The sequence below is a fragment of the Perognathus longimembris genome, chromosome 7, assembly GCF_023159225.1.
Source record: "Perognathus longimembris pacificus isolate PPM17 chromosome 7, ASM2315922v1, whole genome shotgun sequence".
NCBI lineage: Eukaryota > Metazoa > Chordata > Mammalia > Rodentia > Heteromyidae > Perognathus > Perognathus longimembris.
In genome coordinates, this window is record NC_063167.1 from 71,130,159 (window position 1) to 71,274,337 (window position 144,179).

Genomic DNA, 144,179 nt, shown 5'->3' on the forward strand with positions numbered 1-144,179 from the left:
TAAGCAGCACCTTCCAGAAAGACCCTCCCCCACCTCCGGGCTCCCATGTGTTAGGCAGCTCCTGCCCCAACCTTGAACAGCTTCTCATCATTCTTCCTTATTGCAATTTCACGTGTGTTTCTTGCCATCTCCCATTTCCTTCCGCATTGATTTGTTTCCTTGTTAATTGACTGTCTCTCTCTAGTTGAAATAAGCTTAATCAGAGCAGGAAGCATGGCTGCTTTCTACACTGATGGACGCCCCCTGCCCAAGCACACAGCCTCATACATTATCTTGCCTAACAAATGCCCATGGACCCAGAAAATGAGAAAAATTACACATATCAGACAGATTTTCCCAGGAGCATGAACCTGAGGTGAGAGAAGAGGTTCCAGCTCTATGCTATATTAATTTAATTCCCTGGCTATATCTCCCTTTGTTTATGATTTCTGCTGCTCTTAAACTGCTAAAAGGTAAATGATGATCCTTTTCCTGTCCTGATCTAATGATATCTCTGTGGTTCTTCTTACCTGTTTCTGTTCTGAGATTTTGGCACAATTGCTCAGCCACTCACTTGATTTTTCTCTAATCTCAAGACCCACAAATCTGAGATAACCTCTTTGCTCTTCTAGACTCTTCTGCCTTTCCCTATCCCTTCTTTACTGTCTTTATCTGTCCACCTTAATCCCTTCGCAGCGGTCAAGTCTCAGTCTGTGTTATTTGCATATTTACCACCATCCTATGAATATAGATCAGGCCCAGAGAAAGTTCTAGAGGCCAAAAGTATTACAGTCAGAACAAGTTAAAAAAAACAGCCAGGCGCTGGGTGGTTCAGGTCTATACTGATAGCTACTCAGAAGGCTGAGATCTGAGGGCCATGGTGGGAAGCTGCCTGGACAGACAAGTCCATGGCACTCAAGTGGCACAGCATGCCAACCTTGAGAGAAGAAGCTGTACCAGGGCACAAGGCCGAGTCCAGGACCCTGCCGTGGTTCACACGCATGCATGCACACTTGCGCATGACTGTAATTATCATCCATATTCTGGAACTACAGTTCTTAGAAATTAAACAAGATTGTTGATCTTATTGATGAGCTTTGTAGTAGTCAATGCTCCACCTTTAAGAGAACAAAAGCAATTTCTTTCTGCCCCCTCCCGCTCTCCCCAACAGTACAGAATTCTCAGAGTGGGGGAAAAGTGTGTATGTGAGAAAAGAACTAGGAAACTTGAAGAGACAGGTGTGGAGGAGAACGATGGAAGGGGTGAGAATGATCAAGATGAGTCGTTCATCAACTGGCATGCTGAATGGAAACCCCTCTGTACAACTACTTAAAGAGTGCTAAGAGTGTAGAGTTACGGTTTAAGAGAAAAACAGATGGTTTGCATTATAAAAAAATGACTTGGCTATGGGCTCTAAAACCACAAAGGGCCCTGTGGCCTGGGTTCTGCTGAGTCACACTGTAATTCTCTAGCACAGTTCTACGTCTATGGAGGACAGCAAGTTAGACATTCACTCGGATGGATGGATTGATGTAGGATGTGTAAATCCCAACATGAAGGCTCTGTTGAGGGAAAGGGGCAACAGTGGGGATGGAGATTGAGTATATGTAGGAAATTGATCAAATAAATAGACTAAATATAATGAAAGCCACCAGGGCTCACACCTACTATCCTAGGTTTTCAGAAGGCTGAGATGTGGAGGATGGAGGTTAGAGGCCGGCTCAGGCAGAAAAGTTTGCAAGACTGCATCTCCAAGAGAACTAGTGAAAAGTTGGGTTGGAGGCATGATACAGTGGAAGAGTACCAGCATAGTTCCAAGCTCCTGAGTTTCAACCCCAGTACCACAACAATAATATTAATAATAAATGCGATTTCTCATTATTATAGAAGAGAGCTAGAATTAAACAAAGGGAGAGAAAATAAAACCCTGTGGTGTTGAACTGATATTGAGAATGTCATTGTAAACCCATGGATTCCAATAAATACACAGATGTGGAAATAAATTTAGATGTAAATCTGTTTATATATGTCTATGTCAATTAAAAAACACACACATTGTGGTATGTATTTCTTACCTAAATAGTTTCCTGACTGTGATGTGCTCAATTTTTAAATATACCAGTTTAAAAATGCATCATTTAGTTTTAAATTCATCTGGGATTTGTTTTTGTGAGCAGGATGAGATGGGGTGCCACATTTTCCTTTGGACCGAATTGCCAGCCAATTTCTCCAACACTATTTATTGAATAATTCATCTCTTGCCATTGATCTGAGACACTTCCATTATCATACATTATGCTGACTGCAAACGGCTTAGAAAAGCAACCTTGATCGTCTCATTAAAGCCAGAGCCCATCAGCACGGGGGTGATACCAACATCTCTGCTCCTTCTGCCCTAACATCTTCCTGGTGTCAAGTCTATTTCCAGTTGATTATCCAAAAGACATCTCAAGCTCAATACCGCCAGCCTCGATGGCTCCTGTGCCTTCCAGGCCCCAGAAAACAAAGTCACACAGCCGAATTGTCCATCCCACAGTTTCTCAGCCATCTTGTCTCCAGGGTCCTCACTTACTATCACCTCCCTCCCTTCCCTTTCCTCTGAAACATCTCAGTTTAGACTGCCTGGACATTTCCCCTGAGCTATTATGACAGCCTTGAAACCCTTCTCCTTTCTAATCCACCCCCTTTCAGACTGATTCCTGAACAATAAATAAAAATAATCAATAAGTAAGTATTATGGGGGCTGGAGGGATGGCTTCACGGTACAGCTCCTGTCCAGCAAGGGCAAGTTCGTGAGTTCAAGCCTCAATACTACCTAAATAAGAAAGTAAATAGAACTGAAAAAGTAATTGTCTTAAATAGCGCAGCTGGGTGATCAAGGGCCCTGTGGCTGACTTTCTGATGTTCTTTCTTCTTCCTGATTTTCACGACTACTATCATTTATGTTATGTCCCAATCCGGGCCAATATTGTACTTGTTTTGCCTCATCTGGAAAGCTGCCCTTCCCCCATTCATCAGACACCTTGTCCTTTATGGTCGAGCTGAAGCACAGCCTTCATCAGGAAGACTAACCGTAGGCCAACAGTCGGAATTCTCTGCTTGCTACCTATCTTCAAAAGCACTGTCTGTGCTACATATGTTACCCATTTCATTATGCCTTGCACGCCAGTGCTGTACATCCTTGGTTTTCAGATCCATGTTCTACCTCTGATGGCAGAACTGGTCTTTGTGACCTCCCACTCCCACTGGAGCTAACAGTTTTAGCTTACTTACTTTGACACCTTGCTACGTGCTTTTCCTTCCCTCCCTCTCTTCTTTTTCCCTCTTTCTCCCCTCCCTCCTTCCTCTATCCTCCTTCTCTCCTTCCCTCTCTCCTTCCTTTCTTCCCTCTTTCCCTCCTTCCCTCCTTCCTTTCTTCCCTCCTCTCTGATTTAATAAGCTGCAATGCATATCAATCAATGTTCCAGCATTTTTGATGTGTGATTAAGAAGACAAAGTCCTGGCCCTCGTGAAATTACAGACCATGAGGATTGGTACTTAATCCTATCAGAAACCTTGTGATTTCAGAGTTCCTCTGTATGTCATAGGGTTACTTACAGGATTAAATAATCTTTTATTTATTCTACTTCAATACAGTATTCCTCAAGAGTGGAAGAAAGAGTGATAAGTGGCTGAACTGGAATTCCAACTCTATGATATCACTTGTCCTAAGAACAATGTCTTGCTTAAACATTTATGAACTGAAAAGAAGTTTGGTACCTCGAGAAGATTAAGTTGTCCAGAGCTGGTGGCTCACACCTATAATCCCAGCCACTCAGAAGACTTGAGATCTGAGGACTAAATTTATAGCCAACCCAGGCAGAAAAAGTCTGCAAGACTCAAATTAACCAGCAAAAAGCCATAAATAGGAGTGTGAATTAAGTGCTAGAGTGCCAGCCTTGAATAAAAAGAACCAAGTGAGAGCATAAGGCCCTGAGTTCAAGCCACAGAACCAAACACACACACACACACACACACACACACACACACACACACACACACTGAGTAGGGTACTTCTTTAGTTGCTAAATGGAGAGGGAAAACAATTATGTTTCATCTTGAAAAAGCCAAGCTTCCCCCATTACTCACAAACACTCAGGAAGTGAATATGGATAAGTCTCAGATCCAAAGTATATGCATCATTCTAGCCAAGGGTGGATGTTGATATACTACAGAAAATGGAAAAGAAAGAAGAACATTAACTTAGAGGTGTTTGCATACCTTTAAAAACATTCACAACAACAGCATATGGTAAACATTGCTGCCTTCCATTTTCCTAGCAGGTACCATAGATCCAACTAGGTTAAATAACTTTTCAGAGGCCCATGGCTCGATCTAGCATTGTTTCCAGTAGCAATTTTATAGACCACATATAAAACTTGTATCCTATTAATCAGGTTTAAAATGAACACAGAGAAATTGCTATGTACAGAACACTTGCAGAAGGAAGATTAATTCAGTAAGTGGTAATAGATTATCAACTGTATTATTTTAAGGTTAATAAAAAGAGAAGTAAAATTGGAGGAAGGATGGAGAGAGGATGAACTGGGAGCAGGCACATTTAGTGATATCTTTGGACAGAGGAAGAAATGCTAGTGTTATGGCATAGAAGAATTACTTTTATTCTTTGTGTATATATGTGTGTACCAGTACTGAGAGTTGAACTCAGGGCTTAGGCTCTGTCTATTAGCTTTTTCACTCAAAGCTGGTGCTCTACTACTTGAACCATACCTCTACTTCTGGATTTTTGCTTGTTAATTGGAAATAAGAGACTTATGGGGGCTGGGGATATGACCTAGTGGCAAGAGTGCTTGCCTCCTATACATGAGGCCCTGGGTTCAATTCCCCAGCACCACATATACAGAAAACAGCCAGAAGTGGCGTTGTGGCTCAAGTGGCAGAGTGCTAGCCTTGAGCAAAAAAAAAAAAGAAGCCAGGGACAGTGCTCAGGCCCTGAGCCCAAGCCCCAGGACTGGCCAAAAAAAAAAAAAAAGAGACTTATGGACTTTCCTTCCCCAGGCTGGTTTTGAACCATGATCCTCAGATCTCAGCTTTCTGAGAAGTTAGGACTACAAGAGTGAGTTACATGGGTAAAAGGGAAACTTTTGCTGACAAAAATTAATTGAATATCTCAAAATAGCTACTGGAGAGGATTTTGAATGTTTCCAATACAGAAAAGTGATAAATGCCTAAAGTGATAGATATGCCAATTACTGACTTGACTGTTTGGCACATTGGATTCACATATTGGAATACCATATTGGACTCCATGCAAGTATGTATAATTGCTAGGTACCTGTTAAAACAAAATATGTTTTGTGAAAAAGTGTGTCCTTACCTCACTCCTTAAACTAAAATAACCTCTAGATGGATCAAAGATTTACACCAAAAACATGTAATCACTGGCAACATAGAAAAGAAAAAGGATGCATATACCCTTAGAATGGACAGGACCTTAACAAATACAACAAAATCCAGAAGTTATAGTGGCTTAGTATCATATTTTGTGGCTTGTTTTTTTTTTGTGGTTTTTTTTTCCTGTATGGGTGCTGGGGCTTGAACTCAGAGCCTCGCATTCTTGCTCAGCTGGAGCGCTACTACCTGAGCTACTACACACAGCTCCACTTTCCCAAACACAGAAATTATAAAGGGAAAGTTTGATTACATAAAAATGAGAGTTTGTACAGCCAACTTCAACCCTTATTTTTTTAAAGAAGTAAGAGAAACATTTTCTTTGCCTTCAAAAAACTTAGTCTAGGGGCTGGGGATATGGCCTAGTGGCAAGAGTGCCTGCCTCGGATACACGAGGCCCTAGGTTCGATTCCCCAGCACCACATATACAGAAAAACGGCCAGAAACGGCGCTGTGGCTCGGGTGGCAGAGTGCTAGCCTTGAGCGGGAAGAAGCCAGGGACAGTGCTCAGGCCCTGAATCCAAGGCCCAGGACTGGCAAAAAAAAAAAAAACTTAGTCTAAGATCTCACCTTGGGCTACATTGGATTTTAGGGTCAATTACTAGTCAATTTCACTTAAAGGGTGAAAACTCTAGCATTTGGCTGTATCTTCCACTCATAAATCTTGCTTGACAAAGTCAAGTGTTAGCAGACACCCAGTTAGAAACAGAACGGAGGATCCGTGTTTTGTATTCCAAACTGTATGTTTCCTGCCAGTCTCAAATTACAACTCATTCATGAATTTATACTTGGGACTTCAGATAGGAAAAAAATCTGTCTGAGGCTTCAAAAATTGAATGAATAAATGTAAAACACTTGACACACTTAACAACCAGATAGCCAGAATTTTGTTTGTTTGCTTAGACACAGCCCAAGCTAGTTTTGAACTTGAGAGGACCCACTGGGCCTCCTGACTGCTCTCATTACAGCTGTGTCCATTGTGTCTAGCACTCCTTGAAATTGGGTTACAGACCTAGAAGACAGAAGAAATACAAGGATGAAGAAGTGAACCTCACTTGATGCTAGCTGGAGCTAGATTTTCCTGCACAAGGTGTGACTTTGCTATATTTGAAAGATCTAGAGTTGAGAAGAGGCTATAACTGAGTTCTGGGGGTTTTCCTTAGCAGAAGGATAGAATATGTCCATTTAGAAAACATATCTGATGAGGAAATGAGAATGGCCAAGAGACATATGAAAAAATGCTCTACATCACTGGCCATAAAAGAAATGCAAGTCAAAACAATATTGAGATTCCATCTCACCCCAGTAAGAATGTCATATATCAAGAAAACTAACAATAACAATTGTTGGAGGGGATGTGGCCAAAAGGGAACCCTACTTCATTGTTGGTGGGAATGTAAACTCGTTCAGCCACTCTGGCAAGCAGTATGGAGATTCCTCAAAAGGCTAAATATAGAACTCCCCTATGACCCAGCAGCCCCACTTTTGGGTATCTATCCAAAAGACCACAAACAAAATCACAGTAATGCCACCAGCACAACAATGTTCATTGCAGCACAATTTGTCATAGCAAGAATGTGGAACCAACCCAGATGCCCCTCAGTAGACGAATGGATCAGGAAAATGTGGTACATATACATAGTGGAATTTTATGCCTCTATCAGAAAGAATGACATGGCCCCATTTGTAAGGAAATGGAAGGACTTGGAAAAAATTATACTAAGTGAAGTGAGCCAGACCCAAAGAAACATGGACTCTATGGTCTCCCTTATTGGGAATAATTAGTACAGGTTTAGGCAAGTCATAGCAGAGCATCACAAGGCCCAATAGCTATATCCTTAAGATGATGCTAAGTAAAATGAACTCCATGTTATGGAAACAATTGTTATATCACAATTGTAACTACTTTCAACGTCCCATGTGTATCTGTAGCTTCTATTATTGATGATGTTCTTGTATCACCTTCCTGTGGTTGTACCTACACAATCTCTGTAATCTTATCTGAGTATATTGGAAATTGTGTATACTGGTATTGGAAGTAGGAAACTGAAAGGGAATACCAAATTTGAGAGACACAGGGTAAAAAAAGACAAACAACTACAGAAGAAATACTTGCAAAACTGTTTGGTGTAAGTGAACTGAACACCTGGGGGGGGGGGAAGGAAATGGGGAGGAGGGAGGGGGGTATGAGGGACAAGATAACAAACAGTACAAGAAATGTATCCAATGCCTAACGTATGAAACTGTAACCTCTCTGTACATCAGTTTGATAATAAAAATTTGAAAAAGAAAAGAAAAGAAAAGAAAACATATCTGAAAAAAAACTGGCAGGCTTCAGAAGCAAAACACTAACATAGTAGTGCCGTCCTGACAACAGCTCGAATTTCTCGATTGTTCACTAGGGATCAGGAGCCGGTCTGAGCATTTTGTGCAAGCTTTACCTTGTGCAGGAAATGGGGGGAGGTTGGTGGAGGATATCAGAGGCCTGACATTTGAGGTTCTCCCCTCAGGCAGAAGGTGCTTTTTGAAGAGTGGTGAAGTGTTTGAGAACTCTTGAGCAAATATTCTGAGAGTGTTACCAATTGTAACCACACAGGTAAAATTGCTAAGCTATCAGTGAGCAGAGAAGAAAAAGCTAGAGACACCCTAGGAGGGGAGACGGGTAAGATGGAAACACAGGCCAGGCTGGCTGCGAAGCAGCAGTTACTAAGACAGAACATATCAATCAAATCTCCAGCTGCCAGTCCAAGAATAGGTTTCCAATTCCATCTGCCTGCTTAGACCCCAGACATTCGAGAGGAAATGCCTGTGGAGATGAGGAGAAGCCGCCAGGCCCAGTCAGCACAGTGATTACTAAACTGCTAAAAGGCAAATGGCTGACCTCAGCCCTAGCCTTCTCCGAAGGTAGCCATGGAGAACAATGAGTGGCAAGCAACCAAGAAACGAACATGGGCAAAGATGGAGAAGGACTAGAAAATGGCTAAACAGAATCGTCCTTTGGTGGACACTGTAGGGATATGCTAAGAGGCAAAGCTATCTTCCCCAAGGTCATGCAGCATCCCAGCATCAGGTAAGCCCTGGAGGCCCAGGGTCATCCTGTGACAGCAATCTCTAGGTGCCTGGGGAGCTCAAGGGATCAGAACTGAATTGAAAATAGGAAGGAGGGATTAGGTGCTTAAGCAGTTGGAGGAAGGGGTCTCCCTCACTCCACAACATGCATGTGACCCGCGTCCCTACACAAGAACTGATGCGTTAGGATTCTGTGACTTTGGAAGCTGTGGGTACCGGGCTGGCATTTTCTGAAGGAGGGGAAGAGGCACATGTGGACAGCTGTGGCTTTGTGCTGGGCTGTTACCCCAGAGATGCCCCCTAACCCCTGCCTTTCCCTGCAGAAGCCTCTAGATGATAGGGGAGGAGCAGAGCCAAAGGCATCACTTGAGGACATCCCAATGTTCCCTTCCTGTGAATCAGGGGAAATATCACTAGCCTGGTACCATGGCTCACACCTGTAATCCTAGTTATTCAGAGGCTGAGATCTGAGGACCAAGGTTCAAAGCCAGCTGGGGCAGGAAATTCCCTGAGACTCTTACCTTCTAAATTACCAAAAGAGCTACAAGTGGAGCTGTGGAGCACAGCTTTGACCAAAAAGCACAGGGACAGTGTCCAGCCATGTGAGTTCAAGCCCAGGACTGGCACGCGCACGTGCGAACTTTCTCTCTCTCTCTCTCTCTCTCTCTCACCAACCATAAAGCAGAGCTTCGTGTCATTAAGAAAAAGTTTGCAAGGATTGCATTGCTTGTGGTTAATGGGATCATCTTGAAGAATTTCTAATTAATAAAAGCCAAAGTCTTGATGTGTCATGGCCTACATACTTCCTCATCAGGACAGTAAGGGACTTTGTGGGAAACTGTTAAAAAAAAAAAAAAAAGAATTTAGCACTCTGCATGGAGGCATTAAGCTAGACCATTGGACACAGTGTTGATACTGAATTCCCTGCTGTTGTTTGAGGGGCACAGAGTCCTCCCAGCCCTTTGGCTCATAGCCAACAGGAATTCCTCAGGTTGCAGCCCTGTAGTAGGCAACACTGGCTTAACGTTGTAGTTCAAGGCCAGACAGTGCCTGCCCGAGTTGCTGCTCCACTGCCAGCACTGCTGTAGCCAACTCAGAGTCTTGGGAATTTAACCAATAAAGCTGGGACAATAGAGGCTGAGTATGAAGAACTGTGGTCTAAAGTATCTGCTACCGCCTCCCGTTGCTGCTCCATCTTTCCATCCACCTACCCCTTTTCTCTCCCTCCACTGTCCATTCTTCTATCTTCTCCACGTGGCTCTGAGTCTAAGATTCTTATATCCCGGGATATGCTTTGATAGTTATCCCCGTGATGATTAGATCCCATGGAATTCTGATTGGTTGATAGTTCCTAATTGGGTCTCTTCTGAAACTCTCTCTCTGGAGTGTTCCAGGAAGCTTTTTGAATGAGAATGGGTTAGGGAGGGCAGGGACAAGATGTTTCAATTGCACCTGGCTTCCAGTGAGTGGCTCAGTGAGGAGCTGTCCAGCCGCCCTGGTCCACGCTAATTTCCTCTTACAATATTTGCCTCAGACGGCCTGCCGGGAGAGCAGTGGTTGTCAGTGTCTATTTTGAGGTTATCAAAACGCTGTGACTGAAGGGAATAAAAAGAAACCATGAAATCATCTATGTATGATTTCAGTCAGAGAACTTGCAAGTGGTATGATTTCATCTCCAGGCCTAGATAGTGTCAACAAACACACTTTACAAATGAAATCTAGTGCCATGAAAGAAGAAAATAGCAAATGCTGGTGGAGTGATTCTGTTAGCATTTCCCTAGCCTCAGGTCCTCAGCTCCTCCCACTAGCCCCCAGATCCACCCATACCTAATGAGCCACCCCTACTCACTACCTAACTACTTCCCCTTTACTCTCTGGAAAGAAGCTGCCACCTGGATAAGGTGCAGACACCATGTAGCTCCCTCTCCCGTGGGAACTATGGCCCCACTAATAAACCTCCTTATGAACCTTCTTCTCCTGCCTATGATTATCTCCGCATGGTCCTCTGGGATGGCCCATACCTATTGTTAGGTCCTCTCCCTGAGGGCTACATGCAGATGCCCCCACCTCATTAAGTCTCCACCCAGTTACCTGGGTAACCAGCAGACCTGGAGGCAGTTACCCTCCCTTTCCCTGAGGTCACATCCTAATCCACCTGGCCACACCCCTTGCCCCTGCCCTAAATAAAGCAGAGCTGGGTGGGGGTCGCTCTCTCTCTCTCTCCCTTCTCTCCAGCCATGGATCATCTTGGCCACAGGCCAGCAGTTCGGTAATAAACGTTCTCTCCTGCCTGAATACCGCGTGGCGTCCTCCTTTACCGGCTACCTACTTTAAAAACCTAACACCTATGCTTTCATTGGTGCCGAACCCGGGATAGGTTCCCCGGTGGATTTGCTCCCCCATTTCTGGGGGGTCCAAGCTGCCTCCGGGACCTATTCTGCTGTCGTAAGCCCACCCAGACGACCACCGAGGTAACTTCTCCTGACTGAGCGCTCTACTTCCACCCACCAGGACAATCTACAAATTTGCCCTCACACCCAGGGTAAGTGATCATCTAAACGAGGGCTCGGACCCGATTTTCCGATTTACCGTAGGGCTACAGGGCCGTGGCTTCTGGGCCACACCAAAAATCTTGGCGCCAAGTTCTGAGCCCCACTCAATGACCCTAGCATAGGGCCACAGGGCCAACTCTGGGCTCGGTCCGAGACACAGTGATTGGGGTGACGATTCCATCGCTGATTGTCTCTCACATTTCAGCTGACCAGAGTAATACCGAGGACGCTTGGTATTAACTCCTCAGCTCCGCTAATCACTTACCATGGGAGAGGTGTAATAGGGAGGCCAGATCTGCCCAGTGCCCTCATTAACTGTGGAGGGACTTCAGGTTGACTCCAGCTCAGATTAGAGCAGAAGCCAACTCCATCTCCACTAAGCCCTCCCCCACCCTATTCAGGGAAGCTCCCCTTTACTATGTAGATTGACTACCTGAGGCCTGGGAGCTTCAAGAGAACCTGTGGCCTCCTGTTTATTATGATAAGTTATGTAGATTGATCACCTGAGGCCTGGGAGCTTCAAGGGAACCGGCTATGAGTAGGCATATCCGCCTGCATCACGTGAGCCCCTCCAAATCCATGCGTCAATTCTAACTAGAATGATAGGTTAGTTCAAATAAATATGAGACAGACTGCAACTCTATTGGCCACCTGCGTGCGGCCTAGCATGCTCTGTAAGTATTGTATCTTCATTGGTCACCTGCGTGTGACAAGTTTGTCTGTGATGTTTGCCTTATAACCAGGCTGGAAGGCCACACGGACACACGCGGTCCCAGCTCCCGAGTCTGGGCTGCACTGGTGTGCACAGTCCCAGCTCCCGAGTCTGGGCCCTGATCCTGCACACGTGGTCGGCAGTTTCGGCTCCCGAGTCCAGGCTGCGACCAAGGCCGGTCGGTTCACTTTTTGTTCACTTTTTACTTCCCCAATAAAACTGTCTTTTTGTCACCTTGTAGCTGGAGACTGTGTGGTGGACTCTTGGGGGAACCAGGAATCCCATCCCTTGGGGGGGACCCTGTTTCATTGTAGCGAACCCCCACTCTACTTCAGAGGCACAATCATCCACCACAACAGATTTGAAACTCCAACTAGGGTGAGTGACCATTAGCCGGGAGCTTGGATTTTCTCTAGTTCAGCTCCGCTGGTCACTCATCAAGTGGGGGACAATCTAAAGCTGCTCATGTTTGAGCCCAATCTTACAAATTTGGAATATTTCACAGGATATAACTTCTATGAGCGCTCAGGCAGGTGGAGTTTTCTCTCTCTTTCTGTCTCTCTCTTAAACTCTGCCTGCCTGTCTGATGGGCCAGTAGTAGCTTCCAAAGGTACCAATATTTGTTTCACATCTGCTTTGATTGATGTTTGTTAAGCTTGGAGATTCGGTTAAGTTCTGCTTGTTGTTGGCTAAATCCTGTTTTCTCTAGCATTGACCGCGTGGACAATACAATTAATTCCAGCAAGCGCCATCCTGGTTCCATCAAAGTTCCAAAAAACTCTTTTTTTTTTTTTGGCCAGTCCTGGGCCTTGGACTCAGGGCCTGAGCACTGTTCCTGGCTTCCTTTTGCTCAAGGCTAGCACTCTGCCACTTGAGCCACAGCGCCACTTCTGGCCATTTTCTGTATATGTGGTGCTGGGGAATCGAACCCAGGGCCTCATGTATACGAGGCAAGCTCTCTTGCCACTAGGCCATATCCCCAGCCCCCCAAAAAACTCTTGGAGGTGGAGTCCCACCCATTCCCCAGGTAATGGGCATGCCCAATTCCTCGAATTCCTTGAGGCAGGGCCAGGACTTGGGAGACTCAAGCTCCGGGTAACCCTGCCCCCTCCCCTAAATTCTGTAACTGCCTTGCAATTCAAATGCTAAACTGGTTTCTCAAAATGTGGCTTCTTCATTTCCTCGCCAGATAATCTGAAAATTTTTGTTTCCTAGGAAAAGTTTTTTTGTTTTCTAACTGACCACATGGTTCTAAAATATGGGCAAAATAATATAATTTTGCCACTGGAATTCCAGTAAACTTACATGGCCAATTTAAAAAAAAAAATTCTAAGCGTGCCTCAAAGCTTGTGCACAAGTGTCTGTCTGTCTGTCTGTCTGCCTTGGTAAAACATGTAAAATCTGGCATCATGGTTTCAAAATTATTTGCTTTTGACTACTATTTTAACTTACTTTAATTTTTGTGTTAAACTGTTCTTTGCAGCCTGTGGGTGGAGTCACAGTGAACAGCCTGGAGGCAGTCCTGACTCTTATCACCAGACTCCAAGCCAAAAGAAAAAAAAACAAAACAAACAAACTGATCATGTTTGGGTGCAAGAAAAATTCCAAAACGTTCTAATATACAGCATGTGGTATCAGTACAATGATGTAAAACCAGTGTGTTATTCCTTATGTCCATCTATGCTAAGAGTCAAGTGTACATCTGATCCTGACAATTCTTTGGTATAGACTAAGATTTTGCTTCTCCATTTTTTCTCTCCTATGCTCTCATGAACTCTTTAAGATCAAGGGACCAGAGTTATTTTGGAATGAGTGTGGCTGCTAACCTCAACTTTCCTGACCCAGGATTAATATTTTGCTTTATAGGTTGCAGGTCAACATGTGTGCTAGCTGCGTGGACTGTGGTAGACCGTGGGTACAGGAAGCCGCCTCCACAGTCTGCTCCCAAACTGCCTGGTTTCACTACTAGTGATTCCTTATTCTCTCTCTCTTGCAAAACTGCTCAGGGAATCTAGGAGTCCTATGAATGTTTTGACAGGCCCAGAGTGCTCCTGCCCTGGCTCTGGACACCCCCCCCCCTCCCCAGGTTAGAGTTGGGTTTATAGCAGGCCTATGATGACAGAGTTGCAACTGAGACTTACTCCAAGGTTAAAAACATCAGAGTTGTGTTTGGTGAACAGAATTGCATTGGGGTAGCATTGGTGTCTTCCCCCTCCATGTCTCAGAAACTGTCATGGCTACTGCAGAGAGCAGACTTGGTTGGCCTTTGGTCTGTGAGGATTTTGTGACTAGGAAGATGGTTAAAGGCCCAAGCCTTCTAAAATCTTTTAAAATTGTCCCCCTGCTTAAACCAGTAGGGTACCAGCCTACAAAAGCCATAGTACTCAGAGTACGCAACCAGGAAATACTGGGAGATTTCAAATGTCTTTAACCAGTCTGTGTAGAAATTTGCAGGCAACCCAGCAATGACAATCTATCCAGGGGACTCTGAGAGATGCCACTACAGCCTTGCCCAGATCCAACCCATCTCTCTTGCCTGCCTCCATCACACCTGAATAACGAAGCCTGGTGATTCGAGATGGAAGACACAGCCACTTCAGATCCACTGAAGCTGAGACTTTTACATTGTCTTAACCCTTTGCCCTCTTGATTATTAATTCATTTGTGCTCTCTTCCACCTTCCAGTAAGGTTAAATGATGATTTGATTTGATGGCACATGGATCTCATTCAGTCTGCTGTTCTCTTAAGTATTACAGCAGAACTCTGGCAAGTATTGGTCAATTCTCAACAAGTTACAGGTAAGCTCTACTCCTATTGTTCTTCTGTTGCTTTAATTGGAACTATAAAGTGCTTTTATGGCTAAGACTCCTTGGATTTCAGTTCAAAGCCAGCCCAGGCAGGAAAAAAAAAATCCCTCTAAAACTCCATCTCCCAACTAACCAGCAAAAAGCCAGACTGGAAGCTTGGTGCTGACAACCAGCCAAATGCTGAAAGTGGCACCGTGGCTCAAGTGGTAGAGCACTAGCCTCGAGCAGAAGTGCTCAGGGACAGTGCCCAGGCCTTGAGTTCAAACCCTGTGAATGCCAGCTGGGACCAGCTATCAAGCAAAGAGCACCTAGACCTTCAGGATGAGGTCAATCCTGACAAGGAACTATGGAGAGGAGTAAGAGGAGATGAAGTCTCATCTTAAATGGAGTCAATTTAAACTTGCCCTTCCAAAATTAATCAGAGCCGGGAGATCAAGAGGAATAGTTGTTTACCCACCTAATGTCCATACCTGTCCATTTTCCATCTGGACTGAAACTTGCATTCTTGCCTTTGTTATTTGCTATTTGTACATTATATATATGTTCTCCTTCACTGTGATAAGATTGTGTAAACTGTTTGACCACCTGAGTTGTGGAAGGTTCAAGGAACGTTCAAGGTTAAACCTGTGCCCTCCCATGAGTAGGCATATTCAACTGCATCATGTGAGCCCCGCCAAATCCATGCGCCAAGTCTAACTAAAATGATAGGTTGGTTCAAACAGTTAAGGCAGATTGTAACTCCATTGGCCACCTGTGTGTGACCTGGCATGCTCTGTAAGTGTTGTAACCTCATTGGCCACCTGCATGTGGCACGGTTGACCAGGTGGTATTTGCCTTTATAACTCCACCCTGAGCGTGGCCCAGGGCACGCATTCCCAGCTCCCAAGTCTGGGCTGCGGCCCTGACCAGCCTGCCCTGCTTTTTATGGTTGAGTTCCCAGCTCCCGAGTCTGGGCCGTGACCCTGGCCGGTCAGTATACTTTTTACTTCCCCAATAAATCCATCTTTTTACTTGAGATTGTCTCTGAGTGGTGGATCTTGGAGGGATAGGGGATCACCACCGTCGGACCCCATTACATTGTGGTCCCTACCCTTGGGAGGACCCCATTAATGTTTTATTTTAAATTAATGCATTTTAAACTTACATGTAGAAACTTTATGTTGAGTGATTATAAAAAAGAAAACTAATATCACTTGCCATAAATAGGGGATACTTATATAATAAAAACTAACACAAGGTTATAAAGCTCTAGCTAGATTCTATTACACATGCCAAAAGCTCTTGGCCTGAGGCTTTTCTCTCTTTTCAAAAGGGAGATTAGCAGGGAAGGACTTTCAAGGGCCAAATGGAAACTTTCTTCCTGAAGAAATGGCCAGTCCCAAGAGAGTGCTGGAGAGGGAAGCAGCCTTTCAGTGGGTGACCTCCTGGCTCCGATAATGGGCTCCGGGATGACTGGGGCTGAGGCAGGGCTGGAGTGCTCTGTACTATGAGAAACCCAGGTCCTGACCCCCGGAATGAATGGGGCAGAGAGGCACCTCATGTCCCATGGGACATCAGAGAAAGAAGAAACATCTTAAAAGGGGAGATGGGAGGCTAAGAAGAAATAGTTTGAACAAATAAAAGAATCAAAAACAATGCAGTTAGGCAGGTTAGTTACCAGGAATATTCCCAGGCACACAATGCAAAATCATTTGTGAGGTCTTTGTCAGGATTTCTCCCTAGAGGGACAGAAAACCACAGGCCAGTTCTGGCCAAAGTGAGACACTTGTACTGTGTGTGTGTGTGTGTGTGTGTTGTACACACATGCATGTGCGTGAATCTTTAGCCTGACCATTGCCCAACAAACTCCTACTTCAGGATTGCATTCGCACTGCATCTCATACATGTACTTAGAACCATGGGATAGCAACCTTGTACATGTGGACATCCCCTCTCATGTCCCCAAGATCAGCCCACTGCCATTAGGAAGTCCTCTCCTTTCCTCTCCCCTCTTTTCCGCTCCCCTTTGCTCTCCTTCCCTCTCTCTTTCCTGGCTTTGCCACTTTACTTATGTGTGTGTGTGTTTGTTCAATTATTTGTTGGAGACACCAAGAATATGAGCTCTTCACTCCCATTTCTTACCCCCCCACCCCGCCCCATGTGACAGTAGGAGCCAATGACACACCAAGGTAGAACAAAGCATAAAGGAAATCGAAAAGGGTGAACCAATACTTGAACTTAAACAAGGACAGCTCACAAAAGGAAGGATGCTACTGAAAGACTGAGGAAGCTCCACTGTGATGTCACATCCAATCAGGATGGTGCAAGAGTAAATCAGGAAATTATTCAAGTAAGCCCTTGCCTCACCAGAGGCTGTGCTCTGATCTCTGTGCTTTGGGCGGTGGAGGAGGGGGGAGATGGCGGATGCCCGCCTGTTGGTGCCCATCGAGTGTATCCCCCAGCACCCAGCCGGCTGAAGCTACAGGACCAACTGGCGTGTCAGGTATTTCAGTTACTTTGAAAACAAACACATTCTTCATTTTCCCCTGGAGAGAAATGGCAAATTGTCCGGCCGAGTTTTACTTCTCAGATAGCTGTTTTGCATGGAGAATTTGAATTGCCCACCCTTAATTTGTTTTTCTAGAAGGTAATAAAATATAATTTATAGCTGGTGTGTTCAGTAGCCAGGGAGATAAAAATTCCAGCCTCTCAAAGCATTGGTATTCAATATCTGTAGCTATTCTACTATGTATTCTAGTTTGCAGCAAAGGGGAGATGGTCCTTGGGGACAGTGCCATTTACAGCTCAGAAAATCATTTTTCATGATTAAGGCAGGATAAATACATAGAACACTAATATAGCTCCAGGTAAAACCCATGCCTAGATTACAACAGAAATTACATGTAAAGCTTACATGTGTGTATGCGTGTATGCTCTCCTGTAGCTTTTTCACTCAAGGTTGGTGCTCTACCACTTGAGCCACAGCTCTGCTTCTGGATTTTTGGTGTTTATAGAAGACAAAAGTCTCATGGACTTAACTGCCTGGGCTGGCTTTGAACTGTGATCCTCAGATTTTAGCCTTCAGAGTAGCTAGCATTATAGGCATGAGCCACCAGTGCCTGGCCACATATGTTTATCTAAGTCTAGCCTTTACATATGTAAGAAAACATGTCACTTTTGTCATACTAAATCTGGCTTACTTCACTTACTATGATGGCCTCCAGATGCATACATCTCCCTGCAAACAACATCCTTTCAATTTTCCTTATGGCTGAATAATACTCCATATTTATTTCACATTATTTGATCCACTTATCAGCTGAAGGGCAGCAGGCTATTGTAAATAGTGCTGCAGCACGCGTGCATGGATTATATGCTGACTTACACCTAAGAGCAGTCTTCCGGGATCATAGGGCAGGTCTGGTTTTAGTTTTTTCTGAGGAACCTCCATATCGATTTCCACAGTGGTTGCACTCGTTTACATTCCCACCAACAGGTTGTAAGGGTTCCCTTCCCCCCACCCCCACCTCACCAGCACTGGTTGTTACTTTTGTTCTTGTGATAGCAATGCTACCTGGAGTGAGATAGAATCTAAATGTATATCTTTGATGGCCAGGGATACTGAGAGTCTTTAGATATTGATTGGCCGTGTGTCCTTCCTCCTTTGAGAAGTACCTTTGCCCAGTTATTAGTCAGGCTGGTGTTTCTCTTTTTTTTTTTTTGCCAGTCCTGGGGCTTGGACTCGAGTCTGAGCACTTGTCCCTGGGGCTTCTTTTTGCTCAAGGCTAGCACTCTACCTCTTGAGCCACAGCGCCACTTCTGGCCATTTTCTATATGTGGTGCTGAGGAATCGAACCCAGGGCTTCATGTATAGGAGGCAAGCACTCTTTCCACTAGGCTATATTCCCAGCCCCAGGCTGGTGTTTCTTGAGGAGTTCAAGTTTTTAAGCTGCCTGTGTGTTCTGGCTAGTAAGCCTTTGTCAGATGTATAGGTGGCAAGGATTTTTCTCCTACTCTGTAGGCTAGCTTTTCACCCTGATGACTATTTCCTTTGCTGTGCGGAAGCCTTGTGACTTGATGCAGTACCATTTGTCAATCCTCGCTCCTATTTGTTGAGCTACTACTACTGGGGTTCTTTTTTTTTTTTTTTTGCCAGTCCTGGGGCTTGAACTCAGGGCCTGAGCACTGTCCCTGAGCTTCTTTTGCTGAAGGCTAGCATTCTATCACTTGAGTCACAGTGCCACTTCCGGCCTTTTCTCTTTATGTGGTACTGAGGAATCAAACCCAGAGCTTCGTGCATGCTAGGCAAGCACTCTACCACTAAGCCACATCCCCAGCCCACTACTGGAGTTCTGTTCAGAAGTTGCTTAGACGTGGCTTCTTGATGTGGTGTTTGCATCCAGAGTCCAGAGCAGCATATCTAGGTACATTTGGGAAAGGAGAGAAAGAGCGAGAGAGAGTGAGAGAGAGAGAGAGAGAAAACACTTCTCAGGCAGGAGTGAGGCTAGTGTTTAGGCAGCAGGTTTGACTGTCTGTCCATCAAAAGCCTCATGTTAAAGTCCAGGTCAACTTGCTCTGAGTCTTGATGCCTTGGCTGGCAGCACCAATGAATCTCTGCAACGGATTTATTTAAATTTTGTCCCTAAAGCACAGTCTCTCTTCAGGTGCTCTTACATAATGGGGCAGACAGGAGGTGACTCACCACTTGAATTTAAGTTTCTGAAAAAACTTTTTGGAATTCTTTATTAAAGGGTGACATAAGTACCCTATTACTAATATTTAATTTGATGTGCTGTAATAAGGGACCTTTATCCCTCTCTCCTGCAGTTTTATAGCTTGCATGTTAAATTTTAGAGGTTTAAATATATCATCTCTTCACGACTCTGTACGTTTTAATTATCAAAGTAGCTACATCAGTTTTTTTTTTCCTTCAGCCAAAGCATGGTGACCTTATTTTATAACTGAAACAAAGCCCAAAGCTCAGTTTCCACAGAGGCAGTTAATAGGTCACTGCATAAAGATTTATCTCTACTTTGTGGACAAAGAATTTCAAATCAGGTTGGTTAAACCCTGGACTCACTTATTTAAACACTTCAGGCAAGTTAGGCTTTGCTTCCATTAAAGGCCACATCTTGAACCAAATAGGATATATTTTTATGGAGACTCCAAAACCAACAAACACTGCCATTAGTTCAATTTGGAGAATAATAAATTTAGCGACTGATTTTAATATATCTACGGGGAACCTTGACCAAGTTTTCTCCTGTTTTCACATGAAGGTGGCTCCATTCTGAGACCAGGGAAACAGGCAATGTTTCATAACTGTGTTTACTTACCTAGCAGGAGAAAATATCCCTCCAAAACGAAGCAGGAACTGAGACAGAGATAGCTGGGCATTGGAGGGTGGTGGGCCTGTGTGTGGGGAGGAACAGTGGGGTCTTGCCTCTCCTGTCTCTTAGATCCACCAGCATCAACCTGTCTTCTTTACTGCTGTGAAATCCTCTGCCTGCCCCCCAATAAAACTGTGAGAAATCCTCTGCCTGCCCCTCCAAAAAACTGCGATTAAATTCCTCAACCTCCGCACCCCCATTCCCACAACAGACATCCTCTCCCAGAACAAAATCTGGTGCCAAAATGTCTCTTCTGTGATGTCTTCTTGTGTGGGGTTTTCCCTTTGGAATAAGAGCTAAATCAGGAAAAGGCCTTGACAACAGCTCACTACCCCGTCACTACTCAGAGCCAGCTGGGGGAACCCTGTCCCAGGGCCCTGCCACTCAGCACAGACACATTGCTTTGAAAAGCAGACTGTTTTTCCCGCTAGCCTCATGCAGCAAAATGAAAATGGGAAATGCAGTGATATTTTATTCAGTTTCCTCATTCTAGGGAATGTACCACTGGAGCAAGATGTGGCTTTTCTTAGCAAATAAACATTCCACATGCAGATGCAGTATAAAATGCAGTTTAAAGAATCTGTTTTAAGAAAAGCATTCACTGGTCATTCCTTGTCTCCCATCAGCAGGGAGCTGGGGCCATGGCCCTCTTTTTAAAATTACAGCCTTAGAGGCCAGTGATGGTGGCATAAGCCTGCAATCTGAGCCACTCAGGAGGCTGAGATCTGAGAATAGGAGGCAAGGCCACACCACAGGGGCCCTGAAGTGGCAGAGAAGGCCAGCAGCCTGGGGCTCTGGGTTCATAGGGGTCCAGGCTGTCTGCTGAGATTTATGCTCCTTCCTACTAACCCATTGTTGTTGGGGACTTTAATGCCTGTCTGCCTGCCTTTCCTTCTCCTTCCATCCCTCTCTCCCTACCCCCTTCCTCCACTCCTCCTCCTCTTCCTCCTTCCCTGTTTGTCTTATCAGTATTGTGCGTGGGACCAAGGAGGGGTTTAATTGTGACATATCCACACATGGAAACAGTGTATCTGGATTCCCCTTACCCCCTCCATCTCTTTCTTGCATCCCACTGCCTTTCTTAAAACAATTTCAACAGGTTTCATTGTTTATTTTATGCAAATAAATGATGTGGACCTTATAAGTCCTCATTCACCCTCCTCATTAGATCCCCTCTCATTGGAACCCCCACACATACCTGTTTTACTTTCCTGTCATTCCCTCCCTCCCCTCCCTCCCCTCCCTTCCCTCCCTCCCCCTTCCTCCCTCCCTCCCTCCCTCCCTCCCTCCCTCCCCTCCCTCCCCTCCTTTCCCTCCCTCCCTCCCTTCCTCCCTCCCTCCCTCCCTCCCTCCCTCCCTCCCTCCCTTCCTTCCATTGTGGAGCTTGAAGTCTGGGCTTGGGCGCTCTTCCTGAGCTCTTCAGCTCAAAGCTGTGTTCTACCACTTTGAGCCACAGTGCCACTGTGTCCTGTCATTTTCTTTTAGTGTGTTAATTACCCCATGGTGTCACTATGGGATTTCAGTTCCCCCATACCCCCAATCTCTAGTGATCAACATTTTCTGAGGTGCCTTATACATAGTTACACTGACTTCACATCTGCCCTCTCTTTCCTTTTCCCTCTCCCCTTCCCATGTTGGGGCTATGTTGAAACCTCTCCAGTTTCAATAGCAGCCCTGAGTTCTATTGTCTCTAAGATGGAAATCACTAGGGTCTCAAAATTCTAAGAGCTAGCATATATAAATTTCCTGGCATAGCATGAGCCCTTCACAAATGTAAGGTGCTACTCTCAAGAGCACTCAGCAGTGGGATTTTCACAGGGCGTGGGGCGGGTGGCTGATGGGTTTTGTGTCTCTGAACCCAGGTAGTGAATGGGCCAGTCCAGGCTACTTTTACCCTGGTTTTAAATGATGTCTCTTATTTCAGTGTTGCAAATGTTGGTTTAGTGTGGGGCTCATTTCTGGTGTCCGCATGGAGCTGCTGGCACAGAGGAAGCTGAGTTCCCAGCCCGGCGTTTCTCCTCCTGCTCTGCCTCTCCACCAGTTGTCTAAAGAACACTGAAGTCTTCATTTGTACATGTCTACCTGACAGAACAGAACATCCAGCAGTGACCTCAGAGCTTTTACCCTGTCTGTTCTGTTTTGTTTTGTTTTGTTTTGGAGGGGGGGGTTGTTGACATGACAATTATGGTGGTAACATCTATTCTTTTTAAATAAGGAAAGGAACAAAATTAGGAAAATGAAGACTTGGGTGCATGTGGCTGTGCTGGTTTTTAAATGTGTTTTAACTGTCAACATTAACAATTCTGGGCACTTTCCATAGCTTTTCTCATTGCTCTGTTCATCACTGCATTGTCCGTTCTCATTGTCTGTTCATCACTGCAAGAATCTATAAAGGAAGTTACTTTAGCTCGACACTACTGAGGATCTGAGAGGGTGTGCAGCTTGCCCCAACTCATCCAACAGCAAGTGGCCCGGCCTTTAGCCGTCAAAGCTTCCGCTGTCTCTTCACTCCTTATATATGTGCAATTTTGTGTGCTGGTAGTCTGGGAGCTATTCTTTAGTGTTTTCTGCTCCAAGCTGGCACACTGTCACTTGGGCCATACCTCTACATCTGGATTTTTGCTGGTTAATTGGAGATAACGAGTCTCTGGTGCTTTTTTCTGCCCAGTCTGGCTTTGAAGCATGATCCTCAGATCTAAGCCTCCTGAGTAGCCAGGATTACAGGTGTGTGTAGTTGTGCCCAGTTCCTTCTCCTCCTCCTCCTTGACTGCTGTTTTTTGAAATAGTTTATGTGGATGATGACACCTAACTAAGTCATGGTTATATGCTCTGGGCAGTCTCCTGGATAAACTTCCCCTACCCAAGCCTACCCCAGAGCGTTTGTCCAGTGCCTCTGTATCTTTGCAAGCCAGCCAGATGACATAAAGCTCTTGATGTTCAGGGAAGCAGTGAGCAAAATGTCTACTCAAGCCTGACCTGAGGATCAAGGCTCAAAGCCAGCCTGGGGTGGAAAGTCCATGCAATGACTATCTCCAAATAACCAGCAAAAGCCAAAAGTAGAGTTGTGGCTCAAGTGGTAGAGGGCTAGCCTTGAGTACAAAGGATCAAGGACAGTGCTTAGGTCCTGAGTTCAAATTCAAGGATCAGCACACACACAGAGAAAGGAAATATGAGTCATAGCTGTCATTATTGCCTTTTTAATACCTGGAAACTTCCGGTTTGCAGATTTCCAGATTCCCTTTTAATGCTTCTAATAGGTTTATGCCTGTTATGGATTACTTGAACTTTACTTGATTTTTTTTTTATGCTCAAATTAGGAAGTTTGAAATTTACATCTAATTTGTATTTTGGAATTGCTGTACAGTAGAAACAAAACCTTACAGTTCATAATTGGAAATCTGTAAGCCCTTTAGGCTGTTTTCCTGCTTGAAGCTACTAAACAAAGTGCCTTTAGAATAAAGTTTTTTTTAAAAAAATTTCTAGTATTTTAGTTGTTGAATATGTGGTCAAGTCACAACCCCAGTCATGGAAATATTATTCTCAGTTTTGAAAAAAAAATGCCTTCAGTTTTTCCATCTTTGTCACAAAGGTGTGATGCCCCCTCCCCTAGTTTCTTCAAGTCTTTTGTGATGTAGAAATGTTGAATTTTGCCAAAAGGAGTTTTCTGTACTGATAGAGATGTTCATGTGACATGTGTCCTTGATTCTATGATTTATCCTGTTAATTGGTTTGTGTATAATGAACCATCCTTGCACGCCTGAGCTGAAACCACATTTATGGCGGCATATGATCTTTTTAATGTGCTGTTGAATGTTGTTTGCAAGTATTTTGTTGAGGACTTTTTCATCTATGTTTACCAGGAAAATTGGTCTGTAGTTTTCTTTCAGATGTATGTCTTTTCCTGGTTTTGTAGCAGGGCAATTTTGGCTTCAGAGTGAGTCTTTCCATGTCTATTTTGTGGAACAGGCTGAGGGCCACTGTGAGTTTGTCCTTAAAGGTCAGAATCTGAGTGTCTTCATCATGACTTCAGTCTTGTTCCTCCTTGTAGGAATCGTTTATGTCCTGTTGGTTCAGTGTGGGTAGGTCTCATTGATCTAGACTTATATTAATTTCTACTAGGTTTTCTAAATTATTGGAGTATAAGTTTCCAAAATAGTCCCTAATGATCCTTTGGATTTCAGTAATATTTATCGAACTTTACCATTTTCATCTCTAATTTTATTATCTTCTTGTTTTGGTTAATTTGATTGTGGCTTCTTTGTCAATCTTGTATGTACATAGTTGTGTATGTGTGTGTATGTGTGCGCACACGTGTGTGTACACACACACACACGCCAAAACTGGAGCTGGAACTCAGTGCCTGGGTGTTGTTGTCCCTTGCCTTTTTCACTCAAGGCTGGAAGTCTACCACTTGAGCTATATCTCCACTGCTGGCTTTTTGGTGGCTAGTTAGAGAGAGAGCACCCCAGACTTTCCTGTTTGGGCTGACCTTGAACTCCCTGGCTCTCCGCATCTTGAGTAGCTAGGATTGCAGGTGTTGAGTCACTGGCATCTGGCTTGTTTTAATTTTAACTTTTTAAAATTTTAATGATTTTATTGTACAGGTGATGTACAGAGGGGTTACAGTCACATAAGGTAATGAGTACATTTATTTTTTGTAATGGGGGACCCCACCAAGGGAGGGGACCACAATGTAATGGGGTCCGAGGGTGGGGGGAATCCCCCATCCCTCCAAGAGTCCACCACTCAGAGACAGTCTCAAGTAAAAAGATGGGGATTTATTGGGGAGGTAAAAAGTATACTGACCTGCCAGGGTCACGGCCCAGACTCGGGAGCTGGAACCACAACTGTAAAAAGCAGGCTGGCCCGGCCAGGGCCGCAGCCCAGACTCAGGAGCTGGGACCACGTGCCCCCAGCGGCCCTGGGCCACACTCAAGTTCGGGTTATAAAGGCAAACACCACATGGTCAAGCCTGCCACACGCAGGTGGCCAATGCGGTTACAACACTTACAGAGCATGCCAGGTCACACGCAGGTGGCCAATGGAGTTACAGTCTGTCTCACAGTATGTTTGAACCAACCTATCATTCTAGTTAGAATTGGCCCATGGATTTGGCGGGGCTCACATGATGCAGGTGGATATGCCTACTCATAGGAGGGCACAGATTTAACCTTGAACATTCCTTGAAACTTCCATGCTTCAGGTGGTCAAGCAGTTTACACAATCTTATCACAGCAAAGGGGAACTTCCCTGGATAGGGTGGGGGAGATCTTAGTGAAGATGGAATTGGCTTCTGCTCTAATCTGACCTGGAGTCAATCTGACGCCCCTCCATAGTTAATGATGGCACTGGCCAGATCTGACTTCCCTATTACATTTTTGAACAGTGTTACCCTCCCATTTTCTCTCAATTTCTCCCCACACTCCCCTTCTCCCCCAAGTTGTAAAGTTTATTTCCAACAGCGTCTAGTAAGCATCACTGTTGCATTGGTTCACCCTTTGTCCCACCATTTCTGTGCTTCCTCTTCCCATCCACAAATCAGATAAACTTGTATACAAGACAAAGGGTACAGAAATCCCTTTGTCTTGTTATCTTTTAAAGCAGCAGTAGTGAACCTTTTTTTCTGCTAAGGACCTTTTGGATATTTATAAACTTATTTGCAGGCCATATGAAATTCTTAGTTCAGGCTGACAGGCCTTAGCAGCTGTCCAGAATACATGTCTGTCCATCATGTGCCAAATGATTTCTTGGGCCCTTCAGCTAGACATTTCCCACCCTATCAACTCTGTTTCATTGATCTTGATACTATTCTATTAGTCTTCATTTCATTTATTTTTAATTAGATCTTTACTGTTTCTCTACATCCACTAATCTTGAGTGTGTCTTATTATTATCGGTCTAAGGGCTGGAGGAGGATCATTTGGTTATTTATTTGAGATGTGACCACTTAATGTAGACACTTGTAGCTCTGAAGTTCCCTCTTAGAAATGTCTTTGCAGTAAGTACTGAAGTAGAGTGGGGGTTTGCTACAATGAAACGGGGTCCCCCCCCAGGGAGGGGATTCCTGGTTCCCCCAAGAGTCCACCACACAGTCTCCAGCTACAAGATGACAAAAAGACAGATTTATTGGGGAAGTAAAAAGTGAACAAAAAGCGAACCGCCCACACCTGTGCAGCCCAGACTCGGGAGCTGGAACTGCGTGCACGTGTGGCCTTCCAGCCTGGTTATAAGGCCAACATCACAGTCAAACTTGCCACACGCAGGCGGCCAATGAGGATACAACACTTACAGAGCATGTTAGTGTTAGGTCCTCTCCCTGAGGGCTACATGCAGATGCCCCCACCTCATTAAGTCTCCACCCAGTTACCTGGGTAACCTGCAGACCTGGAGGCAGTTACCTCCCCTTTCCCTGAGGTCACCTCCTAATCCACCTGGCCACAGGCCAGCAGTTCGGTAATAAACTTTCTTTCCTGCCTGAATACCACGTGGCGTTCTCCTTTACCGGTTACCTACTTTAAAAACCTAACATATATGGTGCCGTGACTCGGGAAGGGCTTAAGAGTCAGGACAGGCGGAATTCCCCTCTTATTTTTCTCCTTTTTCTGGGAGTATCCCCAGTCCTGACGGCCCTTTTTCCGCGAACCGAACTGCTGCGAGTAGCCACGCGGCACTTTTCACTAATATCATTGCTGGCCTCCACATCCACATCCACCTCCACACCACTTGTCTACCCTGGTGAGTGAAACTGCTGCTGCTCGGGTTCTCTGCCGCTCCGTCCGCCGCTTCTGCCTGCCGCTTCTGCCTGCCGCTTCTGCCCGGTAAGCTCATTCACTCACCAGGCGCCTCCCTCCCGTGCTTTTTGGGTTGTGCATCACAGTCACACCCGAGCCGGGACACTGCTAGCACGCCTCTTGACAATGAGGCCTGCTCGAAATACTCGCTCAGATACAGTTTTTGCCACTGCAATGAAGACTCTGCTAGCACACCTCTTGACAGTGCAATGAGGCCTGCTCGAAATACTCGCTCAGATACAGTTTTTGCCACTGCAATGGTAATTGGTTAGAAGTCACTTATATTCAGGCTCTCTCTCTCTTTCTCTTTTCCTCTCTTTCTCTTCCTTTTTCTCCCTCTCTCTCTCATCTGCCTGCTTACTTGCTTACTTTATAAAATTCCCAAGTCGTACCATCATTGTGTGCCTTGCTCACAAAGCTGCCTCTTTTCACAGAGCTTCGAAACTGAGGCTTGACCACCAATGTGCTTTGTTGGCAAAGATCTAAAAGTTCTTTTCTCCAGCATTGACCACGTGGTGGATATTGGGTTTAACAGGCATCAGCTCAGGCGCCATTATGCCATGCCACGTGTTCTCTATTAGTGTTTGTGTCCTCCTGCCACCCCCCTCAACATGGCATCCCACTGGAGTTTATCAAAATATGATTTCAACATTTGATAATCTTAAAATTGTTGTTTGCTAGCAAAATTGTTTTTCTAACCGACCACGTGGTTTAAAATATTGGGCAAAGAAAAATTTCATTTACTATTGGAATTCCAAAAGACTCTACTGCTGAAATTCATTTTTGCATGCTGTAAAACCTATGTGCACAGTGTGTATGTCTGTGTAAATGTCATTTGTTAGTATGTCCATCTAGCTATATATCTGTGCTAAAACTCATCACATCTACTGAGTTTTTGTCATTGCAGAATTCTGGCAAGTATTTGGTCAATTCTTGACAAGGTACAGGTAAGCTCTACTCCCCTTGGTCTCCCTGTTGTTTTAATTGGAAATAAAAAAGGGCTTTTGTGGCAAAGACTCCCTTGGATTGCAGTTCGAAGCCAGCCAGGGCAGAAAATCTCTCTCAAACTCCATCTCCCAATTAATCAGCGAAGAGCCAGGCTGGAAGCATGGCTCAAGAGACTTATCTCTTACCAGCCAAATGCCGAAAGTGGAGCTCAAGTGGTAGAGTACTGGCCTAGAGCAGAAGTGCTCAGGGACAGTGCCCAGGCCCTGAGTTCAAATCCTGTGAATGCCATCGGGGACAAGCCATCCCAGCAACAAGCACCTAGATCCCTGGGACTCAGCCAGTTCAGGGAACAAGGATCATGGAGAGGAGTAAGAGGAGAATTATGTCAGATCCTAAATGGAGTCACTTTGTCTCGCCCTTTCAAAATTAATCAGAGCCGGGGGATCAAGAGATAGTAGCTTGTCCATCTAATGTCCATACCTGAGTATAAGAACTGTCCAAGTAATCCAATTTTTAATTTTGTGCCCTAAACCCTTCCTTTTGCCTTAATATTTTTTTTTTTTGCCCAACCCCTGCCTCATGAGACTTCTTCCAGGCTTCATTCAAGGACTGGCATCTACCACCAAGGGCCCCTGCTGCTCGCCTTCTCCAGGAGAGGCCATATTTCTGCCTTTTACCCCTAATGCCGACGCCCCTTGTCAGCAGGAAGCAGCCAGAGAGAGTCTTCGTCCTTTTTCATTTCTATTAAAAGGCTGGAATGTTAGGTCCTCTCCCTGAGGGCTACATGCAGATGCCCCCACCTCATTAAGTCTCCACCCAGTTACCTGGGTAACCTGCAGACCTGGAGGCAGTTACCTCCCCTTTCCCTGAGGTCACCTCCTAATCCACCTGGCCACACCCCTTGCCCCTGCCCTAAATAAAGCAGGGCTGGGTGGGGGTCGCTCTCTCTCTCTCTCCCTTCTCTCCGGCCAGCAGTTCGGTAATAAACGTTCTCTCCTGCCTGAATACCGCGTGGCGTTCTCCTTTACCGGTTACCTACTTTAAAAACCTAACAGTTAGGCCACATGCAGGTGGCCAGTAGAGTTAAAGTCTGTCTCATAGTATCTATTTGAACCAACCTATCATTCTAGTTAGAATTGGCGCATGGATTTGGCGGGGCTCACAAGATGCAGGTGGATACGCCTACTCATAGGAGGGCATGAGTTTAACCTTGAACGTTCCTTGAACTTTCCATGCTTCAGGTGGTCAAGCAGTTTACACAATCTTATCACAGCGAAGGGGAACTTCCCTGGATAGGGTGAGGGAGATCTTAGTGAAGATGGAGTTGGCTTCTGCTCTAATCTGAGCTGGAGTCAACCTGAAGTTCCTCCACAGCTAATGATGGCACTGGCCAGATCTGACCTCTCTATTACAGTACTAAGTATGCCAAAGGTCTCTTAAGTTGTGTTTTCTTTCATTTCTTGGCAGGGATTTAAAAATATCCTCCTTGATAATCTTCTTATTTCTACTGGTGATTGTGATAAAATTATAGTTCCTTTGTAAATAATGTTTTCCCTTTGATAACTTGATTTTATCTTTAGTTCTATAATTTCACTATGTGACAAAAGGACTTAGTCTGCTTATATCTGTGCGCTAAGCACACACTATGTTCTGATGTTTTTATTACAAAACTTTCAGCATCACCACTCGCTCTTTTAATAAAAGCCCACCATTTTCCTTTCTGAGATTCCTTTAAGATAAAAGTTGAAGCCAGTTAACATAACGTCATTAGTCTGAAAATTTCCCCCATATTTTGTTTACATCCCTTTCATTCGTTGCTCTTTCTCCTCAACTTTGGCTAGCTCCATTTTCATTTCAATGAAAAATGATTTTACTTTTTGAGATTTCTTTTTTTTTAATTTTTTCCTTTTTTGGCCAGTCCTGGGCCTTAAACTCAGGACCTGAGCACTGTCCCTGGCTTCTTTTTTGCTCAAGGCTAGCACTCTCCCACTTGAGCCACAGGAGCCACTTCTGGCCACTTTCTACATATGTGGTGCCGGGGAATCAAACCCAAAGCTTCATGTATACGAAGTGAACACTCTTGCTACTAGGCCATGTTCCCAGCCCCACTTTTTGAGATTTCTAGTAGTCCCTTTTCATATTTACCAGTTACACATGAAGTCTGAGGAAAGAAGTGATAAATATGACTTTATTGATCAGAGAAGACAGAAATACATAGGTCAATAATCTTTGCCAGTTCCATAAAGTTATATTTATCAGGCATAAACTCACTTTCTGAGTATTCATTATATTGAATGTCTTTCTCAGTACCAACTATTTTTATGTTTGGGACATGGTGGTTAGGCTCATTGCAGGGGAAGAGTTTTCAGTTACTTTTTCTCTATTTTGTTTTAAGTTATTATTGTTATTATTGAATCTCATTCCCTCTGTGGTCTCCTCTCCGTTTCCTTTTTCTGCTTGCTAGCCTTCTAGTGTCAGGTCTCACATGGGCTTTCTGAAGTTCTTATCCCACTGTAATCTAGGGACATAGCATTGCCAGTCACAGCCTGCTGCCTGTCCAGGCTCCTGGTTTCAGGAGGATCTTGGTCCTGCTTCTCTAGGTAACTGGGGACAGCAGTTGCTTTCAGACTTTCTTCACCAGCTCTTGAAGTATCTTTTGCTCCTATCACCCTGCAAGAGACAAAACTTTCGGCTTTTGAACCAGAGACTCCATGGGCTTCTTGCTTCAGCCTAGGAATTTCCTGTCTCAGTGTCATGAAATGGATTATTTTGTTCTGAGACTGGTTCTATCCTTTTGTTTTTCTCTTTCTACATTTTAGCCCCAGATCTCTTGAGCAGAACATTCTATATGCATCTCTCCATCCTTTTCTCCCACCATCTTTCCCTACACTGTATGTTCTAGCCATAATGAACTACTTTTAGCTTTTGTAGAGTCAACCAGTTGCATATCCCCTGCCCCTGGAATACCAAGGTGGAAGGAAATAAGACATGGAAGATAGTGAAACAAAGATTTAAAAGGTCCAAATTAATTATATTTAAGTTAATAAAGACTTCATCTCTAGATCTGAAATCCCAAAGGACACGACATTACAGTCTGCTGACTCTCAATCCCCATGGATTCCAGCCTCAAAATAAGTTACCAGAGAACAACGTTGGGTATGTGGAACAAATGTGTTTACCCAGAATGACTGTACCAGGCTGGCATAGAAAGGGAAAAGAAGATGACGCCTCGGTAATTAGGGCCTATTTCTAAATGAGTTGCACCTAGCTATGAGTCAATAAACCTAACAGTACTCCTAAGTCCAGTATTAGTTATTTTTGGCCTCCATCTCCAGTGATAAAGTGCCTGTGGTTAGGCAGATCATCATGGTGGCCAGAGCATGTGCAGGAAGCTGTTCATGTCATGGCAGACAGGAACTAGACAGAGGAATTCCAGAAGGAGCAAGCAGGGTGAGATGGAGCACCCAAGGATATTCCACTCCCTTGGATGAGCTACCTCCTGTCTAGGCAAAAGTTTCTACCACTTCCCAAAATAGCACTGTGAGCTGGAGACCAAACTTTCCACTCATGAACCTGTGGAGCAAATTCCACATTGCACCAGAGTGTCCAGGAACTCCTGAATACAGAGAATAACGGTGTACAGAGCCTGAAGCAGCACTCCAGTGAGAATCTTGTTCTCTCACGAATACACGCGGTCAGGGAAAGGACCTTTTTTCTTTGTTTGGGTCTCTTGAAATCAGGGCCTGGCTGCTGTCCCAGGCTAGCACTCTATCACTTTGAACCACAGCTCCACTTCTAGTTTTTAGGTGATTCACTGGAGATAAGAGTCTCATGGACTTTGCTGCCTGGGCTGGCTTTGAACCATGATCCTCAGATCTCAGCCTCCTGAGTAGCTAGGATGATAGGTGTGAGCCACCAGCACCCGACTACTTTCTTCTACATACAAGTATTGTCTGAGGCTTTTCCCACCGTTTCTCCTGCCAGCTCCTACTCGTCCTCATGTCTATGATAAAATAGTAGTGGATAGCTACTAAATTCCAACTCAGGGAGAAACAGTATATGTTATCCAGTTTAATCCCCATAATACCACTAATGAAAAATGCATTTTTATTTTCATATCATGGATAAAGAAACTGAGGACACGGAACATTTCCAGTGTTTTGAATATCATGTCTTGGAGACAAGATTAGACCCAAGTCCTTTTTCCTCTAGAGGCCATGTTCTCTTTATCCTATGCTATCCCATGGGTAATTCATCTCTGATACCTAGAACACTGCATAACACCTGGCACAGGAAGTGTCAATTATATTTAATGAATGAATACATAAGTCAATGAAGCATATCCTCAAGCTAGCTGCCTAGAGGAAGCTTAGAACAAGCTTAGAAGCTTAGAAGATTTATGAAGAATGCTTAACTTCTTTGGCATCAGATGCCTTTTTTGTAATGGTGGATACTGGATACTCTGCATCCAGTTGTGAAAGCCCCCATAAAGCGCTGGGAGTTTCCATGGACTCTGCTGTCACTTCCATCCAGCCCTTTCCATGAACATTTTCTTCTTCCGGCTGCTGAAGGAAATGGTTATTCTGAGGGTCCACTCCTGCTTCTGTCCCTGGTGTAGGCCTGTTAAGTCACCTGAGGATGTGGCTTACTTTTACTGACATCATACGGACCTCCACAGTACCTCACAGAGACATGCTGGGTATTACTCAAGACTTAGTTGCATGCCACATACATTGAATAACTAAAACGGTAGGCTTATGCAATGTTACTCGGCTTCCTGTCAGGCTAACATACCTGAGGTAATCAAGTATAAAGATAAAAGGTTTATTTTGGCTTGTGATTAAGAGGCAAGGAGTAGAAACATATGGTAGGGCAAAACCTCATGGTCGCAGAGCTGCAGAGAAAACATGGAAGAGTCTGGGGTCCTCCAGTCCCCCACATGGCTGCCCATGGCCCCTCTCAGCAGACACTCCACCTTGCTAGCCCTTCTGACTTCTGTGGCCTTCAGTGAGCTTGGACTTGACCCTCACAGCTCCCCACATCATTCTGTAATGGCCCTAGAGATGGTAACGCTGCCTCTCACTCTCTGGCTTCCCAGGCTTGCAGTCAGGGCCTCTCGGACGCCACAACTCCGGCCTTCTGTTTGCTGTATGCTTGTAGAGCCAGTACTGCATAACATCCTGAGCCCACTTGAGCTCTGGCTGCTGTGGCTTTGGAAGGCTTTGCTGGGTGGACACAAGCAAACCATCTGCAGACACTTTGGGCATACTGGACACCCCCGTGCCCTGATCCTGATCTACCCCCAGCCCAGGACTCAAGTGCAGGTATGTACTTCCTCTTCCAGCATCACAGCTCTTCTCTGCTTCATTCTCTTGGCACAAACCAGAGCCACAGACCAAGACTGGAGAAGGGGCACAAGCTAGGCATGCTCAGGTCTCCATCTCTCCAGTGCCAGAGCCACCAAGCAGCCAGTGATTTGTAGTGAGCTTAACAGCTTTTAGAAACAAGTAATTTGATCCTTAAACAGTCCTACAAAATAGGCAGATGATACGTCTTATAAATGGAAAACCCCGGGAGTGGAAACAGGTTTGGAATCAAGTCATAGAACAGTACTCTGTACTGACAAAAGACAGCACTACCGATTGTTCATACTCTCTTAAATACATGTGAATAGCTCTGATTTATTGATGGATTGACTCGCCTGAAATGAATCCTGCCTTTGATAAGCAAGTCCCCTGTGTTTATGATCCCCATTGGCCATTCGGAACCTATTTTCCTTGTGGTGTAGGTGGTGGCATTGCTTCTCCAGTTTTGCTGTCCTAACTCAAGTGTGGGTGTGGGATGGGGTGGGGATCAGGGCCAGGCAATCCATTTATTGGAAGAGGAATGCTGAGGAGGTTCTATTTAAGTGGCCAGAAAAACCAGCTATGGGCCTGTGTAGGTTCTGCTCCCAACCTTCCTCTTCTAGCTAATTAAAGGCCCAGCTTAGGAATCACTTGAGCAAGAACCTTCCCTGACAACCAGGGCATGGTGGAGGCGCCCATCCCCTCTAGAGCCCTGTGCTCTGGTTAGCCTAGCACTTCATCCCCATAGTGCTCCTTTGCTGTGTCATCTTATCCTCCCTTGGTCCTATCCACCCAGGCTGCAGTCACCCCTTGTGGATGTTCTCACTTCTTTCTCTGTTAACTCTATCACCTTCATAGAGCACCTGCTCAAAATGTGCATCTTATTTTGGTGTGCGTGTATGTGCCAGTCCTGGGGCTTGAACTCTGAGCTTCTTTGCTCAAGGCTAGTGCTTTACCACTTTGAGCCACAGCACCACTTCTGGCTTTTTCTGAGTAGTTTATTGGAGATAAGTGTCTCATGGGCTTTCCTGCCAGGGCTGGATTTGAACCACCATCCTCACCAGCCTCCTGAATAGGTGTCAGCCACTAGCTCCCAGCAAAATAGCATCTTTTTTTATAAGCAAATAAAGCGTAGGCACTTGAGTTCAGAAGTGGCCCAGACTTTTTTTTTCTCTTTTCTTTGTTTCAGACTTGTGGTGCTAACTTAAGAGCTTTATAGCTTTGAACTACCAATTTTTCTTGAGCTTTGGGAAAATTGTTTCATAGAGGAAAATAAAAGTGGAAGGGGCAGGACCAGAGCCTGGCTGTGCTTGGTGGTTCTTTCCGGCAATCTTCCTTCAACATTTTCCTTGAACGTTGTGAGAACTTGTTCAAACTACAAAGGAACACAAAACCACTGTTTACTATATATATATATATATATATATATATACACAAACATATATATATATAATTTTTCTTATAGCATATAGCCTGTTTCATTTAAAACAGGGTTAGAGAATGATGACTATGCATAACAGGTGTTAAAACTGTTCCAAGAATGGAAAAGTCAATACAGAATCAAATTCAAGTTAACATTTACACTGCAATACGAGTGGATGTCAGGACCCTATAAATCCATAGTCTATAGGAGTCAATTTTGTTTTGTTAATAATTGAACAATTCCAATTGCCCAATTAATAGATTTGGATATGTAAAATCACCACATTGGAATCTTGTCTACACCTTTGATCAAAGCCTTGTTACACTTTAGAAATGAAATATCCTCTTTAGACTCTCCAGGCTGAAATTTGTCACACCTGTGAGGATCATGCACCCGCGTACTCTGTGTTCTGCTGGCCGCCCTCAGATGGGCAGTCTTTATCTTCACCTTTGTGAATGAGTTCAGCTGAAATCTGACCTGGGCTTTCTTAAGTATCAGCTTATAAATTTTTAATTTATTTAACTATAAATGTAACACAAACAGAACACTGAGGGGGAAATCATGTAGAATATCAACATCCTGACACTATACGTTAACAGAAAAGCAGGCAATCAGAAAATTGAGCATATGTAGTTTGCACACGGCAAGTTTGTCATATCAGTGAAAACCTGCCTGGCAATGAAATGGGGCCAGGTGGCTACAAAAGAATGAAAATGAGGATAAAAGAATGAAGAAATAAGGACAGTAAATACATCTTGGACATCACAACCTTATAGGAAGCAGAAAGGAGAGCCACCAGCCAGAAAGTCATCCAATTCTATTTAACCCAAGGCCAAGCTCTGTGACACGTCTATCCCACATGCTCTTCCTCTGCTATGCCTCTCTGATAGTAAATTTTTTATATCACCTTTACTTGGATTTGTGTCTTGTCTGAATTCTTGCTAGACGCAAGGACTTGAGGTTGTTTAGTTGCTCTAATCTTTCTGGTAGTTACAGATTACACGTCTTTTTTTTAACTTCACATTTTCGTTCCTACTTCTTTATATGCACATTTTAATATACTTGTAATCATAATTAAGGAATAAATTTGCAATTTGATCTACCTTAAGGAAACAATATTGTTTAGGTCTGCCATGTTTCTAGAAGTTTGTGTGTGTAAAATTGTTCTGATACTGCTGGGTGTAGCAAGAAAATCAATGACCTTCGTCAGACTACATTTATATAATGACAACAACCCCTAATTTAAGTAATGGTGCTTTTACTATCATGAAGAAAAAAGTGAATTTTGCAATCAGGCAAGGGCAAGAGAAAGGAAAAGGCACACATAAGACTCCTGTATCAGTCGGGTGCTGCTGGCTCCCACCCATAATCCTAGCTAGCTATTCAGGAGGCTGAGGTCTGAGGATCAGGGTTTGCAGCCCCCTCCCAGGCAGAAAAGTCTGTGCAGCTCCATCGCCAATTAATCAACCAACAGCTGGAGTAGAGCTGTGGCTCAAGTGGTCAAGTGCCAACCTTGAGTGAAAAAGCTAAGGGAGAAGGAGAGGCTCTGAATTCAGGCCCCAGTAACCCTCACCCGAAAAAGACTTGTCCAGGAGACCTGTTTACCAACAAGGTCATAGCAAGCTTCATCTGCACTGCTATTTCTTGTGGTTTATAACTTGATGTCAACCTGGATAATACTTAACAAGATTTGTATAACTTGCTATTTAATTCATAAGTCATTTTTTTCTCCTGAACGCATGGAAAAATGATTTCCACAGTAAGAAACAGAAATCTTGCTTTCCTTTTTGACTCAGCTGGCAGGTTTAATGAGAGACACTGAGAAACAGGGGTTTCTCACGTCTTCTGCTCTCCACCTCCAGCAAGAGCGCCACTGTGGCGAGTGATCCTCTGTAAAGGACAGGGCTTGGCTGGTGGTGGGAGGAAGGTGGGTACTCCGGCATCAGGCCGCGGATCCGGGAGCTGCTGTGCTGGGTTTGTAAAGCTCCGTTCCTCCCCTGCCATCCCTCACCAGCAGGATGCGAAGTAAAAGTAAGGAAAGTCCACAGGACGGACACCGGAGTATTGTCGTTCACTTCGGATAACACCCGTCATCCCAGCTGCTCGGGAGGGGGAGATCCGAGGATGGCGGATCGATTGAAGCCAGCTGGGGCAGCAAAGTGGGAGACTTTTCTTTTTTTTCTTTTGCCAGTCCCGGGCCTTGAACTCAGGGCCTGAGCACTGTCCCTGGCTTCTTTTTGCTCAAAGTTAGCACTCTACCTCTTGAGCCACAACGCCACTTCTGGCTTTTTCTATATAAGTGGTGCTGAGTAATCGAACCCAGGGCTTCATGCATGCAAGGCAAGCACTCTACCACTAGGCCATATTCCCAGCCGGAGACTCATCGCCAATAAATTACCCCGATGCCAGAAGTGGTGCAGTGGCTCAAGCAGTGGAATGCCTGCCTTGAGCCTCAGAGCTCAGGGCAGCCCCCAGGCCGGGCTCAGACCCGGCTGGTGAGCCAGGTCCCGGGTTTTGGCGCCTCCTCCTCCACGGGGTGGATGGCAGGAGACTGTACTAGAAGCTTCCCTGGAGGTCCCTCCCGTCGCGCGAGGCGCCGGGATTCCTGGAGAGGACCCAGGTGCACAGCACCGTAAGGCACGTGGCCGGCCTACCAGGCGGAGCCGCAGCGCAGGCGGCCTTCCAGTGCAAGCGGGCCGACCCCGCCCGCAGGCCGGGAGGCCTTTCGGGGACGGGGACGGGAACGGAATTGAGGGCTTCGCGGCGGCCATCGCGGGCCCCCTCTGCCCTCCGCGCGCGCCCCCGACCGCGGTGGCCACTTCCGGAAGCCGCGGGGCCGCGCACTCGCTGGGCCGGGCGGTAGGCCGGTCCGCGCCCCTCGCCCGCGCTGTCCCAGCCGCACCTCTGAGGCGAGGGCCCCGCGGCGCCGTCCCCGCCTCCCGCGGCCCGAGGAGGCCGCAGCCCAAGACCTCTGCTCGCCCGCTAGGGTGGGGCGAGAAGGTCCGCGGCCCGGCTTCCTCCACGCCGTCAGGGCGCGGGGGGAACACCTGAGGTGGTGATGTGGAGAAGGTCCTGGAGGAGCCGAGCGGGGCGGTGCTGAGCCCCAGCGCCCCACCCCGCGCACGCCCCGCCCCGCGCACGCGCCGCCCTTCCCCCTTCCCGCCCCGCCCCTCATTTCCCCGCCCCGGGCGTGCCCCGCCCCTTCTCCCTCGCCCCGCCCCGCGCACGCCCCGCCTCGCGCACGCCGCTCCGCCCGCCCCGGCCAGCCCGCCCGCCCCGCCCCGCGGCCGCCGCAGGAGGAAGTTCCGCTCGCTGACACCCGCGCGGCAGCGGCGGCTCCGGCGGCTCCCCGGGCCGCGGCGTTGGGGCCCCGGCCGTTCTGCGTTCCCGCCGTCGAGCGTCGGAGCTGCGGGCCCCGCCGAGCGTCGCGGGGCGGCCGATCGCCTGCGCGGCTGCCGCTTCCCCGGCGTCGCGTCGCCCGGCTTCCCGGCGCGGTGGGCTGAGCGACCTCTCTGTGGCGGAGGCCGGGAGACCCGGGGTCCCCTTTTCCCCGCCACCGCGGAGGCCGCGGGGCCGCGTCCGCCCGCCTCGGACTCCGCCGCGGCGCGGCGTGCGGCGGGAGGCCGGCCGGAGCATCTCCCGCCCGGGTGCGGAATGGAAGCAGCCACCTTGCGGCTTGTCTGCAGCCTGGCTCGCCCGGTCCGCGCCTAGGGCGCGGCGGGGACTGGACGGCCGCCGGGGAGGCGCCGGGAGCCGATGGCTAGGCGGCCGCGCCGGGGGGGCCGCCTGGGTCTCCGGCTGTAACCGGAGAGCGCGGAGGCGGCGCCGCCCGCGGACGGCGGAGCCCTCCGGAGAGGACGCGGCTGCGGCCGCGGCGATCGTGAAGACGTGGGTGGAGTAGGATGAGACCGTGAGCGTCCCGAAGCCCGAACGATGACCACCCCGGCCCTGCTGCCCCTGTCCGGACGACGGATCCCGCCGCTGACCCTGGGGCCACCCTCCTTCCCGCACCACAGGGCCACCCTGAGACTCTCGGAGAAGTTCATCCTCCTCCTCATCCTCAGTGCCTTCGTCACCCTGTGCTTTGGGGCATTCTTCTTCCTCCCAGACTCTTCCAAACACCGACGCTTTGACCTGGGGCTGGAGGACGTGCTCATTCCTCACGTGGAGGCCGGCAAAGGGGCCCGGAACCCCGGAGTCTTCCTCATCCACGGGCCAGACGAGCACAGACACAGGTTGGTGGATTTCGCGAGGTGGTGGGGAGGTGGTGTCTCAGTCCGTCCGTCCGTCTCCCTGCTGCAGCACGTGAGGGTTCTGGCCGGTAGACCGTACCCCAGGCCGGGGCACGGCCAGCAAGCACCTCACCTTCGGCTAGCCCCAGGCCGGGGAGACGGCCAGTACTCCACCTTCGGCCAGCCCCAGGCCAGGGGACACGGCCAGCACCCCACCTTCGGCCAGCCACCGGCGGGGGGCACATTCAGCACTCCACCTTCGGCCAGCCCCTGGGCTTTCTGTAGCAGAAACATGTTCAGAGCTGGCTGGTTTGGACTGGGCAGTGGAGCTGTGCAAACTGAGCCTAGACAGATAGTGACATATGCTGCGTGTGCATTTAGAGAGGGCATGTTGTCGCCATGTGAAGTCAATGCATTGAAACTAGGACTTGCCCACCCGGGGGCCCTCCACCAGCAGCCTGAAGTTCAAATCCCGGTGGCAGATTGTGGCTGTTGGGATGGCCAACCTGGACGAAGGCCGCACAATAGCTCACCATTTGTCGGGACATGAGCTGGCAACCATATGGCACCATTTGAGTTAAAGGTGTTATCGAGTCCTAAGTCATTCACTTTGTCAGCCTTGTAAACTAAATTTTGGGGTGTTTTTTCCCCTTAAAACTTGCCCAAATCCTTTTGATGTAATAGGTGTACGATGTCAAGGCTTTTTCTATTGGATTTTGGTCATTGGAGGGATTGGTATGTTACTCAAAAGAGTTTGAAACATAGCTTGACTTTTTAAAAATCTACTCTCATTCTTAAAGTAGTTCTTTTTCTTTTTTTAACCGATGTAAACAGCAAAGAGGTGTTTATTGCGAGCTAGCTCGGACCTCCGTTGATGACACCCAGAGGTCTTAAAGTAGTTCTTGACTGTAAAAAATAATTATGTTTTTGAACTCAGTTTTAACTCTTATCAAGCTTGAGGATTTTGAAAAAGCTTCAGTTCAAATGCAAGTGTAAGTTGGACAAATAAATTGCTGTAATGAGAGCTGTGCTTTCTTTTTCTCAGCCTAGTTTGTTACTTGGTTGTTGGTATTTGACCACTGGACCTTAAGGAGAGGTTGCGATGGAGTCACCTGGCATGAGAAGGCAGTGCAACTAGAAAGTAAGGCCTTTCCTATGGCCCAGAAACACTGAATAAACCACAGCCAAGTGAAGTGGTGATGGAGGGAGGGGAGAAGTGGTCAAGGCAGAAGGCGGAGATCTAAGATTCACTATGACTTGGACAGTAGCTGTGTGGGCCCCTTTACAGAAGAAACTGAAATTTGCTGGGCACAGGTAGCTCTTGCCAAAGAAAGCTAAGATCTTAGGATTGATGTTTGAAGCCAGCATGGGAAGCAAACTCCACAAGACTCTTATCTCCAATTAAACACCGAAAAACTGGAAGTAGAGTTGTGGCTCAAATGGTAGAATGCTAGCTAGCCTTGAGCAAAAAAGCTTAGGGACAGCACCCAGGCCCTGAGTTCAAGCTCCAGAACAGGCATGAAAAAGGAAAAAAAAGTTACAAAAGTGTGGGTTGTGCTAGCAGTAACAATTGGGGAAGATTTCACATAAAATTCTGGATTTCTGATTTCTATTAAAAATGAAGCTAGGGCAGCACTTTTAAGTTTGTATTTTCAGATGGTAACAGTTGGGATTTGCCAGCAGCTGCTCCTTTTAAGGAGCCAGTGCTCCGCATTCTATGCCACTCAAGGTGTCAGGTAAGGAAATAGAGTGAATCAGGAGTTTCACTGGTCAGGATTCTGTCTGAATTGAATACTTGGGATAAGGTCTGTTTACCTCTGATAGTTTCCTGAAACTGGGGAAAAATACAGACTTGAAGGAAGAAGGACTTAAAGTTGAATGTTGGTTCTGCACCTGGTATGTGACATTGAACACAATATATCTGTGAGCCTGCATTGGCCAGCCTGGTAGCCACTAGACATGTTAGACTACTGTGCTTGAAATTAGCTGGCTCACATTTCATGTGCCTTACTGAGAGTTTCCCAGGTTCTTCAGGTCATGATTGGTGTAAACTTACATACATATACATATATATACACACGTATGCATATTCCATTTTCCTTTTTTAGTATGAGTAGAGATTTTAAATTCACAGTTTTAATTTTAAATTGCAGATTTTAAATTACAGTTTCAGAGTTCTCACTGTCTTTACACATTTAATTCCTCTTCTATGCCTTTGCTTTATCCTATTATTTTTGTTGTTGTTTTGAGACAAAAGTCTGTCTTTGTAGCTCAGACTGTTCTCCAGCTTGGTGACTTTCCTGTCTTAGCCTCTAAGTAAGTGCAAAGTTGTGGATGAGCATGCTGTGATCTTTATCCTATTCTTAAGGCTTTCTCCTCTGGGGGGTAGGGGCAGTTTTGTTAGTTTATCCTCAAGTCTGTTGGATATTCCGTTTCTCTTTGGGCTCATGGTTATTTGTTCCCACTTCCCTTGTGAAATAGGTAGTAGGACCTGTTCATATTTAACATTTGCCAACAACAGACTGGTGAAGACACCTTGACTGTATTGGTTTTTGGTCTTTGGAATTCCCTTTTCTTCTCTATAATTGGGCAACAAATTGGTCTGTACAGCTCTTAGACTATTTTACTCTGTTCTGCAACTGTTTTCATTCTGTAGTACACCTTAACACAACCCCCAAATTCAGAGTACAGCTGTCAGAATGGGAAGTCACTTAGTCTTGTTGTCTGTGTCACACTATTCAGAATGCTGTTGTTTATCCTGCTTATAAGATCCTCTTTTTTAAGACCCATCTGACAGGTGCTGTTAGAATGTAGCCATTTGAATAGGTAAGAATTTCCAAAGCCCAGCAGGTGGCTCATGCCTGGAACCCTAGCTACTCAAGAGGAAGTGGAGCCATGGCTCAAGTCATAGAGCACCAGCCTTGATTGAAAAAGCCAATTAAGATTGTGAGGTCTGAGTTCAAGCTCTGGTTGTGACCCACCCCCCACCCACACACTGTGGAAAGGGAGAAGGTAAGCTGTGCACTGCTCTGGCTGTGTGAGGTCTCCATCGCTGATCATGGGGGGTCAGAACACTGAGTCCCCAAGATCTGGAGCAGTGGGACCTGGGAGGAGTTAGACCTGGATACAGTTAGAGGCTGGTGAAGAGCCCTTCCAGAAGCTCATATTTGCTTCCTGAGAGCTGCCCTTTGGATAGTCTGAAGTTTTTTGTTTTTCATTTAAATATTTTTTTTTTGTCCCTTTGACCAGTATTCTAATAATCTGGAAGAGGCTACATGTGAGGACTGCTCACAGAATGACACTTTGTATACTTGTTTTGGTAGTAGGGATTTGAACTCAAGACCTCATACTTGCTTGGCTTGGTGCTCTGTCATTTGAGCCATGCCTCCAGCTGAGCTTTTTGATGGTTTTTCTAGAGATGGAGTCTTATGGACTATGGCTACCCCCCACCCCTTCCTGGCTGACCTCAAATCATGACTCTGAATCAGGTGAGCTGTTTGTTGGCCCATCTTCCTAAGTAGCTAGGATTATAAGTGTTAGCCACTAGTGCACAGCTAACATTTTGTGTCTGCATGCATGTGTGTGTTGGTGTGTGTGTGTGTGGGGGGGGTACTGGGGCTTGAACTCAGGGCCTCATGCTCTTGCCTACCTTTTTCATTCACGGCTGGTACTCTTATCACTTTAGCCAAAGATCTACTTTTGGCTTTTTACTGGTAAGAGCTAAGAATCTCTTGGATTTGTCTGCCTGGGCTACCTTTGAACCTGGGACCCAGAGCTCAGTTTCCTGAATAGCTAGTATTGCAGGTGTGATGCCTTGCCCATTAGGTAGTCTTTTTTTTTTTCTTTTTGCCAGTCCTGGGGCTTGAACTCAGGGCCTGAGCACTGTCCCTGGCTTCTTTTTGCTGAAGGCTAGCACTCTACCACTTGAGCCACAGCGCCACTTCTGGCTTTTTCTGTATATGTGGTACTGAGGAATCGAACCCAGGGCTTCATATATGGGAGTCAAGCACTCTACCACTAGGCCATATCCCCAGTCCCAAGGTAGTCTTTAAATTTAAAACAATGCATTTTTTATGTATTTATTTGCTACGCCACAGTTAAAGGATTTTTACATTTGCTTACTTCTCTGTCTCTCCCAATAGGACAGACTCCTTGAGGACAAATGACTATATAGTTACGTTTAGTTTTGTATTTCCAATGTCTGCAGTACAATTGGCCCTCATTAAAAGCATAGTCCTGCTGAATAAATGTTCATGGCAAGGTGAGACACTCCACAAGTGAGAGAGAGGCTGCAGAGGCAGGTGCTGGTGAGACATAGACAGCCTTTAATAAAAATAAATACCACAACCATTCATGTTAGCCCTCTCTAAGACAGACTTTCCTGAAAATGTGTCTAAAATACAGTATACCCCACAATGAGTTTATCCATCAGAAGAAAGAAGATAGCAATAGAGAATGTAAATATGTTTTCACCTATTTAATCCTCTTTAATCTTCTTATCAAATGTGTAAAGGAGATATTACTAATCTCATTATTACAGATACTATAAAATTAGATCATACTTAAAATTGGAAAGTTGCTCATACAGAAGTTGCTCATACTAGAAATCAGCATTACATGTTGAACAATTTTTAATTGGGCAAATGTATGTTCATTGAAGATGGTTAAAAAATACATAAACTTATGGTTTGGACTGGTTTTATTCCTCAGCCAAGAAAATAATTTTCTCTACTTGTGCACATTCTGTCAGAAGTTTATTTTGACTGTCGCTGAATTTTTGCTGGAACTTTTTCAGTGTTAGAACATGTTGTAATGAAGTGTACTAGAGATTTATTATTCACATTGGGCTTTAGGATTTATCATAAAGAAAAATCTCCTTCCAAGGGCATTCTTTCCAGTGACTTGTATGGGGATGTCACAAGGGGAAGGCATCTTGGTTTAGTTAAAAGAACTTTGAGTGCATCATTAAGAAGGAGGTTCTCTAGGACCTTTCCTTTTGGCTTTGACCTCCGTTGATGTGTCTTTAGATAGGCTATTTAAGTTCTTTGTCCTCTGTAATGTCCTTATTTATGGAAAGAGGGAATTGATAGGATCATTTCTTACCACTTATGCATATGAAATTTAAGTAATTTGTGAAATAAGGAACTTAGAACTGTGTGGTAATTAAGTTCATACAGCACAAATACCATGAAGATAAAATGTATTCTACTAAATAGAGATTAGTGTTATGGCACATAAAGCTAAGGGTTTAAGCATGTTAGAAGCAAATAAAATTTATTTATAATTATATATGAAATATATTGAATTTAAAACTAAAAGTGAATGAAATAACTTTTAGATTTTCTTGTTTCTTACTAGTGTAAAAATATATCAAGTATTTTGTATACCAGCCTGAGAATAGCACACACACACACAAAAATTGGTCATGGGCACAGAAATGGAGGGACAGAGGGTGAATAAATGTAGCAGTGGTACTTAGAAACTATGTTGAAAATGAACTGTACAACTTCTGGGTGGTGATGGGAAGGAAAAACGGAGAGAACAAAAGAAGGGGTAACATTGTCCCAGAAGAAATGTACTCATTACCTGACATGAAATGGTAACCCCTCTGTATGTTACCTTTGTAATAGCAATAAAAATAAAAAAGGTCCTATTTATTTATTCAGTGAGTGAATTTATTCCAAGCATTATGTTAAGTATTGAGGATTATGGGAGAATATTATAGTAGATTAATTCTGACACTGGGGACTACTGAAATTCAAATCTTAATACGTTATTTTGTCAAAGCATCTCTGAAGCTGGATCCTGGGCGTCTTAGAGATACCTTTCACCTATGTGATGCCTATATAAGCATTTAGATCATTTGCATTTTTTGAGAATTCACATAAGCTATTGAGTTTTCTTTTCCCATTTTGTTTCTCCTAGTATGGCTTTATCACTCACTATCTTGTGCATTTAGGAATATGGATTGGAAATAAGGGACGATTATTCTGATGCTGTTGTTGATCAGGAGCCAGGACCTAGCATGTAAAAAAAATGGGCCCAACATCGTGGTACATTGAGATCTGGTATAATTCTACCTGTCTATTTCATATCAGTTTGTGCTCTACTGCCTCTCATAAACCAGGGTGGGTGCTTTTATGATTGTTATATTTTAATATGATGACAATTTTAATTTGAATATATCTGACCTTTTTTTTGGTGCCAGTACTAGGGCTTGAACTCATTTGCACTCTCACTTGACTTTTTGCTTAAGGCTGGGGTTCTACCACTTGAGCCACAGCTCCGCTCCTGCGTTTTGGTGCTTAGTTGGAGATAAAAGTCTCAAAGACTTTCCTCCTTAGGCTGACTTTGAACTGAGATACTCAGATCTTAGTTTCCTGAGTAACTAGGATTATAGGCATGTGCCTCCAGTGCCCAGCAAGTTAAAATTAAAAAAACAACACATTTTGGGTTGAATTTATATACATACATACAAAAGTGAGTTGCTTGCTCACTTTTTTTTCTTCTAATTTTTCTTTTCTTTTTGATTTTGTTTGAGGTGGGCTTCTGGAGACTTGATATGTTACCCAGGCTGGTCTCAAATTCCTGTGTTTCTGGTTATCACATGATTGTCGGGTCTCAGCCTCCTGAATAGCTAGGAGTACAAGTGTGTATTCTGATACTTCTTCTTTTGTGTTCTTTGCTCTTTTTTTTTGGCCAGTCCTGGGCCTTGGACTCAGGGCCTGAGCACTGTCCCTGGCTTCTTCCCGCTCAAGGCTAGCACTCTGCCACTTGAGCCACAGCGCCGCTTCTGGCTGTTTTCTGTATATGTGGTGCTGGGGAATTGAACCTAGGGCCTCGTGTATCCGAGGCAGGCACTCTTGCCACTAGGCTATATCCCCAGCCCCTCTTTGCTCTTTTTGTATAAACTCACAGATAACTTATTCATTGTATGGTGGATTCTTTTTTTTTTTTTTTTTGCCAGTCCTGGGCCTTGAACTCAGGGCCTGAGCACTGTCCCTGGGTTCTTTTTGCTCAAGGCTAGCACTCTGCCACTTGAGTCACAGCGCCACTTCTGGCCATTTTCTGTATATGTGGTGCTGGGGAATCGAACCCAGGGCTTCATGTATACGAGGCAAGCGCTCTTGCCACTAGGCTAAATCCGCAGCCCCTGTATGGTGGATTCTTGTGTTAGTTACATGTGTTCCACATTTCTTTGTGTGTTTTGTGTGTGTGTGTGTGTGTGTGTGTGTGTGTGTGTGTGTGTGTGTGTGTGTGTTTTGCCAGTCCTGGGGCTTGAACTCAGGGCCTGAGCACTGTCCTTGGCTTCTTTTTGCTCAAGGCTAGCACTCTGCCACTTGATCCACAGTGCCACTTCTGGCCGTTTTCTATATATGTGGTGCTGGGGAATCGAACCCAGGGCTTCATGTATATGAGGCAAGCTCTCTTGCCACTAGGCCATATTCCCAGCCCCTTCTTTGTGTGTGTGTGTGTGTGTTTTTTTGCCTGTCCTGGGGCTTGGACTCAGGGCCTGAGCACTGTCCCTGGCTTCTTTTTGCTCAAGGCTAGCACTCCACCACTTGAGCCAGAGAGCCACTTCTGGCCTTTTCTATATATGTGGTGCTAAGGAATCGAACCTAGGACTTTCATGTATATGAGGCAAGCACTCTGGCCACTACCTAGACCATATTCCCAGTCCCACATTTCTTTTACTATGGATACGTTGTTTTTATACTTCCTGTCTTTACAATTCTAAATTATAGGGCTAGGAATATGGCCTAGTGGCAAGAGTGCTTGCCTCATATACATGAAGCCCTAGGTTCGATTCCTCAGCACCACATATATAGAAAATGGTCAGAAGTGGCGCTGTGGCTCAAGTGGCAGAGTGTTAGCCTTGAGCAAAACAGGAAGCCAAGAACAGTGCTCAGGCCCTGAGTTCAAGGCCCAGGACTGGCAAAAAACAAACAAACAAAAATTCTAAATTATAATGTAAATTAAATCTTCCCTTCCCCCTTCTTTCTCTCCCTTCCATAGTTTTCTTCAAGTAGTTGTACAAAAGGGATTCGTTTAACATGTCACTTTATAGGTATACCCTCCTCTTTTTTATTTTCAATTCAAGTAACTGAATTTTTTTTGTAAGTAGGGATTTAAAGTACTTGGCATTGTTTTTTTTTTTTGTGTATGTATGATGAATTAAGGACTGAATTAATGTTTTCCCATAGGGACAAGCAGTTTTCCCTGTGTTTATTACTTTCGCATGGACTTTGGAATGCCATTTCTATCATATGACATTTTTCATGTATTCCTAAGTTGCTTTTTCTCTTCTGTTCTGGTTCTTGTGTATATTTCTGTTGGAAAAAAGCATGTTGTTTTCATAAGGGTATCTTTAGAGGCAGGCTCATCTATCTATTTCTTCTGCCTTGTTCTTCAACATTGGGTTGTCCTTAATTCTGAGCTCTTCTATGCATTGATTTTTGGATTAGAGACATGCCACCAGTAACAGCTATGTAGATTTCAAAATCCAATAAGCTGAACTCTGAGATGCTTGTAGACATTGAAGATAAGGTTCCTATGGTGGCCTAGCACTGAATAATCGGTTTTATCTGAGGCTACTAAATTGGAGCCAAGCTTGGTCATCTAGGGCTTTGGAAAGTTTTAAGTAGTAGTCATGCCCATATCAGCTGGGAGCCATTGCACTGTGAAATCTAGGTTGTTTACACATTTTAACAAAATATTCCATACTCTATAAATGAAAACATTTCTTCTTTCTTTGGCTCTAAGTTGTTTTTTTTTTTTTTTAGACTTGGCTTCTCTTTTAATTCTGTATTTCACTTTTTCTCCTCTCTAATTTTTCACTGGCTCTTCAGCCTTCTGTATTTAAGTTATTGATTGACATATTCTCTATTCTCATTTAGTCCAGAAATTGGACTTTGTTTCTAGGCATTTCTCTTTTCTGTATCATGTAGTGTTTTTGTCTTCAATATTGAGATTTCATTTTCTTTCTCACCCCAAGTTAACTTACCCTTTCCTTTGGGCAAGTCTCACACTGCTACTAATTACCTTTTTGTTGTTGTTGTTGATTTGCTTTGGTGCCATTCTTGGGGTTTAAACTCAGGGCCTGGTTCCTGTCCCTGACTGCTGTACTTCTGGCTTTTTTTGGTAGCTTATTGGATATAAGAGTCTCACGGACTTTACTACTCTGGCTGGCTTCAAACAGATCTCAGCTTCCTGAGTAGCTAGGATTACAGGTGTGAGCCACTGGCACCAGGCTAGCAATTACCTTCTAATGGCCAAGTCAGGAAACAACTGCTAGTTGGGGGGAGTTTGAGTTTAAAGGAAGGTCGAAGGTTGATGTTCTTAGGAAGGTCTGCTTCTACCAATCTCTTTTTTTTTCTCTCTTTATTTCTAACAGGGAAGAAGAAGAACGTCTGAGAAATAAAATTCGAGCTGATCACGAAAAGGCCCTGGAAGAAGCAAAAGAGAAATTAAGAAAGTCAAGAGAGGAAATCCATGCAGAAATTCAGACAGAGAAAAATAAGGTACTCCAGGAACTGAAGACAAAAGAGAATAAGCCACTGCCGCCAGTTCCTGTTCCAAACCTCGTGGGAATCAATGGTGGAGACCCAGAAGATACTGACATAAGAAAAAAAAGGGAAAAAATCAAAGAGGTAGTAAATAGATTTGTGATATGGTAGTGTTGCAGATGTGTGTTGGACTGTATAAAAATATATTTCTACTTATCTATGTACTGTATATATCTATATATATCTTTATTTTTTTGGCTGATACCTAGCTTCCAACTCAGTCTTACTTGTTCTTGCTTGCTTGGCTGGCACTCAGCCATTTGAGCTATGCCTGGCTTTTAGTTGGTTATTTTGGAGATGGAGCTTATGGACTGTTCTGCTTGGGCTGGCTTTAAATTGTGTTCCTCAGCTTCCTGAATAGTTAGAATTGTAAGCATGAGTCACTGGCTTCCAGCTATGCTGTCATATTTTCATCTTATTTGTTCTTGGGTTATACTTGTAGTTCTGGTTTCAGGTTGGCAGAAAAGGCTAGAGCTCTGTCTCTTTCTTAATATTGATCACAGTTACTAGACAAAAACTTGATGTGAGATTATTTTGATGGTGACATCATTCATACTGCTAGAGATCTTTTGCAATGCAGATTTTATTATATAAATAATGTAGAGTTCATTTATAATTTATCATTAAATAAGAAATTTAAATATTTGGTGACAAGGGACTCTACTAGATATTAAGTAGATCTTTTCATAAACATGTTCCAAAGAGTTAGCATTGCCAAGAGTTAAGGCAAAAATGGGTAGAAAGTCTAGTGACTGAGTTAAACGTTCTTAACTAGAACTCCTGATAATTCTTGGTAGTGTTTGTAGTTGTACTTTCCCTAAAGAAAAAGATTTTGTCAGGAGTGTAATAACATTAACAATATTTTAAAAGTCTTATTATCATAAAATACTAAATTTAACCCCAACAGTCAAATGTCTATTTGTACATTTTCCATTGCTGCGTATAGAAAGATTAGCAGATGTTTTAATTCTTATGAATTGTTATAAATTTTTGGTCTTGGTGGATTCAAAATAGAGCTCTACTCTGTACACTATGCACACATACAGATAGATTTATTTATATACTTCCTTTGGGGTGGTTTGGGAAGCATTGATGGATTTTTTTTCTAGATACCTGATTAGCTATTTTATATTCCCTATTCATTTTTTGAAGTGCTTCCTACTCCACAGACAGTAACCCTGTGCATTTCAGGGGACCCCAAGGCAGCCCTCAGGCTAAGGGAGTTCTGCAAGTATCACATCATTTAGCTTATAGAAATACATCTGGTTTAAGTTGGCTGAGCAGGGATCCTGTCACTTCATTGAAGTCATTTACTATTTCTAGTAGCTTTTTGTAGGTCATTTGAAGTTTTTATTTTATTCACTCCAGTCCTCTGTGAATAGAGGTACATCTTCCTATTTCTTTTTCTTGTCTTAGTACACTGGCCTTCCAGTACAGTGTTTGGATGAAATGGTGAGATAAGAGTGATGTACTTGATTGTTCTTTTCTTTCTCACTCTTCTTTTTTTTGGGGGTGGGGTGGGGTGGGTTTGATTGTGGGGCTTGAGTCTAGGGTCTTGGCACTATTCCTGGGCTCTTTTGTTCAAGCCTAGCACCCCACCACTTTGGGCCACAGCTCTACTTTTGGTTTTTAAGTGGTTAATTGGAGATAAGAGTCTCACTGAGTCTTTTCTGCTTGGGCTGGGCTTTGAACTGTGATCCTTAGACCTCAACCTCGTGAGTATCTAGGATTGCAGGCATGAGCCACCAGTACCCAACTTGATTGTTCTTGACATTAGAGGTTAATAAAAGATTTAGTCCCTTCCTGCTTAGCTTGAGGCTGTTCCTAAAAGTTTCAGTTTACTAAGAATATTCTTTGTTTTTTTGTTATTTTTGGCCAGTCCTGGGGACTGGACTCAGGGCCTGAGCACTGTCCCTGGCTTCTTTTTGCTCAAGGCTAGCACTATACCACTTTAGCCATAGCGCCACTTCTGGCCGTTTTCTGTATATGTGGTGCTGGGGAATTGAACCCAGGGCCTCATGTATAGGAGGCAAGCACTCTTGCCACTAGGCCATATCCCCAGCCCCTAAGAATATTCTTATCATGAGTAGTTTTCAAATTCTTTGTCCATACTTTTGTCTAATTATGTGATTTTCCCTTTTTATCATGTTAACCTGGTGAGTTATATTGATCGGTCTGTAAATGTTGGACTAGTCTTATATTCCAGGTTGAATTGCTCTTGGTCTTTCCATATAGGTAATTTAAAAAACAATTTTAAAGGAAGTTTGTGTTCTTGGAATATATTGGCCTGGAGTTTTCTTGTAATTTTTTTTTTTTTTGCCTGATTTTGGTATTTGATTAATGCTGACTTAAAAAAAACCCATTGGGAAATGTTTTAATGAATAGTATGCTGTAAAATGAATTGATGTTTGTTACACCACATTCTGCTATTATATAATATTCAGTTGATATATAATTAAACACTCCCCTGCTGTATCTTTCAGAACTCCTTGGGTTATAAGAAACTCAGTTCAAAATAACTGACACTAAAGTATACATTTGCTTAATGGCTCTAAACTAGAGCTTCAGGCTTGACTGAATCTGAGTTTGTAGATGTAATTGTCAGTAATATGTATTTGTCTGTCTCTTTCTGTTAAGTTTTTCCATGTTAAGAAAGAATTAACTACTGTCAACTCTTGTATTATATCCTTACCTATTACATAAATCTTGAGAACATAAAATGAGAGTCCGCTTTTATCCCAGCGTCCATATTAGTGTGTCCGAAAGGATTTTGTTGTCTCTACTTGAATCACCTATTCCCAGTAGCTTTTTCTGGGGTAGTGATTGACAACAATTTGTGGGCTAAATGCTTACAGCTACCTTTTTTTTAAAAGTGTGGCTGAGGGTATTGGCTCAAGTGATTGAGCATTCACTGAACAGGCAAGCTGAGTGAATGTAAGGCTCTGAGTTCAAATCCCAGCACTTCCCCAATACCCAAATAAAAATAAGTAAGTTCAGTTGGAACACAGCCATGACCATTTGGTAACAAATGTACTGCTTTTGTGCCTCCAACAGAGTTAAAGTTTTCTGATCTGTAGCTGAAGGGTAAGGGCTATTGGAACAAGACTGAATTAATTGAGGGTAGAAGGAAGAATCAGCTCTGTCATCACAATGAAGGAAGGGAGCTGTTCCCAACAGGACTGACAGTTAAAAGAAGAAGAAATCAATAACTTGTTCCCCCACCCCTGGAAATAACTTGCCAGTTACACTTAATTTGTTCCTGTTGTGTGGACTGAGATTTTCACACTGATGTAAGTGTTAATTGAACAATATGCTAATAATATAAAAGGCCTAGAAGAATGGGAAAGGATATAGTAACTAAACCCTAAATTACATAAAACATAAAATATAGTCTGAATCACTGAAATGATGGACTCTGTTTTTTCTCTTCTCAGATGATGAAACATGCTTGGGATAATTACAGGACATATGGATGGGGACACAATGAGCTCCGGCCTATTGCACGGAAGGGCCATTCCACCAACATATTTGGTAAGGTTTCACTGTCTGATGACTGATTCTGTTTTTCTGACTCCCATCTTTTAAAAGAAGACCTTTTTTTTGTTGTTGTTACATCTATGCCACTGTAATTTGAATGCATTACGTTTTTGTGCAAGTGTTTAAAGATTTCTAGTTGCTTTGGGTTGCCTGTAGTAGATTTTTCTTTTTTTTAGCTTTTAATTTTTATTATAAAGGTGAGGTACAGAGGGGTTACAGTTACATAAGTCAGGTAAAGAGTGTATTTCTTTTTGGACAATGTCCTTTCCCCTAGTCTCTCTCCCAGTTTTTCCCTCTGCCACCCATGGGTTGCATAATTCATTTTCAATGTAGTATCTAGTAGGTTACACTGCTGCAATTGTTTGCCCCTTGCCTGTCCATTTCTGTGTCCCCCCCCTTCCTCATCTGAAGACAAAAATTAACAAGACAAAAAGAAAAGAAAAGCAGAAACAAAGAATAAAACATCTTATTTCCATTTCCTAGTTCATTTTGATAAATATTTTATATGATGAGATGCTCATAGGCATTGTGCTTTTGTGTTCCTCTCTAAGAATATCCTCCTTTGGTCTCACTATGTGTGAATACCTAGAGTCCTGCATAATTTATCATGTCTTGGTGTATTTTAAATTTAGGTCCCACATAGGAGTGAAAACATGTGCCATTGGTCTCTCTGAGTTTGGCTTATCTTACTTAACGTGATTTGTTCTAGGTCCATCCGTTTCCCAGCAAATGACATAATATTATTCTTCCTGATGGCTTTGTAAAATTCCATTGTGCATAGATACCACATTTTTGGATCTTCTATTGTAGGACCTCTGAGTTCCACAACTTGGCTATTGTGAATAGTGCCGCAATGAACATGGATGTGCAAGTGTCCTCATAGTATCTTGGCTCATGATGTTCTGGGTAGATGCCAGGAGTGATATGCCTGGGTTGTAGGGAAGATCTATGTTTAGTTTCTTTTTTTGTTTTTTGAGGAACCTCCAGTGATTGTGCTAGTTTACTTTCCCACTGACAACTTTTTCCCCACCTCTGCACGGACGTTTGTTAATTGGAATTCACAATGTTGGCCACTAACTGGGGTTGGTGAAATCTCAGAATTGTTTTTTTTTTTTAATTTTTATTTTTTTATTTGTTTATTAATTGAACACAAATTTTTTTACAAGGTGTTGTACAAAAAGGGTACAGTTACATAGTAGGGCAGTGTGTACATTTCTTGTGATATCTTACGTCCTGTTTTTCTATCCCTTCTCTAGGTCAGGTAGACATATATACAATGTATCAAGAACATATACAGTATTCACAGACTTGGTCTCTACTGTCTCTCCGTCAGAATTGTTTTGATTTGCATTTCCTTTGTGGCTAGGGACAATGAGCATTTCCCCATGTGTTTCTTTGCTGTTCTCACCTCTTCTGAGACCTCTCTTTAGCTTCTTTGCCTATTTTGTGGTTGGCTTCTTAGCTTTGGGTGGAGTTAATTTCTTGAGCTCCTTGTATATAGAAACAATTGGTTGGATTTTGTTTTTTGACCCAATCTGCTGCTCTATGTAGATTTTTCTACTTATAGATAGCTGATTTAGTAATTTACTTGAGTATTTTTAAAGCTTTAGTTTTCTCCTGCTTTTTTTGCTTTTGATATCAGAAAAAGTAGGTACCCACTTTTAGCTTTTTCTCCAAGATAATGCCATTTGTGATAGATTATGGAGGAGGAAGGAAAGGATGGGAAATTCCCCCAGTGTTATATACATTTAAAAAAGAAACAGGTGATTTGGTTGGTAAATTGAGTAGGTTATGTTGTGTGTGCATTCATGATTCCTAAGGAGAAATTAAAAATTTTCCTTCTAAAATGAAGGAAAACTGAAATGTGTGTTTGAGTGGAGGTTGAGCAGGAGTTGTATTTATCATGAGTTTGTTCTTGTTCCCTCTGCAGACCTCAGTCCACTTTTTAAAACTACCAGTTTCACTGATGAACCCATCTTACCAAACACGCGGTGAAGTCCTGAGACTTGCCACAGTAGTCTGTGTGGTCCTCACTGCTTCCCCATATTCCATGCTTATCGCTGTGGTAGAGATCTTTTCAGGAATGGCAGGCGAGGTAGGAATGTTTTAGTGGGGAGGCACATATATTTATCATGGGCGGCACAGTTTTCTTTATTAGTAATTAGTACACCATCACCATTAATGTGATATTATAGAACAATTTTTCTAGTGCTATGATTTCTCTTAAAGTTTGCTGGTTCTTACTTCTGTTTTATGAACAAATAATATGCCTTAAAAAGTAATTTCTCCTAAGCATGAGAGATAGTGTGGTAGAAGAAGAAAATTTCTTTTTGACAAGAAATCACTGACTACCAAGGATCTCCTAGCTATCATGTAATGAAATGGAAGTGTATTTCATTTCCTCTTCAGAGGTTGCAGATTAAAAAGTTCCCATTGCTTTGTAGATATTACAAAATGAGACATTAATACACTAAAATATATATATATATATATTTTGGCCAGTCCTGGGGCTTGAGGACCTGGGTGCTGCCCCTGAGCTTCTTTTGCTTAAGGCTAGCACTCTACCACTTGAGCCACAGTGCTACTTCCAGCTTTTTCTATTTATGTGGTGCTGAGGAATCGAACTCACGGCTTCATGCATGCTAAGCAAGCACTTTACCTCTAAGCCACATTCCCAGCCCATAATAGAAATATTTAATGGTTAGTTAAAATTAGATGTTTTCCTCAAGGTAACCCCTTTCTATTAAGCTATGTGGTAAACTATGAGCCTGCTTTTAAAGGATTTGAATATAAGCATCTACTGAAAATAAGAAGTGGATGTTAATTTTCTACTTTTTGCCAGCTGTATTTTCATAGAACATCTAATATGTGTGTATCAAATACTGGTCCTGCTACTGTTTAGCATATGTATCTTTTGTGTTTTGAAAACAGGGTACTACTGTGTAGCCTGGACTGGCCTTGACTTCTCCATCTTCCTGCCTCTGATCCTCAAGTGCTGGTTTATAGCAGGCATGCTCCTCAGGCCTGGCCAGAATGAGTTCTTCTTTAAATAGTCTGGAAAATCCAAAGAGTTTTGTTAGAAACAGGCCTTTTTGCATCTAGAAGGAATTTGGTTTGGAATGGAGTATTTGACTGTGACATTTCATGTTCTTTTTATTTCCCATATGTAGTATGTACATATGTATATGTAAATTCTGTTCATTATTTGTACTTAACTGGAGTTTGGTTTACTACGGTTTTGTTGATAGGTATTGTTATTTGTATTGTTTTGATATCTTTGTAATGCTGGACTCATAAAAATGAGGTGGAAAATGTTCTCTGCTCTTCATCATTCTAGAAAGGGGATGCTTAGATTCACTTTTCCTTAAATGCTCTATATAATTAGTCTGTGAGCCATCTCATTTTGGATTTGTGTTCTACTGTTTTCAGTTCTGTTAGCTTTTGCTTCATGTGTTTTTAGATATGTTTGTTATAAATTATATCTTCTTGATAGGATCATCAAAGGTCTCAGACCAAAACCAGACCAAGATAGTATAAGGAAAAGTAACTTATAGACAAATATCACTAATGAACATAGATATAGCCAAATTATAGTAAATTTAATGAATCAGTATGTAAAAGAGTAAATAATCAGAGCCACGTGCCTTTGGCATGCATGGCTGGATATTGGTCAGTATGATTGAAGATATTAAGGGCAAAAGAGAATGAGTTGATGATTTAAGTAGGTACTGGAAAAATATTTAATGACATTCAGTGTCCAGCAATACTGAAACCTCTCAACACAGTAGACTAGAAAGAAGTTTCTTCAACTTGATAAAGAGGATATCAATAATAACAACCAATCAACATAGCCTGGAATCCCCAAGGCTAGAAAAGTTAGACACTTTCCCCTGAGATTCTGAGCTCCTCTGGGCTATCGGGTGGGTCTGTGGTTGCACTGGAGTGCCTGGCCAGTGCCCTAACGCAGGAAGGAGGAACACAGCCTGGCAGTGAAGAGGAGAAGGAGTCACCATGACTGCCCATGAAACCATTCCCAAGGAACCGACCAGACAAACCAGAGCAAACAAAGCCGAAAATAGGTTTTGTGAGGTTGTAAGGTAAAAATTAACCAAGTCAATGTTAACTTTATATACTAGTAATAAATAGTTGCCAATACACTTGGAAGTGACACTTGTAATAGTATCAAGTATATGAGCTGTTTGTAAACAAATTTAACAGAAGTATGTGCAGAATATACACTGAAAGTCATTCACTGTTACCAAGAAAGTTTTAAAAGGATTTAAATAAATGGAGAGAGATTTCATGTGGAGATTTTGAATTAGAATACTAAATATTGTTGAGCAATCAGTATTCTCTAATATTTATATTTAAAGCAATCCCAATGATGGGAGGCTTTGCTAGAGTTGATAAGGTAAAACTACTATGAAAATGCAGAAAGGATGGACCTCAAGCTTAGTGACAAACAATACAAGTAGGAGTATATGTGTAGGTTTAACTGGTTTTCAACAAAGATGTTGAAACAATCCAGTGGACAAAGGAGAGTCTCTAAGAAAAGGTGCTATTCAACTGAATATTCGTTTGCAAAAATAATGAAATCTGACTCTCTCTTCAACACTGTATTACAAGAGTTTACTGGAAATGGTTCACATTTCTAAACACAGAACTAAAAGTATAAAACCTGCAATAGAAAACATTTGAGAAGTCTTACATAACCTTCAAGGTTATGCAGGGAATTTTTTTTTTTTTTTTAGAACACAAAAACACCAACTAAGAAAAAAAAAAGATACATGTAGTGAAAATTAAAGACATTAATAAAATAAAGAATTCTCTACCAAAGAAAGGGTGAATAGACTAGTAAGAACATAATTAACCAGGAAAATTTAAATTTGTACCATAGTTCAATATCACTGTCCATTAAAATATGTAAAATATGACTCCCCAATATAGAATGGTACAACAAGAGTTCTGCACATTGCTGCTGGGGTGTAAAGTGTCAATGGTATGACCTGGAAAACAGCCTTTTAGTTGCTTGTAGAACAAACTTACCTAGCCCAGGAATTCACCCAGCTGTTACTGTGATTCTCGGTAAGACCAGACAGTAAGTAATCTTTTACTACTAGGGTGTTTTTTTATCAGTGATACACAAAAATTATAAATTGAATTTTAATTTCTTGTTTCCTATATTTTGTAAAAGTTTATATAGAACAGGACTTACCAGCCTTAAAATTAAGGTAGAATTTATTAATATATTTTAATATATCTATACAGGTATGGATATATTAGAATAGAATATATAGAGAGAATTTATGTAGTAGAAATATGTCTTCTCTTATGTATGTGTGTGTGTGTATGTATGTGTATGTGTGTATTCATTTCAGAATATAGAAGTTTTATTTTTGTGTGTGTGTGTGCCAAATTTGAGGCTTGACCTCAGGGCCTGGGCACTGTCCCTGAGATTCTGTGCTCAAGACTAGTGTTTTACCACTTGAGCCACAGGTCCACTTCTGGCTTTTTTGTGATTAATTGGAGATAGGTGTCTCATAGACTTTCTTGCCCAGACTGGCTTTGAACCACAATCCTCAGATCTAAGTCTTCTGAGTAGCTGGGATTACAGGCCTTAGCCATCAGTTCCTGGTGAATGTGGTATTTAGCTCCTGGAAAACTTCTCAGTTTCTTCTGTGTTTCTCAGTTCATTTATTTAGATTTCCATTTTCTTTTATAAGTCAAGATAATATATTTTTTTCTAGAAAGATTCTAATTCTACTCATTTTAGAAATTGTGAAAATAAAATAGGCTTTTTATAGTTTCAGTATCTTTATTTCTTGTTGAATTTTTCTTTGTTTTGTATTTTCTTCACTACTTTTGAAAAATTAAGCTAGCAGAATTGCTGTATAGCTGTTCTCATAAATTCATCTTTTGAATTTACCATTTTGATAATTTTCTAGTTTATTAATTCTGCCTTTAGATTTTTTTCTAGTTCTACTTTGTGGCTGAAGTTTATCTTCCTTATTCTTACTTCCTTAACAAAATGTTGAATTTAGTTATTTTCATTTGTTTCTGTGAAATAGTATAAAATATGAAACTTAGGAGGTTTTCTGAGAACTTTTTCATTGATTCCCATGGCAATTCTTTGTTCATGTCTTACATACTGTTCTGCATTGGCATATTTTGCTTCCTCTGTAACTCCCAAGAATAATTTTAGGTTTTTCTTTTTTTTTCCCCAGTTGCAATCTTGATTTATCAATTTAAAAATCATAATGATACTTGAGCCTTTATCTTTCCTGAGCTCTGAGCTCATGGAGCTCATGGCATAGATCTGTCTGATAGCTAACCAAGACTCATACCAAGACTTCTACTGTGTCAGGCCTGTGTAATGTCTGAATAGTTAACAGCTTATAGGAAAATGCACCTGTGCGACTGAATAAATAAGTAGCTACGTGGAAGTGGAGATTGGGGGAATCAGCATTCCAGGCCAGCTCAGACATAAAGGTTCTCAGTTCCTCACCTTAGTCAGTGGCTGGGTGTGGTGTCTTGTGCTTATCCCCCCCAAGCACAGTAGCTGGGTGTAGCAGCACATTACTCTCAACCCAGCCACACAGGGAAGCACAAACTGGACCTCATTCCAGGCCAGCTTGGGCATACAGTATGATCCTATCTTGAAAATAACCAAATGCAAAAGGGGACTGGCAGAGTGGTGCAAGTGGTAGAGAGCCTGCTGCAGAATTACCAGGCCCTGAGTTCAAACCCCATTTCCTCTCCCCCAAATGAATTTAAGACATTGTACTAGAGATAGGAATAGATGGATGATTAAATTCTTGAAAAATAAAAGATTTGATCTTAATAAAATGCTGAGGAACAAGAAAAGCATAAGGGTGTGTGTGTGTGTGTGTGTGTGTGTGTGTGTGTGTGTGTGTGTGTGTATTTATTTATTTCTTGGTAGTGGGGCTTGAACTCAAGGCCTGGGCACTGTCCCTGAGCTCTTTTGTTCAAGGCTAGTGCTCTACCACATTGACCCACAGTGCCACTTCTAGTTTTCTGGTAGTTAATTGGAGATAAAGAGTCTCATGGACTTTCCTGTTCGGACTGGCTTTGAACTGCGATCCTCAGATCTCAGCTTCCTCAGTAGCTAAGATTATGGGTGTGATCCGTCAGTGCCCAGTTATGTATATAATACTTTACCAGTAGACAATACCAGTACACAGAGCTGGGAGGGAGAAGGCCAAGGAGTTTTACCAGGGTGGTTTGGAGTGCTGGCCTTCTTAGTGGGAAAATAGCTTTCCTAATAGTCTGAAGAAATTATTAGGAATATATGAATAAGAAAAATGGCATATAAGTTAAGGACAGTCATGGAAAAAATGGATGTGTATAGGTTAAGTCCTCAGAAGCAAACCGTTTTTACCAAATAGGAAGGAGAATGGAAGAAGAAAAGAAGGAGTAGTAAGCTTGTCCTGTTTCCCTTGTGTTTTCAGTGTTTCAATTTCTAATTTTGGTATCAGGCTGGCTTTGTAGAGTTAACACCTCTGACCCTCCCACCTCCCTCCCTTTTTCTCTGGAATATTTCTTTGAAGATCAGTGGGTATATTTTGTTATTTTGACTCTCTCTACTCATATTTTATGGTTTCTTTTCTTAGTGTAATTTACTTGTGTGCTTTTTTCCTTGCAGAACTGGCGACTGCCCTCACAGCCTCAAGTTCAATTCAATTAAATTCAGTTCAGTTAAGTAAATAGGTGTTTTATATTCTGACCATGCAGAAAATTAGGGAGAATTACACTTTGAATTTTTCTTTTAGTTATCAATGTGCCATCTTTAACAAAATATATTAGACTCCTTATGTTCTAGGGAAAAAGTAAATGCTATTGGGTATTCTCCTTTTTAGTCCTTACATTCTTTTATATATATGCATATATATAAAAATAAAATAGACCTTATATAAAGGTGATGTTTTTAATGATAGCTATTTTTTTCCCCTAATATAGGAAGTTCACAGATGGGTGCTACCATAGTAGATGCTTTGGATACCCTTTATATCATGGGACTTCATGATGAATTCGTAGATGGACAAAGATGGATTGAAGACAACCTTGATTTCAGTGTGGTGCGTATACCATTGATTGTTAATCATTGCCTGTTAAAAAAGACACTGCTGGGCATGTTGGCTTTTACCTGTAATCTTAGCTACTCAGGAGGCTGAGATCTGAGGATCGTGGTTCAAAGCTAGCCCAGACAGGAATGTCTGAGAGACTCTTCAGCTAAACAAAAAGCTGCAAATGGAGGTGTGGCTCAAGTAAAGCTCTAGCTTGAGTGGAAAAGCTAAGGGATAGCAACCATACCCTGAGTTCAAGCCCTAGTACCAGCAAAAAAAGAAGACATCTTGTCTTTATGCTATGATCTGAATGTTTGTCTCCTCCCAAATGGATGAATTGATTCTTAATTACTCATGTGATAATATCAGGAAGTATGGTCTTTGTGAGGTGACTGGGTAATGAGAGCTCTGTCCTGATTAGCATAATCAATGCCCTTGTAAAATCACTCTCAGGGCATGGCTAGGCCCCTGGTACCCTTGAGAAAGTGCTGTGTGTGAGCCTGAAAATGGTTCAGAAGTGGGCACTGGGTCTGCTGGCATGGGACCTGCAGGACTGTGGATTCATTGATGATATTTTTTATCGTCTCAATGGCCAAGATACAAATCACCGTTTTAGGCTGGGGATATGGCCTAGTGGCAAGAGTGCTTGCCTCATATACATGAGTCTCTAGGTTCGATTCCCCAGCACCACATATACAGAAAATGGCCAGAAGTGGCGCTGTGGCTCAAGTGGCAGAGTGCTAGCCTTGAGCAAGAAGAAGCCAGGGACAGTGCTCAGGCCCTGAGTCCAAGCCCCAGGACTGGCAAAAAAAAAACACCAAAAAAAAAAAACCAACAAACAAACAAATCACCGTTTTTAAAAAAAAAAATAGGTACGGGAAGTCCCTCTCTGGCTCAAGTGGCAGAGTATTAGCCTTAAGCAAAATGACTCAGGGACAGTGCCCAGGTCTAGAGTTAAAGCCCCAGGACTGGCAAAAAAAAAAAAAAAAAAAGAAAAACATAAACATATGTAGTGGCTGTTGCAAGAAATTCTTCCTTCTTTTGGGATTATCATTTATACTATGTTATTTCTACCTACTTTTCTTGCTGTCTTCCTCTTACATTTCTGGCCCTTATCATTTAGGCAGTGTCTTAAATGTGTTAGGGCAATAATTGGGGGAAGAAAAGTGGCGGATAAGATGTAACATAAACCTATAAGGTGCTTTATGAAAAATAAGCATAAATAATAAACCATTAAAGCAAGATTTAATGATTTTTCACGGCCTTCATTAAGAGGCCTCTTCCTAGTGTTCTAGCGCCTTGGTGTATGGGTGTGGCTTAGCTTTGGAGCCTGCAAGGCTTGTGGAGCTGCAAAGCCTGTGCTTTGAGAAACTATCAGCCTTGTTGTCCCGCTGTGCTATTGTGAGGGTTAGAGACCGAAGGCTGAACAGTTAGGATTCTGATGCCTTGTCTCCCATGATACTTTGCTTCCTCCTGCATCTCCAGGGCAGCATTCTCTGTTTCTCTCTGTGCTGCTCTTTTTGAAGTGATTCAGCTTTCAAACTTATTTAAATCCGTGATTACTACTACTACTACTTCTTCTTCTTCTTTTTTTTTTTTTTGTGGCCAGTCCTGGGCCTTGGACCCAGGGCCCGAGCACTGTTCCTGGCTTCTTTTTGCTCAAGGCTCCTCTGCCACTTGAGCCGCAGCGCCACTTCTGGCCGTTTTCTGTATATGTGGTGCTGGGGAATCGAACCCAGGGCCTCATGTATACGAGGCAAGCACTCTTGCCACTAGGCCATATCCCCAGATCCTCATCCGTGATTACTTCTTTACTCATGATTTTCCTAGTGCTGAGAAGACCAAACAGTTTACCTTATTCATGTTAGCTGAGCATTTTAGTGCCAAGTGTATTTGTTGATATTTCTTAATTAGAGTAATTCATATTACCACTTAGATTTAAGTTTGGTTGTGTCCAATAACTGAAACAAGATACAGTTTAATTTCCCAGTCATCTTGGCAAAGTACATGATGATTGAGGCTGCTTTGCCCGACTCCTTAATGATCAGGAGCAGCTCTGTCCGCTTGAGCTGACCTCATGACACACAGTGGCTCCTCACAGGCAGGCGTCCTAGCTACCTTCTGGTGGAGAAGAGGAGGAAGAAGTAGATGGGAGATGAGGCGACTGTTCTCAGGTGTGGGCCACCCTGTTTTTTGTTTGTGGGCTATTGGGTATTTTCCTCATATTACCTTGCCTGTCTGTACGGAGAACCTGGGATGTACAGGGTTTGTCTTTATTTATTTTTTTCTCCTCTACAGTTGTGCAGCCCTTATAGATTGTACTTTTATATCTAGTGTATAAAGTCCCTACTCTCCAATGAGGAGGATATATTCTTATATTTTCTTTTAAACATTCTAAAGTTTTGCCTTAGTTTTTTTTTTTTTAAGAATTAGAACATAGAGTTAACATTCTACAGTATGAACAACAAAACATAGCCAAGAGAAATGAAGCATGTACTATGCCTCTGGGTTGGAAAATTCAATATAAAAATGCGATTTCTCCCTGATTTTATCTTTGATACCATACAATACCAATAAATATTTCAGCAATTTATTTTTGTAGACATTGATAATTTCAAAATTTATACGGAAGCAGTTTATAAGGAGCCAAGAAGTCAATAAAACATTAAAGAAAAAAATTCAAAAATTTATTCCAGAGGATATAAATACTTAGAAAGCGACAATAGTAAAGATGATGTGTTATAGGGCAGACAAGCAGAATGTCTGTCAGAACATTTCCCTATGTATATCTCATTTGTGCCAAAGTGGCACTTTCAATAAATGATACTAGCTCAACTGGGCATCCATATAGGAAAAAAAAGAAAGAAAATGTGACCCTTGCTCACACCATATAAAGCTTAAATTTTAATTGGAATATGGATATATGTTGGTATGAAATACAATAATAGATCTTGTAGGATATCTGAGAATTTCCTTATGACCTTGATATAGGGAAAGAGATCTTAAATAAGATGTCTTAAATAAGATACAACATCTTAAGACAGCAAGCTTTCATCATAAAAGGTGGAGTAGATTTTGTATGTAGTGTGTAATAGAAGCTTGATGTGTTTATCTGAATCTTGTTCTGTGAAGACATTCTTATTTCTTAGTCCTCTCTTATTTCAAGTTACAGAAAACGATGTTGAAATTCTGATGAGGGTTTCACAGAATATATAGATTAATTTGGAGAGATTGAAACCTCTGCAGTCTCATATACACCCATTATTTATGTCTACTGAATCTCTTGCGTCTCATTGTACCAGTCGGGGCTCAGAGACCACAGAACCACACCATTATTTTAATTGTAGAATTTAATGTTTAGAATTGTTACTTGAGTAATGAGAGTCAAAAGACCAAAAGAAGGCATTTGATACTGCCAGAAGCAGTAAGCACAGGAAACAGCTGCCACCTATGGGGCTCTAAAAGAATGGGACAAGATGGAAGTCCTTAGAATGTACTGACCTGGGCTTTGAGGAACTAGTCATCAGAGTTGTTTTTCTCTCCATATTTTGGATTCAGTTTCCTGTCTCTTTTTCCATCTACCCTTTAGATATTCGTACTTTTCATTTTCATTCATATTTTGGGTAATTCTTACACTTTGAGCATATCTGCTTAACAATGTTGAGAATCAGTTTTTTTGCCCTTCTGAAGAACATGCAGATCTTAGAATGAGTTAGCTTAGCCTCAGCTCCTTCTTGTGTTATTAAGCTGGTGCAAACTCTTCTGTAATGGATGGATGAATCACTACTTTTTTTTTTTGGCCAGTCCTGGGCCTTGGACTCAGGGCCTGAGCACTGTCCCTGGCTTCCTTTTGCTCAAGGCTAGCACTCTGCCACTTGAGCCACAGCGCCACTTCTGGCCATTTTCTGTATATGTGGTGCTGGGGAATCGAACCCAGGGCCTCATGTATACAAGGCAAGCTCTCTTGCCACTAGGCCATATCCCCAGCCCGAATCACTACTTTCCTTGACTGCCACTCTCCAGAGCATAGAGTGCTCTGCGTTCTGAGGTTCATCAATGAGCAGCAGGTTTGTAGGTTAGTGTTGAGAGAAGCAGAGTGAGCACTGAGGCAGGCTGTGTGCAATGTGTTGGGTGGGTGGCACACTGGAGACTAATGAGGCGTGGGATAGTGGGCAGTGGTGAGTGTTACTGTCTCACTTGGGGGATAGTGAAGGATTCTTTATTATGGTGACATTTCTAGGAAGAGACTCAAGAGGGGAGCTGTGGAGGTTTGTAGCTGAAAACAGAATGAGAGGTTGCTGGTTTTCTCTCAGTCTTCTCAGACTCATTGTCTTTTTGCTGTAGTACTGCTGTGGGAAGGCAATATCTTTTCATAAGATAATAGCTTGTTCTCCTTGCTTTTATGTTTTTGTTTTCCACTGTGTGGAAATGTGGTAAGTGTATTTCCATGTGTCTGTGTTTAGATTATTCTTCAGAAGATTCATCATGAGGATTCCTGTCTCCTCTGTCATGACTCCTCAGTAGCCTCAGCTTGGTTTCCTCTGTCTCTTCCTTTGGCACTTGTCTCGTGTGTTTCACAAGTAATCACACAGTGATCGATGATAGTAATGTTATTTGGGGAAATAATGCAGGTAAATAATACTATGGATCGATGATTACTATTTTATACTGTGTGGTCAGAAAAAAAATTGAGATCAGGTGACATTTTTGCAGAGATTTATAAGAATTGATAGCATGAATCATCTAGCGAGATGAAGGGAAAACACCCAGACAAGTGAACAACAAATAGAAAGGCTGACATACAAGTCTCAAGGTCGGCAGTCCTGGAATCGCAATGGGGCCTTACAGGAAGCAAATTAGAAAGGTTGCAGAGAGATGCCAAGGGAAGCCTTGGGATCACAAGGCTTTGGGCTGACTGGCCAGTTCCCTGTGGGTGTAGCCAGGAGCCACTGTAAGTTTGCATACTTGATGAAGAGTTCAAATAAGCTCATGCCAAACTGTGAAACAGTAAATTTCCTTCTGAAGCTCCCCCTCCACCCCTGCCATAATGCATGGCTCTGGGTCTGAATGCTCGCCCCTACTTAAAAGAAAAGAACATATTCTACACAAAAATGGAAAAAAAGAATTTATTTACAATTTGGCAAAAACAGGCTGGAGGAAGTCTGCCTCCTCCTGGCCCTCAGTGCTAGAGCTTATTAAAAGGCTGAAGTGAAGTCAGGAAGTGTGCATATGTGGGTGTTGCTATGGCATTCACCTGAGCTCAGGGTCTCCTAGCACCAGGGGCAGGTGCTTTGAGGTGATATTTCCTGTAGGGCTGGAGTGTGTAGACACAATTGTGGAGACTTCCTAGTTCCTCAGCTCCATTCCAATTGGAATAGAGAGAGGAAGGAATGGAAAAAAGCAAAGAAACTATTGTTATTGACTTCTGTCCATAGGAGGCTTCCCCCACCCCCTTAAAGTCTGTGATGTGCCCTGTAGTATGCTGTGTACTGAATATATGAAGTAATGTTAAGCATGTTTCTTTCAGAGATGAGTTAAGAAAACAGTCACAAAAAGTTACAATTTTTTTTTTTGTGTGTGTGTGGTATTAGGGTTTGAACTTAGTGCCTTGTGCTTGCCAAGCAGATGTTCTACCAATTGTGCTAGGCTCTGGGACTTTTATGTTTTTGTTATTTTTCATATAAAAGTCTTCCACTTTTGCTTGGAGCCTTGGACCATGATTTTCCTATCTATCCTGAGTAGCTGGGATTATAGGTGTGTGATGCTATACTCAGCATGCTTATGAGTTAAGGTCTAACTTTTTTGACTGGAGTAGACTTGAACCACAATCCTCCCATCTCTACCTCTCTCTAGATAGAATTATAAGTGTGAATCATGCTCAGGAGAAATTATTGTATTGTAAAATTCTATGTTAGGAAAATATACATGTGTCAGCAAATGATGTGTTCTGCCTATGAATACTGGAAAGATTTCGGGATAATCCACTTTTTCCTTTTAATTTATTGTTAAGACTTAATTATGAAATTACTAATAAAATTCATAACCCTTATCTATATATACTTTATGTATTTGTGGATTCTTAGGTTATGCTACATTTCTCCATGCACTGGAATTTTTATTATACTATATACCATGTATTAGGGTTTTGTTTTTTTTGGTTCGCTTGTGGGGCTTGAACTCTGGGCCTGGGCCCTGTCCCTGAGCTCTTCAGCTCAAGGCTAGTGTTCTACCACTTGAGCCAACAGCACCACTTAGGGTTTTCTGGTGGTTAATTGGAGATAAGAATCTCATGCACTTTGCTGCCTGGGCTGGCTTTGAACCGCGATCCTTGGCTGTCAATCTCCTGAGTAGGTAGGACTAGGATTACAGGTGTGAGCCACCGGTGCCCAGCTTGTATTAGTATTTTTCTAACACTGTTTCCATGACTAGATACAAATGCATGCGCACACACACAGTACTTAGGTTATTAATGTTTCTATATATGTGCCAAACTTCTTTCAGTTTACTTTTCTTTTAAATTTTGTTCATAGCTTTTGTTCTTATAAACAATTTGCATTTCAGAGAAATTTCAAAAGTCTCATCAACTTATTACTCAAACTATTGGTTTTGTGCTTACAATTTCTGCTTTCCTAAGGAAATTTACATATTTCTCTCTACTACTTTACTATTCTAAATCATTTTCCTTTTTGATATATATGTGGTTGTGACTACATGAATCTGTCACCTAGGAGCTGGTTTCCTTAATATTATTAATTCATTAATTACAATTCTACCATTTTAAGATTAAGTTATTTATACACCAGGAAAAATATTTAAAATTCATGAGCAGAGAGAAATGGTAATTGTGCTGTAGTGATTAGAACAGAAGGCTGGGGTCAGAGAGGAGAATGCTGTTCTGGAATATTTGTGATGAGAAAGGCAGTTAGCAGCAGGTCTCCGTTGTTAGCTTCACAGTGCTGTAGAATGTGCAGGAAATGGCCCAATGGATTCTGGGGCTGGGGGCTGGGGGCTGGGGCTGGAGGGACAGAAACAATTGTTTCAGGAACATTAGCAAATGGCAGATGAGCTTGTACTTGCATGGGAAGTAAAGGTACAGAAAGGGCACATATTTCAAGTGTTTCTGAGAACCATGTGAAGTACTGAAACTATTTTGGAAACTGTAAAGCACTGACTATTTCCCACCCGTTTTCACAGAACTCGGAGGTGTCAGTGTTTGAGGTTAACATCCGCTTTATTGGAGGCCTGCTTGCAGCGTATTACCTATCAGGAGAAGAGGTGAGTGACATCGAGTGGTATGCTGCTTGCCTGGGCGTCATGTGTAGTTGGCAAAGCCGTCTGCGAGGTTCTGCACTGAATTGCACGATACAACAGGGCAGGAGACTGTTGAGAACTAGACTAAGGAATGAATCAGGGAGCATTAGTGCAGGTCCTTCTAAGGCAGAAAGAACACTCATTACCAAAATGTCTCATTTGGAAATCGAATGTAATTTACTACTATGAATAAGTAATAGAAAATTTCGAATTCTCCTGTCTGGAATTCTTGGTACAGGACACCAAGACACACTTGAGACCCATACTGCTAGAAGTAGGAAAATGGGTGTGAGGAGTTACTGTTTTGCTACTGTGCTCAGCTGGGCTGCATTTCAGGAATGGGGTTAGAGAGTAGAAGAAAGAGACATTGAAGGAGTTATTCTGGTTTGCTTTTTTGAGAAACTGCTTTACCCATATTTTGGATAGGTTGAATTTGTTCTGTTTTTGTCAAGCTAGGGATTGAGTTTGGGACCTTTCCTGCTCGTCAGATTATCTCTCACTGAGCTATTTCAAAATGGGTTTGTTGGTCTATCTAAATGATTTGTAAGTCTTTTTTAGGTGCAAGAAAAATGGCTTTATTTGTTTGTTTGTTTGGTTTTGGTGCTGGTACTGGGGTTGAAATCAGGCCTTTATGCTCTTCATGGTTTTTTTGCTTTCAGCTGATGCTTTACACTTGAGCCACACTTCCACTCCCAGCTTTTTTAATGGTTAATTGGAGGTAAGAGTCTCATTCCTGCCTGCACTGGCTTTGAACCTCAGTCCTCAGCTCCCTTTTAAGCAGCTAGGATTATAGGTGTGAGCCACCAGTGCCTAGCTAAGTCTACATTTTTGAGCTATGCAACTTTCTTTATCTCTGAATAACAGCATTTTCCCAAAGGCTGTGGATATGGCAGCAGATTCTCTCTTTTTGTTTATCTGAGAAAGTATTTGTTTTTCCACTGTTGAAGGGTAATTTCACAAGGTACAGAGCTCTACATTGGTGCTTTTTTCTTTCCTCAACATTTAAAAGTATTTCTCTTATTATTTGCTTGCTATATTGGCTTGTTTTCTGCTACTATAATACTGAAAACTGGTTAATTTAGTTTCTAGTTTCAGAGCTGAAAGTTCAAGGTCAAGCAGCTTTATCTGGCTTCTGGTGAGACTCTTGTAGCAGATGGCATTAGGATTACATGGTGAGATGTGAAGTAGAAGAGGCTTGTGTGTGGCCCAGCTTACATGTTTCAGTGTGGGTAATTTGTAGAGACCTATCCTCAAGTTCCCTAATTTTGTTTTTCCTCATCTATATATAGTGTAATTGTGAGCCAGTTCACTTTGTTACCATGTATTCATTTCTTACTATGCTTTGCTTTCTTGTATTTAGTTTTCTAGATCTATTGACTTATAGTTTCTTTCTTTGCTAAAATTGTTTTGAGCATCTTTTTTAAAAATATTTTTTCAATTTTTGATTGTTTTAGCTTAAGTATTGTTTTGTTTCTTGCTTTGTCTCTAGAGAATGGATAGACTTTTTTTTTTTTGCTTTCCTATGTATTTCATCATTTGTGATTGAATGACAGATATACATGAGACAGTAAAAACAGGTTAGTAATGTTGGTTCCTAGAAGAGCATGCCTCTGCTGCTTGTGTCAGGGTTGGGGTCAGAGTAGTCAAGGGTTGAGATGGGTTTGTGTATGTTTGTGGCTAGATTTACCTTTAGTGTATTCCTGGTTTCAGAGTCTCTTAACGTGACCTTGTAATCGGACTGGGTCTGGTTTGCAGGAAGGTTCTCTTACTGTCTGGCTCTTTTAGGCATCCCCTGGGCCTCAGAGCAGGTCTCTCCATTCTTATCCCCCATCCCCAGCCAGACTGTAATTACTTCTTCCTCTGTTCCTAGCCTCTGTCTGTCTCTCCGTCTATCCGTGCATTCTTTCCTTGTTTCGGCCAATGGATGTTGAAAGCCATGAATTCATGTCCGTAGCTATTGTTGTAGACAAGCTCCATGAGGTCCACTCCTGCCTTCTACCTTGTGGATTGTTCTTTTCAAGCATGCTCCCTACTGTTTCTAGATATATTTACCTACTTGCCTGTTGCTCCTGGCGGATGACTTTCTCCTGATCTGTAAGTCGCTCTAGCATTCAGTACCAGCATCCTTTCTTCCCTGCGACCCACAGGGATTCTGCTTGCCTTTGCTTGGCTGGCCTCACCTGCAGTGATTTTCTGAAGTCCTTTTTAGGACATCACCCACCTTCCTAGGCATATCTCTGGACAGGCCCTTGACCTCGGGAGCTTCTGGAATGAATTATTAAATAACAGTGAGAGAACATGGAAGGATTTTTTTTTTAATTTTAATGTCATTAGTGTTAGTTTTTGTTTTGTTTTTTCCAGGTTAGAGGATATAAAATGTCATTGAGAAAGGAGAGGAGCCACATATCAACTTTTTTGTTGTTGGTCCTCGGGCTTGAACTCAAGGCCTAGGTTCTGTCCCTGAGCATTTTTTGCTCCAGTCCAGCACTCTACCGCTTTGAACCACAGCTCCACTTGCAGTTTTCTGGTGGTTCATTGCAAGTAATAGGCTCATGGACTTTCCTGCTGGGGCTGGCTTTGAAACTCAATCCTCAGATCTCAGCTTTCTGAGTAGCTAGGATTACAGGCTTGGGCCACCAGCTCCTGGTCTGTCTAAACTTTGTGCTCTTTGTGCTGATGTCTTAAATGCTAGTGTGTGTGTGTGTGTGTGTGTGTGTGTGTGTGAGAGAGAGAGAGAGAGAGAGAGAGAGAGAGAGAGAGAGCTGATTGATTCCATAGCAATATGAACGTTGTCCAAAATTAATCTGGAGTAGTTTCTGCATGGAGAGCTTGAGCTGTGGCTCTATCATGTTAGTTGCCTGTCTGGAGGCTGGAGCAGCATGTGGAGATTTTGGTTATTGATATGGAAAAAGCTCAGATGCTAAAGAAACGTGTGATGCTTCCATTTTGCAATTCCTGAAGCCTTGGGGAAAGAAGAAACGTTTAAGGGAAGGTGAACACATGTACCTTGTAGCTTGAGGGTTCGCTTGTATCTCACCATCCTAATAGTATCCAGCAAGCTCTGTACCATCTCTAACTTGAGTCTCCTCATCTGACCCAGTGCTGTCACTGCTTTCTACTTTCACCTCTAGCTGATATTCTGTGTCTGTGGTCAGTGTTCTGTATCTGTAAGAGGAGAGAATATTTATACATGTTTTATAGTAGAGAATAAGTTAATTCTTATGAAAGTCAGCTTTATTAAGGAGAACATGTTATGACTTATAGAACTTTTCCTGACTAATTTCCTTTCCTATGTGATCATTTTACATGGGAAGTTCTTTTTTTTTGGCCAGTCCTGGGCCTTGGACTCAGGGCCTGAGCACTGTCCCTGGCTTCTTTTTGCTCAAGGCTAGCACTCTGCCACTTGAGCCACAGCGCCACTTCTGGCCATTTTCTGTATATGTGGTGCTGGGGAATTGAACCCAGGGCCTCATGTATACGAGGCAAGCACTCTTGCCACTAGGCCATATGCCCAGCCCCATGGGAAGTTCTAATGCACACCTTTTTCTGGGAAACCAACAATGAGATGTGTTAAAAACAAGTGAAACAAGCCAGGTGCCAGTGGCTTAAGTCTGTAGTCCTAGCTACTCAGGAGGCTGAGATCTGAGGTTTGTGCTTCAAAGCCAGCCTGGGCAGAAAGCCCTGTGAGACTCATTGCCAATAAACTACTCAGAAAAGCTGGAATTGGTACTATGGCTCAAATGGTAGCATGCTTACCTTGAGCAAAAGAAGCCCAGGCCCACAGTTCAAGCCCCAGAACCGGCAAGAAAAAAAAAAGTGAAACATCTAAGAGTAATTTGAATTTGACATTATTCTGATACTAAATGGACAATATGTGACATTATCTCATATGAACCAGAAAGTTAATTGTAATTTATAACACAGCAATGGAAATATGTAGCTAGACTCAAGAGCATTTTACATGCATTCTATTCTCTGTCATATAGAAATGAACGAGGGTTGCATGCAAAGTGTTCCTCTTGTGTTGATTTATTAATACCACACATGGAAGGCTTTATCATTTTATTTCTAAGCATAAGGCTTATTTATATTACTCCCAAGTTAAAATATCTTGATGATTTATGTTGTTTACTTGGTGCTAGCTTCACATATATGGCACTTCTTCAACATAACCATTGCCTTTCTTCATTTTTTAGTACTTATCAAAGTGGCTTTCCTTCTTGAGTAAGATAGTGTAATTTATGTGTATAAATGTGTCAGAGAAAATAGACAAATTATTATGTGGAATTTAGGGCTTATTCACAGATAATAAAAGCAAAATTAATAACAGTGGTATATTTTTACCAAAATGTAAATAAAACCCATTGCTTATAGGTCAGATCATGCTTGATATTTTCTTTCTTTTTTTTTTTTTTTGGCCAGTCCTGGGCCTTGGACTCAGGGCCTGAGCACTGTCCCTGGCTTCCTTTTTGCTCAAGGCTAGCACTCTGCCACTTGAGCCACAGCGCCACTTCTGGCCGTTTTCTGTATATGTGGTGCTGGGGAATCGAACTCAGGGCCTCATGTATACGAGGCAAGCTCTCTTGCCACTAGACCATATCCCCAGCCCCATGCTTGATATTTTCTAAGACAAATAAAATAGCCTTTAACCTTGAATTTCTTTAGATAACAGTAAGTTATGAAAAAGAAATGTTAAGAGATAGGGAATAGGCAAGGCATTGGCTTTTGTCTCCAACACCACCCCTACTTCAAAGGAAGTAAGGAATAAAAAAAAAGGTAAATATTAAGAGTCCTATTTTTCTGATTCAAATAGCAGAAATGATTGTCCTTAATTACATATTTACATTAGTGCTCACTTGAATTTTGGAAAACTAGGTTTGGCTTGAGAAATGGCTGCAAATACCATTGAAAATTTCACATCTTCTGCAGATGTTCTGGTGATTGGGCAAAACATTCCACTGAGCTCTGTTGACATAGTAAATAATAAATAATTTCAAGTACATTCTTCAGCAGATCCACATGTTATACATTTGTATCCATTTTTATGTGCTTAAAGTCACAGTGGTAATACTAGTTCATAGGTCATGATTGTGGGTATGGTTACTGATTTGATTAATCAGAAGACAGAGTTCATAAATAGCTACAACTGGAGCTAGAAATTTTGGATAAAACCTAGGACAGAATAGAGCCACCGGGAAGTCTCCATTGCTTCCTGCAGGCCTGCCTATTCCCTTGGCTGAGCACTGAAGTATGTAGGAGTGGGGCAGACACCAAGCCTTTCTCGGTAGCACCAACGAACCTGAAGATCCACTCAAGTGCTGCCAGCTGTGGGCAGACAGCTGAATTTTGAGTTTAAGCACCTCATAAAAAAAACGAGCACATGGCAGAATATTTAATGGAGTATACAACGGAACCCGTGGTCTCTAAAACATACCAATCACAGTGACTAGAATGCAGTTCAGAGTTATTCAGTGTATGAAAAAATAAGGGAAAATATGACCCATATATCTAAAAGAAATGTAATTGATGACCTTGTCTTGAGGTAACTTATGGATACTGAAATTAGTTGACAAGGATTTTATAGCAGCTTTTTTCAGTTGCCAGTGGTATATAGGAAAACATTTCTGAAAATGCGTAGGTGGAAATCTTATGAAGTCCATGAAAAAATCTAGGAGTGATAAAGTATCCAAATAAAAAAAATTCATTGTGTTTGCCATTTGGAAATGGCAAGAACCAAGATCGTGTAGATTATTCATTGTGATGCAAAAGAGAATAAAGTCTTCAAAGAAAGAACAGAGGTTCAGAAACTTGTGGAAGAGTGTTAGAAAAGTCTAGCTTGTATTTAAATTGGAGTCTGGATGGAGGAGGAGAGCAAGTAGCTGGAAAATATAATTGATGAAGTAATGACTTTTTTTTTTACATTGGTTAACGACCTAATTTCAAAGTGGGTCCTTAAAAGATGTGTATACATACATATGTGTGTGTGTGTGTGTGTGTGTGTGTATGTATGTATGTATGTATATACCATTGCAATGTTCTGAAGCACTTCCTTGTTTTCTTCTAGTTAATTTCATAGTTGGGATTTCAGTCCATTTGAAGTTGACTTTTATATAGGGTCAGCGATAGCATTCTAATTTCTTCTCTGTGTGAACATCCAGCTTTTCTGTTCCATTTAGTAAAAAGCTCCCTCTTCCACAGTGTGCCCTTAGATTCTTGGTTGGAAATCAGTTGGCTGTAGCTGTGGGGGTTAGCTTCGAGTCTCACTATTAGTTTGTATCTGTTTTCATGCCAATAGCATGCTGTTTCTATTACTGCGGGGTTATGAGCTTTGAAATGAAGGAATATAAAGCCTCCTACGTTGTTCTTTTGCTCAAGGTATCTGTGGCTGTTTTTTTGTTGTTACTGTGATAAAAGTATCAGTGGGGGAGGGAAAGTGGGAGAAAAGGAGGGAGGGGTAGCACTGCAGGAAAAGAAATGTACTCATTACCATACTTATGTAACTGTAGCCCCTCTGTATATCACCTTTACAACAACAACAACAGCAACAAAAGTATCAGTGTATTCACACAGGAAAAGTTCTGAGCCACTCAAGAAGGAGGGCTGGTCGCCCTTGTAGACTGATGGAGCAAGGTCTCATGGTACAAGGAAGAGAAGTAAGTTCAGAATGGAACATGTGATATTCTGCTACATGTAGAGACTATGAGTGTGTTGGGGGGTGGGGGGTTCAGAAGTAAGAATTTGATGTGGAATGGCTAACAACCATATATGCCATACACTGGTTTCGCACTTGTGTCCTATGAATTGAAGAGCTGGTTGCATTGTAGAAGGAGCTATGTGGTTGAAGGAAAGACTTGGACAAGAGTCGTATTTTTTACTTTGATACTTTTTGAATTTTTGGATTTGCCTGCCTGACACTAAAAACTAATGTGTTTTAAATTGGCTGTTGCTGTTGGCTATCAAAATGTTTCTAAAACTAGGGAATTTGAGTCTGTATTGCTAAAGGTTTTGTATATTCATGAATAAATTAAAAGTATGTTCTGGCCTGGCGCTGGCGGCTCACTCTTGTAATCCTAGCTACTTAGGAGGCTGAGATCTGAGGATTGCAGTTCAAAGCCAGCCTGGGCAGCAAAGTCTGTGAGACTCTTATCTCTAACTACTAGAAAACCAGAAGTGGCACTGTAGGTCAATGTGGTAGAGCACTAGCCTTGAGCTGAAGAGCTCAGGGACAGCACCCAGGCCCAGAGTTCAAGCCCTATGACTGAAAAGAAAGTATACTTTGTTAAGAATTTCTCAGTGTATTAGAATGCTTTCTTTTTGAATTGTGGTTACTGTGTAGCATAACTTGTTAATGGTAGTTGAAATTTAGACACTGTATTACTGGCTAATTCTAGATGAGAATTGAAAATGCTTTCTATTTTAACTCATTTAAAGTGGTAGCTTTTTTTTTAAACCATTTTGAATAATATTAGGTTTGTTTTACATAGAAGAGATATGATATAAAACAAGTACCTGGTATTAATATAGCTGATAATAACTAATATAACTAACCAATGAGAGCTAATTTAACTCTGGTCTGACAACTACTTAAGAAACTTGGAGGTGGGTGCAAGTGACTCATGTCTGTCATCGTAACTACTCAGGGGGCTGAGATCAGAGGATCCCAGTTCAAAGCCACCCCAGGCAGGAAAGCCCATAAGACTCTTATCTCCAATAAACCATTCAGAAAAAAGCCAGAAGTGGCACTGTGCCTCAAGTGCGAGAGCACTAGTATTGAACTAAAGAAGCTCAGGAACCAACGCCCAGGCCCTAAGTCCCAGTTCAAGCTCTATGACCAATGCCCCCTCCCCCCTCCCCCCAAAAAAAAGACAATAAAAACTTGGTCCTTCCGTTTTGACAATAATGAGACAAGATACTTACTAAAACTTTTACCTAAATCATTGTGAGTTTTGTGTTGAAGTAAATATTGAAGTAAGTGGTAAATTGTAGCTGTCTGTATATCTAATTGAAAGATCTGTGAAGTAGATTTTGTCATATTTAAGGAACCTCGCAGAAAATCTTAACATATTCATTAAAATAATTAAATTGTTATAAAGGTGTTGTACAGAGGGGTTACAGTTACGTAAGTCAGGTAGTGAGTACATTTCTTTGTGGACATTGCCAGCTCTTCCCTCACTCTCTCCCAGTTTTTCCCTCCCATCCTCCTGCCATACTTGTAGAGTCCGATTTCAACATAGTGGCATTGTCCCTCCATTCTGTGCTTCCTCTTAGACTCCCAAAGACAGGTAAAGGAACAAACAATGAAAACAAAAATAGCAAGAAAAAAAAAGAACACAAACCCCTTGTTTCCATTTCCTGGAGTTCATTTTAACATTATCTTTCTTTGTTGCTTGTAGCACATATTTCTTTTTTTTTTAAAGTTTTTATTATAAAACTGATGTACAGAGAGGTTACAGTTTCATACGTTAGGCATTGGATACATTTCTTGTACTGTTTGTTACCTTGTCCCTCATACCCCCCTCCCCCCTGTAGCACATATTTCTCTCCAGTATTTTCTACCTCTAGCAATGTAGGGAAACTTTTCTTAATATTATCTTAACTAAAGCTTGATTAGATTAAGAATAGAATAAAACTTAGTATATGAAGAATAGAATAGCACTTGGTGGCTGCTGCCAAGGTAGAATCTAAATAATCTGTTTGAAATCTGTTTAAGAGCAGGTCGGCATGAAGTGTGTAGGATGGAGAACACACCACTTTTTCTAACAAAATGTTTGAACCTAGTTCTATTCTGGAGCCAGTGGTCCTATCCCCAAGTTAGTGGTCTTCAGTATAAAGTACACAAACCTATTTACTGGGCTAAAAGTAGTAGGAGATATTTAACTGTCTACGTCTTGTTAATACCACATGCTAAGAAAAGGGAAGTCTTACTATGTACAGATAATTGTACATGACTTTTAAGTGTTTGGAAAGATCTCTGCTGATAGGTAGGCAGTTTGTTGCTATGAGTACTAGTGTAAACTTGGAGTATGAACTCAGATATTTTATCTCATTTTCTAAGGCATTTACACTTTCATTTAAATGTGTTTCTAGGGTGCCTATCCAAATTGTGTTACATCTTTATTTTGCTTTAATATTTGAACTAAGATTGACTACCTTGCATGCAATACCATAGACTAATGTTTTCTCTTAGTTTTTTTTTTTTTTTTGCCAGCTGAAAATATAAATAGTAACACCCACACCATGTCCTTTCTCTTCAGTATGTTATGGGTTCAGGGTCTGCATGTGGGGTAACTTGTTTAGTGTCCAGCTTGCAAACATTTACTCTGGTTTCTGGGTGTTCCTGTAACTATGAGATTCCCTTCCCCCATGCTCCTTATTCCTAACTACTGTGACGTTGGTACTGTTGACTGGGAGCAATGCCCATGTGCATGCTGGTGGCTATCGCTTCTAATGACTCGTGTTTTTCTCTCAGGTCTTCAAGGTGAAAGCAGTGCAGCTGGCTGAGAAGCTCCTGCCCGCCTTCAACACACCTACTGGGATTCCCTGGGCAATGGTGAATCTGAAAAGGTAAACTGCTGGGGGGAGTTGCTTCTCATCAGGAAGAATTAAATTAACTTTAGTCTTAGGAATTTTCTGAAAGTCTGTCTCCTCCATGCTCTTCAAGACTTCATTTGGTTTTCTCTGTATGTGTGTGAATGTATATTGATTTCTTAAAGTATATTCTTCACTTTGGGAGGGGTCACCTTCACCTCATTTCAGGCGGGCTTAGCCCTCATTCCAGTTACTCTGCTTCTCTAAGACCAGGTTTCTCCCCTTTACCTTTAACTGTATGCTTATGCACCATTTGCTTCTCTTACTTGCTTATTCGTTTCCGTTGGTCACTTAGCAGATTCATAAGACTTCTTTCTCTTTTCTTTTCATACACTGCCTGCTTTTGTTCTATGTCGAAGTGTGAAAAGCAGTGTGCTAGAAATTAAGACTTCCTCTCGTTGAATGCCATATTTTAAAAAGTGATGAAGGAAGGTGCAACTCACGATGCTAGTGTAGGGTCTTAAGAAGCTACAGTTGAAGGTGAACTCTTAAAAGTATTCTCTGTTTCATTCTGAAGGAAAACACTGATTTTTACTTGGATGAGATGTTTTCATTATATAACTGTAAATCATGCAAATCATGTACAAATTAAAATTTGAGTAATGTCAACATTTTAACTTGCATTTAAGTTATTTATGCTGGAATTTTTGCTGCTCATTTTTTCCTCCAAGTAATATTACTATTCATCATGTGGAGTTTGTAAATTACATGAAAATTTGATGGTTGAGCTCCTTGCATTCAGACCCCTTAGAATAAAAGTAAGGAGCATTTATTTTCCTGGAGGTGTGACTTTATTTTTAAAAATAACCTATTTCATCACTTCTTGCTAATGGAGAACTTTGTAGAGTTTTTAATTACCTTGGAAAGTCAGTGTTTAACAGTGAATATTAATCTAACTTTATTCCTTTCTGATTTCATCTACTATATATAACATGCATTACCTCATTTATGAGGGAGAAGCCCGCTGGGGTTGCGGAGGCACCTCCTTGCAGGGTGTGGACAGTCTACGCTCTATGCTTATTCTTATGCTTTATTCTCTTAGTGTCATGAAAGATTTTCTGATAGTTCCTTCAGTAGCTTACTAGAGTCCTATAGCTTTCTTAGGTAATAGTTAAAACCTAATTCTGACAAGAAAAAAGATTGAGGGCCTCCCGCCCCCACTCTTTTTTACATAGAAGCAACAAATTGAAAAACCAAGCTTATGTCACAAAAACATTAAGATTGATAATAAAGTAGAAACGTTTTCAGGGACTGTATCATGACCATTTAATGAGATAATTGCCCATTTAATTTCTTGGTGTATATTTGTACAAATGCATTACTTGAGTTGAGTCACAGATGTCATTATTTGTCTCTTTTTAATTGCCCACTGGAGTCTGCGCTTTCTCCAGTGAGCTTTTCCGGTCTTGCTGCCAGGACATCAGCCTTCGCCAACTAACCATGTAGCATCATTGTCTTATGAAACGTGTTGTGTGGTGTTCAGAGGCATATCTGCTCAACAGGGCTTTTATTGTGCATTTATTTATTTTTAAATCTTACTTTTGTTATCTTTTAAGTATTTGTACAAAAGAGTTACTATTCCACAAATCAGTTTATGAGTACATCTTGATTAGTGCCATCCCTTCCATCATTCTCTCCCAGCCCAACCCCTCTTGATGCTTCTTTCTGTTATATTTCTCATTTAATGATACCTCGTTGGATATACTAGAAATCACCCAGTAGAGTTCTGCCTAGTTACGTCATACTTCGTCAATTCATTCAATTCATTCCAAGCCAGTGGCTGTTCATTTCTGTTATCTTCCAATATAGTGCTGTGATAGCCTCCCATCATCTCCCTTGGTGTAGTGGGGATTTTTTTTATCTTTCTGGAAATGGTTCTTCAGAATATGATGAGTGAATCAAAGGACATAGGCTTTTCTTCTGTGGGATAGATTCCCAGGTGTGAGTTTGCTATAGCAAAGGGATGAGTATTTTAAAATTTAATAGATGCTGCTGAAACACTTGCCACAGTCCGTGACTGTCACACTCCTGCCCCCATTTGGGTCTTCAGCTCACTGCTGCTTTTGTTGAATGGTAGGGTGACTTACTTATCGCTCTTTTTGCTATTGTTTGCCCTCCCCATTCCATTACTGTATGCTTCAGTTCTCCTGCTTCTACCTGAAGTTACTTTGTTGTTTTACTCGTTCTCCTTTGGAAACATACATGGTCACTAATTTCAGACCTTTCTCCTTTGTTTAAGTTATTAGCTTCCCATTTAAATTAATGTACATGTTATAATTCCTAGAATAATCACACAGACAAAAAGAAATCAGTATAGGAACTAGAATACTGAAAACATGCTGGATAATGAAGACAGAAAAGAGAACTAAAGAACTGATAGGAAAAAGTTGAAAAGAAAAAGCAAGTTAGTAGGTGTACATTAGGATATAGATTGATGTAACTACCTCAAAAATAGTTTGACTATTTTTATGTAATTATAGGGTAGTATATGACTAAAATTATGCTTCTGAGATGCTTATGTGTCCACAAGAATTTTTTTTTTGTTTAGTTTTGTTTTTTTGCTAGTCCTGGGACTTAACCTCAGGGCCTGAGCACTATCCCTGGCTTCTTTTTGCTCAAGGCTAGCACTCTACCACTTGAGCCACAACACCACTTCCAGCTGTTTCTATATATGTGGTGCTGAGGAATCGAACCCAGGGCTTCATGTATGCAAGATGAGCACTTTACCACTAGGCCATAGTCCCAGCCTCCACAAGAATTTTAATTGTCCAAATAGAGGTTGGTCATTTCAACCACATTCACTCAAATCTATAAACCCAAATGTTCATCAACAGGTGCATAGCCAAATACTTGCTAAAATGGAACAAAAAAAGAATCTAATTAAGTCACTTAGCAATATGAATTGCAAAGAAATGTTGAGTGAGAGCTAGTCATCAAATAACGTACCCTGTGTGATGATATACATATTTGAAATCTCGAACCTGCAGAACTGAGGACTTGTGAGGGAAATGGGTGGAGGAAGGTATGAGTGGACAACAGAAGGCCCCAGGATCATCAAAAATACTCCTCCCCCCCCCAAAAAAATTGATGTGTACATCCAAATGGATATGCTTTTGTATTTAAATTATACCCCCAATATTATTCATTAAAAATGAAAATAGCCTGATGCTGGTGGCTCACGCCTGTAAGCTACTCAGGAGGCTGAGATCTGAGGATCACAGTTCAAATCAGCTGGGGCAGGAAAGTCCTTGAGATTCCTGTCTCTAATAAAAACTACTCAGAAAAAGCTAGAAGTGGCACTGTGGCTCAAGTGGTGAGTCCTGAGCTCAGAGAAGCTCAGGAACAAGGGCCCAAGACCCAGGACTGGCAAAAAAAACAAAACAACCCTCCTCCTCCTCCCCTCCCCCATTCTAGGCTTTTCTGAAGGCCAGTATAATGAAAATGAAAAAAAAAATAGTGCCTAGAATCATCAATACAAATCTATAATTGAAGGATAATCTCAAATTTAAAACCATATTTAGGGGTGGAGAATATAGGTCAGTGATGGAGTGCTTGTCAAACATGCATGAAGCCCAGGTTTAATCCTCAGGGCCCGGCAAAAAAAAGAATACACACACACATACACATACTCATAAACATGTGTGTGTGTGTATACACACACACATTTAAAATATGTAAATAAATATAGAACTGACCAATGAACATTTAAATGATGCTAAATCCTAATGGTAAGAAGAATTATATAATGCCTAGTCTAGTCGTGAAATTCCTCACGGGATAGGTAAAGGTCTTGACAATACTTTTGGGGGATTTCTTTTGTTCTTTTTGTATTTTATGTCGCAAAACTCAGACTTTACATTATTAAAACAACCATTTTAGAAAGCTGTTGTATTCAACCTTAATCAAAGAAGGAGGTTTTTAGTTTGACAGAATATTCCCATCTTTTGTGAGTGAGGAGGTAAGGCCATTCTTACATTTTAGGTTTACTTGTACATAAGTATATTCTTATCCAAAGCCATAAACTAGTATCTTTAGACTCAGCAATTCTCCTTAGACAGGTAAGGAAATAGACTCATGGGAAAAGGAAGACATACATAAGATGATATTTTGTTAATAGTGTATTTTGTAAAAGCAGAACTACAAGCATAGTTTAAACCTCCCAGGGAAAAGGGAGAAAGTTTGGTAGTCACAAGATAAGATAGTATGTGGCCACATAATAGGTATGTAGAAATATTTATAAACTGCCATGACAACACATATAGATGACCCTGTGTAGTCTCAGATGTACAATGTGAGGATGAATTGACTTAAAGTGATTAAAATTATTAGAAGCATGTAGCAACTGACAATCTGGTTTTACTTTTTGAATTTACTATAAAGTAATTTAAAAGTATTTTTTACAATACAAGTAATTACTAAACAAGAATGAAGAATACAGTATACGTTTATCTAAATCTGATAGGACCACCTTCACTGATACCTGCTTTTGAGAAAATATTCCTCTTACATTTGCTTAAATGTAATTTTTGGTTAAATACAAGACACTTTTAGTTCTAAAAAAGTTTTAAATGTGCTCATATTTTCACAAATACATCCTCTTATTTTCATTTTAATTTTTTATTGAAATAAGACTTCTATTTTGTGTGTGCGTGCGCATGTGCTTGTGTTCATGTGTGCACCAGACCTAGGGCTTGAATTCAGGACCTAGGTGCTGTCTTTGAGCTTTTTTACTCAAGTCTAGCACTCTCCCACTTAAGCCATAGGTCCACTTCAGCTTTTTGGATGGTTAATTGCAGATAAGAGCCTTATAGGCTTTCCTGCCTGGGCTGGCTTCAAACCGCCATCCTTAGGATCTCTACCTCCTAAGTAGCTAGTATAAGACTTCTGGTTTTCAGTTTATTTTAAATTTTCCTCGAGGGGCTGGGAATGTGGCTTAGTGGTAGAGTGCTTGCCTTGCATGCATGAAGCCCTAGGTTTGATTCCTCAGCACCACATGAACAGAAAAAGCCGGAAGTGGTGTTGTGGCTCAAGAGGTAGAGTGCTAGCCTTGAGCAAAAAAAAAAAAAAAAAAAAAAAAAAAAAAAAAGAAGCCAGGGATAGTACTTGGACCCTGAGTCCAAGCCAAAAAAAACAAAAACAAAAAAACAAAAATTTCTTCTAATTTAGATAATACAAAACTGTAGGACTTGCCAGTGTCACTCCATTGATTAAATATGTGTAACTGAAATATTTCTTCTGATTTAGATGATAAAAAATTTAGGGTGATGATTAAAAAAACATGTATTTACTGTATAAATACATGTAATCGAAAATAGTTGTTCTGCCAGGTGATTATTTCTAAAGTCAGAATTTGCCACTTGAAATTGCACATTGGTTTGAGTGCTTTAATTATTTAGTCCATTTAGCCCATTCTTGTGTTTGGATAAATTTCAGCCAAAGTTTGAAAACTTATTCCTAATAATGACAGTTCATTGGAATCTTGCTTCTTTGAATACATTGATTAAATATTTTCAGTGGACTTAGAACAAAATGTAAACCAAAATATAGATAAGTCATTATTAAAACACTTATATATGATTATAGAATGCTCAGGCTGATTTACCATGGGCATCATCAGAAGTTTTTCGAGCATTTTGATATTCCTGTTGTGTGGTTAGTCAAGAGAGAAGCCATGTTTCTTAATTGTGTTGTATGCTGTTTGTCACTGGAAATTTTCAGTTCTCATGTTTTCCTGATGAGTATGTTTGAAAACATATGTGTTTAGTAACTATACCTTTTATTTGATCAGGTGGAAATCATAACAATTGTAGAAGAATTTAAGGTCTAGTTGGTTTGGAGCAACTCATCAGTTTTTGTAGTTGGACATTTTCTTTTCTCGTAAGTTTTCTGTCTCATTTGTGTAGATCTTCTTTTTGTGAGTTGATAGAATCTATGTAGATGTCACATTGAATATGTTTTAGATCCTTTCTGTAAAACTAAAATAGAAAATGAAAATTCTTGCTCAGACTTTAGTATTTTGAAAAGTGTATGAATGTGTTGTGAATGAAACTTATCTTTGTGACTTTTGGCCAGAAAATGTTTGCAAGATAAACTGTTGGGCTTCCTTACATCTGCCACTCATTGTCCATCTGCTATGTAGAACCCTAGCTGATTTTTCTCAGTGATATGCTTTGTTCTTAAAATGTTCTGCTACATGCTATAAAATCCTCTGTGATCTTCATCATAATTCTAATGAAAACAAGAATGTGGAGGTTATAATCTGAATCATGTCTAGCTGTCTAAATTTATCCTTACTTTTTCTTCTGAGTGCTAGCCATTCCAGCCCCTGCCTTTCTCTCGGGGCCATTGTGCTTGCTGTTCCCCATACTAGGAATTCTCTTCTAGGTCTCTTCATCAGGGCCTCCTTTTCACCAAGTCTCAGTTGAAATTGCTGAACTTCAGAATTACTTTCTCTGAACCTAGAGAGTGGAGCTAGCTAGACAGCCTTTCCACTTGCCTCTCCTCCCTCCTTCCCTTTCTCCCTCCCTCCCTTCTCTTTTTGATACTGCGTCTCACTGTATAGCTCTGGCTGGCCTGGAACTTGCTATGTAGCCCAAGCTGCCCACAAAGCTCACCATCCTCCTGCCTCTGCTTCTTGAGTTCTGGCATTACGGGCATGCGCCACCACACCAAGTTCTGATGTGTTTTTTACAGCTTGTTCAGTACTCAGTTTCCTGCCTCATTCTCTTCATAGCAGCTGTCACTGTTTCTGTGATCTTACCTGGTATGGGAGCAGACATGTTACCTGTCAGGCTTCCCAGCGTCTCTCTGAGAGCAGAGTAGGGACTTGTTACTTGTGAAGTGAGTGATGGCCTTACATAGTTACTATATTTATATTATTTCTTTGATTTTACTAGTTATAAAAAATCTTTCATTGGTATTTCCTTTCATAATTTCCAAAGGCAATGTAAACATAGCAGTATACAGTGAAGGAACTTTACACAAGGTAGTGATATATCCTGATGTAGATTTTAATATATTCTCATCACAGGTCAGCAAAACATAGCAAACTGAATCGGGAGTGTACAGTGGATATATTTGCAAAGAAAACACTTATATATTTGACTTCCTCCTGGAAGTAAGAGAACACTTCAAAGAACAGTTTAGAGTTCTGGTCAGAATCACCCAGGAACTGGGCTGCTACAAGAATCAATCTGCTCTTCTATTTCTGACTGGAGTAACTTTTATCAGACAACCCTCTTACCAAAACAACCATAAAAGAAAGATAAAATATATATAAGCAAATGGCGGGAAGGAGTTGGAGTACAGCCAGCTCAGGCTTGCGGGGCTGTGGTTGTAAAAGATGACCATCTCTATAATGCAGTTTTGAGGCAGGGTCTCCTGATCTGTAGTGCAAGCTGGCCTTTTCTGTGAGCTCACGCTCCATCCAGGTCATGTGCTGAAAGAGAGGCCTAGCCTACATTGAGTCTTGGGGGACCGCAGGAGACTGAGCTGCTGAAAGGATTGACAAATAACAAACAGAATCTCAGATAGGAAGGAACCATGGAGTTTCCTTCCATGATGCCCAAATATTTATGTCATTGATGATTGTCTGACTGCACATACATGGGACAAAACACAAAGAAACCCCAGCAAAAACTCACAGAGCATAATACAGTAGACAGTAAAAAGATTTAACAGTCCCATTGTACCAAGAGACCAGAAACCTGTGCTTCTGTCTGCCATGGTGGAGGAGCCTGGGTTAGCATTACTATACACCTGAGGTCCCAGATCTGCTTTTATACAACCTGTGTCTGAGGAGAACTTAGACATTTCTTAAAAGAGAATGTCACTTACAACCTGCACATAAAAATAGGGCTAAAAACTGAGGTAATATTGTCCTATGGATTGTATCTACAAAAGCTAAATATACACAGGGTTACTCACTATAAGTTTTCAAAATAGAAAATATTGTACCAGTCCCAAGGGACAATCAATAGAGATTGCTGGAATGCATTATGCATGTTTATAGAATGTAGGAGTCTTCACATAGGCACTCCCAGAGTTGAGGCAGGACAGTTCTTCATTGTATGGTACTGTTCTGGCCATCGCAGAACATTTTATATCTTTGGTGCTAGCACAATAAATTAGTTTTTGAGACAAGTTAAGCTGGTCACATCTTCATGTGTCTCTGGAGTGGTGCATTCCACCTGAAAACCATTATTATCATGGAGGTCTGGCAGCTATGAAAAATGAGAGTTTTGGTTGTGGTCTTATATGTAGAGACTGCTCGGGTGCACTGCAGGATTTCAGTGAAAGGTAAAGAGCACTTGGTGCAACTGGCTCGTGATATGTTTTAATGAAGGAGGAAAGCAATAGCATATATTGAGTTGTTTATGTATGCACTCAAGAGTCTGACTATGTGGGAAACTAGTGAGGGTAGAGCCTGGTGACAGAAAGTGAATAGGAATGTATGAAAGGTATTTAATGTATACTTTCTGTTTTTTAGTATCTCCCTCTCCCTCTCCTCTTCTTTTTTGGAACAAGATTTACTGTGAAACCCAGACTGGCCTAGAGCTCATTGTGTAGCACAGGATGGTCTTGAATTTGTAATCTTCCTGCCTCAGCCTCCCGAGTGCTAGGATTATAGGTATGCACACCACACCACATACACACAGACACAGACACACACACACAGACACAGACACACACACACACACACACACACACACAGTTTAGTTTTGTTTTTTTCCCCCAGTACCCGGGGCTGAACTCAAGGTCTCATGCTTCCTTCATGGCTGATGCTCTAGCACTTGAGCCAGATTCTGGCCAGGCTTTTGACTAGTCATTTTGGAAATAGAGTTTCGCTTCAAACTTTCTGCCTAGGCTGTCTTGAGGAGCCTCAGTTCTCTAGTTCTCAGCCCCTAAGTAGCTAGCTCAGCCAGCAGCCAGCCCTTATCTTTATATTCAAGCATGGATGTATTGCCTATACAGTTATTTTATAATTAAAATTTAAGTTTAAATATTATGTTTATATATAATACTTCTAGTTACATAATTTCCAGGATTTGTTTATAATTTATAATTTTCAAACTTTTCCTCTTTTCCCAATGCATTCTCCTTCCTCTTGGCCTTCATCTAGTGGCGTTGGGCGGAACTGGGGCTGGGCGTCAGCTGGCAGCAGCATTCTGGCTGAATTTGGCACGCTGCACATGGAGTTTGTTCACCTCAGCTACCTGACAGGGGACCTGGTTTACTACAAAAAGGTTAGTTGTCCTCCTCTTGTGTTTCTCTGCTATGAGAATCCCTGAAGAGTTGTCCCAACTCCTTGCTATGGATCCTTACTAGGACTCAGGCCTCTGTTATTTCTTTATTTCCAAATCATTCAAAGAAATTTATTTTTCTAATTAGAATTTATTATTACTTGAGAGGTTAGAACCACTCTTAGGTTTAACAAAATTCACTGAAATTTCTATGCAGTATTGTTCTGAAGGTCCTTGCTAATGTAGTAAGCCAAGAAAACCAAAATGAACAAAGAGCTTAGTAATTGAAAAGGAAGAAAGAAGATACTAATTCATAGATTACATGACCATCTACCTAATAAACTATGGCAGTATACTTTTTTATTTTTGGTGTCGTGGATTGAACTCAGGACCTTGTACAAACTTACATGCACTCAACCACTGAGTTTATACCCTTTGGCCAGTCTCCATAAAAACCAGATTTCCTATTTTTCTATAGAATATCAATCTTGACTTTTAAAATCAGTAGCATTTCTCTACACCAGCTACAAAAGACAATAAATGTCATTTTCTAAACATACTTTGTAAGTTTCCTGTAAGCTAGTGATATAGCATAAGATAAACAAGTTGGAAACCTCACTGAAGGCCATTGAAGAAGCCCTAGTAGGTGACGGTTAGATCACAGGCTGATGGAGAATATTTCTTTTTCTTTTTGCCAGTCCTGGGACTTGAACTCAGGGCCTGGGCTCTGTCCCTGAGCCTCTCTGTGCTCAAGGCTAGAACTCTACCACTTGAGTCACAGTGCCACTCCCTGCCTTTTCTGTTCATGTGGTACTGAGAAATCGAACCCAGGGCTTCATGTATGCTAGGCAAGCACGCTACCATGAATCCACATTCCCAGCCCTGATGGAGAATATTTCTTTAGACTAGAAGTAATGTTCTGAGAAGCAACGGCAGTATAGTTATGTGTGGAATCTTAGATAAGCTGTGGTTGTGCCTGCAGACTAGTGAGAAGAGGGATGAGAAGCAGGCTGTCAGGAACAGCACAGCACTGCCAATCTACTTGGCTAGGGAGAAGCAAAAGCTAAAAGCTGTGTTTACATCTGGACTCAATCTATGCTCTTTTATCAAAACTTTCTTATGAATAGCTGAGCCAACAAAAACTTACCAAAAAGGAACATGACTAGAATTCATACAAAGACTTACCAGAACAAAGGAGGGAAGGAACATAAGCAATAAATAATGACCAGAAGTACTTACTAGAAAATAGCAATTGCAAATCTCCATAAGAAAGAAGGTAAGCCCTCATCTCTGAAGAACAAGCTATGAACAAAGATATAAGTGCTCAGAGACAGCTAACCATACGTAATGAAAAGTTATATGGAATTCAGGTTCAAAATGTAAAAGAGTCTTAGACAACAAAATCTAGCAAAGGTAATAAAGGTAAAGAAATTCTAAAGTAAGAAAGAAAAAGAAACAAAATAACATGAGAATTCAGTATTATACATAACTTTCAAATGAAAAAAAGTTGTAATTATATTCATCTTGTATAACATCCTTCATAGCAGTGTAAAGTTAGTTTGTGGAATTATTACCATTGAGATGGTTATAGATAATACTGGTTTCCAATATGCAAGAACAGCTGCAGGGGGGTGGGTAGATGGGTGGGGGGAAGGTATCCCTTTGCTACCTCTGCACAATAATAAACCCTAGCCAGGTTAGCAGTGGTAAGAAGCTGTGGGAAAGGATTAGCGTGTGGCAGCCAAGTATGGGAAGGGAAGTACTAGCCAAATGCCAAGTCATTTGTGCTAGGTAGGTTGTCCATCTCATGTACAGAGAAAATGGATGTATTCCCTACGTAGAACACTTTAGATACAAACATACTGTTCTCCAACAAATAAGAACAAGGGCTAGAGCACCTTTGTTGTCATGCTTCCCACCCCCCACCCCAGAGCTCTTGTCAAGTCTAACCTCTAGGTTGTCACAGTCACAAGCCCAAAAACCAGAATATCTCCAGCCGCCTAGCATGCCTCACCATGTTCTCTCCCCCCCTGCCCTCCAGAGCACCTGTGGAATTTAGACATATGTGTCAAAGGGGCAATATTTAAAGTCCCACAGTTTGGTTTTAGTTGAGTTTCACTAAATTCAAATTTAACTTTTTCAAATTTATACCTCTAATAGAAATGTTATGGTTACATTTCTATGAAATTATCTCTGGTATTGAAATTATTTCTGTTCTCATATTTGAATTTATTATATATGTTCATAAATATATATTGATTATACTTGGAATAATATTTCTCACTAATGTTTCTGATGGCTGTTTCTGGATAGGAGGATGTATAGAGTTAACACGTTTTCTATCAGAGTTTCTTTTCTTTGTTTTACTTTTCTTGTTTGATTTAAAAATTCCAATCATATATCATCTTATAAAAATATAGACCCAGTCCTCCTACAAAGCGTGTCATTTGTTCCCTGTCATTTACATTTAAGAATTGGAGGCAAAGAAATGTGAATTTGGAGCAATCTAAGGCCAGCTTGCTCTTTGCAGGCTCCAGATCAACCATACTACATAGAAAAATAAATCAATAAAATTTAAAAATAAGGAACCATTTAAGAATTAGAAACCTTTCCTGACCACCACCCACAAAAAGGTAGAAGTAGATGTAGTAGTTCTTAAGTAAAAGAGGAGAAAAGCTTAGGCTAGTGTCAAGTTTTTATGACATTTGTTTTATTAATTGCATTCTTTATTTTGTTTAGGTCATGCATATTCGGAAATTACTTCAGAAAATGGACCGTCCAAATGGTCTTTATCCAAATTATTTAAACCCAAGAACAGGGCGCTGGGGTCAGTGTAAGTATTTCTAGTACAATCTATGCCTTGTTTAAAGATTATTTGAAAGATTATTTGAGGTGTTAGAAACTCTTGCCACAGGTCTACTCCTGTGCTCTGCCTGTGCCATTACCTTTGGCAAATCTAATCTTTCCTAGGTTCAGCTTTTCTACTTGTAAAATGGAGATAGTAACACTGACTGGTGAAAGTATGTCAGTCTAAGGGGTGTTCTAATTAATATCTTCATGGAAATAAGAATACTACTTGGGATAAGTAATATGAGGAATCTTTTGACTGAATTGAAATGGGACAGTTGGCCAAGCACCAGTCGCTCATTCCTGTAATCCTAGCTGCTCAGGAGGCTGAGATCTGAGGATCCTTGTTCAGCAGACAGACAAAGCCAAAAGACCTATCTCCTACTAGCCACAGCAAAAATCTGAAAGTGGGGGTGTACCTCAAGTGGGAGTGCTAGCCTTCAGCAAAAAAGCTAAGGGGCAGCATCAAGGTCCTAAATCCAAGCCGCATTACTGATACACATACACCCCCCCACCCTACCCCCCCAAATTAAAAAGAATAGGTGTTTACACTCTGCAAACTATATCTGCTTATTCCTTTCAACAGAAAATGCCCTGCTCTCTCTTTATATACCAGGCTGTGTTCCCAGTTCTTGCTTGAGACTAGAGATGGAAAAAGAATATAGAGGGTATGATCTGAATTTAGGGAGTCCCCAGGCTAGCAGGACCATTATGAATCTTGTTTTCTTTTTATTTTTTTATTAAGGTGTTTTTTTTCTTTAAATAAATAATGAGAGGGGCTGGGGATATAGCCTAGTGGCAAGAGTGCCTGCCTCGGATACACGAGGCCCTAGGTTCGATTCCCCAGCACCACATATACAGAAAACGGCCAGAAGCGGCCCTGTGGCTCAAGTGGCAGAGTGCTAGCCTTGAGCAGGAAGAAGCCAGGGACAGTGCTCAGGCCCTGAGTCCAAGGCCCAGGACTGGCCAAAAAAAAAAAAAAAAAAAAGAATAAATAATGAGAGCTAATGTGGGTTAGTGGTAGAGTGCTTGCCTAGCATGCATGAAGCCCTGGGTCTGGGTTTGATTCCTCAATAAACATAAACAGGAAAAAAAAAAAAAAGCCAGAAGTGGTGCTGTGGCTCCAGTGGTAGAGTGCTAGCCTTGAGCAAAAAGAAGCCAGGGACAGCACCCAGGCCCCACTACTGGCCCCCCAAAAGAAAATAATGAATGCTCATAAAGAAATACAGTGGTCCAGAATTTTAGTAATTAAGTGTTATATCAGTGCTATTTTCTTTTGAAAGTAGACAAACTAATACAAATACATTACAACTCTGCCTCTAATAAAACATGTTTGGGTCATTTTTGAGATTAACGGGAGCATGATGAAGTAGTATATAAAAAACAAAAGTTATGATCCTTCAATTTGGTATATTGAAAACACTTAAATCGGCCAGTGAGGAAGTCCCCCTGCATTAGTACCAAGGGGAGACCCTTGCTGTGGTGTCGCTTCCAGGCCGCTTTTCAGGAAGGGGCAGCCTGGCCGATCCGAGTGTGCAGTTGTATCTGTCATAGTCGCGACACCACCTTTGGATTCGTCTCGTGTATTTTTCTTCCCTTGAGATTCTTTGCATGCAGCTCACTGTTCTCTTTAATTTGCAGAAAATGTAAGGTCTGATAAACTCAACTGAATAGAAATGATACTTTCTGAGAACCCTGAGAATTGCATTGCTAAATTATTTTTTAAAATTTTCTTTTTCCATGTGAGAAAAACTGGATTAATGACTACTTGGTCATTTAGATGACTGTATTGCAGATTTTTACTCCTTAGAGTTGTATTAAGATTTGGAAATATTCTAACATCAGAGGCAAAATTATGCTTAGTTCCTCTTGTAACATTTGCCAAGATAGAGTTCATATCAAAACTATTTGAATGTTTTAAGATTAAAAACTTAAAATTCTAAATTTGGCAAGGCAGATAATCAGAACAGCCTTTTCTAAGTGTGTTCCCTAGAGTAGAAAAGAAGGAAAGGGTGTCCGTGTTGCTATATTCAAGGGTTAGCCTCTTGTATCTCCTAACAATTGAAAGCCAGTCCCAGCTGGGCACTACTGGCTCATGTCTGAAATCAGAGGTACTGAAAAAGCTGAGATCTAAGGATCACTGCTCCAAGCCAGCCAGGACAGTTAAGTCATGAGACTCTTACCTCCAATGCCAGAAGTGAAGATGTGGCTTAAGTGGTAGAGCAACAACCTTGAGCAAAAAGCTAAGGAAGAGTTTGAGGCCCCAAGTTCAAGTGCTGACACACACACACACACACACACACACACACACACACACACCACATACACACACACACACACACACACCACACATACACACAGAAGCTTACTGTCACCACCAGATACCACTTCATAGATACAAATGGCTAAAAATCCAAAGGCCAGTGGGGCAGTGGTGGCTCACTCCTGATATCCTAGCTCCTTAGGAGGCTGAGATCTGAAGATCACAGTTCAAAGCCAGCCTGGGTAGGAAAGTCTGAAATTCCAATTAAACATCAAAAAACCTGGAAGTAGAGCTGTGGCTCAAATGGTAGAGCTAGCCTTGAGTGTAAAAAGAGCTTAGACATAGCAACAGACCCTTAGATCAAGCTCCTGGGCCTGTAAAAAAAAAAAATAAAAATCCAAGGACAGAAAATAAATATTGGCCAAGCTGCAGTGAAATTGGACCCATCTTTTTCCGTGGTGGGATGTGACATGCTGCAGTCTCTGTGAAAACTTGGCAGTTCCTCTAAAAGTTAAACAGACAATTGCATATGAACAGCAATCAACTCCTACACATACACCCAAAAGATTTGGAACAGGAACCTAAGATACTGTATGTGGTATCCACAGCAACTTCACTTAGGGTGAGCAGGAGGAGAAAATAACCAGCTAGGGTTTGAATGTGGAGTCCCTGTGCCAGAGGCCCAGGTCTGAGTGTCATGTTATGGAGCGGTGAGACCATTCAGGGGTTAGGGACTAGCCTTAGGTAAGCAGGTCATCGGGTGCTGCCCCCAGGAGCTGCTTTCGCAGAATGGGCTAGATCTTAAGAGAGTGGCTTGTAATGCCAGGCACCTCCACTCCTTGGCTCCTGCTTGTAGCCCCCTTTCCCGCTCTGTTTCTCTGCCATGCTGTGGTATAGACATTAGCTCTTCACACGTGCAGAGCAGAGGCTCCTAATCCCAAACCTCCAAAACTAGAAGCTAAATCAATCTCTGTTTTCTGTCAGTACCTAGCATTTGACATTTTGTGCAGCAGCAGGAAATGGGAATGGCCCACATGCCCAACAGGGAATGAATAAATAGAATGTGATGCCAGTGTTCAGTGGAGTCTTAGCCAGCTCAAAAGAGTAATAACCAAGTTCTGACACGTGGTCCACTATGGGTGAACCTGAAATTGTTATCCCGAGTGAACAGAGCCAGCTGAGAGGATGGCTTCATGATTCTGTTTGTCAGATATCTATAGAGGGGTCAGATTCGTGGAGGTAGCTGGTAAGAAAGGAATGGAGGGGAACACCTAGTTTCTGTTGATTGGCAATGGCTGTGGTTGTAGTGTCACATGATTGATTGATGTCACCAAAGATACACTTAAAAGCATGAAAATGGCAACTTTTATATTATGTCCATTTCCACAGTAAAAAGCCCAATGAAAACAGGTAGCTTGATCTTCACTGTTTTCCCACAAAAAGTAAATTCAAGCGACTTTGTAAGACATTCCTGCCAGCAGTTAGTAATTTGGAGAATGCTTCAGAAAGAGCCGTTGACTGGTTGTTTTGGCAAAGGTCTTTGAAACCCCACGGAGCTGCCCTCACATCCCTTCGGCAGCTGCAGTCCTTACTGAAGTGTACAATGTGTTCTTTCTCATGGTGTTTCTGTTTTATATCAGCCTCTGAAAAGTATATCATATTCCATTATTATCTTTGAGCAGTATACATCTGTCACATCTATAAATAGCCTGCAAAACAAACATTTAATTGAACCAAAATTCAACAATCCAGCTTTGGCTAACTGTATTATAATTAGAGTAATGATAATGTCTGATGTGCACATAGCAATCACCATGTATAATTACTGGTAATTACCTTTAGGAAAAGGACTTGGCAACAATAGAAAGGAATATAGTAAGGAACCTAAATTTAAAAGCACATCTTGAGTTTTGTTGTTTTTAGTGATTAATATGAAAAAATATAGGAAGTCAGTCATTACTGACTCATTAAATTTTATAGCCCTAGATTTAGAAGTGTGGAAAAAGTAAAAATGGGGTATACTATTTGGAATTATGAGACCAATCCTGGCTTTCCTGCTTAATAATTTAAATAGGTTATTATTAAACTTCTCTACGCTTCTGCTTCCTCGCCTAATTGAAGTTATTTAATAGGATGATTGAGTCATATTTGTGAGCTACTGTGTTCAAAAATGTTTCACATTAGCTTTTATCCTAGAATTTCCTGTAGGACCACTTCAAGAAATAGCTTCTGTTAGAAATTTTTCTAACTACCTGCAAGGCTTCTGGGATAGGTCATGCAAACCATGTGTGTTTTGGAATGTTCCCTATTGCAGTATCGTTTCTGAGTGTCAAAACCCTGGACTGGCATGGCTCAAAGTGGGAGCTGAGACTCAGTAGAGTGGAAAAAGCCAATGAGAGCATGAGGTCTTGAGGTTTTTTTAGGTTTTTTGGTGTTGCCTCTGGGAAATCTTTGTCTAATTTATGATCATGAAGATGTCTTTCTGTTTTTCTAAAATTTCTTAAGTACATTTTATATTCAGGTCTGTCATCCATTTTGAGTGGATTTCTTACAGGGATCAATATTTATATGTATATGGATATCCAATTATTTCAGTACAATTTGTTAAAAGGTAGTCACCTCCTCCATTGTATTTCCTTCCTATTTTGTTGAAAATTAGTTATCTAAGCTGGGTATGGTGGTGCATGCTTGCAATCCTAACACTCAAAAGGCCAGCCTGTGAGACCCTACCTTAAAAAAAAAAATCAGTTGTCCACTTAGGTATGAGTTTGGTTTTGAACTCTGTTTTATCCTATTGGTCTGTGTAAAATACCATCATGATTTGTTTTGTTTTGTTGTCAGTCACAGAGCTTGAACTCAGGGCCTGGGCTCTATCCCTGAGCTCTTTTTGCTTCAAGCTAAGGCTCTACTACTTTGAGCCGCAGCTCCACTTTGAGATTTTTGTTGGTTAACTGGAGATAAGAGTCTCACAGATTCTTCTACCTGGGCTAGCTTTGAACAGTGATCCTCAGATCTCAACCTTCTATGTAGCTAGGATTACAGGTGTGAGCCACTAGTGCCTGGCTACCCTCATGTTTTGATTAGTATCTTTTTATAAGTCTTGGAATCAGTAGTGTTAGCTCTGTAATTTTTTTGTTCTTTGTCAAAATTATTTTTGCTGCTCAGGTTCTTCGCATTTCCATCTGATTATTTTTTTTCTTTTTTTTAATTCTTTTTTGTTTGTGTTGCTGAGGATCTAACCTTGGGTCTCATGGTCAAGCACTCTACCATAAGCCATGTCCCCAGCCCTTCCATATTAACTCAGAATTGTCTTCCAGAATAGTCTGCTGGGACTTCCATTATGGTTGCATTGGATCAATGGACTAATATTGGGGAATTGGACTTCTTACTACTAGCAACTAGCAAGTTTTACAATCCACGAAATATTTCTACCTCTACATTTATTTAGGTTTTTCTTTATAATTTCTCAGAAATAATTTACAACGTGCAGGGTATAGATTTTTCACATTTTATCAGATTTATCTGTAAATATGTCACGTTTTATGCTATTACAGACTATATTTTTCTTTGTCTTTTATGGCTGTTGCTAATATAGAATAATTAGTTGATTTTAATACATTAATCTTGTATATATGTAAGTTGTTCTACTCAAATAATTCTAGTAACTTGTAAATGCCATTTGAATTTTCTATGTAGATCATATTTGCTGCAAATAAAAGACAATTTTAGTTTTTAATTTCCCATCGGACTGCTGTTATTGTTGTTGATTGTAGGGCATGAGCTCAGGGCCCAGGTGCTGCCCCTGAGCTTTTTTTTTTTTTCCCTCATAGCTGGGCACTCTACCTCTTTGGGCCACAGATCCACTTCTGGTTTTTTTGGTCATTAATTGGAAATAAGAGTCTCAGAGACTTTCTTGCCTGGGCTGGTTTTGAACCTCAATCCTCAGATATTAGCCTCCTGAGTAGCTAGGATTATAGGTGTGAGTCACCAGGCCCAGCTGTTTGTTTAATTTTTATGCCTAATTGCACTTTCTAGAACTTAATGCTTAAGAAAAGTGATGGTGAATGTTTTTGTCTTGTTCCTGATGTTAGAGAGATAGCATCCTGTCCTTTATCATCAAGGATGATGCTGGCTATAGGCTTTGTTTTCCTTCCCCTCTTTCTTCCCCCTTTCTTCCCCCCTCCCTCTTTCTGTCCCTCCTTTCCTCTTGCCCTCATTCCCTGCTCCCCCCACTCCCCCAATCTATGGTGTATCAATCCATCTATCTCCTGTTGTCACATTGAAGGAACTTGCTAGGGTTGATGAGAGGTTATTTTTTTTTGTTTCTGTTTTCTAAATCAGAATGATAGTCAGATTTTGCCAATTTGTTTTTCTTATCCTATTTTTTCCTGTGTGTTAATATAGTGGGCTACTTTGATTGATTTTGAATAATATATCTACCCTGTATTCCTAGGGTAAATGGTTTTTTTTTTTGCCAGTCCTGAGCCTTGGACTCAGGGCCTGAGCACTGTCCCTGGCTTCCTTTTGCTCAAGGCTAACACTCTGCCACTTGAGCCACAGCACCACTTCTGGCTGTTTTCTATATATATGGTGCTGGGGGATCGAACCCAGGGCTTCATGTATATGAGGCAAGCACTCTTGCCACTAGGCCATATCCCCAGCCCTAAATAATGTTTTTTGAGACTTCATTTTGTTCACTGACATATTACTCTGTAGCTTTCCTAAATTTTAAAGAGTGCTGTATGTGTATATATACATATATACATACTTTTTAATTCATTTTTTTCTGATAGAGAAAGGTTATTCAGTTTTATCTGTTCCTTCTTGAGTGTATTTTGGTCATTTCTGTCTTTCCAATAATTTGTTCACTTTACCAAATACCATAACTTTCTGGCACAAAGTTGTTTTTTTTTTTGGCCAGTCCTGGGCCTTGGACTCAGGGCCTAAGCACTGTCCCTGGCTTCTTCCCGCTCAAGGCTAGCACTCTGCCACTTGAGCCACAGCGCCGCTTCTGGCCGTTTTCTGTATATGTGGTGCTGGGGAATCGAACCTAGGGCCTCGTGTATCCGAGGCAGGCACTCTTGCCACTAGGCTATATCCCCAGCCCACAAAGTTGTTTTTAATACTCCCTTAATGTCCTTTTTGTCCCTACAGATTTTGTCTTTTGTCTCAAACTTTATTTTTTATTTATTTATTTATTTATTTATTTATTTATTTATTTATTTATTTATATTTTTGGCCCGTCCTGGGCCTTGGACTCAGGGCCTGAGCACTGTTCCTGGCTTCTTTTTGCTCAAGGCTAGCACTCTGCCACTTGAGCCACAGCACCCCCTCTGGCCATTTTCCATATATGTGGTGCTGGGGAATCGAACTGAGAGCTTCATGTGTAGGAGGCAAGCACTCTTGCCACTAGGCCATACTCCCAGCCCCTGTCTCAAACTTTATTATGTATTTTTCATTTGGGTTAAGTTGTTTTGGCTTTTGTGGTATCTTAAGGTTGGGACTGAGGTTGCTTTTTGGAGGGTGGTTAATTGGAGATAAAGTCCGCTTGCACATTTTCCTGCCAGATTGACTTCTCCTCTCCCTTGTTATAGACCACACGTCTGTGGGTGGCCTGGGGGACAGTTTCTATGAGTACTTGCTGAAGGCATGGCTGATGTCCGATAAGACAGATCACGAGGCCCGGAAGATGTACGATGATGCTGTGGAGGTAGGTGGCCTAACGCAGTGCGTGCATGATGCTCACAGAGTGCGCCACACAGTGCTCGAGGGTTTGAATGGAAAATCCTTATTGTGCCTTGTCTTTGTGACATGCTAAGGAACTCGTTGAAGAATTTAGGATACTGTATTGTTGAAAATTTCACTACTTTTATTTAGTGTCCGTAGAGATGGGAATATCTAGTGACTTTGTGCTTTTCCATCAACCTTTCTTTTTCCAAACACCTACTGAATCCGCACTTGGAGAGCATCTTGGGTAAATGCTGCCATAATGGCAACACACTTGACAATGCCTTTTATGTGCAAGGATTATTCTAACCCTTTGGTGTAGTCATTCTCACCATTTCTCACATAACACACTGAAGGCCAGCCAGAACTGAACAGTCTAGTTTCGGGTCTGTCCTCATTGCTGTGTGGCAGTAGTTCATCTTCATGTGACTTCAAGAACAATATTGTTACAGGTTCAGCCGGTGCACGGTCATACCAGAACTGTCAATATCAGTACTGTAAATGTTAGTGAAGATCTGTGCAACTTCTTTCTGCTAGTGGTGGGAGGGTTGAGACAGGGTCTCACTACAGAGCCCAAGCCAGCCTCTAACTTGGGATCTTCCTGGATCAGCCAAGAGTAATAATATTATCATATATAGCATTGTATATGTCATATGTAATATCATATATAATTATTCTGAGTCCAAAAGAAAGCTAGTAATAAAAAGCCCCATCTTTGCCTATGTTTGTACTTTTATACTAGTAAGATCCTAAGGACAGGTTAATTATAGGTTAATTATAACCTAGTAAGATATGTTATAATGAACAAGAATGACAAAAAATGTAATGAAAACACTTATAACCAGTACTTAAGCATTTAAGGAGTACCTTGTATACAGAATATGGTGGTTGTAAAGTCCATAAGATGGAAACTTTTGTCCTGTGCTTGTTAGGGCTGGGGGTCTGGCTCAGCGGAAGAGCGCCTGCCTGGCAAACGCGAGGCCCCAGGTTCAGTCCCCAGCTCCAGAAAAAAACTAACACAAAACTAGAAAAGACCAAAAAAAAACCCAAGGCAAAGGTATGTCCTGTGCTTGTTAGGTGTGCTAGACATCATGGTAAGGGAAACAGGTAAAGAAATGTGTCATTCAGTGAGCATCTCATGCAGCATAAGGAGATCTCCGTGGTGCGAGGCCCCAGGTTCAGTCCCCAGCTCCAGAAAAAAACTAACACAAAACTAGAAAAGACCAAAAAAAAACCCAAGGCAAAGGTATGTCCTGTGCTTGTTAGGTGTGCTAGACATCATGGTAAGGGAAACAGGTAAAGAAATGTGTCATTCAGTGAGCATCTCATGCAGCATAAGGAGATCTCCGTGGTCCTGCCACTACAGAGAATACAGGGCTGATGAAGTTTGATAACAGCCCACAATAAATAACGTGGATTTACTCTTGAAACATGTGCTCCTGGTTATTGTCATGAAGAAATAGTGTAATTAGGCCTAATCATACCCAGTAATTCTCTCCAAAGAGAACTGAACTAGTACAGTTTCTTACAGTCTTCCAAAGAAATACTTAGGAGAGTAGGGAATTCATCAATTGCCCTTTCAGCAGAGTCTGAGAGCATGGTCCAAAGAAGCAAAGCTCTTAAAAATCTCATTTTCCCAATGTGTTACAATGGTTATACTCTACTGTTCGTTATATTCAGCTTATAGAAAACGTTTCCCTTGTCATCCCCACATCTTAGTAAAACGGACATGTGCAGAGGGTTGAGCCATCGGGGATGGGACCTGTCATCTGTGTACCATACCTAGAATCAATGCTTGGGTTTGAGAAGTAAGGGGCTGGGAGTTAAGGGTTAGTTTTTAATTTTCCCACAAGTTTTGAAAGCTTTGTAATGTGTGCCAGGGGCTGACCTAATGGGGTCAAATGATCTAGCTCCATGAAAAATGAAGAACATTTCGGTTTGCTTGTGAACTTGGCTATTTCAGTTTTCACTAAAACAAATAGTCAAAGCCTTTTAGGTTGTAACTTTTTGTCATGATATCATGATTTTCTCACCATGATTTTGACACCTTTCATTTAGCTCAGGAATACACTGGCTACAGTAGTGATGTTACATAGAAAGTCACTCCCTAAGCCTAGTTTCTCCTTTCTCTCTTTGTCTTGTGCTAGTGAGCTGGGTATCTGTCCCAGGTTATATGCAATATCAATCACTGTTCTAAAACTTGCTGTAGATTATTTTCCCAGTTTGTGAAAGAATATCATGCTACCAGCATTTTTGATGGCCAGAAAATAGACATTTAGACCCTAGCCATTTGCTCCTAAGATTCTGAATCTTTCTTTTTCTCAGGCTATAGAAAAACACCTTATCAAGAAGTCCCGAGGCGGGCTAGTCTTCATTGGCGAGTGGAAGAACGGGCACTTGGAAAAGAAGATGGGTCACTTGGCCTGCTTTGCTGGCGGCATGTTTGCTCTAGGTGCAGATGGTTCCAGAAAAGACAAAGCTGGCCATTACCTAGAGCTAGGGGCAGAAATTGCCCGAACTTGTCATGAATCATATGACAGGACTGGTAAGAATATTCCTAAAGCTAATTACTTAATCTATAAAATACCCTCTAAATGAAATAAACAGGCTCAAGAGTTAGAAATACTGTTCACTTCAAAATATTTGACATTAATTAGCACAGTAAGTCGTTTTCTTAGGAACTTTAATTTTAATTCTGGGAATGTATTTTTTCCTTATATAATTTTTTTAAAATTCTGAATATGGTATTTTTTCTCTTATAATTCTAAAGTAATTATTTAAAGACAAGAAGTATGTTTGGGGGATGTAAAAGTCAGCACTACTGTAGTATTGTATTAATAACACCTTAATATTTTCATTTAATAAGGACCCATTTTTGTCATTCATTTCAGCTTCTGTAAAATGGCTTCTTCAAAAGAACACAAACTGACTGATTTAGGTCATACTTCCTTCCCTACATGATTGAGAAAATAAGAATAATAAAATATGGATGGCAGTTATCTTGAACATATAGTTGGTATCCAGCTGATAGTTTATCATTTACTCAGTTCACTAATAAGTTTTCCAATTGTTAGTGCTTTTGATTAGAAACTCTCTCAGATTCTACTTTGGGGAAGAATGCAATGTTTTCTGATCTTCAAAACTGCATCTGGAAAGTGAGATGATTCCTAGTGGTTGGTAGGATGTTTGAAGCATCTGTTTGCATATACTCTTAGCCAGGCACTCAGTACAGCTTGTTATCAGAACTACACAGAGGGCAACTGAGTTTCTAAACAGTGCCTGAAAGTGCTCTTAGCAGCACAAAAGTGGAAGAGAGTTGACAACACTGGGCTGGATGCCCATGACTTTCTCTGGCTCTAAAAATGCATTTTCTTAGCCAGATGCTTAGGAGGCTGAAATCTGAGGATCATGGTTCAGAGCCAGCTCAAGCAAGAAGAAACCGGAAGTAACACTGTGGCTCAAGTGGTAGAGCTCTTGCCTTGAGCAAAAGAAGCTCAGGGACAGCACTCAGGTCCTGAGTTCAAGCCCCAAGGACCCTCAAAACATAAAAATAAATAAATAAAAATAAATGAATTTTTTTCTATGAAATAACGAGTAACCTAAAAGCTTAAAATCTAGACATTTTTATACCCATTTGAGAAGTACAGATGTTGGTTTAAGGAAATAACTGAATTTATTTCTTTAGGATTAAGTTTTAATTAGATAGGATGACACAAATATGATTGGTTTAACATTTGCCCTAGTTCATAAGTCTGTCCTGTTGTTTTTAATAGTAAGGAATTGTAATCCGGATGAAATTGACCCCTCAGGTCTGTGATTGACTAAATCAGCATTCCATTGTTCTGAAAAATGTAACACAAAACAACACTAGAACAGTGCTGCTTTACAGTTACCTTTGGTATGTAATGCAGATTAAGTCCGCGATCTGAGTTACAAACAGCAGCTACTTCTACTTCAGTTTCCATGCTGATGATAGGGAGTGTCAGTTAAGCCCTTAAAATGTAACCAAGAAGGCGGGGCCCCATCCTGTAATTCTAGTTAGTCAGGAGGCTGAGGTTGGAGGATTGCAGTTGTAAACCACCAGGATAGGAAAGTCTGAGAGACTCTATAACCACCAAAAATCCAGGAGTGGAACTGTGGCTCAAGTAGTAGTCTTGAGCAAAAATAAATGAATGAATGAATGAATGAATGTCAGGAACAGTGCCTTCCCTCCCACCCCCATGTAGCCAAGAGAAGTAAAACCAAAGACAAGACAGATAATCAGGACTTATAGACTGCTATGGTTTTTGTTATGTTGATTTTGGTCAGAAATCAAAAAATAGATCTAAATCACAGAATTTAATAAAGCAGACATACTAAAAATGCTATGTGGCAGAGTTGTTAGAATCAGTTACTGCGTTAAGAGTGTTGACATGACTCATTATGCTAGGTACTTACAGGTTAAAGTGTGGCAAGATGCAGACTTTGCTTGCCTCTGAGAAACTCATAGAACACCAGAGGTGTAAACAGGATTGCCTTAAATTATGTATTCTGAAGTAGAGTGGAGGTTCACTACAATGAAACAGGGTCCCCCCCAAGGGAGGGGGGGATTCCTGGTTCCCCAAAGAGTCCACCACACAGTCTTCAGCTACAAGATGACAAAAAGACAGATTTATTGGGGAAGTAAAAAGTGAACAAAAAGTGAACCGACCAGCACCCGCCTTGGTCGCAGCCCAGACTCGGGAGCCGAAACTGCCAACCACGTGTGCAGGATCAGGGCCCAGACTCTGGGAGCTGGAACCACCTACACGTGTGGCCTTCCAGCCTGGTTATAAGGCAAACATCACAGCCAAACTTGCCACATGCAGGTGACCAACGAAGCTACAACACTTACAGAGCATGCTAGGCCACACGTAGGTGGACAATAGAGTTACAGTCTGTCTCATAGTATCTATTTGAACCAACCTATCATTCTAGTTAGAATTGACGCATGGATTTGGCGGGGCTCACATGATGCAGGTGGATACGCCTACTCATAGGAGGGCACGGGTTTAACCTTGAACATTCCTTGAACTTTTTCATGCTTCAGGTGGTCAAGCAGTTGACACAATCTTATCACAGTGAAGGGGAGCTTCCCTGGATAGGGTGGGGGAGATCTTAGTGAAGATGGAGTTGGCTTCTGCTCTAATCTGACCTGGAGTCAATCTGATGCCCTTCCACAGTTAATGATGGCCACTGGCCAGATCTGACCTCCCTATTACGTATTCTGCACTCACGTTTCATCATGACATTATTGTACTCATTCTTAGTCTGCTTATTTTCACATGTGATTCTCTTTATCATGGTCAGTCCTTAAAACATGACTAATTTGTCTTCTGTATTTATAAGTCTTGCACAGCTTTTTCTTGTCTTCGATTTTGACTTAGATCCTTTAGTTAGGAAGAACAATCCTAGCTTTGTTAGCTTCCCTGCAGGGTATTCATCTTCTGCTCTATTTTCTTACAACTGTGTTATACATTTTGGCCACCATATTTAAGAATTTCCATGTCCTTCTCCTTGATAGTTATTTCAGCTACATTTATAATATAATTAATAATGCCTTGAGATTTCATTTTTATTCATTTTTGGAATTAAAATTACTATTGTTGTGCCAAGTCGCAAAACCACCACCAAGACCACCGAGACTCAGACATTCCGAAATGCAAAAGCAAGGCAAGGCTTTATTTAAGCGAGCTGCAACTCGGGCCTCGTCCTACCTACCGACACAGGGGAGGTTAGGAGGGAGCCCCGAGCTGTGATTACACAGGGCTTATAAAGGCAAAGAACAAAGTTACAACAATCAGGTGTTCAAGCAAGCAAGATTAGGATACAGGTAAAAATCTGATTGGCTCAGGGTTTGATTCTAGGGGTGGTCAGAGTTAAGCATTCCCAGCGGTGAGAGTTCTAGACCGACTGGGCCCTAATGGGCTTGTCCTGGGTCTGCTCACAGGGCCTGCTTATCTCAGGTTCGCGTGGTAAAGTGGGGTTCGCGTGGTAAAATGGGGCCTGACTTCAAAGTCTGGCACTTCACTATTAGCTCAAAATTTAGTGATCTTAGTATATCCTACCAAATGGCAGGCACTATTCCACTGGGTTTGTGGGGAACATTACTGGTGTGTTTGGTGGTGGTGAAGACCTTGTGTCCAAGCAGCACTATGTACAGAGGGGCCCTCACCCCACCACAGGCTAGAGCTCTCAGGCTGCTTATCCCCTCACCTTCCTACCTCCTCGTGGGCACCACACAGGCAACCCCGCAGCTGTAGAACTGGTCAGACGACACTAGGTCCTTCCTAAGCTTTTCCTATGGCTCTCTAGTCAAAAAGCATCCGTCATCGAAGAAGTTATACATCATATTGAAATGCACACAGAATGTCTGTGTTTTATTTAAATTGACAAATAGGCAAGTTCCTGCTGAAATTCTTAGAATGCGTATAAAGAGGCTATAAGTGAAGAGTGATTATTTTTAAAGTTGGCTTAAGTTTTATATTTCTTACGTATTATAATTTTCTTTTAAAAGCAGATAATCAGCTGTTGCATCTAATTCAAGATGTAACCCTAAAATGTTTCATTGTATGTGTGTGCTAGAGCAAAAGAACTTTTTTTTTTTTTGGCCAGTCCTGGGGCTTGGACTCAGGGCCTGAGCACTGTCCCTGGCTTCCTTTTTGCTCAAGGCTAGCACTCTGCCACTTGAGCCACAGCGCCTCTTCTGGCCGTTTTCTAGATATGTGGTGCTAGAGAATCAAATCCAGGGCTTCATGTATACGAGGCAAGCTCTCTTGCCACTAGGCCATATTCCCAGCCCCAAAAGAACTTTTATCTTAATTTTTTTAGAAAAAAATTTGCACACTAAAAGTATATCATAATTTTGGCTAAGATGGACTAGCTGTTCATTTGTTTCTAAGGACTCTTGGACTTTCAGTGGTAGTTGTTTTAGCCAGTATGTTGATGTCTGTTCTTCTGAGAATTATTTCATGTCAGAATGAGAGGAATGTTTATAAACCTATAAGAAGACCAAAGACGGATCTTTTTAAAGTGACTCATTTTATAAATGATGGCAGACAAAACCCAAACACCAACAGACCCCATTCTTTCTGGGAAGAAACTGTTGCAAATAAGCAAAATAAACACCAGTGTCTTGTTAATTTGTTTCTTTTGTCCTGCTACAGCTTTGAAGCTGGGTCCTGAGTCTTTCAAATTTGATGGTGCCGTGGAGGCCGTGGCTGTCAGGCAGGCTGAGAAGTATTACATCCTGCGTCCAGAAGTGATCGAAACCTACTGGTACCTGTGGCGATTCACTCACGACCCACGATACAGGCAGTGGGGCTGGGAAGCTGCGCTGGTAACTAAGCCACTGTCTCCTTTACCTATTAACGAGCCTTTCTGCCCACGCTTTGCTTTGAGTCACTTCACGTTTCTCTGGTGAAGAAACTCTGAGTATAGAATTCCCTGAGTGTAGAATTGACTCCATTCCCTCCCAGGAGTGCCTTTTTTTTTTTTTTTTTAAACTGATTGTCACTCTCTTTGTTATTAAGTGACTCTTGCCTTTCACAAGGGTCTGCCACACCAGGAGAGACAAAGGCAGTGTCAGTGCAGTCTCTTTATAAGTAGCTTCATCTTCTCTGGGAAGGAAAGACATAAGTTGTTCATAGGCCAATAGATGACCTTCCCTTCGCCTACTAGTTCCTCAGTGAGTCACTATAGGAAGACTCAGTAAATTATTACATTTCTAGACTAAAAGGTAAAATGTATCTATGTTTGGGATTGAAATTTATTCATTTTTGCCAGTAGTTGGAATTGAACTCGGGATCTCATGTTTGCTAGTCAAGTGTTCTACGACTTAAGCCATGCACCAAGTCCTTTTGCTTTCGTTTTAGGGCAGCATTTGCCCATCCTGACCTTGAACTATGAAACCTCTGCCTCCTGCGTGGCTGCCATTACAGGCAGCACAGGGTTGGACATTTTTAATGGTTACTAAGTAAGCAGTGTGCTTAAAATGCTAGACATTCTGAAAACTCCCTGGCTCTCTGTCAATGGGAAAGAAAAAAACAAAATGCTAGATGTTCTGAAAACTCCCTGGCTCTCTCAGTCAATGGGAAAGAAAAAATCATTTGTGTTTTATGAAAATTTAGCTTCTCCTTCAGGGAAGGGGATTATCCCCTGAGATTGACTGGGTACAATACACAGTACTAATTGCGATTAAGTACCCATATTCAAATCATGTAAGGCTGCAGTCTAGACAGGATGACTAAAAGACTTGCGGGTGAGTAAGTGTTGGTAGTAAATTTACTGTGCAAACAACACACAATGAATATTAGGGCAGGATGTGCATATACTGGTTCATGTAAAGAGTGTTACACAGTGGCAACATTGGAGCCATCACAAGACCAGCCTTACGTGCTAAATCATGGCTGCCCCGTTTTGTTGTTTAGGAATAGGACGTGTGTGCGCGCGCGCGCGCACACACACACACACACACTCTTCTTTTTGTGGCTTACTAATGCTTACATAAACCAAGCAATAATTTGTGTAAGAGAAGTAGGTGAGGTCCCAGAATGTGTCTGTTTAATGACTGTCCCCTCCTTTTTAGTAGTTTGTATTTAGAAGAAGATACAGATATATCTGAATCACACGGGGCACATAGTGTGGTAGACCCACTGGGAAATATCATAAGGTGAATCTTTTCCTGAAGTCTCCCCCCATGTCTCTGTTGAGATGATGCTTTGACTGACTCAGATTTGAGGCACTAGTTAGAGTCTGCTTTATAGACTATACAGCTACTCACAGGCCGAAGGACCATAGTCCCTTGGTATTTATGGGCCAGTGATTCCAAGGAGACCCCTTTTGGTAGCTAAGAATTTCAGCAGCAACTTGCCTATTTATCAATTTGAATAAAACATAGCCATTTCCCTGTTGGCATCCCTGGGTCCCTGATTCAAGGAGACCCCGTTGGTGCTCAGTGCATGGAGGTTACTGAGAGCCTTTTCCTGACGTGGGCATGTGGAGTTTGTTCTGGTTTTGTTTTTCATTGTGCTTAACTAAAAAGGTAGAATAATTCTACAGATCAGGCAAGCTTCCTACATAACCTGGGCAGACCAAGAATGGAGATAGTTATATTCTAAACTTGAGTTTAAACAGTATCTCACAAGGAGAAGATGGAGAATGGAGACCAAGGAGGAGGCTACACACCTGAATACATTTGCCATCAGCTGGCTCTCCCCACAGAGTGCGGGAGTGCTGTTTCATCGCCTTGGCAGCCTTAGCTGTAGCACTTGCATATTCAGGCTGTCAGGCTCAAGTAGGTTATATGTGAAAATGAGCGGGAGGAGGGCGTGCACTCTATATGGCTTCAAGTTTAGCCCCGCCTCCCTGCTGCTTGCTCAGAACTCTTCTGACAGTTCTTATGATGGTGATCTGTTCTTTGCATTATCATGCCTTGTATTCAGAATGTTTAAAATATCTAAATATGCACTGGTGGCTCACATCTATAATCCTAGCTGTTCAGAAGAGATCTGAGGATCACAGTTGGAAGCCAGTTCAAGCAGGAAAGCCCGTAAGACTCTTATCTCCAGTTAACCACCAATAATCCAGAAGTGGAGCTATGGTTCATATGGTAGATCACTACAAAAGCTCAGGGACAGTACCCAGGCCATGAGTTCAAGCCCAGGACCAACATACATACATATGTGTGTGTGTGTGTGTGTGCGTGCGTGCGCCCGTATGTTTATGTAGACACACACACACACACACACACACACACACACAATGAAAGCATTGATTCCTTTGGTAAGAAAGCCTTAAACCCAACTATGATAAAATGGACTATGAATGAACAATTTGAACACTCCCACTGCTCATTAGTTTTTAGGAGAAAAAGAAAAGCAGATCAGGAAGAGAAGCAAGATCTAGAAACCATAAGTCATACATCAGCAAAGATGAGTTCTTCTTGCCTTCTTTGGGCAGTGTCTCAGAGAGAGAAAGAAAAGAACCAAAGTGCTTTCCATGTAATTCTGAGTTGTGAGCCATGCAGGATAATGGATGGCTTTGAATTCAAAGTTTAGTTGTTAGTAGATTGCTTGATTCACCCTGTTTTATTTAGATGTGTCCACAAAGATTTCACAGGAGGGGCTGGGGATATGGCCTAGTGGCAAGAGTGCTTGCCTCGTATACATGAGGCCCTGGGTTCAATTCCCCAGCACCACATATACAGAAAACGGCCAGAAGTGGTGTTGTGGCTTAAGTGGCAGAGTGCTAGCCTTGAGCAAAAAGAAGCCAGGGACAGTGCTCAGGCCCTGAGTCCAAGCCCCAGGACTGACCAAAAAAAAAAGATTTCATAGGAGGCATGAGTTTAGGATTGCTCCTTCCAGTGAGGAGTTAGGGCACACTAGTGGGTCGGGGAGCACTCTGCCCCACGTGGACATCGGATCGGGGCGTGGTGGCCTCCTCAGGTTGATTGGGTGTGGGCAAGTCCGTGTGTCCACTGTCTTGGAGCAGCCTGGGCACACAGCCAAAGGTCCCATGGGCTGTGAACTGTTGTAGCTTGAAGTACCTCTTGTCATGCTCACCGCAGGGAGCGCCTGAGAAACCACATCTTAGCAGCTGGGCTCGTTTTTCCTTGGAAGTGATAAAAGTAAAACTCAAATTTCTAGTTCAAGCTGACCTGTCTTGATTTGTCAGAATGAATACTCTATTGTTGTAGACAGGTTCCTAATTGAGAACAAGCAGCCTAAATTTTACATCTACGTTAAAGGAATATGAAATACTGTAGGATGATTAAACATGGTGGGGCCTGCCTGTGGTCCCCCCCTGCAGGCAGAGGCAGAGGCAGAGGCAGAGGCAGGAGCTCTGTAAGTTTGAGGTCAACTGTGGGCTATCTAGAGAGACTCTGTCTTTAAAAACAAAGGAATGAATGAGAGAGATTGAAGAGTGTTAGGTAGAGATTTCCACATGTTTATTTTTTCAGTATGTGAATATTTTCGTTTGTTATTTGTTATTTGTTATAATTAAAAATAATGCAGCTCTCATGAGCTCTTAGTGGTGATCATCCACTGTTCTCTGTTTAACACCCCGTGTCTTTGGGCATGTCTTTCACAGGCCATTGAGAAGCACTGCCGGGTCAGCGGCGGGTTTTCGGGGGTCAAGGACGTATACTCCCCCACTCCCACGCATGACGACGTCCAGCAGAGCTTCTTCCTGGCTGAGACATTAAAGTAAGTGAAGCAAACACAATTACATAATTATAGAGTTATATGTATCAACAGATAACATACCATATTTTGCTATTGGTGCTGTTGTGTAATATTTAAATCAGATTAACTATATTCATCTCTTAAAACATCTATCAATTCCTTATGGTGACAGCTTTCAAAATCTCTCTTTTAAAACATCTGTCTGTCTGTCTGTCTGTCACTAGTCTTGGCTGGGTGACCTTGCCCCTCCTTCCTTTTCTCCACTCGACAGCCTTGCCTCCCCCTCCTGTCTGTGGTTAGTTCTCCTCTAGCCCTTCGTTTCATACCTGTCCTGAATGACAGCATTTCATGGCTTTTTTGATGGCTGAGGCTGAGTAGTGTTCTTTTGTATGCCTATGTTGTGTTTCTGTATTCCTTTACTTTAAAAAAAAAGTATAGACTAGATGCTGTCTGGTTTCTAGGTAATGAATTTATGTCTGTGATTTATCACACTAAATTTTACTCTAACTTTTCATAGAATTGTAAATCTTTAGCTGCATTTTAGAATGACAGGGACTATAAGGTAGAGATTTTGTTGAATATTCAGTGCCTTTAAATGATTTTACTCTAGCTCTTTTGGTATACATTAGAATCACCTGGTACTTCTAGCTAGTGGGGAGCAGCAGGAGTGAGCTCAGGGCCTCACACTTGCAGGCCAAGCTCTGTCTTTTGAGTTATGTCCTTAGACCTGCTGCTTTGCTTTTCCTGTAGGATCTTGCATTTCTGCTTCTGACCAGGCTCCTGCACCTCCCCCCGCTCCCCCTTTATAGTTAGGATTGTAAGTGTGTGCAACTCCTTCCAACTTGTTTGTTGAAATAGTATATCCTCTTACCTTGTCACTCTAAGGGGGCTCTGAAGTTGATCCTTCTTCCTTCCAAGTGGCTGTCATTACAGGCATGAGCCCCTGTGCTCAGCCTTGGTGTGAGTCCCATTCTCAGCCTTGGTGTGAGTCCCTTGCTCAGCTTGGGAATGCTTCTTGTCACGGAGATTACTAGACACAGACACAGAGTTTTGGGACATCTAGGGTGGGACTAATAATTTCCATTTCTAACCGCTCCCTTTCCTTTTGCTTATAAAAACAATCCATTGGTGGAGTTGGTGATACGATTAAGATGCACCTGTGTACATTAGCTCACATTTAACCAGGGGTCGGGGCACTGCCACTGTGCCTGGAGACATCCCATGTGTGCTTCTGGTCTCACTTTAACCAGGCCATGTGGTCTTATGCTGTGCCCCAGAAGATCTGGGAGCACCCACCTCTGCCAAGCAGCCTGGCCGGTAAGGGAGGTCACACAGATCCCAGGTCTAGGATTAGAGAGTGACATGGAACCCATCACTCCCTGTTCAAGCTCACCTCATAAACCACATTCCTCCATGCCGTGTTTACTGTCATCCACAGCTCCTGACAGGAACCAGAGAAGGCGTCCACATGCTGATTTTTAAAAGACACTCTTCATTGAGCCCTTAAGGCCCAGCAGGGTATTGCTGAGGTCGAGTCTTAGAGATCTGGATGCCAGTGGCTCACTTACGTAATCCTAGCTTCTTAGGTGGCTGTTTGAAGCCAGCCCAAGCAGGAAAGTCTGTGAGACTCTTATCTCCAGTTAACCACCCAAAAGCTGGAAGTGGAGCTGTGGCTCAAGTGGTAGAGTACTAGCCTTGAGCAAAAAGCCAAGAGAGAGTGCAAGTTCTGAGTTCAAGCCCTAGTGTTGGCACACGCGTGCGCGCACACACACACACACACACGAATTAGAATGCAGATTTCCTGTCTAGTGGTTTTTGTTGTTTTGTCTGGATTTTGTGGTGTAGGGGATGGACCTAGAGTCTTGTGTATACATATTAGCCAGACCCTCCCTTGACTTTATAGCTTTTCTGTACACCTTGGCAATGCCCCAGAGGCCTGGCGTTGTGGTAAGTCATTGTGGTTAATTTCAGGTGACTGTTGTTGCCAGTAGAGTAGTGCTCTTGGTGAGGTTGCCACCCTTGTCTTTTTCTGCACTGTGCTGTTACTTGTAAAAGCAATTGCTAACCCTTCTAACTGACAGTTGCACAAAATAAATATCAGGAAAGGGAAACGTGTTTTGTCAAGGGGGTGATCAGAGGAGGGGGCAGACAAATGAAGAAGGGTGGGTGAATGCAGTTGTAAGATTCAGTGTAAGTGAAAATGAACCAGGCCTCCTGAGGGGCAGAGGGGGGATGGGAAGAGGGGGGAGAACCATAAGAAGGGTGACATCAATCAAGATGCAGTGGACCCACTAACTGACAAGTTGAATTGGAAAGGAAAATGTTACTAAACCTTCTAGAAATAGATGTTTCTGAAACTTCCTTAATAGCTTGCCATACCAAGAACTACAAAACCCATAACTATCAGTGTATTAGGAGTGGTGTAAAAGCCTTTCTGGATTCTAATAATACACTTTATTCGCTTTCCTTAGTGTTTTGTTTTTTTTCCAGTCCTGGGGTTTGAACTCGGGGCCTGAGCACTGTCTCTGGCTTCTTTTTGTTCAAGGCTAGCACTGTACCACAGCGCCACTTCTGGCTTTTTTCTATATATGTGGTGCTGAGGAATCGAACCCAGGGCTTCATGTATACGAGGCAGGCACTCTGCCACTAGGCCATATTCCCAGCCCTTCCTTAGTGTTTGTTATTAAGAAACATGGATTCATTTCTAGTTGCACCATGAACTGTGTAGGTGATCACAACTTATTATTGGTACTATATGTCATTTTTTCAAGAATACCTTTGAAAAATGAAGAAGGTATTATTTATTTTATGCCATGTTTTACGGCATGGTTTCATATGCTTTAGATAGGTGCACAGGTTTGGATTTTAACCTACCTCATTTCAACAGGTCTGGTTGTGCATCTCGCTGAGTTTCTTCGTGTTCTGTTCTGGAGCACAGTTTCTGTGATTTAGGTCATTTGGGTGGCTTGGGTTTCTACAACGTGTTCTTCCTCGGAGTTGCTCAGGAGCAGTTGCAGTTTCCTCTGCTGGCGTACTGAGGCCTCTCGTTTCTTGCTGTGTTCTAATAAAGCTCCCCCTGCCTTCTCCCCAGGTACCTGTATCTGCTGTTCTCCGGGGACGACCTCTTGCCTTTAGACCACTGGGTGTTCAACACGGAGGCGCACCCGCTGCCTGTGCTGCACCTTGCCAACACCACGCTGGCGGGCGACCCTGCCGTCCGGTGAGGGCGGGCGCGCCCCTGGGCTTTGTTTACATGGACCACTGCTGAGGCGGCTCTGAAAAGACGACCTGGCATCAACACGGACAGGTGACTTCCTGTGGACTCTCCAGCTTGTAGATGTATCAACTTTGAAAATGATTCCATTTTATACCTGACCAAAACATGTTCTGGCCCGGGCCTGGCAGAGCGCTGGTGACCTGAAGACTGGGCCTCACACCGCAGCCAGCCATCGGCACAGAGCACGGGCAGGAGCTGCAGCGGCCCCGCGTGCGCTTCCTCCTCCCACCGCCCCGCCGCCTCAGAGCACACACTTCCCACGCTCATCCCCGTGCTCCCTTCTGATAAGGGAATAAAGTAAGAATGACAACGAAAACCCCACAGCGTGGTCGCCACAGCAGTGAGGCGACTCGGTAAGGGACCAGAATCACCTACCTGCTCTGAGATCCCAGTTCCCTGTTGGATTACCAGACTGGCAGCCATTTCCATCCCCATCTGCTTCACTGACGTTTCTTGGTTGAATCTGATCCTCTCTCTCTGTGGGCACGGCCTCACAAAGAATCCTAAAGAATCTCTTCTACCGACGCGGGTGTATGCGGAGCCGGCCTGCGGGCCTGGCCTGGGCTTTGCGTAGAGGTTCGGTCACGGCAGCGTGATGGGAAGTGGAGGAAGTAGGCCAGCCATGGCCCCGAACCCTATTCCTACAGGAATTCTTGGTTTTGCTGGAAGGTTGTTTTTCTAAGCCAACAAGTCACCACCAAGTCACGATTGGTTGCTAGAGTCACGCGTCTCCCATCCTTACTGAGGTGGCTGGGCCAAGTTCACCACGCTGCCCCGCAGCCCTGAGCTCCTTCTGTGCTTACTCAGGTGGCGGCATCACACAGTGAGCCCTCCCGAAGCACTCTGCCTGGAACGAGGACAGGGCATCGTTTATTTATTATCTCATCAGATCGGTGAGAGGTTCACCAATATTTGTCTTTTAGTTTCTCTGAGAATATTTATATACATCCAAAGAGTTAATGAGAATAGCTCCAAAACCATTTTCAGTGCTAAGTGTATGGTGTAATTAATCACATCCCACTAAGCTGGGGTGGGCCCAAGAGACTTCCTCTTACCATCAGATTTCACATGGATCTGTCTTTATAAAGAAATTACTATTTCTTTATATTTTGTTAGAATAAAGCTTAAATTATGAGGAACTATAATGTAAGAAAATTACTAATGCTTATAAAATCTCTGTCCCTTGAATTTCTGTGACAATGCAAGACATTTTTTCCTATTTTCACTTAATACCAACATCTTCTACTGACATGAATAAAAAACTTGGAACCGGTACAATTAAGCTACTATTTACTCTGAATTGAGTGTTTCATGAAGCAGAGTGGTCCAAGAAGCCTGCTTTGGAATTCTGAAGACTTAACTCCTCATTTTATAGCATTTCTTTTTAACCTCTGTTAGCATGTAGGAGTTTAATAAATTAATATGATTAAACATTTTTAAGGATGGTCATCTTACACCACAAGTCATCAAGTGATTCCCACAGTTTATTCAGTGATCAGTGAGTGATAGCTACTACCCCCTGTCAATATCCACAGAAAACAAGGGTCAAAAGCCAGTTGTATTAAGTCTTTAAGAGGTTTCAATTTTAGTATGTTTTCAGAAATTATAATCCTTTATTACTTGAAAATTAAAATTTGTGACACGAAAAGATGGATTATGATTTTTTTGGGAAGAGAAAAACTCAGTAGAGAGACAAGAGCACATACCCACCCACACCAGTTAATGAAAAGTCTGAGTTGCCCGAGACCCAGTCTGTGCAATCACAGCCAGCCTTCCCCCTGGTCAGAAGAATGGGGGGGGGGCAGTATCTGTGTCTCACTATGAGTGGGCCGGGGGTCGGGGGGCACTCTACAGCTGGGCCATTTCAGACACAAGTGGGGTGTCATGGCAGGGCCTGTTCCACTCCTGCCTGCCTTGTGTTCAGGAGGCCTGCACCTCTCCAGTGCTTTTTCTTGTCTGAATACCAAAGGCAATTCAAGCCAGGTACAAATGACTTGCCAGGGTCGTTTTATTTTTGTTACAATTTCCTCCAACATCAGTCCTATCTCCTATCCCTTAGTTTTCAAGAGCTTTTCTTTTCTTTTGTCCATTTTGCTCTTTGTATTTTGTAGACCTCATTGAACTGCATTGAGTACTCACCTAGAACTTATTCAAGGAGCCAGCATTCTGCAGGGGCTCACACGTCCCACTGCGTTTGGATGAGAAGCCACACAGTTCAAAAAGAAAGCAGTGTTGAGCATCTTAACAATGTTGAACCTTCTCTGCCGGTTTCTCTTTTAGAATTTACACTGTTTGCTTCAAACAACCTTTTTTAAAATTAGTAAGCAATATGAAAATGTTGAAACCAAGAGAATGAGGCTCTAAAATTGTTTTTCTCTCTGTGTAGAAAAGTAAGTCCCCTGGCAGGGCGCAGGGTATCCCACCTATTGGTGGGTGGGATGCACCCACTTTTCCAGTCATGTAAGAGGACAGGCTAGGGTGAAGGGACTCATTCCTGCCGCCTCGCCCTGATTCTCTGATGTTACCAATGTCCCCAGTGTCATCGGGAACCTCCCCAGATGTTAAGCATCCGAACCTCTCACCCTCTCATTTCCCAAAGTCTTTGTCAAACCTTCACACTCGTTAGTAAAACCTGTGCTTGCCATTTTCATGAATGAGCACTTGCTCTCAATGAGAGGAGAGAGGGAGAGAGAGAATATGAATAAAAGTATGAAACACATGGATTCCAAATTCGTGCCAGCCCTGTGTGTGGCGCTGGAAATATGAGAACATCTGAAGAAGAAGAGAAGAGGTTTATAATATATTTTAAGCAATGTGTTACTATATCATACTGACAGTTACAATTGTAGCAAATAACTAAAGTCTCTGGAAAAAAATGTCAAATATGTGTTTTCTGATGCACCTTTGACTAAAATATTGACTTTAGAAATAAAAACATTTTTATTTTGCTATATCAATTTTAATTACATGATTCAATCACTGTTTTTAGAAGTGCTGGTTATTTATAATCAATTTTTTTTGTCATTTCCTTTATGGGTCAGCCTTCATCCCAGGCGTACCTTGTACTAGTGACAGTGTTCGTGCACTCCCAAGTTCTGAATAATAGTTCACAACAAAAATATGTTGAGTTCTTTGCACTCAGCTTGGTAGCACCTCTCTTCTGTGCTGTCTGCATAGACACATAAACACAGTGGTACATGTTAGTAGTGAAAAAACACAGTTGGTTACTAACTTGGGCTACATAGATTATAAACAGAATATTTAAGTAAGGATATCTGCTGTGGAGGTAGTGTGACCCAGTGGGGATGGAGTGGTTCTGATCTGTGGGCAGCAGGCTTTCCCGTGTGTGTGTGTGTGTGTGTGTGTGTGTGTGTGTGTGTGTGTGTGTGTGTGTGTGTGTGTGTGTGTGTGTGACTTTTTAATCTGTGGAGCTTGGGTGGTATGTAAATGGATGGGCGTGACTGTGTCCCAGTAAAGTTTTACTTCCAAGAGCAGATAGTTTGGGAAGGGCTGAATTTGGCCTGAAGGTCTCAGTTGCTAACAGCCCTTGATCCCAAGTTTAATTTTTGTAGTCCCTCTGACCTTTGCATCTTCTCTCTGCAGCTTTACCTTCACTTCATTTTTAAGTGGAAGATATGTTCTGTTGCATGGTATGTGTTTGTGCTAACCTAAAACTACATTTTGTTGTCATTAAGCGTCCAAAGAAGTAGAATAAGGTAGCTCCCCTCAGCCCTAACCCCCTGTGTTAATAATTGTAGAACCCCATAGCAGAAGGGCTGTGTGGCACCAAATAAAGCACTCTCTCCATTCTGCCTGTGCATGACCCACGAGTGAGGACTCCACGTGGCTCGAGCTGCAGGAATTCACCCATGCAAACCTCTTGGAGATGAGATCTAGAACAAGAACGTGGGTTTTGTTTATTTTCTCTTCATTTTGGTGCCATGGTCTTGCACTGAGGACCCTTAGCTTTTTGTGCTCAAAGATGCCATTTTACCACCTGAGCCACAGCTCTGCTTCTGGGTTTTTTGGTAGTTAGTTGGAGATAAGAGTCTCTCAGACTTTTTGCCTAGACTAGATTTGAACCATGATCCTCAGATCTCAGCCTCCTGAGTAGCTAGGGTGACAGGTGCAAGCCACTGGTGCCCACCACCCGTGATTCATTTCAATCTTGGTGCTGCAGAACCCAACCATTGGGAAAACTCAGGTAGCAGAACAAATTCTGGGCTTCGTGGCTTCCATTAAGAACAGTGGTGGGCACAGAGCACCCTGCCTCTCTCCCTCTTGAAGCCTAAGTCAGAGGCCCACCAAGAAGAGCTGCTCATGGGCTATCCTGGGGTGTTCCCTCCCTCTTTCCCTTCACAGCTGCAGTGTCTTTGTCATAGCACGTGTGTGCATGTATCCATGTTAAGATGGCAGATGATTGGGGGGGGGGGGTATCGTAGAGGAAAACAGGCAACTGGAGGGGGTGGTAGTGTCCCCCACCACACTATGTGACCTGCTCTGAGATCCCGCGTGCTCAGCATGATGGAGTTGTGGGGCTTGGGGGGTCCTCGTGCATCCATTCACCACCGCAGAGGGCTTGAGGCAGAACCCCTTGGCAGTGGCTGGAATGTTACAAAGATCTCCCCCCAAATATCACGGCAATAAACTCAGCCCTCGAGGGAGGGAGACAAGTATTTCAGAGCTTCAGAAATTCCTTTTTGCTGGGTGAAAGTCGCCCCTTTTCCGTCATGACTTGGGAGGTGAGATGTTACTGTGTACCTTTGCTAGTCTGGATGTCCTCAGTGGGGAGGTGTGACCTCAGCCATACACTCTCAGCTGGCTCTGCCCTGGCCTGCTGGGATGGGGCTCTACACCTAAGGTGACTGTGTGTGTGTTAATAACAATCTTCCTTTCCTTCTCACCCACGTGTGACCAGCGCTTCATTTTCTAGCCTCATTAGAGGACATTAACTCTCATCTCACTCCGTTTCATTTGGTTCAGCCTATCTGTGCATTCCTTGGCGTTATAGAAGGAGAACAGCTTGCTGGGAAGGTGAGGGGTTATTTGAATTGATTTTTAACAAAGCGAGTTTGTTTGCTCCGTTTCTGTGTATGTTATCCTTAAAGCCCAGTCCAGCTATCCTCTCGGAGATCATCAGCCTCTAAGAATGGCCGGGCCACATAGGGTGGCTTACCTGTGATCTCAGAGTTGGGAGGCAGGCAGCAGGAGGATTGTGGTCCAAGGCCAGTGTGGGCAAATGCACGCCTTCCATCTTGGTCACTGAGCAGAATGCAATAGCATTCACTGTCATCCTGGCTTTCCAGGAGGTGGAGGTTGGAGCTAGAAAAGGCCAGAAGTGGTGCTGTGGCTCAAGTGGCAGAGTGCTAACCTTGAGCAAAAAGCCAGGGACAGTGCTCAGGCCCTGAGTTCAAGTCCCGGGACTGGCGAAAAAAAAAAGACTATTCTAAAAATAAAGCAAGAAGAGCTGGGCTCATGGTTCAAGTGGCTGAGCACCTGCCTAGCAAGCCCAAAGTCCTGAGTTCAAAGCCCAGTGCCACCAATTAATAATACGTGAGAAGAATAATGCTTAGGTGATGCATGGACAAAGCCGGGGCTAAGGGTCATGAGGAATCAAGTCAGCTGGGTGGCTAGAGTGTGACTATGTTTACCTCATACCATGAAGCATCAGGTTGTGGTCAAACTGAAACAGCTGTTTTATGTCAGTGATAAACCATTCTTCCTGGCACAGTGGATGCCAATGATTACAGTGTTAGACTAGAAGTTTCATTGTGGGTGTATCAGATTGTATAAAAATGGTGAACTTACATTCTCAGAAGCCACTGAGCAGTTTTCAAAAATAAGAAGCTCTGACTAATTTGATAAAGACAGTCTAGACTGCACAGGACATCATCTCACTGAGGTGCAAATGAACTGTCAGCATGTAATTAACATTCCTCCTAGCAGGAGGCTGAGATCTAAGGACTGCGGGCAGTTCAGAGCCAGCCTGGGCAGACAACTCGGTGAGATTCCTATCTTCAATTAACCAGCAAGAAGCCAGAAGTGGAGCTGTGGCTCAAGTGGAGAGGGCCATGTAAGAGTGGGAGGCCTTGGGTGAGACAGGCCGCAGATCGTCCACAGGGCCCTGGGATTGCTGGGATGCTGCCTCCCAAGCCCAGGGCAGTGGCCACGGCAGGAGCAAGGCCAGACAAGCTGCAGAGGCTCCCCTGGCAGTGGCCTTCGCGGCAGGAGTACTCTTGGGGATCATAAAGTGCCCAACACAGCTGCGACGTCATGATGGCTGTCCTGCTGTTTCCCAGAATGTGGGCTGCTGGGCTGACTGATCCTCACTGGGCTGCCAGGCCTGGGGAAGTGGGATCTATCTGCTGCCATGAATGGGCTGAGTGAATGGGCTGTGCTTGAGGACTCCACTCATTTACCCAGGGGCATGGGGGAGGAGTGGGCGGGGGAGGGAGGCGACTGCTCACAATAAAGACTTAACCAAAGCTCAACACAGCATTTAGCATAGCTTAATAGTGCCGAGTGCCTGCCTGGTACCCTGGAATTGGGACTCTGATCTCTTTTCTTCTATGGACAACTTAAAAAGCCAAATGAACTTTTGATGAGAAAAGAAACATCATTTTAGAAAGCATTGAACGACTAGTAAGGGATTCTCAGATCAAAATGTAAAAGTGAATGGGAAGAAGAAAGCCCAGCAGCCTAAGCAGCCATTGAAGGAGACTTGCCAAAAAGGAAGAATATCTGGGACCCGGAGCTGCTCAGGTGTGCCTGAGCACGGCAGGGACTGCACTCCCTCCCCAACCTCTGATCCTGCCCTCCTGAGGCTGTGCCCTAAGGGGCGGTATCAAGCCTCCAGCCTCCCTGAGCTCTGGCCTCCCTTTCCCACCCTTCCCTGCTGAGGAAAAGGAAAGTAAACTGAGGCACCGGGACTCAAACTTGTAAACATGTGCATGCACACGTAGGACACGGTGTTGTAAGCAGGTGCTGCATGTGGAATGGTGTGCAGGAACCTGCAGGCACTCATTTTAACCTGTGGGGTCAGTGAGAGGCCATGTGGGATGGGGTGCATGGCCGGAGGTGGCCCTGTGCCACTGCTGGAGCCCTCAGCTCAACACTGAGCTCTGTGGGTGGAAGGAACTAAAGTCCCGGGTTTCCCCAGGGCATTCCAAGCCAGGAAGACAAGGACCAAAGTATCCACCCCATCCTGGCCTGCATAGCTGGCCAGGCCAGCACGGCCTTCCTCTCCCAGCCAAACAGGCATCACGACTGGGGAACTTGGGGCTGTGCCTGTCTGGGTTCTTCAGGGCCAGGAGCAGGAACCAACTGGCTCCTTAGGCAAGAGGGGTTGTAAAGCCATGGGGGACTCAGTGTCTGTAGAGAGTGTCGTAGAGGTGGGTGCACACCGGCACTTAAGAGGCCAGCCCACTGAACCCCAAGCAGGACCCTCTGCTGCCCATGGCCTCCGTTGTGGGACCCACGGCAGTCCTGCCTGCCCATCCCCATCTCCGTTCTCCAGCAGTCCACAGTGGGCAGTGCAGTCACACTGCTGCCCACAAGAGGGCGCGCTCTGCCCACTAAGCCGCCCAGAGAAAGCAGAGGCCCCGGAGCCAGGGAGGCCCAGCTGCTATAACCACTGCCCAAAGAACCGGCTACTAAACCAGACGGGAGTGCCAGTCCCACTCAGAGTCATGCACACAGTGTCCAGGCACATGAAATCTCCATGCACACGCACTCCCTCTCAGCCAATTTTCTCATCTGGACAGGGGACGGTAGTGCTCCTGGCACAGGGCGGCATCACCAGGCCCAGTCGTGCATTGGGCGGAGCTGGCCCAGCCTCCAGCCTGCCCCGCATCTGCTGGAAAGTAGAAGGGAAGTGTGCAGATCCCTTTAAAGCCCAAGACATGGTCCTCAGCCTCCCAGGCCCCACTGCTGTGGATCCCTTGCCAAGCTCGTCCGCACCCACACTGGAGACGAGGCACCTGAGCTGCTCCAGTTCCAGAGGACAGAGCTGAGTCCCCATGCCACTAAGGAGCTTCTATACTGCCACAGAAGCCGCTGCCTCTGCCCACAAGGCCACTACATCTCACCCGACATGCCAGAAGTTCCCGTGGCCTGACCCTGACCTCTCGCCTTCACCACAAAGCAGAGGCCTCTAGAATGACAGGCCCCTGCCCTCCTCCCAGTCTGCCTGGGCCTTGCCTTCCACCTCCCCAGAACAAGGCAAGGCCAGCTGGATCTTGGCTGGCCCCCAGGCCTGACCAGAATCCAGAGCCCTGCCAGCCTCCTGATTTGACCTCTAAGGGAGGCCGCCTGGAGGACCTGTGGTCTGGGAGGCTGTGGTCCTGAGTTCACTGTCCACCCAGGCTGGGGTCAGAGCAGGGGGCAGCAACGTCGCTGTCTCCAGTTCAGGCCCCTCCCAAGGCCACAGGGCACCGCCGCCATGCCAGTGTACCACTCCCCTGGGCACAAGGACCGTGCAGGCCGCCACTACATACTCGGAATCCCCGGTCTGTTCGTGGAGTGCAGAGGGAAGAGGCTGCACCTGGCCCACATGGGTGGGCCCTTCCCTGTCACCTCTTGGATGCCCGTTTCTGAGAAGCCCGGCTGAAGGTTGGTGTCTTCCCACTTGGCAAAGGCTGAGGGTTTATAGGGCACATGGTGCTCTGAGCTTGCTCTGTTCCTGCCCGTCTTCCTCATCCACCCAGCTTGGCCACCACAGGTCCCTCCTGCTCCTCCCTGCAGGGGCCCTGGGGCCTGAGGGAGCTCTGGGGTGGGGGTGGGGACAAAACCCTTCCTTGCCCCAAGCCACAGCTGTTGATCAGGCTCTCTCGGCACATTGTCTTGAAGAGGAAGAGCAGGTCGCAGATGACCAGCCAGAGTGTGCCAGACGGCCGCTGGGCAGGCCGGGCTGTGTGCTGCAACCTCCCTGCCACCAGCTTCCTCCTCTGGGAAGTAGAAATGCTCATCTAGCTTTGTGGAGAGACACTCTACACAACCGGAAACCAAGCTGGGCACCTGTCATCCCAGCCTCTCGGGAGGCTGAGATCTGAGGATCCCAGTTCTAAGCCAGCCACAGCAGGAAAGTCCATGAGACTCTCATCTCCAATTAGCCAGCAAAAAGCCAAAAGTGGACTGTGGCTCAAGTAGTAGAGCACCAGCCTTGAGTGAAAACAGCTAAGGACAGCATTCCTGCCCTGAGTTCAAGTCCTATACCAGAATGAAAAGGAAAGAAAAAGAAACCAAAGGGAAACAGGCAAGGTTTCCTCCATGACAAGTATGTTTATAGTTTCCGTCACCCTGGTGCTGTACAGGCCCCTGTACAGATTTCTGTGTTGTCCCCACAGTCCAGAAGCTGGGAGTCCAGGAAGGCCTCACCCTGTCTAGACTGTTGGCCAGTAATTTAAACTCTGGCTGGGGTGGTGAAGGTGGGACAGCGAGCATCGGGGGTCTGAGGCAATTCTGGTGTGGAGTGGCCAGTCTGGGCTCAGAGTCCTGTGAAGGCCTTGGCGAGCACCTGCTCCTCAGGCCCCATGACAGGCAGAGACTCGGGGGCTCAGGGGCAGGAACAGGACCCTGTGTGGCCTTGGTCCCAAAGCACAGCAGGAAGCAGCATCATAAGAAATGGGGACAGCCAGGTGCTGGTGGCTCACACTTGGAATCCCACCTACTCAGAGGCTGAGATCTGAGGAACACAGTTCGAAGCCAGCTGAGGTAGGAAAGTCTGTGAGACTCTATCGCCAAGCAACTAGCAAAAAGTAAATGTGACTCGTTATAGAGCACCAGCCTTGAGAGAAAAAAAAAACCAAGTGAGAGCTCAAGACCCTAAATTCAAGCCCCATGACCAGCACATATGTGTGCGCGCGCACACACACACTCACATACACACTTCCTAGCAACTTAGTGTGTTTCCTCTCTGAATGTCCTAAGTAATCATTTTTTGTTAAATTATCCATTAGTTATTGCATCCCTCTGAGTTTTAAATAACGCATACACATTTATAGTCAACTGATCGATAGACTTGAGACAGATGATACCTATAAGTAGATGCTAACCAGGAAATATATCTAAATTGACAATGGCACTTATATTCGAAGGCAAATATTCTAGTAAATAATTTTAATGGCATGCACATTCACATGATGGATATAGCTGTGTTAGATATGACAATCTCAAAGTCACACCTGTGAAAAACTGTTTAAAAGTATGCATTTGCTCTTTTCAACTCTTCTCCTGGGCTAGAAGTCAGGGCCTAGATCTTTCACTCAGCTTTTTTGTTCAAGGCTGGCACTCTGCCACTTGAGCCACACCTCCCACTTCTGGATTTTTGCTGGGTTTTGGAGATGAGCGTCTCGGGCACTGGCTCATCTGACCTGGGGAAGAACTATTAAGGGGTGCCTTGTCCCCGCCTCCAAGAGAGCCCAGGTGGCCCTGGGAGTAGGATAAGAGGGGGGTGGAGGAGGAAGAGAAGCAGGAGGGGAAGGGGAAAGGGAAGAAGGAGAGGGAAAGAGAAGAGGGAGAGGAGGGGCCCCAAGACCCCTGTGGACACTGCCTGCCCGACCCTGAGGCCCCTGTGGGCACTGCCCATCCCTGAGGCCCTGTGGGCACTGCCTGCCTGGGCCCAAGACCCCTGTGGACACTGCCTGCCTGGCCTTGAGGCCCCTGTGGGCACTGCCTGGCCCTGAGGCCCTGTGGGCACTGCCTGGCCCTGAGGCCCCTGTGGGCACTGCCTGCCTGGCCCTGAGGCCCCTGTGGGTGCTGCCTGGCCCTGAGGCCCTGTGGGCACTGCCTGGCCCTGAGGCCCCTGTGGGCACTGCCTGCCTGGCCCTGAGGCCCCTGTGGGTGCTGCCTGCCCTAGGGCCCTATGGGCACTGCCCTGCCCCGAGGCCCTGTGGGCACTGTCTTCCCAGCCCTGAGGCCCTGTGAGCACTGCCTCAGGCTGCCCTGCCCTGCTCTCACAGCCCAGCTGAACTCCACATCCAGTTGGTGCAGGCAGGGGCCTTGGAAACCGTCTTCCTGTGGAGGGCTTGGCGGTTTCCTGGACTCAGGCTAGTGTCGGGGATGGGTGTTGTACCTACCTGCAGGGCTCATGGGTGAGAGGAGAGCACTGTGGAGCATCTACTAGGTGCCAGGTGCCCACTGGGCACTTTAGGTGCAGTCTACATGCCCCACCAAGCTCTTCACAGCAGCCCAGTGCTATCTTGTCCATGAGAAGCTAAGGGTCAGAGAGGCTCAGTAGCCAGCTGAAAGTCACACAGCATAAAGTGGTCACACACAGATTTGTCTACCTGCAGCTCCCCCATCTCTCCATCCACATCCCTTTGTCTGAAGTGGAGAGGTCACCAGGAAAGCATTAGCTGAAAAGTAAAAACTGGAACAGAAGTTCCAAGGGCCAATGTCCCTGCTTGGACCCCAGCTCTCTGCCCTGGACAGGATTACAGTTGCACCTGGAAGCTCTCAAGGTGGCTTCCGCCATTGCTGTCACCTTTGCCATCCTTGCTGTCAGAGAGCTGTCCAGCCTGCCAGTAGCCAAGCCCAGGGCTGCTCTTCTGGAGTCTTCTGCGAGATTTCTGCCCATTTTCCAGATCTGCAGAAGGACCACAGGGCAGCCCCGGGGTGCTGCCTGCCATCCCGCGGGGGAGGGGGGGCCTTGTGGGATGGGATGGGAGCCATGGACGGGCACCCGGCCAGGCCAGAGAGCTCTGCCAGGTCCGTGAGTCCTCACCCAGGTGAGGGAGGGAGAGGCCTGGCAGAGCGGATTACTGGGCATTTGAACTTAGCCTCAGAACAGCAAATATTGATTCAAGAAGCTGCCCCGAGGAGCTGACATTTTTATAGTCAACAAACAAAGCCGACCCCCTCCTGGCCCTTGCCTTCCCTCCGCAGCAGCAGTGGGGCCAGATTTCTGTCACCTGTGCCTGAGAAGCAGCGGGGGACTGCTGGGAACTGTCCACAGGGGGCTACTGACGTCACCAGCTCACCTTTAGAGGGGTGGGGCTCCAGGGGTCAGTGCTCAGCGAGCCAGCCAGCTCCCAGCAGGTGCCAGAGGCCCTCGGGAGCAGAACAGAACTTGGCACCAAAGGCCGTAAGACGTCTTTCCCAAGCAGCTTCCTTCCCTGGCGTCACCTGCTTCTCTATTCATGTGCAAGGGGCCTGGGGCTCCCCAAACAGAAGGCCTCAGAGGCAGACAGGAGCATGTGGTGGGCACACAGAGCCCAGCTCTTCTCCAGGACTGCAGGAGGGCAGGCCCGGGCTCACCAAGCTGGGCTGGTGCTGCTCCTGCCCAGGGCTGAGCCGCCTGATGGAGCTCAGCACCCAGGCCTCAGGCTTTGTCCCCCAGGAGCCTTCCCCAGCGCATCAGAGCGCTCTGCCTTGCAAGTAGAGCTGTGTGTGGCTCGTGGTGGAGCACCAGCCTGAGCAAAACAGCTCAGGGACAGTGCCCAGGCCCCAAGTTCCAGCCCCAGGGCAGGTACACAAAAAGCAAAAAGATGTCACAGGGAAATGAATACAGGGGCAATGTCCTGCACTGACCACAGCTTGACCCCAGGCCAGAGGGACATGTGGCCTTCTCTCTGTCCCTCACCAGGACCCCCCCCCCCCCCGCCTTCCTTTCTCTGCCCAGGAAGGAGGAGGTTAGATACTAGCACCCCAGCTGGACTGCCACAGCTCTGGGCAGGTCACTGTGGGGTTCTGTTTCCCCATCCACGGTTCAAGCATGTGCACCTGGCATCACCACTGGGGCTCAGTTCAAGCCACACCTGATAGATGAGAAATAGTACGTGTTTGCTCTGGTCAAAGTAATGCGAGCCCACTGGGACCACGCCTGTTACTCCACTTTCCCAGGAGGCTGAGATCAGTGGATCTCCATTTGGTAAAGCCGTCCCAGGCAGAAAAGGCCTCCAGACCCAGCGTGCAGCAGGACTGGAGGTGTGGCTCACCGAGTAGAGTGCAGATGAGCAAGGACGCTGAGCAAGAGCACAGGGCTCTGAGTTCAAGTCCTGGCAAACAAGCAAGCGTGAGTCCCCTGTGCTCGTTACTTAAGACACCGAGCGACGACAATCTCCGCTCTGCGGCAGACATCGCAATGCATCCTGGGACCCTTCTCACTGGAGCAATCGGGCAGTCCTTCCACACAGAAGCTGCACAGCAGCGCAGGTGCCGGCGGGAGCAGGCCCCACATCCTCACACCCCTCTCAGGGCCCGTGCTGTCACCCCATCTTCTTCTGGTTTCCCTTGCTGGAATTCAACTAGAGGGTGACGTGGACTAGAGTGGCTCTCTCCACTGCCTGGCCCGGCACTCAGAAGATGGTAGATGCTCAAACCGTGAGCTGGAGGCCCTGTGCCTGGAGGATGCCGGGGGGGGGGGGGGGCGGGGGGACTCGTGGGGGCTGCCTGGACTGCTTTGTAGAAGCCAGGAGCCTACTTCTGGTTGCCTCCTTTCCCGCTTCAGGGGGTGGCTGGGGCTTGCACCAGCAGAGGCAGCCACCGTGCAGGGAGGGACAGACAGGGACCAGCAGGTCTGTCTCCTGTGGGGCGCTGCCCTGCCCAGGGCTCTGGGTGCCTGTGAGTGTCTCGGGCTCCAGGCTCCCAGCACCTCCCAACCAAGCGACTAATGGACTGGGGCGCTGACCTCCTGCAGAGGCTCTGTGTTGCCTGGGTGACAAAGTGGCACCGTGTGTGGGGGGTGGGGGGGCACCGCTGTTGGTGTTTGCCAGGGAGGTGCCACTGTAGGGCTCCCGAGCCTGGGCCCGCACTGCCCTTGGAAGTCCTGCAGGATTGATTCCAAGGCCCTGCCAGTGGCCTCTGAGGCTGACCTACGAAGATGGCTACCAGACGGCACTCAGAAGGCCTTGGCCCTGTCATGGGCCCTGGAAGGCCAGAATCAGGAAGAAGCCAGGACGGTCCTACCGTACAAGAATGCTGCTTGGCCACCCAGCCTAAGATTGCAGACTCTGGTGTGTGTGTGTGTGTGTGTGTGTGTGTGTGTATGCACACACACACACACACACACACACACACACACACATACACCAGTACTGAGGCTTGCACTCAAGACCTGAGCACTCCCCCATAGTGTTCTTGTTCAAGGCTAGCACTCTACCACTTGAGCCACAGCTCCACTTCCAGGGTTTTGATGGTTAATTGGAGATAAGAGCCTCAAAGACTTTCTTGCCAGGGCTGGCTTTGAACTGTAAACCTCAGATCTCAGCTTCCGGAGTAGCTAGAATTATAGGCATCATCCACCAGCACTGGGCTTAATCTTTCTAAATTCTAATGTTCCTGGCTCCTCATGTATCTGTCCTTCCTGAATGCTCCCTGACCTTCTAAGAAATTAGGAGAGAGAGTGAGAGCAAGAGCAAGAGAGACAATGTCAAATTTCCAACAGACCAGTTTGATCTGCCAAATAAGGAAGTTTTTGCTTTTCGACCTTTACAAGGGAAAGGAGTTTGAAATGATCAATCTACTTTTTATTTTGTTTCTGCTTTCTGTAATCCTTTTCCTTCTGTGAAGCCAACCTTGTCTGCTCAGCTCATCTGCACAAAATAGATGATAAATGGCTCCATTAGAGAATCACAAACAAAAGTCAATTAAGAGCTGTAAGAAGCAACCTATAAGAGGCTTCTGCTGGGCCCTGAGAACTGACTAAAGTCCCCAACTGTGTATCTGGGCCTGTGATGTGAGCTGTTCTCTGCCGCAGTCTCTTGGCTGTCATCTTGTTCCAGAAGGGAAAAGAAGATTCAGATGAGCATCTCATGTGTAAGGCAAACTGCCCCGCACATAGGCAGTGCCTTCTTCTGATCATCTTAGAGCAAACAGCCAGCATCACAGGAGACGCCCTGAGATGTTCTGTCCCCACAACCACGCGAGGATGTCTTCACAACTCCTCCAAGGACAGAGGGTGGGCAATGGCTTCCATGCAAAGTCACAGGCCCTTGGGACACCCTCGCGAAAGGCATTTCACAGAAAGGAGAGTCGCAGAGGTACACACTCTGGCCGGTTGTGGAGACAGATGATCTGAGGTTGTCTGCCTGGGATGACATTGCACAAGGAACCTCAGATCTTAGCCTTCTGAGGAGCTAGGATTACAGGCATGAGTCATCCATGCCCTGTCTGGTTTTTGCTTTTAAATCTGGCCATTTGGAGATTTGTTAACATGAATATAACTTCTGTCTCCTTATTTATATCTCCTGCCTCACTTTCCCCCTTGATCTGTACCTGCATGGTGATGGGTGGTGAGACGCTCGCTGAGGGACTGGGCACAGCAGACAGCCACAGCAACGGCCTGCCATACCCAGATACTCCGCTATCCTCTAGACGGTGCTAAGCCATGATAGCTGTTACTGTTACACTGAGTCATTTGGCCTAAAGCAGCCTCCATACATATTTTAAGTTTGGCCTAACCGTTTCACTATACGTGGTAACCTGCAAACTAACTTGACTGTGAGAACATTTTTGTCTATGCTGGCTGCCCGTTGTTGGCTAAGCCTTGGCCAGTCACAAGCAGCCACCTGTGAAAGCCTTGTTCAACTCAAAGCAAAACCACAGGGCACCAATGGCTCATGCCTGTAATCTCAGCCACTCAGAAGGCTGAGATCCAAGGATCACAGTTACAGGCTAGAAAGGGACTGACAAATCCAAGAGACTCTTATTTCCAATTAGCTAGCAAAAAGCTGGAAGTGGACATGTGGCTCAAGTGGTAGAGAACCAGTCATGAGCCAAAAGCCAAGCACGAGCATAAGGCCCTGAGGTCAAGTCTCAGTACACACACACACACACACACACACACACACACACACACACACCAGCCCAGAACCTGTCAGGCTGTTTCTGTACCTCACTGCCAGTGTTTATGTGTCATTTCATTTCTCTGGCTATAAATGTAACCTGATTGTTAATATAGAACACTTAGAGCCATTTTTTATTGGACCCCTGCCTGGTTCTAGGATCAGACAAAGCCAATCAAGATCTAAAGAAGGGGATCAAAGGAAATCGGGCAAATTCAATACCCTTGCACTCTCCCCAGGTTTGCATTCGAGGCTGGTCAGTGTGGTCACAGCTATCAGAGGCTGGGGTGGGGTAGGTACAGTGCTCAGAGGGCCAAAGGGTTTTTGCGGTTCCGTTGGTCACACAGGCCTGCTTGGTGATGGTTGAGGATCTAGTTTGTGTCTTCTGTGTCTTCTGAGGTGGCATTGGATGGGATAGGCCACACTGGGGGCACCTCACCATGTGGGTTTGGGTGGGTGGTACGGAAGGAAAGGTGTTCAAAGGCGAATCTCCGATGGTCCTGGCCCCTCCAAAGCTGCCCAGAGGCCAGAGCCTGGGGAAAGTGGAGTGAAGCCAGGCTGAATTTTCCTGTTGGACAAGACAGTGTGGAGCAGCTTATACCTCCACTGCCACTGGCTCAGGTGCCACCTGCCTGTGTGACCTCGCTGTCTGTCACGTCCATGCAGACAGGAAGTTCAAGCTCAAGGGCTTGGTTCCGTTGCCTAAGGCTGTAGGTACTAAATGTCAACGCTGGGGTTCAACTCCAAGTCTAATTTCTGAGCTCTGACTCTGCAGCCATGTGTCCTGGTTGCTTCTCAGGAACTTCCTGGTCCCTGCACTGGTGAGCCAGGGGTGGACAGGGAGAAAATTGGCTGATGACAGAAGCTCAGGAGTTCTTAGCTGGGGGTTGATGCCTTATGCCTGTCATCCTAGCAACTCAGGAGTCTGAAATCTGAGGATGGCAATTTAAAGCCAACCAAGGCAGGAAAGTCTGTGAGACTTGTATCTCCAGTGAACCACCTCAAAGCTGGAAGTGGGTTCAAGTGGTAGAGCTCCATTGATCAAAAAAGGTATTTGAGATCACAAGGCCCTGAATTCAAACCCCAGTATCAGCATAAAATATAAAAATGAAAACAAATCGATGCCACGTTAATGGGACACTTGTCCTTATTTTGTTTTTTTAAACACAGACTAGGGTGATTTTGGATAGATTCTCACTCGCCATCCCGTGTGACTCCCGGCTGAGTGCCTTGGGGCAGTTTCCTGGAAGTGGAACTGCTACTCACCAAGTGTGAACTCGTGTGCTCTCAGACACGTGGCTACCCAGACACTTTCCAGAAAAGAAGGGCTGAGACACCTGCCAGGCCGGCCAGGGAGGTTCCAAGGAGGAGGGTGGCTGCCACTCTCGGACTCCTTCCTCTCTCACCCAGGCAGCAATGCCCTGGGGACCGACCCCGTGACTTCGCGCAGGCCCAGACCCTAGAGGAAGTCATCCAAGGAGGCCCTGCCCTGCTCTGTGAGTCTGTGGCGGCCATCCAGGACTTCCTCCAAGATCCACCCCACAAGATAGACCACAAACCAAGGGGCAGGCAGCATCCTGCTGGGGGCCCCACGCCACAGGCCGGGCACAGAGCCACCTGCTCATGGAAGTGTCAACCTGTGTGCAAGAAACAGGACTTTCTTGTCTTCACCCAGGTAGAGATGGCCATTGCCAACACGCATCATTTACTCAGTGAATGATGCAGAGTTATTAGTGCGATCCTGAGCATGATCTCCTGAGGAGGACTCAATTGATACTCTCATTTAATTTTATCTCTGTTCTTCATTTCATTTTTCTATTATTTCATTCTATTCCATTATTGTACTCTATTAGAGTATCCTATCCTGTCTGATCCTGTTCCATTCTTTTTGTGCCAGTCCTGGGGCTTGAATTCAGGGCCTCACATGCTTGTGTGGATTTTTCTCTCAAAGCTACTACTCCTTGAACTACACTTCTGTGTGTGGTTCTTTGCTGGTTAATTGGAGACAAGAATCTCTCAGATTTGTCTGCCCAAGCTAGCTTCAAACTGTGATCCTCAGTTCTCAGCCTCCCGAGTGGCTGGGATGATGTGGTGTGAGCCACTGATGTCTGGGATCTGCTCATTTTAATAGTGTGCATTGGGGAGATGAAGGCACGGAACAGTGGAGTACTTTTCCTGAAATCGCGCAGGCTGTTGATGGAGGAAGCCATTTGACCCCAGTCCGGTGGACTCTGCAGATGGCTCTGTTACCTGGCTCACAGGCGGCTGGGTCCCCGTCAGCCACTCACGACTTCCTGGTAAGCTCCTGTGAGAACAGCATGTGAAACAGCATGTGAAACTCATGAGGTGATAAGAAGGAGGTGTCCCCCAGGAGAGTCCAGGTACAATAACCCAATGATCATGGCCAGATTCTTTGCATTCTGTGAAGGACGAACTTTCCTTCCCCTCTCCCTCCCACGCTCCCTGAGACCCACCTCTCTCCACACATGCCTTTCTCTCAGGGGGCCTCCTTTTTGTGTTTCAGAGGCCTCAGTTTCCGAAAGAGAGAGAGAGAGAGAGAGAGAGAGAGAGAGAGAGAGAGAGAGAGAGAGAGAGAGAGAGAGAGAGAGAGAGCGCAGGTACTGTGGCTTGAACTCAGGACCTAGGTGCTATCTCTCTTAGTTTTTTCACTCAAGGCTCTACCACTTGAGCCAAAGCTCCAGTCTGGCTTTTGGAGATGAGAGGCTCTCAGATTTGTCTTCCTGGGCTGGCTTCGAACCTCAATCCTCATAGCTCAGCTGAGAGAGAGAGAGAGAGAGAGAGAGAGAGAGAGAGAGAGAGAGAGAGAGAGAGGAAAGAGAGAGCGAGAGAGAGGGAGAGGGAGAGAGAACACGAGCTGGGCAAAGCTTCTGTGTGAGAATCACCCTGTTTCCTGCCACTGGAGTTTTCTGAGTGAATGCAATTTTCAGGAAAGGTCTCCAAGCCCTGAAAATTCTGTTCATTTAGAGTGGTTGCTCACAGGCCATGGTGTATGAGCCCCCAGACACCCCTACATCCCCATCCCCTGGCCTGACATTTGAGCAGCAGAGCAGAAGGAGCTGAGCAGATGGAAATCAGGGCCCGGTGGAGGCCTCCGAGGAGAGGTGGGAGCCCACTGACTCTCCACCAGTCACACAGAGGCAGTACCTTTGGCCCTGCTCAAAGCCCCCAAACTCCCCTCCCCTATAGGCCTAAGAGCAAGGTGGAGGTTCTTGGTTTGGTTTCCCTGGTCTCCAGTTACCACATCCCTCCTCCCCAGTCACATCCCAGCCCCCCCATCTTCCCTGGAGCCCTACTGCTCTTGCCCTATGTTGCCTCCTTCTAGAATTATCTCCTCATCCCTCTCTGTTACTTTTTCTATTCTTCCCCCACACTTCCTTGAATGGAGCAAATTCTCCCTTCACAAGTTTCATGTTCTTGGTTGAAACATTTCTTATGGCTGGAATTGCACCTGTTTTGTGCTATCGGATGTATGCTTCCTTGGCTGAGCTTCAAAGCTTGGTTACAATCTGGGTTTTGCCTTTTAGAGGACCTCAGTGCCAACCATGAAGCAAGGCTCGGCAAATATTTGCTGGATGGATGGAGGAGTGAAAGGAAGAATGTAAGGAAGGATGACAGCAAGATAAGTAGAAGGAAGGAGAGAAGGATGGATGGATAAAATGATGGATGAATGGAAGAAGAAAAAAATGGATGGATAATGAATGGAAGGGAGGAAAGCAGTTGGATAAGTAGATGAATGGAAGGTTGGATGAATGGAAGATAGGATGGGTGAGTGATGGATGCATGATTTTCACTTGCCAGCTCTGATACTGAACCAAAGTGCTACCTGTAAGCCAATAACCATTGGTGAACTCCAGAACCCTGTGTGTTGGCCAGCCTGGCCCTTTGTCTTAGGGGGTATGGGTGAGGAGGGATGGTATCATGCTTCCAAAGGCATTCTTAGCATGATTAAACCCTTCCACTCCCATCCAGGACAGCCTAGCATGGTAACTTAAGCAGGCAGAGGCAACGATCTGTCCTCTGATGGGCATGCTGGCACCTTGAGTCTGTGTTTCACTCACTTTGTGACCTTGGGCAGCCATGATTGTTCCCAGTCTCACCAGGATGCTTTTGTAATGGGACACACTCCTCTCTGGACTCTGGTCAGCACCACTGAGGCAGGCGCTGTGGTCAGGCTGCCTATGCTGTCAGACCCTGCCCAGGCTTGTGGGAAAAGTGGCCTCTTCTGCCTGGGGCCCCAAGCTAGTCAACCATCGGTGGTGTGAAGACCCCCACACATGACTGCTTATGCTTAACTGGGAGCCAGTGGTTCAGGCCTGTAATCCTAGATGATCCTAGCTACTCAGGAGGCCGAGGTCTGAGGATCGTGGTTTGAAGTCAGCCCAGGCAGGAAAGTCCATGAGACTCTTATCTCCAATGAACCAAAAAAGCCAGAAGTGAAACTTTGACTCAAGTGACAGAAGGGTCAGTGCCCAGGCCTCAAAGTTCACACACACACACACACACACACACACACACACACACACACACACACACACACACACCAAAGAAACGGCATAGCAAGTGGAGCAATCTTGGGTTTCAGGTGGTGAAGGCATCAGTTAGGATCCTGATCTTGGGGAGCAGTGGGGTTTGACGTGTGGTGTGGAGCTGGTCCCTGCTCAGGCCCTGTGAGCCAGAGCCCTAGGTGGAAGGCCACACAGGCTAGGCTGCCCTGGGGATGGGTGCGTGGCACTGCAAGTTGTTTACTCAGAAGGACAGCACTGGGGGGGGCAGCTTAGCATTAAACATGACTGCCAGACGTTTATTGAGAGTCAGCTGTGTGCCAGGTGCTGTGGTGTTTTGAACACCTCACCTCCTGAGCCTCACCCTGAGGTTAGCAGCAGGAAAGCGAATGGTGGGGCAGGCATGAACTGGCAGGAGCCCAGCAACCAGGAGCTGCCTCTCACCACGGCCCCGCCTTGCGCAGCCTGAGCTGGGCTGCCCAGCGCCCCTACTGCCTTCCTCTCGAGGAGATTTAGTGAAGTGAAAGAGGGGTGGGCCACTGTCGTGGGTAGGGACGAACACTGGCTGCTGTGAGCTGAGCTTCCTTTCCCCATTGCTAGGCTGAGCCAGGGCCTGGGCTCCCCCGGGCCCTCCAGGCCCAGCCTGGGGCCTGGGCCGGGAGGTCACCAGAGCTGAGTCACTGAGGATTTCCTTCAGATTAAGGATCTTGAGGCCCAGGTACCTGGTTGTGGTTTGAGGCTGCGGGATCTCCCAGCCAGACACTAATCCCGCTGAAACACTCGGTATTTCCAGTCATTCCAGCTGGAATTAAATGGAAATCAGCCCACAAGGATAGCCACCATGCCAAAGAGAACAGGCCTGAGCTTTTCCACTCAAGGCTGGCACTCTACCACCTGAGTCACCCTTTACTTCCAGCTTTTTTGTTGGTTGATTAACGATAATAATCTCTTGGCTTTGTCTGCTCAGGCTGGCTTTGAACCTTGGTCCTCAGATCTCAGCCTCTAGAGTAGTTAGGATTTTATTTCTTTTTTTTTTTTTTTTCTTTCCTAGGTCTGAAACCAGGATTTGAATTTGGTGCCTGATACTTTTCCTCATCGGCTAAGTGCTCTATCAACCGAACCTCGCCTCCAACCCCCTGAGTAGCTAGGATTTCAGGTGTGAGCCGTTGGTGCCCAACTGGATTGCAAGACTTTAACACTTAGGAGGTCGTGGGAGCTGGCTGGCTCTCCTCTCTTACAGGGTCCCCTCCCCAGGCCCCCTCTCCCAGGAGCTCCTTCCTGTTCCCCCTCACATTAATTCCTGGGTCATTTTTATTTAAGGAAAAAAAAAAAAGACCAAGAAGTCCTGGCGCTGACATCTGTGTTGTTTGCCTTCCTCTGCACCATCCTGCTTCACACTGCGAGGAGACAGCCAACAGCAACATGGGCTCCTGCTGCAGACCAAGGGAGACAGCCGGGCCTCCGGCTGGCTGTGGTCCCCTTCCCATGGGTCTTCTTTCCAAAGCCAAGTCCATAAATGTAGGGGGCAAGTGGCTTGTCTCCATGCTCTGCCCAGCCCGGGGGAGGGCTGAGGTCAACGTGGTGTCCCTGCATCCCTGCTAGTGGGCCTGGAAGGCTTGGCAAGCACCCCATTTTGCTGTCTGGAGGCAGGCCCACACATCCTGACCTGGCTAGGCTGGGAGTTCCATTTGGGGTCACTTCCAGTCAGGGGACAAAACACCCCCCCCCCCCCACACATCCTGCTCCCTGGGCTGCAGGTCCTTTGCTTAGCCTGCTGCCCCATTTGGGGTTTTAGACATTTATTCCACCTTGTCTTCATTTTCTTATCTTTTTAAAACTTTCTTTTTATTTTACTTCCTCTTATATTCTGTATTTTTTCTTATTCTCTCACCTTTTTTTAATCTTATTGCTCTCTCTCTCTCTCTCTCATCTTTGTATCATCTTCTCAGCTTTCTCTGCATCCTGTCTAACTGAGTGATGGCAGCTTTGATTGTCGCTTTGGTCCAGGGGGCCCCTGATAGCCATGTCCCCTTGTGTCAGCTCCTGGCCCCCACAGGCATTTTCCTGTGGCTTTCTGTGGTCATAGCTCTGTCATCTACCACCCTGGAGCTGGCAGGCTCTGCTTGCACCAGAGGCTGTCCAAGCCATCCTTAGCCCTTGGGGTTGCTCCGGACAACTGTTACTGGAGATGCTGCCACTGGAGGCTGGCAGGAACTCACCCCTGGCTCCCAGCAGCATGTGCTCTGTGCCTGCAGGGTGCAAGAACCACCCAAGGGGTGGAGGCTGCGGGCTCGAGGTACAGAGAGAGAAGGAGGCCTCAGCCCCAGGGGCATGGCAATGGTGGCCTCTTGGTCTCTCACCGACCAGCCCTCAGGAATTTGGGGCTCTTCAGAAGTCAGTACCTTCCCTGGGCATGGTGGCTTACTCCTGTAATCCTAGCTACCCAGGAGGCTAAGAATCTGAAGCTCATGGTTTGAAGCCAGCCCTGGGAAGAAAAGTTTGTAATAGTCTTCTCTCCAGTTAACCAGGGAAAAGCCAGAAGTGGAGCCATAACTCAAGTGGTAGAAAGCTGGGCTTGAGAAAAAAAAAAAAAAAGCCAAGAGGCAGCAGCTAGAGGCCCTGAGTTTGAAATAAGGACACTGGGCCCACCCAGTGCCATCTGGATCATGCGGTGGAAGATAGGGAATGGGGTTTAACTGGCACCATCTTGTCTTCATGGTGGAGAAAAGCGATGTCCCACCCCCCAGGTGATAGGAGTACCTAATTCCCAGAGACAGGGGTGGGGGCTTGGTGTTACTGGACCTGCCAGTCCTGTGCAGCTCCTGTGACCCTTCCCCCCTGATCCTGGCCCTATTTAGGTCTGGAGGAGCTCAGGCATGAGGCCACCGTCCCTCGTGGCTCCTGACTCACCGGGTCACCCTGCTGTTCCACTCCAGCTCTCCCTCGGTGCTGATCTGGTTTGTTGGTATTGTTTTCCTGCTCTTTCTTTCCTTTCCTGCTCTCATGGTTCGGTTTTCTTACTTATGAAGTGCATTTGAGAGGCTGTAGGTCTTTGGGACAGAAGTCGACCTGCAGTTGCTGGCTTTCTAATAAAGACTCCTGATTCAGCCTCTCAAATGTGGCTTCTCTGTTTCTGCAACTGAGTTCCTGTACAACAGTCCCCAGTTCTGACACATGCACGCATACACATAGTCAGCACCTCCTTTTGTCTGATCCTCGGTGTCTTCACGATCCCTGTGATTCAGTTTCTCTTGCTCCTTCCTTCTGAGGCTGCCACCACCTGTCTTCTTCCCTCCTGTCTCATTTCTGCTCATAACAATCAGAGCTTTGTGGTTTCTGCCTACTGCCACTTCCGGTGGAGTCTCTTGGCTCTAAACCACCATTTCTTCTACTGCTGCTCCACACAGTCAATGACCCAGTGGTCCCCCCTGGATTCTGTACCCCCTTCCCCTGGCAGAGCCTACCTCTATCCATGCCCATTCAGTGCCAATCAACCATTCCATTCCTCCTTGAATTTTACTATAGCCACCCTTCCCTCCTGGGGTGCCTGTAGTCCCTGCTGGGTGGTGGCCCTTGCGTGTGGCTTGAGTGGCACTATTTTCCCTATGTCATCGCCACACTGCCCCTGAAGGGCAGGCGCACAGCGTGGAGGGGACTCAGCAGACTGTGAGCAGCTGTCTGCATCCCAGGACCCCTTGGACCAGCTCTCTTGCTTGTCATCAGGTCTCTGCAGAGAGGAGGGACAAAGTGGCTCTGTGTCTGCAGGGAGAACAGGCAGGGGGCTCAGAACAGCTTAGAAATGATAGCTGTATTTGTCAACCAACTAAGCCACTCTTTTACTTATTTATTATTCTGTTGATACTGGGGCTTGAACTCAAAGCTTTGTACTCTCACTTGGATTGTTCAATCAAGGCTTGAGCTACACACCCACTTCTGGCCTTTTACTAATAACCTGGAGATAAGTGTCTCATGGACTTTCCTTCCCAGGACGATTTTGAACTGAGATTCTTAGATCCCAACCTCCTGAGAAGCTAGGATTACAGGCATAAGACACCAGACCAAGAGTCACAGAGAACTCTGTCTCTTTCTCTCTGTATCTCTCTGTCTCTCTCTGCCTTGCAAGTGCCCAGTGATCTAGGCCCCACTGACTTCTTCAATTTTCTCTGGATCCCTCCCCCCTGCCCTGGCTCATCCTCTCTCATTCCCCTGACTTCTTGCTCCCCGAAGACACCAAACTCTGCATGTGCCAAGCATGTAGATGAGGCCGTTTGCACAATCAATATCTGAAACCATACTTAGCATATGCAGATGCTACTTGACACATGCAAGTGTTCAAATAACGTTTTCACACATCTGAAGTCAGTTGATACATTCATGTGAATGGAAAGGTGCTGTGGTTTGAATGTGGTTTGTGCTCCAGAGCTTCTGGAGTTGGGAGCTTAGCCACTAGTGTGGTGTTTTAAGAGGTCATGGGAGCTTTAAGGGGTGGAGACAAGTGTGGGGGAAGGAGCCAGCCAGTCCATCTTCCTCTTTCTGCTTCCCATCTTGTGGTATCTGTTATTTCATGTGCATGTCTGCCATTGTGGCATTCACGAGCCATGCTAAAATGAAGCTAAATGATGCTCAGCAGAGTTAGGTTATTTGGCCTTTCAGTCTCCAATTCTACAAGTAAAGCTTTTTTTCTGGGCTGGGGATATGGCCTAGTGGCAAGAGTGCCTGCCTCATATACATGAGGCCCTGGGTTCGATTCCCCAGCACCACATCTACAGAAAATGGCCAGAAGTGGCGCTGTGGCTCAAGTGGCAGAGTGCTAGCCTTGAGCAAAAAGAAGCCAGGGACAGTGCCCAGGCCCTGAGTTCAAGCCCCAGGACTGGCCAAAAAAAAAAAAAAAGCTTTTTTCTGCAGACATATCCAGCTTTAGGTATTTCTTTACAGGAATGAAAATCAGATGGGTGAGAGCTGGTTAGCACATAGGAGACACGGGGACAAGGTGGGCCTGTCCAGACCTTGTCCGGAGGTGGGAGGCAGGCAGTGGGAAAGGCCATCGCTGTGGGGTTCGGGTCACACTCACAGGCTTTGACTGCCATGCTAGAAGCCCAGTTCTGACCAGGTAATCTGCAGCCAGGAGGGGCTGGAAAGTCTTATTGAGGAAGGTTCTAGAGACCTCTGCCAGCCATCAGCAGGGAAGATTTGAGTGGTGAGCAACTCCACAGCTGGGAGGCAGTTGGAAGGTTGGGGAACAGTCCCGAGGATGTGGGGAGCTGAGGCGGATGTGTGTGAGGCTGCGGGGAGGCAGCAGAGCCTGCGGAGAAGGAATGGAGCCTGGGAACATGGAGCTGGAGCTCTGAGGGCTCATTCCATGTCAAGGTGACAGGGCTAAGGGATGCCCAGGCTCCATGGATCTATGAAGGTGGTTCTAGAAGAGACTCTGCATTTGAATCAGCAAACCAAATAGAGATCTCTCCCACCTCACTGATGGATGGATGAAAGGACAGATGGACAGGTGTGGACATCAGCCACGCCTTTGAGAACCTCAGCTGGGCAGGAAAGGTAAAGAAAGAATGATCTCTCTCTCTCTCTCTTTCTCCTTGGGCATTCACATCTAGGTCCTACAGCTTCTGTTTCTCTGAGAACCAGGGGCCCCTTGAAGGGTGCCACACCCTGGTGTCCAGAAGGCCAGAGGAGAAACTGGAACAGGGACAGACATCCAGATGAGGCAGGAGGAATGGTGGCCATGTCACTGTGCCAGGGGCTTTACCTGCGCTAGCCCCAAGCACCCCCAGCTCTGTCACTCACCATCTTGCCGCCCCCGGTCTGAAGCTTAGTTTCCTCCTCTGCTGTATGGGAACAGCCCTGGTCCCTGTGACGATTCTCGGAGACACTGCAGGTAAAAGACAGCAGTATGTCCAACACATGGCCAGTGCTCTGGCATGTAGTACCTACCTTTACTGCTCATGTTCTGGGCTGGACACCGTGTGCTCACGTCGGTATCTTAGCTACTCAGGAGGCTGAGATCTGAGAATTGTGGTTCAAAGCCAGCCCAGGCAGGAAAGTCTGTGAGACTGAAATAAGGGTACTGAGTCTAAGTAACATTGCCTTATTCTCACCACCATGCTGGCGCTTTGCTGGGTTGTGGGGGCTTTTCACTTAGTTCCGAGGAGCCTAGAGGTGAGGTGGGCTATTCTTTGAACTGCAGGTGCATTACATTGCTTAGCCCAGGAGAGCTTTGCTTCAGAGAATGCTTGCCCTGGAGTATTCCCCTAGATGGAAAGTTCTGCTTGCTCCTGAGTATTTTCCTAGATGGTAACACTTTTGTTGGGCTGGGGTCCTCACCCTAAACATGTGGTTTTTGCCTTTAAAAGCTTTATGCAAGCTACTTTGTAGGCTGCAGGTCTTTGGGACAGGAGTCCACTTGCTGTCACTGGCTTTCTAATAAATATTCCCAGGTCCACCTTTTAAAGTATGTCTTCTCCCTATCTCATCAAATTCTCATATAACACAATTAACCACCAAAAATCCAGAAGTGGAACTGTGGCTCAAGTGGTAGAATACTCACCATGAGTGGAGAAAGCCAAGCAAGAATGTGAGGCCCTGAGTTCAAGTCCTAGGGGGAGAGAGACAGAGATAGAGACGAGACAGAGAGACAGAGAGAGACAGAGACAAGAGACACACACAGAGAGAACATAAGGGTTTCTAAGCACAGGAGGTGGATTTTGAGACCCTCTGAGTTTGGGTGTAGAGGTTGGGGTAGTTGAAGGTTGCCCTGCCGGCCAGCACGGCAAAAAGGCTGGGGGTTCATCAAGAGTGCAAGAGCCACACTTGACCTAACTATGGGAGGTTGGAAGCACAGATAACAGAATCGGTGTGGGTTGCTGCTGCCAGGCCAGCGGTCCAGTTCTACGTCTCCACTTTGCTCAGAAAGTACTCCCGGCCACCTCCGGCTGGTGGCACGCAGAAATTGAGGCCATGAACACTGTGTGGCTTCAGCTTTGCCTGAAGAGGATTCTAGCCTGATGTGCCCTGTCTGCAGGCTGAGACCAGGGAGATGACTCATGTACAAGCATGTAAATGGTTCATTAACTGGTCCAGGTGGTATGTGTGTGTGTGTGTGTGTGTGTGTGCGCGTGTGTGCGTGTGTGTGTGTGTACGCATGCACATGCACATGCATGTGCCAGTCCTGGGGCTTGAACTCAGGGCCTGGGTGCTGTCTCTTAGCATTTAGCTCATCACTGGTGCTCTACCTCTTGAGTCACAGCTCTATGTCTGACTTTTTGCTGGTTAGGTGGGAATAAAGTCTCAGGGACTTTCCTGCTGGGCTGGGTTTGAACTGCAATCTTTGGATCTCAGCCTCTAAAGTAGCTAGGATTATAGGCTTGAGCCTTTTCCCCCAGGCTCTTCCTGCTCCTGCAGCCTTTCTCACTTCTCTGCCAAGCGTCTCTGTGTCATGCCGACTTTTAGAATGTAGCTCATCCCACTGCGGGCACCAGGCCATTATTCCATATCCCTCAGGGGACGCCAGCCCCTGGGAAGGGAGCTCAGGGTTCTGACTCAGACTGAGTGGCGAGGAAGCCCAGACCCTGCAGCCTCTAACCAGTAAAATCCTGAGCCTCTCCAGAGCGTTCATGAGCTAGTGGGATATTTGAAAAACAGACACAACACTCATAAGGGTTTTAGTTTGAAAGTTGAGTAAATATGAGCTAGTTATGAAAATTTTGAGAAAAAGTCTGAAATGTAATTTTATTTCACTCCTATTATTTGTTGGAATACTGATGAAACAGTTATTTTTTAAATTTATGTGTCATAACTAGAGCTTGATCTCAGGGCCTTGCATTGGTGCTTCTCCTCCAGTATGCCATTTGAGTCACACCTCTATTTTGCAGGCTAAATGGACACAAGAATCTTACAGATTTGCCTATTCAAGTTGGCTTTGAACCTGAGTCCTCAGATCTCAACCTCCGAATTAGCTAAGATTATAGGCGTGAATTACCAGTGCCCAGGGAAGCAGTTATTTTGTTCTTCCTTCTTGCCGAGGTTTAGAGAGGCATTAAAAATAAAATAAGCCTCCATAGTTGAGTCATACAGTTTGGCCAAAAGCAGTCTTGCTCTTTGTATATAGTACTCTAGCTCAATGAGTAAACAAGTCATTAACCCAACCTAAGTGTCTATCCTTGTAACCAAGCACTGAATCTCAGCCAATCATGGCAGTTGAGTTTCAGCCAATCACAAGCTATCAATTAATGAGAACTTTACAACAGCCAATCATGGCAGTTGCATGTCAACCAATCACAAGCTACCAATTGCTGAGATCTTTACAACAGCCAATCAGGTGGCTTCTGCCTATCACTTCCTTTTCTCTGACTGTAAATAAGTCTAGTACCTTTGGTGGGTCATAGTGAAGTATTCTTGTGTGGAATGCTGTTTAGTTCTAGAACCTTTTTACTTAACATATTTTTGTGCCAGTACTGGGGCTTGAACTCAAAGTCCTCATGCTCTGGCTTGGCTTTTTCCCTCAAGGCTGGTGTTCTACCACGTGAGCTGTATCTCAACTTCTGGTTTTTTGGTGGTTAATAGAGATAAGAGACTCATAGATATCTCTGTCTACGCTGACTTTGAACTGTCATCTTCAGATCTCAGCCTCCTTAGCTAGGATTACAGGTACAGTTTAGAACCTTTTCTCTTGTTCAAGTAAACTTTGTTCAATTGAATTAGTTCCACTTTTTTCTTTTATGTAACCTAAAGTTATATAACTGAGACTTTTCAACCCAGAAGCTTCTGCTTTATTTCCTATGTCAGGGCGTCTCTGAGAGATGATATTCTAGCTTAGAAGGTCTGTGATGGGTTCAGGAGAGGCTCTTTTGACAGTGCTCATTTTGGCCAGTGCTTATAGATGGATTGGAAACTGGCAGAAACTCAGGCTGCCACCTGGAGAGCCATTGCAGTTACACCCATGTCCTCCAGATGGAAAGAAACAAAACAGGTTGCCTGTGTCAACACTGGAAACTTCTCAAAGTAGAGACAGATCCCCGGAGCTCAGCGCTGAGCTCTGAGGATGAGGGTGGAACAGGATGGGAGTGGTCAGGACGGCCCGCCTCTATGGCCCTGAAGCCACCGTCTGGGTTAGAATCCTGGTTCTTGGCTTGCTTGGCCTGCTGCTTTGGTAAGCCATGCAATCCTTCCTATAAAACTGTGGCTCCCACCTCCTGGAAGCTGCTGGGCTGCTCTGGCACGCAAGTAGGCACGTTCTCTCCACTGTGTTACAAACATCACTGGGCCCACTCTCTGTCAGCTTACCAGGGTAGGACGAGCTATGGACAGGAGGAAAGGCACAAGGACCATGTGGAGATGAAGCAAACCTAAGCCTGACGCTCCTGGCATTCCCTCACATCAGTGGGCAGGCCAGACAGAGGGACAGGCTGCCTCCCAGGCCAAGCCTTCACCCTCTGTCTTCCCTTTGGGAAGGAAAGCCACAGGGACGCCAGCTCTGCTTTCTTGATGTACAGAGCAGCGTGGTGCCCCGAAAGCCGGCGCTCGGTCTGCCCAGTAGTGAATGACCCAGATGGAGCTTGGTGGTCTACAACCAGGCATGCAGTAAGGGAGGTGCTGTCCCCGCTCTCTCTCTTGGTTGGGCCTGGGGAAGCTCAGTGAGTGCTGATAGTCTTCCTGCAGCCTTCTCCATCACCACCAGCTCTGCTCCGCTTAGATGGCTGCCTGGGGGATTTGTCCAGTTGCAATACAAATAGAAATAAGTTTTATAGCAGGTCATTGGCAGCAAGCAGAGTTGTAATTGCTCTACAGCTTGTTAAACCAGAACCAGTGTCACCCCAAGGAACCATGCGGGCTAGTCTGTCTCCTCCACCCCCAGACAGACAGACTAAGGCCATACAAAGACTAGTTCTCTCCTCACCCCCCCCCCCCCCGCCCCAAGTAGACTACAGTCATAGGAAGGCTAGTCCCAAGCACACACACCCAGAGACACAGAAGGGGCTTGAGGCAAAGGGACAAGCCTCTTGCTGGAATGGCCACCTCAAAGCTAGGAGAGACTAGCCCACTCAATGTCACACAGCCAATTAGAGTGAACTAGGATTAGAGCCAGCATTCTGTGTCCCCCACCTCCAGTTGGTTTGGTGGGGATGGATCCCATTCTTGGATGTTTTCCAGAGCTTAAGGGTCAGTGAAGCAGAAGCTAAGTTACCGGAAGTTTTTAGAAATGTCCTTTGGAGAATTCTCAGCTACAATGCTAATCAGTGTGTGTGTGTGTGTGTTGTACTGGGGCTTGAACCCAGGGCACTCTCACTTGGTTTTTGCGCTGAAGGCTGGCACTCTACTACTTGAGCTGTACTTCCGCTTCTGGCTTCAAAAAAATAATTCTGATGAATTGGAGATGAGAGTCTTATGCACTTTTCTGCCCAGGATAGCTTGCGAATTGTTTGAAGTCAAGGGTTTGCACTTGCTGTGTAGCTGCTCTACCAGTTGAACCAAGTGCTCTTTTGGTTTTATTTTGGCGATAGGGTCTCACATATATATGCTCATGCTGGCATGGACTATGATCCTCCTCTTTACACTTCCTATGGATTATGGGTTCAGCCTCAGGCCTCTCCTGAACCATAATCCTCCAGATCTCAGCCTCAGGAGTGGGTAGGATGCTAGGCTGGCCAGGACACTCAGATTCCACCTGTTCTTGCTGTGCAGCGTGTGACAGCCTGGGTGGATTCTGCCCCAGACCAACAGCCCTCAAGGCTCCCTGGACAAGGTGGCCAAATTCTGTATGATTGATCCCCAGCTTGCCAGGACCCCTGGTCCTCAATGAAGAGGACTTCCAGCAGCCTCCAGCCTCAGCTCCATGTACCCAAGGGTGGCACATCAGGCCTGAAACATTCCCCTTCCCTAGTAAAGAACTGAATCTTAGGGAGGACATTTTCTTGGATAATGTGAGCTTTTTTCTTAAAACTTCCGGATTACCTCATACCTGTGACATACCCTCTTAGTCACTGTATTATCTTAAGATATGGAAGTTGAGGCTTCTCAAGGTGGAACAAGTCACTAGGAGGGACCTGACCCCAGCACCTCTGATCTGGGAGACCATCCTACCCCCCAGGCTCCTGCCCTAGTGCTAAAGACTTGGCTAAAATGAACACATGGTGCCTGCAGGGTGACCTTTGGGGCCTCCAGCTCCTCTTCCCTTGAGCAAGTTGGCTTGCTTGGGGTGGAAGTGGCTGTAGCTTCTCTCCTGAGCAGTATAATGGGAGGAGGGAGGGGTTCAGTGGAAAGAATGAAGACTGTGGGACTCACCCAGAAAGGAGGGGCTGGGGACTCTGGCTCTAGAAAGACATCACTGGAAGGTAGAGTGAGGGCATATGAGAGCATTGTCCTTACAGGTAAGATTTGATATTTTTTTCTTTGATAAACATGACAGCTCTATTTTTTCAGCCTGGTGCTGGTGGCTCACACCTACAATTCCTTCAGGGAGGATGAGATCTGAAGATCACTGTTCAAAGGCAGACTGAGCAGAAAAGTTCTTAAGACTCTCGTCTCCAATTAGGCAAAAAGCAAGACGTGGAGCTGTGGCTAAAGTAGTAGAGAGCCATCCTGAGCAAAAACCCTGAGAATGTGAAGTCTGCAGTTTAAACAGTAGTACTGGGGCACATGTGCTTGTGCTTGTGCATACACACACACAGTAAATAAAGTGTCACAGATGATAAAAATCCCATTGCACCTATCAGGAAAGCAGGCCCCAGATGCAGACCCTCTGGAGGCTAATCTGCTAAGGTGGAACGAAACTAAAGACACTGGACATTTCTTCTTGGCTCAGGTGTCTGGAGGATTAATGAGATAAAAGGTCTGCAGCTTGGTATTCTTAACCAGATTAAAAAGAAAACAAGAAGGCCATTATCCAGCCTGAGCTTTAGAAAGGCTCTTGAACCTTGGCTGCCCTGGATCTCGCTGTAGGGCTGACAGTGCTGTCGCCACATTAGGCGTGGGGTAGAACCCTGTCGCCACACTGGGTGCAGGGTAGAACGAAGTGAGCAGAGAAGTGGACCACAGGTTGAGTTGCTCAGCCTGGCAGTGTTCATGCTTTCATCTGCATAGATCTACCAACCAACGTGGTCAAAGCAGATTCTGAGGCTCGATGCCAGAGTTTCTGCCTCAGTGGGCTGAGGTGAGGCCCAGGAATCTGCATTTTGAAGAAGTTGGACCTTCTCTCAACACCCCCTCTGCACCCATTCACTCCTGGTGGTCAGAGGTGCCTGGGACAGGAGTTTGGGCTCCCAGTCCTGCTCCTTTGACACCTTGTTCCTAGGAGAGCAGAGGAGGGGAGAGCCCAGTGGCAGACAGGCAGGGTGAAGTCGGGGGGGGGGGGATCTCTAGGCTGCCTTTGCTGGAAACCACAGGGGAAACCACTGAGTTGCCACCTGGATGATTAGGGCTCCGGAAACCTTGGGGCTGCTGGAGGCGCTGATGGATGGTGAATTCTTTTCCATTTCTTCTTTGATTACATTGATCCTGTACTTTTGCTGGTGATGTGACAGATAATTATAGACTTCTAGGCTG

General features: G+C 44.2%; 1 protein-coding gene and 1 non-coding gene across 2 annotated transcripts; both read left to right on the plus strand.

The window, feature by feature from the left end:
- Positions 1-38,160: 38,160 nt before the first annotated feature.
- Positions 38,161-114,282, plus strand: Man1a2 (mannosidase alpha class 1A member 2). Its single transcript, XM_048351860.1, has 13 exons — positions 38,161-38,682; positions 48,074-48,329; positions 51,680-51,776; positions 59,760-59,878; positions 67,061-67,141; positions 76,647-76,741; positions 85,887-86,010; positions 88,747-88,840; positions 96,712-96,827; positions 99,170-99,389; positions 104,029-104,201; positions 107,954-108,069; positions 111,140-114,282. Exons 1-13 carry the CDS (start codon positions 38,381-38,383, stop codon positions 111,270-111,272), a joined length of 1,926 nt encoding a protein of 641 aa, XP_048207817.1. The 5' UTR covers positions 38,161-38,380; the 3' UTR covers positions 111,273-114,282.
- On the plus strand, positions 88,434-88,562 carry LOC125355807. The gene has a single exon (XR_007211739.1). It is a non-coding gene; the product is annotated as a small nucleolar RNA SNORA38 (small nucleolar RNA).
- Positions 114,283-144,179: the final 29,897 nt, after the last annotated feature.

Excerpts from the sequence above, each read along its gene's own strand:
- Man1a2 (XM_048351860.1), top strand. The coding sequence starts at position 38,381 with ATGACCACCCCGGCCCTGCTGCCCCTGTCCGGACGACGGATCCCGCCG. Across the intron at positions 51,777-59,759 it reads CCATTCCACCAACATATTTG|GAAGTTCACAGATGGGTGCT; the intron begins GTAAGGTTTCAC and ends CCCCTAATATAG. Across the intron at positions 108,070-111,139 it reads TTCCTGGCTGAGACATTAAA|GTACCTGTATCTGCTGTTCT; the intron begins GTAAGTGAAGCA and ends CCTTCTCCCCAG.